Genomic DNA, 144,179 nt, shown 5'->3' on the forward strand with positions numbered 1-144,179 from the left:
ACAAATCTAAACCGGAGTAGAGTTTTATGTCGATCATAATTACACGCTCCTTCCAAATGCCTACAAAACCAAATTGATGTAAATTTTAAATCGGTTCTTGATTTACATCGCTTCAAAATGTAGCCTTAATGTGTGGTTGCAGCTCTTAAAATTACTTTTTAGAAGTGAAATCAAATAAGGTCTAAAGGGAGCTAACAAGAGAAAGGAGTCTCCTCAACTCAGTAAAGAAAAAGGGTAAATTTCTTAAACTACCCTTAGGCTCCGTTTGGTTTGTGGGATGGGGATGAGAAAAAGGGAATATTCCAAAAATATTCCTTTTTCTCTTATTTGTTTTGAGGAAAATAGAGGGATGGGATGAGAAAAATGTGCGATGCCAGATCCGAAAATCGTGAAATCAAGGTCACACCAAAATAGTGCGACCCTGGTGGAAAAACTCGAGAAACCTCTGTTACCATCAAGAACGAACATGGTGTTGCCACTCGAGAAACCACTGTTACCAAAACAGTGCGCCGCCAGCTATAAGTCTGAGAAGAGCAGTGAAAGAACTCACTGGAACTGTTGCTTCCTGAAGAATGTCTAGATCTGCAACTCCCAGATCTTCTTCTTCCTTCACCCCCTTCCCCTCTTTGTTCTCCCTTTCCACCTCCCTTGAAGCTGGTAGATCAGTTAACCTGACTCGCGTTCAAATCTAAGGAGTAAAACAATGAGTTCTTCTCAGAAAAGCTTCCGAAAGTACTTGAAGATTCTGATAGCCAAAGTTGAAGAAATGGTTCTGAAATTTATTCTGGTGGAGATGATCCTTTTGCATTTTCTTAACAAAATCGCAAAGGTAAACAAAATTTTCTTTATGTTATTAAGAGGGTTAATCATCATTTTCTCTTCACCACAGAGCAGAGCTTCTGGGTTTTTTTCGGCAGATTGGCAGTAGGTGCCAGTGGGTCTCTCAAAGAAGATGGTGAAGGAGGAGAAGAAGAAGAAAAAGAAGGGGAATGACAGAAATGAGGGTAAAATTGGATTTTTCAAAAAAATAATATTATCATATGTGATGAAATATTAATGGATCCCAATGGTAAGAGTAGAGTTAATCAATTGTCAAACAATAGGGATAGCATTAGACAATAGTCAAACAGTAAAGATGTACTTAATTAACTAAATCTTAAGAATAATTTAAGAAATTTGCCCACTGCACCCGTTGGCATAGCCTTGTGCTAAAACCGAAGCATTCTGCTGTGGAACCAATGATAAAGGTTTATTACCGGCATAAATTTATTTACCGGCGTCGAATATCATCATTGGTTACAGTCCGCTATACAGGTAAATCGTTCAGCTAATCCGAATTCGAAATAACATCAAGGCCGTTATTTCACAGTTACAGCCCAAGGGTACGCCAACGAATGTAGCGGATTTCACCTCGAACTCAGCTCGCACCTGAAATGTGTTGCACGTGTACCTTGGAACGAGTTGATTTCGCTAGCTTGTCTAGCGATCCAACCGTTCTCAGATCCGGTCACCTCGTTCTGGTTAGCGGTCCGATCCAAAACACCAAGTCCATTTCCTGTCTTCCTGCAACTGCAAGAGAAGAAGAAGAAGGAATCTCATTCATTCAGGTATGCTTTGCCTGACGGTTATTTGAGCTTCTGCTTTGAGGGAAAAAAGTAAGAAAAATCGTTCATTTTTTCTTTCTGAATTTTGTGCATAATTTTTCTTTTTTAAAAATTTCTGTGCCAAAACCCTGGGTTTCAGATATTTGAATGCCACTAGAAAAGAAATTTAAAGCTGGCACAAGATTCTTGTTTTCTGCTTTTCTTTTCGCCAAGTTATAATTGAGGTAAAGGCGTAAAGCCTTCATTTCTCTTGTCTTCGGCTAGCGGCTGTGTGAGGAGAAACCATTAAAACTCATGGGAGGGGAAACTTTAATTCTTCCACTTCACTTAGCTCTGATGGAAAAGAAAAGCAGTGTAGAACCTTTTGCTTACTTTTCTCTTTACTCTCTGCATTTATGGATATCTTTGTTAAGTAATTGAGTATGTCACTACATATTCAGATCTCCCATGGCTGCAGGGTCGACTGAAAGGAGAAGGGAACGAGGTTTTCTTATGTGCTTTTAAAGGTGAAGAACCTTGAGTGGTGTGCCTTCAAAGTGAAAAGGTAAATTTTATTCAGTTTCAGATTATTGGTCCTTCATTTGAAGCATATGTTCTGCTTTCTTGGTAGTATTGCCTCTGTTGTTAGTCTTTTATTATTTAAAATTTTGATATGTGTATTCATAAAAACCCAAAAAAATGATATTGGAATTTTAAAACTGACACTTCCAAATCTTCAGTTCCCAAGTTTACAACTTAAAGGCAATCCGGTACATCATTTATGACATGCTTAGTTAACAATCTATAAATATACGCCTGTACATGTGGCTTGTGGGCGGATATGCCATTCTGCACCCACCTCTAATTTTTGTTGCACTGCTTTCTGAGTTAAGTTAAATAGTGTGAATGTGCGATTAAAGTCATATTGATGCCTTTAGTTGTTTAGAATTGTCTGCATTAATTTTAAGACTAAGAAATGCCCTCTCTTATTTTACACTTTCAAATTTGACCCAGAGCTGAAGGAAATTTATTGTTTTGTCTGCTATATTTTAACAGTTGATTCTTGATTAAGATCTTATTTGCTGAAAAGCAACGAATTCCCCTGCTTTTCTTCTTTAAATTTAAATTCTATGCCATGCAGAGTTCATGCAAAGTCCACCTTGTGGCATGAATGACCTACTCATCTCCAGTCAAGGTGCATCAGATACTATAAGTCAGCACCACTTTATTGACCTGGTTAACAGATCTATGAGTGTTCAAGGAACTAAGATGAGAAGATATACTTGAATGAGTTTCTTTCTCTTTCTCAAGGTTATGGAGGAGTCTGACAAGTTGGGTGTGTCAGCTTCATCACAGTCCTTTAGCTCAAAGGCAAGCTTATGTTGGGGTTGGATCCTTCTCGTACTTGGTTCAGTTTCATTTTTGGGCTTCTTTTATGCTGCTATCCTATCCAAACTTCTCCCTCAATCTCAAAATCAGATTTTATCAGCCATTCAAAATGACAGGTGATACTTCATTTGCATGTCATTGTTGCGACACCACCATTGGAAATGGTTATGCTGTCATTTCTGTTACAAGTTCTAAGAATGATGTTATTATCTGTTTATGTGATTTTATTCATTTATTTGTTGTTCTGCTTTTTTGCTTTTCTCCAACATAGGATTTGAGTATTTCTAATCAAGGCGCACTTAGTGGAGTTTGTAACACTTATTTCTTATCATTCTAAAAACACCTTAGCACTTTTTTTTGGGGGGGGGATTATTTTGTTCTGGCGAGCTACTGTGTCTAAATACTCAAGTACAACTTTACACTGATTGAATTAGTACTAGTCAAATCTAGTTAACGATAGTGAATTTCTTATAAAAAAATCAGAAACCTGATTTTAAGCTGATCAATTGGTAAAACGAATTAACTATCTTATTTGAGAAGTCTCTTCTGAATGTAAGGAAGTTCTGTAGGTTCAGGTTTGCTATTCTGGTAAAGCTGGTAACAGTTGATACTGCATACTAGGCTACTAGCATTCATATCTTATCTTAACCTTTACTCTAATATACTTTTTTTAACTTCTTTTTGTAGGGAGAGGTAGATGGGGAAGAAAGAAAAGCTAAAAACATTTGAAAATGCAATTTGGTTTAATCATAATTTTGAGCCATTGATCCTATTCATGTACTTCAAAATTTTTATGTGTTTTCCCCTTTAAATAAAGTGTCTTTAAATTGGAATATTTGCATTTACAAATACAGAGTATTTTCTAACAAGCTTTGTTTGTTGAGTCAGAAGGACAAAACTTGTTTCTTTGATTTGACAAAGCAATATGAGTCTAATAAGTTCTGATATGATCAAATCCATGCTGAAACTTGATTGCATTGTTCAGATTGTATATAATTTTATTCAATGGGATGGTGCTGGGAAGTAAAATGTAAATATTGTCTTATGTGCTTCCTGTATCAAAACAAAAGGAAAATGAAATAGCATTCTAATCATTGAGAAAAAGAAAAAGAAAAAAAAGAAACCTTGCCATTTTTTATTTGTCAAAGTCAAGTTCCATGTAAACTTGCAACATGCTTAGGTTCCTTTTCAAACTTGCTTTGAAAATTCATATTTATATAGTGTTTTATGAATGGAGAACTCTGAGAGTACTTCATCTTTGCTGAATCAGTACAAAATCTCGTTTGAATTCTTAGAATGCAGCACAAAATTCAAATAAAGTTGGGTAAAGTGAATATAAGGATAGAGTCCTATGGCTACACTTATAGAGAAACAAAAAGCAAAGCAAAGATTTTCTTTTCTTAATTAGAATGATTATTCAGTCTAGTTAGACATTAAAAATTGATTAGGAGAATGGAAGTGATTAACAGTGGAGCTCCTCTGAGTGTATCTGTTAGTGGGGTGATTCTCAGATGAATTTTCAATGCTCTTGGTGTGCCTATTGATAATTTAAGTCCTATAGTCAATAGATACTTGCACATCTTCTATTCATAGATCTGCACCTTCTTTTATACAGTTTGATCAGATCAGTTGCCACTTCTCATATATAAGATTAAATATCATTACACATTTAGCACAAAATAATACACACAACCTGTTGTTAGTGCACTGAACTATTGGCCATGAGGGGGTATTTTGTGATGCATCTTTCTGTAACCTCCCACTTGTAACTGTAGCTTCAAAGAGACTGTAGAAGGTAGGAAATGTCACAATTGTAACATGATGTGTTGATGATCAAAGAAAACTGTCACTTAACCAACCAGAGGAAAAGAAAGGAAGAAAGCATTGTTAAGTTTATTCACGGCTTTCTAGGTTGCTTAATATCGACCTATTGGTATGTTTGGTTCATCTGATTCTTATGCTAAGTTTAATATTTCAAATCTCTCTTCACCCCATAAATTTTCTTGGATGATTAAACATTTGCAAAGGTGCACATAGGGTGTGTGTTGGCTTAGAGGGGAGGCTTATTTTGTTGGGGGGGGGGGGGGTACACCACAACTCACCTGTTTTTTTTGTTTGAAGGATCAAAAGGAAATTTCATTAAATTGAAAAAAGGAATTACATCCCAACACCATTGGTTGTCAAGTTGACACACCAAATACACACTGGAAATCAAACTGAAAAGGAGTCTTCATTACAAGGCTGTAAATCAAGGGTATTCCAGAATCTTTCCAACAAATCAGCTTTGGATACTTGATCAAAATCTGGAAGTCTAAGGATCCAGTCTGAAATCAGATTGCTCACTGCAGCTACCAGATATTCAATGCTTTTTGACCTGTTCTCAAAAACCCTTCTGTTTCTCTCCTTCCAGATAGACCAGCAAACTGCAAATGGAACACAGCTCCAGAGAATCCTAGCTCTCTCTTGCTGCCTCTGAGATTTGGCCATTTGGAGAAGATCTCTGCTGGAAACATTGGTTGGAAGACACTCCTCCAAATAAAAAGGAAAAGAACTTCCAAATGAAGCTTGCTCCACTACATGAGAAGAACAAGTGGGCTGTTTCTTCCTCCTGATTACACAAATAACACCAGCTGGCCAGATGCAATCCCCTAGACTTCAGGTGTTCAGAAGTGAGGATACTGTCATGCACCACCTACCAGGCAAAGGCTTCTACCCTTGTGGGGGCTAGGTTGCCCTACACTCCATTTATCTGGTCTGATCCCATTCCTTCTCTTAATAGTGCCTTGTAGAATGACTTAACAGTGAATCTGCCTTCTCTACATTCTTTCCACCATATACCCTCTTCTGTTGACCTAGTAATGCTGGTCCCTTATAATTTTTCCAATAGCATAATGCACTCTTCCACTTGGTCCAAAAGAAGCTTTATGAAGTTCGGATTCCAAATCAGTTGCACCCCTCTCCACACCTCACCCTAGTGCATCTCAACTGGCTTTTGGTCATGCTTTGATGAGTTAACTTTGGATTTGATGTTCCAAACTTTCAATATCTAATGTACCATATTGTAGATTGTAGCTATGATGTTAGAGCTTAAATAGTTTAACCTATATAAGTCTTAGACCTATAAGGCTAGAGTTTACATGTCAATTACTTAATGCTCTAACCAATTGAGCTATTATAATTTTAGAAATATGGCATTTTGTTCTGGCACACATTTCACCTTGCACCTTGTACCTTACCTTACACCCCAAGCTCTAAGAACCCCTTGTGTTTTATTGCTTCATTTCTTTTAGAACACTAGAAAGAAGGGAGTGGAGTTATAATCTTTGTTTGAGGGTGTATTCTTCATATTCATACTTTCATATGCCAAAAATATTGATAATTGTTTATTTTTAGATATATTTTTTTTCCTGAAAGGAAGTGATATAGGAGCTGACATGTCAGATCTGAGATTTTCTAAATATATATTGATAGGTAGTGTGATTATTGTTGTAAAATTTTGAAGCTTTTTTTGAGTCATTAATAGTTTTCCTAACTGGTTAAGAGTTATTTTAGTCATTCTGAATTCTTATATTTTTTTTTTGGGGGTAAACAGTCAGTCAGAGTTATGTTGGTAGGCCATGATCATGGTCATAATTCAAGCTGGATTTGTTTTATTCCTAGTCCTAAGCCAACTAGAATTTGTCTTAAGTCAAAGCCCCAGTTGTTAGCCAACTAAGATTGGTTCTATTCCTAGTTGGTACCTTAGTAGCATTTCTTAGTTGATTTTGGAGTAGGAAAACAAGGGAGAAGGACTAGCCAACCTTCCTGTCTTTGCCTATAAATATATGTAAGGCCCTCTCATTTTGGCATTAGATTATAACATTTAAATTCTTTACATTCAACATTGCGAGCAAGTCTAATTCTCTTGATGGTACTGATTCCTTCTAGAAGCTATTAGTTGCTGATTCCTAATAGTATCTCTAAGTGCCGACTCCTAGAGAAGCCTAGGTGCTGATTCCTAGCCTTATTTTCTTTTTCTTATTTTGCAGATCAATCCTGCATTACTTGGTATCAAAGTAGTTAGTCCCTCATTAAGAATTAATCTGCACTTCCATGAAAATGCACAAAGTTCATCAAAAGATGTTGGTTTGAGTCATTTGACACATTTTCTCATCCTTTCTTTTCAACATCAGGTAATAAAGGTTGAGTGCCTTACTTCTAATATTGTAAGTTATTCTAATTTTCTTGATGGTACTGATTCCTTCAAGAAGCTATCAGGTGTTGATTTCCGAAAGTACCTCTAGGTTCTGACACCTAGGGAATCCTAGGTTTTCTTTCTCTTATTTTGCGGGTCAAACCTGCATTAATGTGCACTCCCTTATTCCAAATAACAATCTTCTCTTCCATGAAACAGCACAAAATCAATCAAAAGATTTTGGTTTTGACTCATTCCTCATCCTCTTTGTGTGCTATATTGAGCTATTATAAGACTCATATTGACTTGGAGTTGAATCTGAGCTTGGATGTATGGAAATCATTAGATCTTTAAAATAAGAATGATGTTAGAATCTGAGTACACGAGATGAAAAGCTACTCAGGGTTTCTGAATTTTTTGATATCTTGTCTCAAAATGTTAGTCTGAGACTGAGTACTCACCATTCTTGCATTTTCTTTTTCTTCTTTGGTATTCTATGCTTAGTTTAACAAGATTTAAGTAGGAAAGTACTTGAAACCAATGTGTAGGTAAAGTGACTTGCTCTATTTCAGTAGATATCGCAAAGGGGAATTATGGAACTGTAGGCCACCAATAATGCAGATATTGCACTTCTTATTTTCAACATCAAGATCTTAAGAAATATATTATTCCTGTAAGTAAGATAAAAGAGTATCATTATGTTAAGGAATGATTATTCTTGCCCCCTTCCTCTTTATGTACTTATTTGTATATATTTCTTTAATTTGGAATTGAAAGAATACTATTGCTCCCTTTCCAGAACTTGTATCAATAGCAATATGCCAATCAAGGCTTGAACACCTTCCTCTTCTAGTACATTCTCTTTTTCTTCAAAGACAAGTTTTGCTTCACAACAAAAAATGGTACCAAATAATTAAGAACTTAAAAAGTCAAAAAGAAGAATACAGTCATTTGCAATTCTGGTGTTTCTCTGTAACATCTACAATGGGCTAAATTTTCTAGGATAGCCCTGACTTTGGCCTTATTCCTAAGCTTCTAGCTCTATATTTGTTGCTAAGGCCTGCCCACAAGCCAATGTCAAGATAGATATTGTTTCTTGTGTTTGTTCAGGAATTTAAGGACTTGAGGCCTGGCTTTTCCCAAAATATGCTGATTCAATAAATTTCCAATAAATTGAATGCTCAAGCATAGAATTGAACTCTACCACTGATCCATTTTATTTCAATTTGCTTTTTTCTGACATGGTTCTTCCATAACAGGTACTACTGCTTATTGGTTCCCCTGACACTTCCTGTGCTTGTGATTGCTGTATATTTCCATTGGTTGAGCATGAAACTTTTCAAGCATGCATGAATTATTCATCCTCTTTGGGTTAAGAACTTGTAACTGGGAAAGTTTTGAATATATGCCATGTTTAATGTTGGCTTCTCCATTCTGGTATAAAGCCAAGTACCAGCATTACATTTGTGTATTTTTAATACCAAATTACCAATAAAAGCTTCTAGTCACCTCTCCTGGATACGTCCATTCAAATTTGTGTGGTAGGTTTCTGGTCGGGAGTGATGAGATGCCCTAACGCCTAGAACTAATGAAGATACAGATGCTTCTACTTTCTATTGTTAGGTCTGCATTTCTATTTGATGTGAAATTCCTTAACTTTCCGATTCTCTTATTTTCTATTAAACCAAACACAACCTTAAGTTTGAAGTATTCAATTACATTTCTGGCGGAAACTACTGTTTAAAGGGCGGTATGGTAAGTTATTCTATTTGCTGTAGGCCTGTACCCCATATAAATTCGCTTCTGGTCATCCTGTGTCTTGTCATCGTAGAAAACATGGGAAGCTTCATGTATTTGCTGTAGCCCAAGAGTTTTCATTCCAACTGGGTTAGATCAAGAAAAAGTGGTCCATGTACTGTTATTTTTGATGCAGGTCTTGGCTACTTTTGGTTGACTTGGGACAACCATGGGTTACAACATCTCCTATAGTCTCACTAAATGGCCCTGTACCGTACTAATGGTTTGATAAATTGGTCCAAAAATTACTAGCATGAACAGATCATCAATCTTTTTCACAACAAAAAGAGGAAAGAAAAATTAATCGTGGATTGACAACGATCTACTCAAAAACACATCTTGAGTAGACTCTTAATCCAACCTATTACCAAAAAGGGAAAAACCAACCCCTGATCTTTGACTCATTGGAGTAGAGACCTGGGATCAAATCCCAACCTTGGATTACCTCCTCAAGTGACCTTATCACAAACTTTGGATGGGTACCATAGGTACCCTGAACTTTCAATTACAACACTTTGAGTACTTTGAACTCTCAAAAATAGACATTTAGTTCATCCGTTAGTATTCTTTTAGTTAAACATTATATAATGCCAAAAATGCCCTTCTAATGTATTTTTAAAGTCATTCTCAAATCTCAAGTAACCAAATGTCTCCCCACGATGATGTTCTCACATGGACAATAAATAACATTTTCAAAATTTCTAATGATGACATTCTTTGATGATGATTTTACTTTGTAGAATGATTTCAAAAATATACGAGAAGGGTATTTTTGATATTATGTAATGTTTAACCGATGGAATACTAACGGATGGACCCAAGTGTCTATTTTTTAAAGTTTAGGGTACTCAAGTGTTGCAATTGAAACTCTAAGGTACCTATCTATAGGGGTGGCCGTGAGCCAAGTTTCTCACGAGTTGTCCAATCTTAGTTTGTGAAAAGGTTGGCTCGGCTTGGTCTAAATCGAGCTTCGAGTTGAACTTGAGCCTAATATAGTCTCATTTGCTAATCGAGCCGAGCTCAAGCTTAATAAAGCTCGGTTCGTGAGGCTTGTGAGACTAATCGAGTATATATGTATATAGGGTGTCACCTTGGCCACTAAGGGAGACCTTGGCTCAACACCTTGGCAACTGAGGGAGACCTCGGCTTGACACCTTGACATTTGAAGGAGACCTCAGATTGGCACCTCAGCAACAAAGGGAGACCTTGGCTAATAGGGAAACCTCAGCTCAATACTTCAATAGCTAAGGGAGACCTCAGCTCGGCATTTCAGCAGTTGAGGGAGATTTGCAATCAAAGGCAGCCAAGCTCGAATTTCTGAACTTTTTACTTGAGCCAACCTCGAGCTCAAGTCTCTAATTCGAATCGAGTTCGAGCTCGAGCTTGATAGTTTATGAGCGAGCCGAACTCGAATAGCCAGGTATTCGGCTTGACTAGTCTCGAATCCACCCCTACCTATCTGTCACTACCCCCAAAGTACAAAGTACCTATTTGTATTTTACCCTTCTTTTTAATAGTTCTTTCATATGAGCTACTGTGGTAAGGATGTACCAAAAAAGTGAAAAAAGTGGTAAGAGTTAACTTTGGCTGTTGTGGGTCAACAACCTATGCTGTTGAGAGCATTTTTATGTTGGACACGTTCACCAATTCACAAGAAAAACTTTGGTTGTTGGCTATGCTGTTGGGAGCGTTTCTGGAGATGCCACGTTACTATGACAGTGGACAAATTAGTAATTGCCTTCTATTTTATTTTGACCAAAATGAAAGACATGGGCGTGAATAGGTGAACGTGTCCACTCTAAAAACGCTGTTGGTTCCCAACAGCCAAAGCTATCTCCATTCACGCCCATGTCTATGTTTATTGTTAAAAAGAAATAGGGAGTGATTACTATTTTACCCCTTTATGTAACATGGCATTTCCAAAACTGTTCTCAACATCAGGGCTGTTACTCCAACATGTGCTGGGTCAGAGAAGGCTTTAGTCACAAGTTGCTGTGTCCGATAGTGTGGCCGATAGCCCCATGAGGAAAAAAATAGAAAAAGAAAAAAGAAAATAAAAAAAGAAAAATATAAGCCCAAGCCTGGAAATTCCTGGGCTGGGCCAGGCTAGAAATGATCAACAATAACCGGTGCTGATGCAACTGTAGAGTCATGTTCCATGTGCACAATGATGTTTTACACATAGCAGATCTGGACTCAAGTGGGATGGTTTATTCATGGTTCAAAGTATCGATACGATATGCTCGATATGGGGCGTATTGTATCATATCTTTTGAAAAAGATACGGTCCGAAACGCCTATTTTCAAGTGTTTCGGACCCCCAATTTTTTTAATAATAAAAAACATACTAAAAACTTTCTAAAAAACCAAAATTTAAAAAGATAGAGTTTTGGCCGTTTCTATGTACCGATGTGATACGATAAAAGGGCCTACCCTGTCGGGGCCAAGAAATTATTATTATTATTATTATTATTATTATTATTATTATTATTATTATTATTATTATTATTATTATTATTATTATTATTATTATTATTATTATTATTATCTATGAAGTTACGGTCGCCTTATGACGACATCTCCAAAGAGGGTTTTGCAATCCGGCTTATTTCTCTCTATGGCCAATCCAGCATGTCCGAGCATGCCTGCAGGACGTTCGGTCAATTACCTGAATTAAAATGCACACGCACGGTGAAATCCTTCAACGCCCTCCTCTCGGCTTGTGCCGATTCTAGGAATTTCGATAAGGCTGATCAGATTTTCCGTGAACTTCCGTCGAGATTGTCGATAACCCCGGATCTTTTCTCCTACAATATTATGATCCGGGCTCTATGTGACAGGGGATCGTTGGATTCTGCGCTTTCATTTCTAGATGAGATGGAAAAGAATGGTGTTGGCCCGAACCTGATTACTTTCAACACCCTTCTGAATGCGTTCTACGGGATAACCGGTTTTCTGATGGTGAGGAGAGTCGGGTTAGAATGGAAAAGAGCAATTGTGTTCTAGATGTCCAAAGTTTTAATGCTAAGCTGCGGGGCCTTGTTCTTCTAGGAAAAACATCGGAGGCGGTTAAGTTGCTTGATGAGTTGAAGACTAGGGGAGTGAAAACTGATATCTTTAGTTTCAATGCTTTATTTAAAGGGTTTTGTAATGAAGGGAATTTAGAAGAAGCCAAGAAAATTTACAGTGAATTGTCACTTTCTTATCTCAGGCTTCATTACTTTCACTTCTGCCAAAACACTTAATGAGGATAGCAGGAGTCCCAAAACTGACTGTTAATGTATCAGCACATCTTGTCAATTGGGTATGCGTGCTATTTCCATTTGAAAATCTAGTTAATTTCACTTTCAGTTTGTTGATGTTATTCCTATAGATTATTTTGACTCCTTAGTCCTTATGGATGCTTATGTATATCTGCAGTTCCATGATAACTTCCATCTTAAAGGCCCAAGCAGTTCAGATTTAGATAGATCCTTTAAGTCTACCCTTGCCCATGCTCTTGAAACATGTACATATTAAATTACTGAATTTTATAGTTTATCTACTTATGAAGAATATCAACCTGGCCCAAGCAGTAGTTAGTTTTGGGCATATTGGAATTTGGCATTTGGCATCCAGAACAGACATGTATTTTGGGTATTGGGTATTGGGAATTCGAGATTTCATGTCTTTTGTTTTTAGTTCTTCAATCACAGACACGTGTAATAAGATAAAAAAAAATAAACATGGCTTGTTTTTAGCAAGGTTTAAAATGTCGATGTCGATGGAAATGTCGCTTACCAAAATATAGGACATATGTTGGAAATGTCGAGGGGAAATATTGTAAAAATTAGAGACATTGTGGAAATATTATGAAATATGTGGAAATATGCAAAGATATTTTGTAAAATGATAAAAGAAGCATTAATACATATTTCTAGACTATTATCTTATTCCCAACCATTATATAAAGCTAAGAAACTAAGATCAATAACAAATTAGTAAACGACGATTTACTGATTTATTATGCATTTTGATGTTTTTACAAGGTTATCTGATATTTTCTTTTCTTATTTTTAGTTCTGATTTATTATAAATTCTAATATATTTATTTCACACTAGTAAATAGAAATACATTTATTCTGATTTTTTAAATATTAAAGTTATAATACATTATGTTTTATTATAAATTTAATAAACTGATTCTCCTTTTTGTAGTATTAAGATTATGATAAATTCCTATTTCTTATAAAACTTAATGAATTTATTATGATTTTTAATACTAAATTTATAATAAATTATGATTTAGTATAAAATTTATTAAATTTATTCTGATTTTCTATTTTAATTGTAGAATATGGTTTATTATAAAATTTAATAAACATTTTCTGATTTTAATAAATATTAAAAAAAATGCTAACTAGTTAATATTTTATTACATGAAAAATATTTTATGTTTTATATTATAAAGTAATTAATTTATTCTTTTGTTTTTATATTTTGTTAATTCTTTTTATAAATATTTTATTTGAAATATTAATGTAATAATCTATATTAATATACTGTATTATATTAATATAATATACTAATATATTATATTTTTAATGTACATTAGTCGACATCTTGTCGACATAATAGGAAAAACTGTATTTATTTTGGTTATTTGGACCGATTTGGTCAACATTTCCGAAATATAGGAAATGTCGACCGACATAATGTAATTTTTATATTACCATCCATTTTCATGTCGGTGAGCCTCGACATCGACATATGTCGGGCGACATTAGCGACATTTGGCGACATTTGAAACCATGTTTTTAGTTATTCACAAAAATAAACACATAACAGGTTGATAATAAGATAAAAAATGGCAATCCCATTGAATTAGTGATTTATCTCTCAACGCTTAAACAGAAATCAGAGTCAGATTATCAAAACATTTGTAGATCCCAAATTCAGCTCCCAGCCCACCTTGGTGAACAAGACAACAGCCTGCAATAGCGCTCATAATTCAGCTCCCAGCCCACTTTCGTGAACAAAACACACTCCACACTTTACTGTAACAAAAACACCTGCATTTGTCCTTAATTTAGAACCATAAGAACCAAAGTTATTAGAAACCACTCCATCACAAATTAACTATAACAAATCCTCTGGGTAGTAGTTCTCAACCCTGTAATTGGTCCCAGCATCAGATCTAAAAAGTCCAGCAGCATTAGAACCATTATCTTGATTTGAGGAATTAAACACAACGTTATTCACACAATCAATCACTTGTTCTTTAACAACATTCTGAAAAGTTGAAAGATTCCTTGCCATCCAAATGTAATAGAAACATACTTCCAACAACTCTAGACTGATAGCTTTAGATTGTTCCAACAAACTATTTATCCAAGGCATTTTCTATGATGCCAGAAAAGGTATGATGTCTGAAAATCTTTAACAAATTCCCCCACCCCCCGCTGTTTGATTTGCTTAATCACAACTTTTATGATATATGTTGATTGGTTATTAGTTTTTAAGGCATCATGCCTCTTTGGTATCATAGTGGGACTCCATCTGATTCAAAATGGCATCAAAGAAAAACCCATTTGATGACTCTGAGAGAATGATTCTCCATGAGAAGAAAACCAGCATGCTTTGGTGAAAGGACATATATAAAACAAACGGATAATAGAATTTATCTGCTCAGAGTAAAATTCACACCACTTATCAGACATAATTGTCTGACACAAAAAACTCTTTAGTCCCAATAAATCCTATCACACAAAAAGACCTGAAAATGGGGAGGCACTCTAAGCTTCCAAAGTTTTCTAATTACAATTTAAGGGCATCAGATAAAACCACCTTTCAAGCTTTCCAGATACAAGAATAAACCCATTTATCTTTTTGAAAGACTGGAATTTGACACTGTCCAAGCCAAAACATCTGAATTTCTATTTGTAAATTTTGAATAACAAGATGAACATAAAGCCCAGAATCTGACCCTCATTCACCCCATAAAGCCTGCCACCGTATCCTAAATTAGTAGGATGAACATAACCCATCCTACATCACCAAGCTAAAACCAAATGCTCCAGAAATCATCTTCACCTTCCTTATTCATCTGTTCCGTCAAGATCATCCTGATTGCGCTGGCACATGAGATCCTCACTGTTGGGATCAAGTATCGAAACCTGCTTTCTCATTTGTAAGTCCATAACACCTTCTGGCAAATTCCTCCTCCCCACCCAGAAAAGAAAAGAAAAGAAGAAAAGAAAAAACTCAAAACTCTTACTAGCCTGCACTTCCTTGTCAACCACCTTTAAATTAAAATTTCCTTCTTGACAATTTGTTAGCATCAATTTAGAAACACCAGGCTCCTGACCCTTCCAATTTCATTGTCTTTATCCAGCTTCTGTCTCCTTTTATCTCTTTGCCTAGAGGATTATTCATGCAAAAATACTTGGAGAATCTTAAATTTGGTCATCCTTCACAACGCATCAAGAGCACTCCCCTAATTTGTGGTGTCAAAAGACTTTTTGTTTGACTGATAAATATGAAACATCTTTTAAATTCCATATGGACTTTGTCTTTGATGTAGCTGTCATCTGATTCTCACAATGCCCCAATGAAAACCCCCTTTGGCTTCCCTCCTCTTGCACACCTTCTTAAAACTCTTCTCTGAGCCAGGTCCCCCTGAGCCAATTTTCAATCTACTAAAAAATTCAAAGCTTGAACCAATCAAGCACTTGTAGCATTCTTAATCTCTTTGCTGCATTAAACAATTTTCCTTTCCATCTCCAATTGTCTACCTATAGATGCCACCCCCTCTCCAGTTCAACTTGCCAAAGAAGATTCTTGGATTGACTTCCTAATCCGGTGCAGATCTATCCCAACCCTAGGTATTAAAAACTGCTACAACTTGTGTCAAAGGAATCAGAGAGAAGAAGTCATCAGTCCTAACTGTTACAATTAAATTTGTTTCTTGAATTTTTTATTGGGGCTTTTTAATTTAAGTGATTGTTCCATCCCTAAGCCTCTTATTAATCAAATTAGTAAGACAGTATTTTATTTTTTGTTGACATAAACCCTGATTTTCCAAACCTATATAATGCTCTAACAGACATACCAAAATCTTCCCCATGTAAAGCCCCTATAAAAACCCATGAAACTGTCAATGTGACCTTGCCAAATACTCTTCTCTTCATTCCCCATAACTTAGATTTATTTCGAAATCTTGATTCCCCTAACTCATTAAATTGCAGAACCTTAGATCACTTTGACCATCCCACATTTAACTATTTACTTAAAAGGACATTGATCAGATGGAATTTTCTCCCAGGAGATTGCATAGGAATACCCATTAAATAGTCGATGCTACCACAGCTGCATTATTATGCAATACTTGTCATATATCCAATGGCTATTCATGAGAGAAGTAGCATGCAGATTTGCATCATAACTGATGTTGAATAAATAAAGGGTTCATGCAAAAATACACCACATTTTGTTATTGGTGATCTTTAGTGCATGGAAAAAAAGGAACTAAGGTATTCCATGAGATAAATGCTGACTGAACCATGCCATACAAGTCCAAGATCACCAATACCTGTGCCACTTCCTTGGAAGAGATCACCACAAAGCATGACTGGCATATTATTGGTTAATAAGCATATTGACAAGCATATTGCACTAAAGTTATCTTAGAGTCATTTTAAAATGTGCAATAATTAGTGCAATAGGTGATTATTTTGCCTTGAACATTTGATTTATAATAGAGCTCATAAGTCATTGGTGGACAATTGCATAATTAAAAAGGTTTAAAAAGAGAACTGATATCATTATTTACCTTCTCCCTAACTATTCTTATCTGCATTATTATCTAATAAAGAACATCAAAGGAGAAATCACAGATGGGACTACTACATGGGAAAAGACTACAAGCATGTTCCCTAACTATTCTTATCTGATTCTTCGCTCCTGTAACACCAAGTTTTCTTTTATGTTATCAATTGTTTGGTAGGTTCACATAAGTTTATGTTATCAATTGTTTGGTAGGTTCACATAAGTTTATGTTATCAATTGTTTCTTTGGTAGGTTCACACAAGTTTATGTTATCAATTGTTTTATTTCTAGTTGTAAATCATGTTAGCATTATGTATTGCACTTGTGTCTTTAGTTATTTTATATAAGCAAATATTCTGAGTTTTCAGCGCAACAGGTTTCATATAGTTCTTTGTTTATTTATTGAAGCTATGTAGATCTGATGCAATCTATTGGACATTTTGGTTCAGGTTATAATTTATGCAGTGCTGTATTTAAAGCTGAACAGAGCTTAGATGTCTGTTGGAGTCGATCAGGAGAATAAAACACAAAGATTATTAGATATCTTAAATTATGATAGAAGTGGAAAGAAAGGAAGATGTGTTATATTATTTGACAAATTGAATTCTTTTTTGAAGTTCTTGTATTTTTTATGTCAATTGGATATTGCATTTAATAATTATTTAGTTTTTTAATTTAATATATTAATTTTGTTTCAAATTACATTTTTATTTAATTTATTTTTAATTATCATGAGATTTTCACTAAGCAGGTATTAAAGTGATGAATTAGTAAAAGTGCTAGTGCAAAAAAATTGTCAGAATAAATCCGATATAAAAATATAAAAAAACACCTAAGCCGGCGGTCATATAACATCTAACCCAGCGGTTTGAACCACCACCTAAAGATGGCGGGGATGTTTGAAAATAGCTTAAGGCGGCAGTCTTTTAGGACCTAAGCCGGCGGTCAAAATTGCTACCTTATTAAGGCTACCTGGCAGCTCCAATAGACCGCCGCTTTAGAGCAACTTGAACCACCTTTGCCCAATCATCAAAAGCGGCGGTCATTTTAACCTAAGTTGATGGTCCTGATCTAAGGCGGCAGCTTTTTAGGGAGCGGATGCATAACCGCTGCCTTAGACCTAAGCTGGCGGACTTCAGTCCTAAATCGGCAGTCATAAGGCCGCCGGCTTGTAGTGATAAATAACTGGTATGATGCTCTTGTGCATTAAAAATCAAACCATAGTGAATAACACAATAGTGAGCTGATATTCCGTGTTGATTGTGTTAAAAACTCAAGAACCCATTGGGAAACAGGTAAGTGATTTTGTGGTGTCACTGGAATGTATTCCCAAATTGTTTGTGCCATTAGGCAGTTAAAGAATAAATGTTCCAGATTTTCTTCCTCCATATTACAAATTTGGCACAAAGGGGAATTTAAAATATGGTGTTGATTGGGTTATTCAACTATGGGGGCCAAGTAACCAAGCCTATTGCAGAGGGATAAGAAAGGGCCCAGTTATTCTCCCAGAAATGAAGTCACATCTACCCCTACAGAATGCGTCTCAAAAACGATCCACAGCATATCCCAACCGTGTATTGGGAATATCTCCCAATGGCAAGTATGGGAGATGTTCTAAATGCACACTGAGATGTGCATGTTGTTTTTGGGGCACGTTCTGTGGGGGGCAGAATGGCAGATGTGAACTCCCCAAAAACTGGTATGAGATGTGTCATTATGTCTCCTATTCGTTTAATGAGGCCTCTTGACAGAATATGAATCACTTGAACACTCTTCCAGCCCATGAGTCTTTTGGCTTGGCTGTGAAATCCAACAACTACTTTCTGCTTCTATACTTTGCCAAGATTATTTGAGTCCATAATGATTGATGATCACTAATGAGTCTTCATGCAGTCTTGGAAAGGAAAGCCCTATTAATTGATGTAGCTTTAATCCCTAACCCTCCAATCTGTTTTGGCTTAATCACATGTTTCCAGCCAACATGATGGGTGTTGGAATTATTTCCCCACAAGAAATCTCGCTTAATAGTGTCAATTTTATTTGTTATTAAGGTAGGGAGTTTGGATGATTGCATTGCATGATTAGGGACCATACCTAATACATTTTTTTATAAGTAAACAAAAAACACTTAATTAGAGAAAGTTACAAGAGTTCAAGTCCATCAAGGTTGGGACATTATCCCAACAGCAGAAGTTTGAAGATTTTGCCATCTAAGTAGTTAAATGTGAAGAGAGAGTTTGGTCCCTGGGTCTAATTTAAATATTTACAGAACCAAAATCATGGTTTTCAAAACCAGACCAGACCGGAAAAACTGGGAACCGTTACCCCAGGACCATTATTTCCCCAAAAAGTGTTGATTTGGTTATTAAACCGCTGATCTGGGCGGTCAAACCGTTCAACGGTTTGGTCAGTTTTTTTTTTTTAATTTTTATATTCTTTCTCAAAATGGGCCGTCCATTCAGTTCAAATGGTTGGACCATTCGACCCGGGAACCGGACCCCTGACCGGTTCATTGTCCGATTTAGTTTTAAAAACCTTAACCAAAATCATTAAAAAGGTTTGGAATTCTATCAAGATGATGCTGCATGTGCCAGTCAAAAAAATCCATAGATCATGCAATAGCATCCACCATAACTTTTGCATCTATATAAATGGTGAGATTTGTCCATTCGTGTTGTTTTGCTAAAAGAAAACTTTGAGAACCGCAACACATTCAGCTTCTAGAGGGCTGTGAACATTATTAACTTTGTTACCCATTGCACATGAAAAATTAAAGTCATTGTCTAAAAGAACAATACCATAGTTTCCTTGGTTATTATCAAGAGTGCCTCCATCATAGATGATTTTAATAGAATTGACTTCATTATACTAGATTCAATATTTGATTGGTTAATTGGCAGAAAAGGAATAGAACTTCCTGTATGCTCTGAATCATTTGGGTATTGAAGATGTTGAAGACTTCATTGGATTTGTTTTAATATCCAAGATATATTTTTTTGTCCTTACTGAATTAAACACTATTACTAGCAATCCAAATAAAATACCAAGCTACGCTAACCAGGAAGTTATTTGTTCCATTAAGAGCCTATCAGAAAATTTATTAGCCAAAAAGTTTAAAACATCAAAAAAGGAAGGCAAATAATTCAGGGGAACAGAGATGGACCAAGGGCTAGCAAACAATATGGCTCTTGCAAAAGGACAATAAAGAAACAAATGCAAAGCATTTTCCATTGGGTATTGACACATGGGACAATCTGGTTACTCAATTATTCCTCTATTTACAAGATCAGTTTTACACAAAACAAAGTTTCTTAACAATCTCCAGAGAAAAAGTTTGAACTTTTGGGGTATTTTAAGCTTCCAAACAGTTTTGAGCCATTTAGAGTTAACAACAGAATCATAGTACTTTTTTGTTGTAAATTGTCCATTTTTGGCTCTAGTCCATATGAAGGTATCATGTTGACTATTAGAGATTGGTGTGTTACAAATGGACTTAGAGATATATCAGGGAATATGGATTGAATAGCCTCTCTTTTCCAGTTAGAGGAGCTTCACTCAATTAACTCTTTGATCATCAACTGCCTGTTTTCTTTCTGTCTAGGACCATATGACATGAAGAAATCCCTGTTATTTAGAATCCACTGAAAGTCTCAAACCACTAGACTAGAGCTTTTGCAAATTTTGATTCCTAAGTCTGGGAAAAGATTCTACAGGGCCTCAACTATGACTTTCCAAACTTTAAAAGCCATGGCAGGGACTTTCCTAGGCAGAGTGTCTTTTCCAAGAAGGTATTTGCCTTTTAAGACTTTAACCCAAAGGGAGTTTGGTTCGGTTAGGAAGTGCCAGGCCAATTTGGATAGGAGTGCATTATTTCTCAGGATCAAGTTTCCTAGTCCTAATCCTCCTTTATCTTTTGGAGCACACAGTTTATTCCAGGCTGCCCACCTGAGACGCTTCTTGTCTCCTTTCTCATTCCACCAGAATTGTCTCATTGGCTTTTCCAAAGCATTGCTTGTTTTCTGAGGCAGTTTCAAAACACTCATGCAGTAGATGGGCGTTGAATAGAGAACAGACTGAATTAAGGTTTGTTTACCAGCATAGGAAAGAAAGTCTGCTTTCCATTTGCTTGGTCGATTTTTAAATCTATCCACTAGGAAGTCAAATGACTGACTCCTTTTGCTATTCCAAAGAATGGGCATGCTAAGGCATTTACAGGAAGGATCAAGAGAAGCCATTCACAATTGCCTTTTGAGAATTTTGGCTCCCTTACTAGGAGCATTTTTGCTGAAGTAGAATCTGGACTTTTGCCAATTTATGGTGAGACATGAAAGATCTTGAAATGGATTTAACAAGTCTTTAAAGTCCGCCACTTCCTCCCTAGTTTCCCTACCAAGAAGGAGGACATTATCCACAAGCATGAGATGACTTATAGGAGTAGTATCTTTCCCCACTTTAATCCCTAGCATTTTGCCTTCAAAATTTGCTCTTAGAATTAACCTAGAAGACCTTCCATGGCAATCACGAAGAGATAAGGTGATAAAGGATCACCTTGCCTAATTCCCCTAGTGGGTGTGAAGAATTCTTCCAAGGATCCACTAATGAGGATAGAGAATTGAACTGAGGAAACACAGCTTTTGATCATTTCGCACCAGTCTTCTGAGAAACCAAGAGATGAGAGAGCCCACCAAAGGTAGTCCCACTCTAGAGGATCACCTAATACCCTGTTGATGGGTGTATGCTGACCTACCATAGATAAAGTATCACTCTTCCACCCATTTAATCTCGAATGTATCATGTAGAAATGAAGAGAAGGTTTGATGGGTGACTCTACCACATATTACTTAGGATAAAAAAGGTCATCTACAAAGAATGAGAGATTTGTGGTCCCAATCTAGATAATTTGAAAGGAACTATTTTCTTACCCATCGAAACTTGGTCTAGAAGATTGGAAAATGTTTGAAGACAGAAAATGAGAGGTATGGAGATAGAGGGTCTCCCTACAAAATACCCTGCAATGGGTGAAAAGATGGTACGATTTCCCTATTAACAATAGCTTGTAATGATACTATTGTTGTGCATGACATAATGAGTTCATATCAATGTGCAGGAACCCTTATACTACACAAAGTTTTTCAAATGGAGTCCCATTTTAGTTTATCATAAGTCTTTTCTAAGTTGATTTTGAGACCAAGAAAGCCTATTCACCCACATTTCCTTCTAAATTAGTGTACTTCATGCATCAACACTATATTTGTCTTGTATACTCCACCCCGAAATAAAAGCCATTTGAGTAGGGGAAATGATCAAAGGAAGAAGCATTTTAGACCTATTTGCAATGACCTTGGTTAGACTTTGTAAATAGTGTTACATAAATTAATGGATAAGGATGGCAATGGGGCAGATTTGGGGATGATTTTGTAAATTTATTTATCTCATTTATTTTATAAATTTATTTATTTATCAAATTAATTATTATTTAACTATTTACAATTATTCCACTAAATAAAACAAAAATACAATGAAAAAAGTAATCTCTCCCTCTTTTACTCTATTGCCCAATGGTCGTGATTATTTACTTATTGTTCTATTTTATTAAATTAAATATATTATTATGCATAAATTTTTATTTATTTTAAATAGATCTTTTTTTTCAAAAATTTTTTAATTAAAAAGTTTACCTTTTGCAAATTTTATAATAATTTACCTTTGACAAACCACTTACCATCATCATATTTTGCCCCTACCTCTCTGCTAGTTTAATAAATACACCAAAAAACCTTTTAAATTTTCACGTCCCACTCGACTAGGAACTCTTGTTTTTATATAGTAGAGTAAGATGACTGTGTTTTGGCTGAGCCATTGTTATGATTAAACAAAGCTATCAGTTTTGATTATTCGATTCAATTTTAGTTCACAATATGATTCTATTCAAAGCTACTAATTTGTGAAGAAAAAAATTAATCAGATTATATTCAGACAATCGATTTATGAAAGTTTGTAAGGTAAGCTTGATGCATTCCGCACTTGAAGCTGCAAGTTGGCTTACCCTGCTAATTTACTGGCTAGGCAATCATTCAATTTCACCCCTGAACCATTTTTTTTTTGTAAAAAATTGTTGACTTGCTCAACAATCCACTGGTCCAAACAGTTGAACCGTTGAACCATTCGACCCAGACAACAATTTCTTTTGCTGTCTTTTTGTTTTGTAAATTGCAATGGATTGATCTGTTTAGACCAGATGGTTGAACCATTGTGGCCAAAGCAGATCCAGTTTCAAGTCGCTTTTTAAAACATTGCCCCGTTCCAAGTTAGTTTTTAAAACATTACCCCAAAGTAAATCCAAATATAGGGGTGTCTTCAGCCTCAAACATCAACTGCTAGCAGATTATTGAACCCTTTTGAAGTTCTTTTTAGCTACTTGTTGAAGACCCCTGATTATTGCAAACCACTCGGAATGAGTGCTTCCTTGAGCTTTGCATGTTCTTCCATCATCTCTATCAATTATGTATTATATGAAAAATTCCTGATCAATAACCCGAACTTTAGGAGTTATGCCAAGTCAGTCCTCAAACTTTAAAGCGTGTCTATGCAATACCCTAAATTTTCAGAATGTGTTTAATAGGTCCCTACCATTAACAGTCCATCAGTTCTTTGTATCACATGATGGCATGTGCCACTTAAAACTTTTAAAATATCAAAGTTACCCTTGAAAGAAGACATTGTTCATTATCTTCTACCTTGAGACTGAAGAGTTGCACCACCGCTACAATGGTGTCGAAAATTGACGATGGTGCCAAGAGCAGATTTGGATGAACCAACGACGGTGCCGGGAACTGGCCAAGTTCCGGCGATGGCTGAAACCGCCATTGCTACAACTTTCTATATATTCTTTATTGTTTTAGATTTTATGTAGCTGATGAAAGTTTCCTATATATTTTAAAATCCATCTTGGATGGTTTCTACAACCTTCCTATCTCATCTAGGACGCAAGGGGAAATGATGTCGATCTTAGCATTTACAAGGGACAGGTTCTGTTGATTGTTAATGTTACATCACAATGGTATAACCTAGTTTCTTCTTTGCTTATTTCAGAATTTACTTGTGTCTTGATTTGACTTCATTAACCATAGATTCATCGTCGATAACCGATAATCTATCATTCCACAAGCCAGATAATGAGATTGCTTTGAATCAAGGTGGAATGACAACATAATTTAAACAGGAGTTTTGTTTAAATTGGTTTATGTGAAAGTGGTATATAAAGAAAATTATATGAGACCTGATGGATAGTTTTGACATTTCCAAAATCAACTAGCAGACTATTAATGACAGGGACCTATTAGACACATCCTGAAAGTTTGGGGTACTGCATAAACACGTTTACACATTTTAAAGTTTGGAAAGTGACTTGACACAACCCCTAAAATTCAAGGTACTGATCAAGTTGATCTTGGGTGGGCTCAAATTGAGCTTTTGTCAAAATTTGAATGGACCCATTCTAAAGGCCCAAGTGCAAAACTGCAAATCAGTGTAAAATGCTAAACCAACCCGAATTTCACCTCTATCAACCAATTTCAGATTATATGAACCATCTTGGGTCAGATGAAGATAAAACATCAAGATCTTTTGGAGTGCTGTAAGTAAAGTTGTCATGGGCTACAGAGCTGTCTTATTTAGAGAGATCCCAAATGAAAGAATATGATTTATGAACTCCCATAGGGTTCATATGGCTGTCATTGTGTAATTTTATTCATCCCAAATTAATCGGAGCAGCACGATAAACTTATTATTCAAGAGCATCTGTTTCCTTGTTGTTAAGATGTTGAAGTTTGTCTAATTATCATTCTTCAACTATCTTATGAGTAGGTTCGTTATCCTCCCTATCTGATTAATTCCAATTTGCTCTGCAGAACAAATTACACGTGCAAATGGACACCCAAAAGCAGACACGATTCAAGTATTCCTTCTATTGCTTGCATAAGCCAAGAACTAGTCTTCTGCTATAAAAATCTAAATGCAATATTTGATAGACAAATGAGATTTCTATTTGGTGTTTGACTGAAGGGAAGTGGGGTCGTTGAACACACGAAATCTTTTATTTTTTCCCATCTTTAGGGCCCGTTTGGGAGGCTGAACTGAAGAATTGTGAAGATTCAACTAAGCTACTTACTTTAACGAGGCTGAAATGTTCAGCTAGCCGATAGCCCTAAAATTGACGAACAGAAGGCCCATTTTAGTTGGAATAACTGAACAAAGCTCATGGGCTGTTGGTGTGACGTCTATTTTAAATTGACGCAATGACTTGACTTTTATTCAGCCAAAAAAGGAACGAAAAAGTACAGACCGACCCAAATATGATGTTTGTGGGTAGAAAAAGAAATCGGGAGAATGACAATTCAGCCAGGTATGAATGTATAGGATGTGGTTTTTGACATTTTAAATATTTATAAATTTACGGTGGAATTCAGAAATCTGCGTTAAGGCCTGTTCGTACTTTTCCGAAAGAAACTTAGAAAATTTATCAGGCGGCTTCAAATATGATGGCAACGCCGGGAAATTATATTGAAAAGCAATTTTGAGGATCTCTCACGGCAGCTTCCAATATGATGTGCCCAACGGAACGGAACGCTGGGAAGTTCTTTTTGCAAGCTTTACAAGGCGGCAGCCGGCACAGTTGAATGGAAACCGTAAATTATGATCAGACACAGGATTTTCATCAAAATTTCTTACTAGTAGTAGTAGCAGGACTCTTTTATCCTATTACCCATCACATATTAATAAACAATCCGGTATTCTTCCACGCTCCATGGGCGGCTGCAAGTACTGTGAGGAGTGGTCTCCGGAGCAGATCGGGTATCTTAACAAACATGTGTTTTGGGGTCAATAAGTTCAAAACGTGTTGTTTTGCTTGCTTTTCTCAAAAAGCAACAACAGCATTTTAAATCTGCTACCCACAAATTGTTCCCATATCTCTACTCACACAATACCACCTCGGTTTATTGAAAACATTAACCACCAATTAGGGATTGGTCTGAAGTTCAAATTTGATCTAGTCTAAATCAAGCTTCATGTCAGTTTGAGCCTAATATATAAGTTCAATTTTGAGCCAAGCTCAAATAATATTTAGCTTGATCTGTGAAGCTGGCAAAGCCGAATCAAGCCTATTTTCCCTACTCAGCTAATTCCCCCCCTAGTCTCAATCTATTTGTGCTCACTGGTCATGATTATACACCGGAAGAGCATGATTTCTCAAATTCAAGTAGGCCTGGCTCATTGTTAATCTCAAGGCCACCTGAGCTCCAATATATTAGCTTTTGAATTGAGCTGAATTCAAGCTGTATTTCTACCTCAAGTCAAGTTCGAGTTCAAATTTGAGCCTTATGCTTTGCTAAGCCAAGTTAGAATGATCTAATATTCATCTTAGTTCATCTCGTATCTATCCAACCCTATAGTCGACAAATAAAATCATTTTCTCTTTTAGACTATGTAGTGGTTCAACTATTAGAGTTAAATGAGTCAATCCATAATGTTATAATTATAATTGAATAATAAAATTTTTAAATATAAATAGAATATAATAAAATTATAAAAAATCAAATACATCTTTAATATTATATATTCATCATATTAAACAAAATTTCTTTTTATTAATAATAAAAATGAAATACAAAATTTAAAGCTTCTCCCCGAAATGATTTTTTTTTTCTAAAATAATGCAAGATAATAGAGAAAGGAGGAGGAGGGTTATTTGTTTGGGAGTGCAATTTGCGAGATGGAATAAGGCTAAGGCTTGGATGATGATGACAAGAATTGAGGTAGGAGGAAGGTGGTGCAAATTGCATCAGTTTTTGAGATGCAAAGTTTACATTGTTAGTGAATACAGATCAATGAGATGAGAAGTACAAATCTTGTAATAGGTAGGAGTACAAATCATAGTTAAGAATAAATAGGTGCAAAACTGGATTGGGTCCAAAAGTTATATCGGGTTCAAATTTACCCTGCAACCAAACTCAACTTTAATCACAAATCCTCATGTAAAGAGAAGATTGACATTCAATTAGGGATGCCAGCGGATTGGATCAGATTTGAATCAGGCTATTATCCAAATCTGATCAAATCTCATCTCATAAATATTTATTTGAATTCGTATCTGATCAAATCCAATTTAATTTTTTTAATAATAAAAAAAATGTAACAATTTAAATAAAAAAATATAATTATTTTTTCAACTATTTTCATCCTTTTTTAATTTATAAATATAGTAAAGATAGCGAAAGCAAGATCATAAACTTGATGGGCAATAAGGAAATATGATTAGCCAAAACATAACAGCTAATAGTCATCATGCTGCAAAACCACTAATGATGCCCGGGGCCATGGAACTAATGATAATGTCCCACAGGAGTCCTTATATTAGTATATATTAAGTAAAATATTGCATTAATGAATTTATAAGAATACTTGATTTTTTAAGATTATGTTCAACATTATCATTCCTCACAGACCTCACAGCAACGGGAGCCAATACAAATTCTTTCTTTCTCACACGCGGAGGAGCGCTCTCCGGGAAGAGAAGATCCTAATTCTGTGGGACCGAGCATTATCATTTCGATAGATTAGAGTCCCATAACTCCCCGTTTGCCGGTTTTTACGTCAGTTTCATATTGAAAATCGTCTTCTGGGGATTTTCCGGTTGTGGTGTCCGAGTACATGCACAGGAACCTCGGTAGTGAATCCATTGTCAAGGTCATGATTTCAGACGGTCATCTCACTCAGTTGAGCTCACCGGCCGGAAGTCGTGATTTTGGTTCTTCTTCTGTAAATCCGTCACGATATTGCTGCCTGATCATATTCCAAGTTTAGGTAGACGATTCAAACAGCAGATTTTCTGGGGCTTTTGATCCACTCTCTGTTGATTATTGATAAAAAAATTTTCAAGGTACACTTCTTTTTCTTTGTATTTTATCTGTTGGTGATCAGATATTAGACTAAAAAACATTAGTTCATTTGGAGAAAAGAGATAGAGTAGGCAAGGTCGTCTGAAATCGACGTACGGTTAGCTTTTTTTTTTTTTTTTTTTCTTTTTTCTCCAAGAGCTGCGCAACAGGGGATTTGATCTCAAGTCTCCCCTACAATCAAGTGACCTTACTAATCAGCCATTTGGCACCTTGCAATTTTGATGTTTGTGTTTGTTAATGGGTATCTATTAACTGTTTAGGTAGTGGTTGGCCTTGCTTCTTCCAATTTTGATGTTTGTGTTTGTAATAGAAATGTTTGTTACTAAGGTATTTGTAAAATTGAATTCGTGTATGCTAAATTTGCTTCGCCTGTATTTGTAAAATTGATAAATGATTCTCAATTTATTTGCAAATTTGATAAATGATTCTCAATTTATTTGCAAAATTGATAAATGATTCTCAATTTAGAAAGAAAATAGAGATTAATGATTCTCATATTTTTAATAACATAATAAATTACTATTATATATATTTGTAATTTTGTCATAAAAATATTTAATAAGGTTGATTGGCCATTCAAGTGTACTTTGGTCAGGTAAAATACTGAAATATTTATGCAGACAACTTCTATTAATGATCAATAACGGTTTCTTTTGAAGGCTACACAACGGGTAGACCTATTCATGGGCCGGGTGGCCCGACGGGCCGACCCGGCCCAGCCCAGCCCCCGGACGGGCTTGAACATGTTTATAGGCCCGTGGGCTTAAACTTGGGCCAAAAAGCCCGGCCCACAATAAATTCGAGCCGGGCTTGGGTTTTTTCAAAATAGCCCGGCCCAACCCGACCTAAAATTAGACTTAAAATGGGTTATGTGATTATGTCCATTTGAATAAATTTTTTGATTTAAGAAAGTAAAACTGTGTTTTAAAACGTAAAAGAAAAGGAAAAAAACCATCTTGTAGGCCCATTGTTCATTTAAATAGGAAAAAAGAAAAACCATCTGAATTTTTAATTCTAATTTGAATAGGGAAAATTGTAATTTCTTTATTAGGTCGGGCTTCGGGCTTTTTATCAGGGCCGGGCTCAGGCCCAAGTTATAGGCCCGTTGGTCGGGCCGGGCTCGGGCTCAGGCCTAGCGTATTTCCATTAATGATGAGTAAAAGCCCGGCCTGAGCCCGGCCCGGCCTGGCCCATGAACAGGTCTAACAACGAGGTAACATTTTTTTTTGATCAATAAAAAGAAATTTCATTAATGTAGAGAAATTACAGGGGTTACAGTTTCTGAGTAGCCTCGGCTACCCCACTACAGTGCATCCACTAATAAATTTACTTTTCACTTTTACAATTGGGCCCAGAAACATTGATCCATGTTCATCCCTTGTTTAGCTAGCTGGTCTGCAATTCCATTTGCTGCTCTATGGGTCCACTGAATTGAAAGCTGCATATCCTTGGATAGACTTTTAATCTTCTTGATGTCATTTCTGAATATCCAGGGTGTGCTATCATGCTGTTTTAGCCAACTAATAATAACTTTGGAATCCCCCTCCACAACCAACCTTTCCACCCCCATCTCCTTAGCTTTTTGTATCCCATATACCATTGCCTTCAGTTCAACTGTAATGGAATTACCCATTCCAATGGGACCCAAATACATCCCCAACACATTTCCTCTTTCATTTCTTATAACCCCTCCGATTCCAAATATTTCTGGGTTTCCAAAACTACTGCCATCAAAATTCAATTTGACAAATCCTGGTTCAGGGGGCACCCACTCCTTCAGGATCTTCTTTTTTGCCGAGGAAGAAGAAGCAATTAGCCTCCAATTTCTAATCATATCATCCACTATAAAATTTGAAAATAGGTTCAGTGTTTTCACCCATGAGATCACCTTCATCATAATACTTTCTATCATTTATGCCTTGCATCTTTCCTTATCTTCAAATAATCTCTGATTTCTTTCCTCCCATAGTACCCATAGTATTGCTGCCTTGTGCATCTCCACATCATTCTCCCTCTTTGCTTTGGCCATCTAAAAGTAGATGGTGCAAACAATCTTTCCAAGCTCATCGGGGTGTCCCACCTGCATCCAAATAGGTAGAAAAACCAATCCCAAATGTTGCTAGCAAGAGGACAAGAAACAAGAATATGAAAAGCATTGTCACCATTTGACTTACATAAATAGCACCAATTTGGTGAAAGGCACCAACCAGGTCTTTTCCTCTGCAACAGGTCACTAGTGTTAATTGCACTATGATATACGTCCCAACAAAAAACACCCACCTTGTGAGGGATGGGTCGACACCAAACTTCTTGTAAAGGGAAGGGTTCCTTAGGTTGGGTAGGAGAAGACAAAGACTTGAAAAAATAGGCACAATTGAAAGCACGTGATGGATGGGGAGACCAAAGTCTAGAGTCTTGTTTAGAGGTGTCAAGCCACACCCCATCAACCACCTAAAGTAGAGAAGACAAAGACTCCAGTTCTGAATCCCTGACATTTCTGCGAAGTCCCAGGTTCCAAGTCGGACCAGACAAGGGTGGGGAGGGGGCAAGAAATTCAGCAATGGGTCTACCTTTGAGGGATGAAAGAGCAAAAATGGAGGGAAAGAGGGTTTTTAAGGAAGATTCCTCCACCCAAATATCTTTCCAAAATTTGATTTTATTACCTGAATTAAGATAAAATCTGATATGACTAAGAAAGGAGGGGAGAAGTCTGTGAATTGCCTTCCATGGTGACAAGCTTGATGCTTTGCTGGAAATTCCAGCATCCCATCCATTCTCTAAGAGCCCATGTATACTGGTTACCACTTTGTGCCAAAGTCTATTTGTCTCACCTGGGAATCTCCATAACCACTTGCCCAAGATAGCTTCATTCCTCTCCTTAAGTCTTCCAATGCCCAACCCTCCCAACTCCTTCCTTCTAGTCACTACTTCCCATCTAACTAGATGATCTCTCTTCTTCTCATCAGGTTCCCATAGGAAATCCCTCATTATCTTCTCTAATTTCTTCCCAATAGCTTGAGGCATACTAAACATCGAAAGATAGTAAACTGGGAGATTTGCTAAGATGGCTCTGATAAGAGTAATCCTTCCCCCCAATGAGACATAATTTCTCTTCCATGTTGTCAGCTTCTTTTCAAACCTCTCTATTACTGGTTCCCAGAAACCTAAGCTTTTTGGGTTTGCACCTAGAGGGAGTCCTAGATACTTCAAAGGCCACTCACTTCACATACAACCTAATTCCCTTGCCCAAATATTGATCTCTTCTTGGTTTAGGTTAATTCTAGCTATTACACTCTTGTTGAGGTTCACTTGCAGGTTTGTCACTTTTTCAAAAAGATTAACCACCAACCTAAGGTTCCTTGCTACCAACTCATCTCCATTTTCACAAAAAATGATGATGTCATCCGCAAATTGAAGATGAGTAACTGCAACACTCTCCCTTTCTACTCTCTAACCCTTTAGCAATCATGTTACATCCGCCTTCAAAATCAATTTGCTAAACACTTCTACTAGAATCATGAAGAGAAAGGGGGAGAGGGGATCTCCTTGTCTAACTCCTCTCTTGGCATTAAAGAAATCATTTACTATTCCATTGACTAGTATTGAGAAGTGACAGGACTGTAGGTAATCTTTAATCCATCTACACCGTCTTGCCCCAAATCCACAATTCCTAAGAGCCTTCAATAGAAAATCCCAATCCACAAAGTTATAGGCTTTCTCTAAATCTAATTTGTACACAATGCCTTTCTTTCCAGACTTCTTGAAATCCTCCACACATTCATTAGCTATTAGGATTTGATCGGTGATTTGCCTTTCTTGGATGAAGGCCCCTTGAGACTGAGAGATAATTGTTGGGATGACCTTTTTTAGCCTCAGGGAAAGGACCTTGGCAAGGATCTTATATTGGCTTGTTATCAAACTGACCGGCTTAAAATCCTTGGGATGGCAAGCACTAGATTTCTTTGGGATCAATGCTATGAAGGTAACAATAACACCCCGACTTACTACCCCTCTATGATAGAATTCCTTAAAGACTTTCATCACATCCTCTTTCAACTACTCCCAACAATCTTGATAGAAGGCCATCGTGAATCCATCAGGCCTAGGCGCCTTAGATCGATCCATTGCGAAAATTGCTTTTTTCACTTCATACTCAAATTCTTTCTCTAGATTTCTGCTCATCACCTCTTCTAGAATTGGCCATTCCAATCCTTCCATCCCCCATCTTCCTAATGCAGGCCTTTTGAAAATTGATTTAAAATGATCCACCAAAGCCTTAGCAATCTCGTCTTGATTTGTTAAAGTTCCATTTTCCATTTCTAACACCGAGATCTGATTCTTTTTTTTTCTCCCATTTGCCATCATGTGGAAGAATTTGGTGTTCCCATCACCTTCTTTAATCCATCTCACCCGTGATTTTTGCTTCCAATATATTTTCTCTCTTCCTCAATTCTATTTATCAGTTTTGCCTTTCTTTCTTCTAATCTCCCAAATTTATTCAATTTCCACTCCTTTATTTTTTCTTTCAAATTCTTGAGTTTCCCGTGGAATCTAATACCTTCCCAAACAGCTTGGGTGTTGTCTTCCTTCCACTACTCCTTTAATTTTTGCATAAACTCTGAGATTGTAAGCCACATGTTCTCGATTCTAAGGCTTCGGTCCCTCTCCCCCCACTCTTTGTTGAATACAAATTAGCCAATGATCCGAAGTGATTCTAGGTAATATTCTACTTACCATATTATTCCAAAGTTCCTCCCACTCCATAGACACAAGGAATTTATCCAATTTTGAACATAGAGGATTTTCTTGACAATTAGTCCATGTGAATCTTTGTTGACCACTTTCAATCTCCTTTAGCTCAAAGTTTCTATAAATCTATTGAATCTCCTCATGTTGGTGGATACCCTCTGTCTCAGCTTATTAGATTCATCAAGATGTCTGATTACATTAAAATCACCCTCAGACACCATGGTCCCTGCCACAGTCCTCTCACATCAGTCAGCTCTTCCCATAGCTCATTTCTTTCCCTATACGAATTAGGTCCGTAGATGTTTGCGAGAACCCATGTGCAACTGTCATCTACCTTCCTCAATTTTACTGATGCCGAAAATCTTCTTATTAATTCCTCTACGCACTCTATTGTCTCCCCATTCCACAGGGTTACTATTCCTCCCGATGCTCAACAAGATGGAGCCATAGCCCAGCCAATCCTTTTGCTTCTCTAGATACTTCTTACCCATTTTCTATCAATCATCATAGCCTTAGATTCTTGTAACATTACAATATCTGGCATTTCTTTCCTCAATAATTCCTTTACAAGCCATTTTGTTGCTCTCCCCAAACCTCTGACGTTCCAACTCACTATCTTCATTTCACCTTAGCTCTAGTTCCCTTTTACCCTTCCTACTCTCTTCACCTTCCATTTCTCCTACCCCTACTCTCATTCTCCTTTGCTCTCTTTCCCCAACCACTGCTTAGTTTTTCCACCTCCCTCGATTTCCTCTTCCCTGTTTTACCCCAACTGGCCTTCAACTTCATTTGGGTCTTAGCTAGATCTGACTAATAAATTTTCAACCCCATTCTTTCTGCCCATTTGATTAACGGGATCTCCTCATCAGATTGGCCTTCTTTTGGGCTTTTCACATCTACTTTTGCTTCCTTCTCTCAACCTTCACTTCCCCCTTTCTCCATTGCTAAATCCTCTGTACCTACCACTATTTCTTTTTACACACCTTTCCCCCTAGATCCCAAAATCTCAAAGTCTTCATCCTTGGCACTTTCAGTATCATGGGTTTCTCTTAGGTCATGGTATGCAGCTGAAGCATCTGTAAAGGCACCACTAGCACCATTAGTAACCCAAAGCAAATTCACATTGTTACTTGACAAACCTTGTGTCTCTGTGGTGGCTAAGAGGGACAGACTCGATGGATGAATTCTGACCATAGCCCTGGAATCTGGCTCGACAAGTGCTTCTATTAGGGAGTAATCCATCTGAATCAATTGGAATTGACCTGGTTCTGGTGCTTTGTTATTGTTTGGTACTATTATGTTTGTCTCCTGGTTCGAAACTTTCATTATTGCTAATTCCCTTTGATTCTGCAGTTGCATCTGGTCAAGGTTCTTGTCCCTTGAATGCAGATCGTCCATTTTACCTGACCGAACTTGAAATGGAGTATGTCTAATATACAATTGGACTGGAGAATAATAACAGTCCAGTTGGAGATTGAAGAATGCTTCTAAGTTGAGATCTTCAATACCCTGATCCGTAGCTCAGTTCTGGTCTTGATCATTCTCATCGCAGCATTTTTCGTCCGAGGAGTCGGACTCTTCTGAACTACTCTGTTCAGAGTCACTCTCGTAGAACTTCTCCTGGGTTTTCCTTGAGAATCTCGGGTTGGGGCACTCCTCTTGTCTTTGTTGCAATCTCCATATCAAGCTGCCCCCCTTCTGCTTTTTGGATGAGTTCAAATGGGCTGGAGAAGAAGATATTCCCAGTCTTTTGTCTATTAGCTTTTTGGTCGACTGGCTCACATGGCTATTAGAAGTTGCTTGTGTCGGCTCGCCCAGCTTTTTGGTCGACTGGCTCACGTGCCTATTAGAGGTTGCTTGTGCCAGCTCGCCCAACTCCTTACAAACCTTGTAGTCAGCTCTTCTTCCAGTTCGCTTCAGTGGTTCATTTAATTTTGAAAAATCTTGTCTTTTCTTAATGAAGTTAAACCCCGCTTTTTTTGCCCCACCACTTGAAATACTTTCTTTTTATGGACACCGGTCTGCCCACGGACTTGACACTTTGTCTTCTGCCATGTCTCTCTTCTCCAGGTGTCTGTTTATTTGGAAAGTTGTCTCCACATGTCACCCATCCGACCACATCATCTTCTTCTTCAACCTTCGAGCTTTCCCTCCATAGCGTCGCTTCCAATTCTGAAGCAACCCAGACTCTGCTCCACAAACCTTCAACCTGCAGATCGAAGGAACGGGGGATGTCTTCAGGCTTGGTTCCTGCTATTCTTAGCTCGACTGCCTTCCAAGTTCAGCTTTTTGTAGGAGATCAATGCCCCTCCAAAGGCCGTTACTATTTTTTCCAAAATAGATTTATGCCAAAGGTTAAACGGTAGTCCTATCAGTTTCAGCCGAAAGCTTCTGTCATTGAAGCTCTTCGAGTTACGGGAAGGACACCATCTTTCGATCATTATAGTGCCCTCCCGAGTTTCAATGGTCTTAAACTCTACCTCCTCAAAGCCCACATCCAGCATCGCCTTATTATCTTCAAATGGCATGAGAATGATCGTCCCCGTCAGTCCCAGTTTGTTTGACACTTCATCCAGCACCGACTTCCAGTCTTTCACCATGTTTTTCGCATTGAGCACTACCTTTTTCTCCCAATCTTCACTTTTCCCTTCTACCAGTATTTTGGGTATCGTAGTTGATAGAGCCACCAGAACAGTATTTGCTTCATCAAATTCTTCCTCTGCCCCCAATTTTTCTAATCTCTTTCTTCTCTCCTTCATCTCCTCCTTCGAGACCACCTTGTTTTCCTTCAATCTTTCTTCATCTCGCTTCTGAACCTCCTGTTGTTTTTGTTTCTCTATCATCCAGATCTTGGTTACTCTTTGATACAGTTCATTGGCTATCCCAATCCACCCTTCTAAATTTTTACCTTCTGGTATAATAATTATCTGTTTTCTTCCTTTCTCAAACCTCTCTTCCAATGTTATGAACCATCTTTTTGAGTTTCTTCTTCTATTTTCCATGTAAGTTTTATTTGGTAGTCTTAGGATGCCCTTCCATTCTGCTAGCCAACTTACATTCGTTGCTCCATCAAGAAAGCCTTGAAACCAAGCGATCGCTGCCCCTACAAGATAACTGCCCTTTTTCTACCTTCCCTGATCTTCACTGTTATCTCTTTTTGGTGGAATACCTCTTCCATCAGTAGTTCTACACAACAGGGTAACCCATCCCCCTACCCATAACCCCCAAACCCCGGTGCAACTGGGATTTGACCCCAAATCTCCATTACAACAACAGGAGACCTTACCAACCAGCTGGTTGGCATCTTGCATGATTAATAACGGTGATTTAATGGAAAGTTAATTTTAAACAACAAATAGGGGTTCTCTAGAGGTTTTGAAAAGTCATGCTAAGTTTAAGAGAAATGAGAAAAAAAGGACACATGCCCCATAAGCACAACACATGCATTGGAAACATCTCTAGGAGTTTGGTTTTGCTCCTCATAGAGTGCACCTCACACCAACCTCACAAGCACATTCCACCGTGTATTGAGAACATTTCCCATACTTATGTATTATTATTCATCTGAGGAGTATATCCCAATTTGATTGATGGGGATTAGGCTATGTTTGAGATTGCTAATTTGATAAATAAAGCACTTGAGTGCTTGGTGAAAAATCACTTATTTAAAAAAAGGGGTAGTATATGTATTTTTAAAATGACATGGCAAGTAAAGACATGCCTGAAAGGAAATAAGCACTTAAAAATAAGTTCAAAATTTGGGCTTCTTAAATAAGTGCTTATTTTCAAAAGTAGAAAAAAAGAAGAAGTACTTATTGGAACTTATTTTCATAATGCAAACAAATGATTAAATTGCTGAAACTCAACTTTGACGAAAGTGGGTAAAGTGACCAAAATACCCAACTTTGACTGTAAATTGGCTTCTAAGTTTGCCCTTCCATTCCATATTACACTCACCATAAAATTCATAAAATTTGTGTTGTTTCTACAATTTCTGTGTAGTTTGTTGAATTATATATATATATATATATATATTTTGAGTTTATTAGGAATTTTATTTGTTTTTCTGCAATTTCTTTTTGCTTTTTTGAACTTTATATATTTGAGAATTTTATCATTTTATGTATTTTTCTATAATTTTGATTTTTTGATTGAAATATATTTTCGAAAAAACATATCATTTTTTTTTTAATTTGACATTTTACTAGTATAATTAATTAAATTTTTATCAATTTTTGCGTCTCCTACTTTTTATTTTTGTGTTTTAAAAAAATATTGATCATGGTAAATATGATCAAAGTGGGTGGATTCTACCCAATATCTAAGGATGATATAGATGAGTCTTTTCAACATGAACATTTATCATAATTCATAAAGTAGATTACTTACTGTACTAAACCACAACTGTAGGAAAGTACAGGGTATTTTTCAGCAATTTAACAATATATATATTTGGAAATTGGAAATTGGAAATTTGATGAGTATGTACTGTACCGCAGGGGAGGTAACAGAGGTTTAATGGCAAGTCACAATGGCGAGAAAAGGGCATAAGGATCGGAAAGTATAATCACTTTCACCGTAAAATTAGCCGTGGAATTCTGTCGGAACTGAAACAGATGGCGAGAATTGTATCTTAATAATATTTGAACGACTGAAGGAACATGTATCAAAGCTGTGGTGGTTCGTCGTCGTCGTCGTCATCGTCATCATATCCAATTATGTGGGATCAGCCACTTGAATCCTGTTTCGTCGTCATTACGTTGTGTTTAATGGCATGTCATGAGCGATTAGATCGTTTCTTACCAGTTCGACCAAATCAACCCAGATGTGAAGATATCGCAGTACTTGTCTAACTTCAACAGGCCTGCTTAAAAGAAAACTCTCTCTACAGTCTTTCTTCTCTTTCAGTGGAGCCTTTTCTTTTATCGTTACCTCTGTAGCCTTTCTTCACTTTTAGTCAAGCTTCTTTTATCTTATTGGTTGGGAGTAGGGGGAGAAGGACGTTTCTCAGATATCTTTTTTAGAATGGAATCGCTAGTGGGAAATGAGTTTGATGTTCCATCGAAGAACTCGTCGGAAGAAGCTCTAAAGCGATGGAGACAAGCTGTGACGATCCTGAAGAATCCGAAGAGGAGGTTTCGGTATTGTGCCGATCTAGAGAAGAGACGACAAGACGAACAGAAGAAGTTGAGTATACAGGTGCGGTCTCTATCAGTTTCCATTTGCAATTCATTTGTCGTTAATTTGTTTTATTTTGCCTTAATCTCATCGATTTGTTATCATTCAATTTGCATTTCTCTGAGTCTGAAAGGGCAATGCCAAAAAAAGAATGGGCAGTGTAGGAGACTAGGACTAGGATAGTTGTCTATTAGGGCTACATTGGTTCCACTGACAGGAATTCAAACAGTTCATATTGGCACTTTGAAGGTTCTCTGAGAAATTCAACAGGAGCCTCTGGAGATTTATGGTGGTGATGCGTCTACAGTTTCTTTAATAATATGCAATCTATAAAAACCAGAGATTATGTCTATTTGGGAGGGCTTTCATACAACAGCTTATGGCGTTACATGAGCTGATAAACCCGAACACTATGAAGGCGTGTTTGGTGAAAATTAAAAATCCTGTAAAGTGTCTCAGTTAACGCAGAAGCCCTCCCAAACGGGAACTTCGAGTTGAAGCCTGAAGGAAGAGTTTGCCGTGTTGCGGGGGCTCTGACCTTCACAGTTAATATCAGCCTTTTGGCAACAACTTGTGATATTTTTGACCCATTCTTTTCCATTAATTAATTAATTTTAGTTGCATTCCAGTGCCCTTTTATATTTGAAGAGAGAAGACTTGTTATTTGTTAAACATCACTAAGATGCCTATAATATTGGTATTCACAACAGAATAAGCCAAAGGCTTGTTGGATTCCACGTTTTGGTTTTTTATTATTGTTTATTTATTTATTTTTTCGGTGGTAAGCACTAAGCACTAAATATTAAGAAGTGTTTGTTTATAATTTACATCGGGCTCATTAATATCGTATTGCAGATACAATACTAACCTGGATGGGCAAGAAAGAAAAAACTAAAACCTCGATGGTGAGAATCATGAAAAATATGATGCACAAAATCATCATCTGGTCTACTCGAGATTGGGGTTGGGTGTTAATCTAGTCTTTTTCTTTTTCTTTTCGCGGTTGTTAATGTAGACTGCTATGTTGGCCCCATTAAGAAAGGTGGTTCTAAAAGGAGAATATAGATATGTATAAATCAGATTACATAGCTCACAGCCACTTGTTTTAAAAGAGCATCAAGGACGAAGTTTCTTGGAACTTGCTCGTGGGCACATTAATTGAAAAGTGGGAAAAAGTGGGAGTGTATAAAGTCCTTTGTCTTAGTGGTTTTTGAAAAGCTTGTCTCAGGTGATGTGGCATTTGATGGATCACACACGCTTCCAACCAACCCATAATTTAAAATGTCATCCTCTAGGGAGTGGTAGTCACTGAACTAGTGAAACCAGCTCCACTAGAATCTTATTTGTGACTGGATTCATAAAGAATAAATACATTTTATACATTATGTGTGGCACAAAAAATCCTATCTGTTTGATATCTTTCTATAGATGCTTGAAATTTCAAAAACTTTGTGCCACAATGTGGTTCGTAGGCAATTTAGAATTTTTAGATATATCCTTTGTGGTGAGACATAAAATGTAATTACAGAGTTTAATGATTGTTATTCAGTAAAAAAATACTTGCTTGAGTGTCAATGCCACATAGATGGCTACACATTTAGATGGAAAGACCAATGATGTATGGTTTGAAATTGCTAACTACATAAAAAAAAGTGGCAAAGAAAGTTTCAAGAGAGATCAAAGGGAAATGACAAAATGCCAAAAAAACTTGATGATGGGATGAAGAAGTTCAAAATTTAATTAGAATAAAATTAACATGTTATAAAGATTAATAAAAAGAAGGCATATGATGACTTCTCATAAGTTAGCCACTAAAGAGGGGGGGGGGGGGTGGAATTTATAAACTAGTAAAAAGAAGAGAAAGGAAATATAGAGATTTAAACCATATTGGGTGCATTAAAGAGGAAGAGCAAAGAGCTTTGGTAGAAAATGAGATCAAGGAAAGATGGAAAAATTATTTTGAAAAAATATTAGACGGGGAGGCATTTGCTTATTGTAACCGTTTGTATAAAATTACTTTACATTTTCATAAAATTATTAAATAAAGAACATGCAGATAGTGCTAATGGAGGAGAGATTAGTAACTCTAATAGTATTTAAAATAACATGGACCCTCACAAAATTTGAATTATTGAAATAATAGAGGCATTAAATATGATAATGAAGGGAAATGAATTAGGACTTGATGATATTTCACTAGAAGTATTAAAAGACAAGGGAGAGGTAGGCTTATTATGGCTAATTAATTTATTTAATAAGATAATGAAAGAAAAGAAGATGCTAGATAAAAGGAGGGAGGGAGAGAGTTCCAAATAGATATATGGGCCTAATTAAGGATATGTATGAGGGTGTGACCTACGACCAACGGTAGAACACCTATAGGAGGGCAATGTTGTAAAAATTTTATGATTTATAATTTGAATGATTTTACTTTAAATAAATGGTAGAACACCTGTAGATTAGAAAACCATTATATATAAATTATTTTACTTTCAAGTCAAACTTAACTTTATCATTGTTTTTTATCAGAAACATAGAAAATATTTTATTGGTTAGAAGAAAATATGGTTATAACAAGAAGCTGTGAAAGAAACCCAGCTTTAGAAAGCTAACCCAAACCAAATTTACATTCAAGCCCAAAACAGAAGTGTTTTTTGTACTCCTTGCTTAGCTAACCTATCTGCCAGGCTGTTAGCAATTCTCCTCATCCATCTCGCTCAGATTGACATGTCCTTTGAGAGCCATTTAAATCTCCTGAATTCATTCCTCAATTGCCATGTCACCTTTTCCCCCTTTTGCAGCCATTTTATCACAGTTTTCAAGTCTCCCTCAATGATCAGTGTGTTAATACCTAGCTCTTTGGCCTTTCCAACCCCATATACTGCAGCCAGAAACTCTGACCTTGCCACATCACCCTATCCCATAGGACCGAAGTATAGAGCAATGATGTTTCCATCTTCACCTCTAAAGGTCCCCTATGCCTGAGGGGCCCGGATTACCCACACAACTCCCATCAAAATTCAGCTTCTTCCAGTCGCCTATAGGGGGAAACCATGTCTCAAAGATTTCTGTCTTGTAGATGAAGAGGTAGCAATAATACCGTAAGCCTCGAAGAAATCTTCAACCTTAAAATCTGAGAACAACTTCATGCTTTTTGCCCAGTGTGACACTCTCAAAGTTATTGTTTCAACCAAGGCTTCCTTGCTTTTTTTTCTTCCTTCAAATATTCTTACATTTCTTTCCTCCCAAACAGTCCATAATAGTGCTGCTCTAGTATACCTTCACAAGATCCTACCCCTCCTTTTAGTGTAACTAATGCCAGTAGGGCTAAACAAGCCATTCAACCAATCAGGAGAAGACCACCTGCAACCAAAGAGGGAAGCAAACCAATTTCAAATAAATCTAATAAAAGGGCAGGGGACTAGAAGATGAAGTGTAGTCTCACCGTTCAACTTACACAGGACACACCAGTTGGGGGACAAACACCAATTTGGTCTTTTTCTTTGAAGTAGATCATAGGTATTAATACAACCATGAAATACTTCCCAACAGAAAGCACTGACTTTAGGGGAAATGGGAGAGTACCAAATTTCCTTGACTGGGAAAGAAGGAGAAGAGGTGGCTGGTGGCTACCAAAGAATGTAAGAAGGATTTAAGAAAATAACCCATCAGAATTAGGGCCCCAAACCCTAGAATCTGATCCACCTTCTCCTAAGAATACTGAATTCAGCAAGCCTAACAATTCAGACACACTAGGAAGTTCAGACTCTCTAAGGTTCCTCTTAAAGCCAAAGTTCCACGTCAGCCTTGAGGGGGATGAGAATGCTGACTTAGGAATTCAGAAATAGGCATACCCTTGAACCTAGAAAGATCAAAAAGAGAAGGGAATCTCTCACCTAAAGGGATATCCCCAGTCCACACATCCTCACAAAATTTGTTTTTCTGACCAGAAGCCAAGTCATAACTGATATGATTTAGAAAGGTAGGACAAAAATCATGGATGGCCTTCCAGGGAGCAGCCAAGGTAGCTCTATGGATACATCCAACATCCCATCAATTTCTTGACATGCCATGAATGCTTGCAACAACTTAACTTTATCATCTTTGGCTTCTATTGTAGGTGTTGGAAAATGTGGGATTACTGGTGTAAATGTATATTTGGTAGTTAGCATTTATATTTGGTAATTGTGTAAAAATAGAATTATGTGAATATTTATTCCTAGGATTGTGGAAAAATATAATCCCTTAAATATGGGGATTAAAAAGGTTAATCCCTTAATTATAGGGATTGATTAGTCCCTTAATTATAGGGATTGATTCCCTTAATTATATGGATTGATTTAGAAAGTTTTTTTCTATTTATTGCAGCAGCTTACTGTATAAATATGCCGATTGACAATGGAATGAAGTAGATCAGTTTTCTACCATTTCAAACATGGTATTAGAGCCAGGTTTGCCAACCTTGAGAATTTTTTTTTCGGCCTTCATTGCCAGTTTTTTCTCTTCGTGTTTTTCTGGTCTTCAGTGTTGATCTGTAACCAGAAGGTTTTCTTTATTCTCGTTTTTTCTTGCCAGTTCTTCCCTTCTTTATTCTCCTTTCCTGCTGGCCTTATTCTTCCTCCATTAACAATGTCCGACGTGACTATAACAAGTGCTCCCGTCCAAACCGATGAAGGAGCAACGAATTCTCATCCTCACACCGGTGATTTGCAGAATATTCAGGCAACATATAGACTGAATGGCCAGAACTATTTGATGTGGTCACAACTAGTGCGTACATATTTGAAGGGAAAAGGAAAAATTAGTCACCTTCTTGGGACAGGGCCAAAGCTGGGCGAGTCAAATTTTGATGCTTGGGACGAAGAGGACTCCATGATTATGTCATGGTTGTGGAGTTCAATGACACCTGAGATCAGCGATACTTGTATGTTTCTTCCCTCTGCAAAGGCTATTTGGGATGCTGTCCGACAAACCTATTCCAAAGCCCATGACGCTGCTCGTGTCTATGAGGTCAAAGTGAAGACAGTGGTGGCCAAACAAGGGAGCAGAAGTGTTATAGAGTATGCAAATCTGCTGCAAAATTTGTGGATGAGCTTGATCATTATCGGGTCCTTGAGACAGTGCCCCGATGATGCTGTGATCTTGAAGAATTTCATTGAAAGAGATGGGGTGTATGATTTTTTGGTTGGACTGAATGCTGAATTTGATCAGGTCCGAATACAAATTCTCGGCAAAGAAGTGCCGCCTCCATTGAATGAAGTCATAGCCCTTGTCAGAGCTGTGGAAAGCCGCCGTGGAGTCATGCTTGAGCCTAAAGATCCCGAAAGCTCAGCTATGGTGGAAAGGGGAGGAAATTACAGTGGTTCAAAGGGTGAGAACAATCAAAACTTGGCTTGTGACACAACCACCCGTGACTCTAATGATAACCTCTGGTGCACCTATTGCAAGAAGCCCAGACACACAAAAGATCGCTGCTGGAAACTTCATGGGAAACCTCCCACATCCAGCAAGGAATGGGGAAATCGAGGAGTTTCGAAAGCAGTTCAACAGGCCCATAATGTCTCCACAATCCCATAGCAAGAACACTCAAGTCAGGGGCCATTTAATGATGAAGAAATTGAAAGGCTAAGGAGTTTCCTGAAATCCTTGAAACCAGGAAGTGGTTCTACCTCTCTTGCTCTCTCAAGTGAGTCTTTATCTCTAGGATTACATATCTCGGCTAGTGTTTTTCCATGGATTCTTGATTTTGGAGTTACTGACCACATGACACCCTCTTCACTACATTTTCTCACCTATACACCCTGTCCTAGTAATAGAAAAATTTTTGTTGCTGATGGTTCTTTCACCACAGTGGCAGGGATTAGGAATATTCAAATTACTCCATCCCTATTACTTAAAAATGTGCTTCATGTTCCTAAGTTATCCACTAGCCTTATCTCTATACATAAACTCACCTAGGATGTGAACTGCAATGTTGTGTTCTTTCCTTCTTACTGTGTATTTCAGGACCAGGTTTCGGGGAAGAAGATTGGACTTGCTAAGGAAAGGGATGGACTCTACTACCTTGAAGAAACCAGCAAACCATCTCACACTGTTATGCATGTCACACACGAGTCATCCTTATCTACCTCCAATAAAAATTTAATTTGGCGTCATCACTTTCGGTTTAGTCATCCTTCATTTCCTGCTTTAAAAACAATGCTTCTTTGTTTAAAGGGATTGATGTTGAAACCTTTCATTGTGATGTTTGTGAACTTGCTAAGCACAAAAGGGTTTCTTTCCCAATCAGCAATAAAAGATCTTCACCTCCTTTTTATTTGATTCATTCCCAACATTACTGGTACTAGATGGTTTGTCACCTTTATTGACGATTGCACCAGGGTCACATGGATCTTTCTTCTTAAGTCTAAATCTGATGTGGGTACCATTCTTCCCAACTTTCATAACATGGTCCAAACTCAGTTTGGTGTGAGAATTAAAAGGTTTCGATCTGATAATGCTACAAATTATTTTAATCAGAATTTGTCCCCATTTTTCCAGAAAGAAGGCATTGTGCATGAATCCTCCTGTGTTAACACTCCCCAACAGAATGGGATAGCTGAAAGGAAAAATGGTCATCTTTTGCAAACCACCCGAGCCTTTCTCTTTCAAAACTGGGTGCCAAAACAATATTGGGGGGAAGCTGTCCTTACTGCTGCATACACCATAAATAGACTACCATCTAAAGTTCTTGACAACTGAAGCCCAATACAAGTCCTTTCTCAATTCTACCCTGATATTCGAACCTCAAATAATCTCACATTAAGAATTTTTGGCTGCACTGCCTTTGTTCATGTCCATGATAAGGGAAAATTGGATCCACGAGCAATCAGGTGTGTCTTCTTGGGATATTCTCCAACTCAGAAAGGTTATAAATGTTATCATCCAGCCACCAGAAAATTCTACACCTCCATAGATTTCACATTTGAGGAGGGACAATCCTTTTTCACTCAACCTTATCTTCAGGGGGAGCCCTCATTAATGGAAGATAAGGCCTCGGATCTACTCTCCTTAGATGTATTACCCTCCTCACAGTCATCCAATCATCAAGAATCACATCCCTCTGAGTCACAATCCTCTGAGCTCCACATTCCCGAGTCTCAACAAGAGTCAAACAACCCGACCATTGAACCAAATTCAGACACTATTAACCCCACCAATGATGTGCATGATGATGTGAGATATATGCAGGTTTACTCTAGGAGAAGAAATCTAGATTCTCAACTTGTGCAAGTCCAATATTCAACTCCTAATCCTGAAATTGAGGGATATGTAGAACCTGAACCTGAACTTGCACCTTCACAGTTTGAGTATGACCTACCTATTGCACTGAGAAAAGGAACTAGAGAATGTACCAAACGCCCATTGTACCCTTTAGCCAAATCTGTGTCATTCCAAAGATTCTCTAAATCCCATAAAAGTTTTGTAGCCAGCCTTAACACCATTCAATTCCTAATACTCTAGCCGAGGCACTTTCTAATAAGGAGTGGAGAAAATCCATGAGAGTGGAAATGGAGGCACTAGAAAAGAACAACACATGGGAAGTTTTGGATCTACCAAGAAACAAGAAGACTGTAGGTTGTAAATGGGTGTTCACAATTAAGTACAAATCTGATGGATCGTTAGAAAGGTACAAAGCACGACTGGTTTCCAAGGGATATACACAGACTTATGGGGTAGATTATCATGAAACTTTTGCCCCAGTAGCTAAAATGAATACAGTAAGGGTGTTGCTGTCTTTGGCTACTAACTATAATTGAGATTTGCAACAGTTTGATGTAAAGAATGCATTTCTCCATGGTGATCTAGAAGAGGAGATATACATGGACATTCCACCGGGTTTTGGAGAAGGCATTAAGGGGAACAAAGTTTGTAGGTTGAAGAAAGCACTATACGGTCTCAAACAATCTCCGAGAGCATGGTTTGGAAGGTTTACAAAGGTGATGCTTAGTACAGGTTACAAGCAAAGTCAAAGTGACTACACATTGTTTATCAAACACACAGCCTCAGGGGGAGTTACTGCACTATTAGTCTATGTGGACGATATAATCGTTACTGGGAATGATAAAAAGGAGAAGGAAGCATTGAAAAACTACATTTCCAAAGAATTTGAGATAAAAGACTTGGGGAGATTAAAGTATTTTCTCGGAATTGAAGTTGCACATTCTAAACAAGGCATCTTTATCTCTCAACAAAAGTATGTTGTTGATCTTTTGAGAGAAACAGGAAATATGGCATGTAAACCAACTTCCACGCCTATAGATCCCAATCATAAACTTGGAGAAGCCAGCGAGAATGCAAGTGTAGACAAGGAGATGTTCCAAAGACTGGTTGGAAAATTCATTTATCTTGCACATATACGGCTAGATATTGCATACGCTGTAAGTGTAATAAGTCTGTTTATGCATAATCCTAAAGAAGTTCATCTGCAGGCTACTCATCGAATTCTGCACTATTTGAAAGCCAATCCCGGGAAAGGAATTTTATTCAGAAGAAATGGGGGACTGGCTCTCGAAGCATATACAGATGCCGATTATGCAGGATCTCCAGTAGATAGACGGTTCACTTCTGGTTACTGTACCTTCTTGGGAGGAAACTTAGTAACTTGGAGGAGTAAGAAGCAAAATGTAGTGGCTCGGTCAAGTGCAGAGGCAGAATTCAGGGCTATGGCACAAGGAGTGTGTGAATTACTCTGGTTGAAGATAATTTTAGAAGACCTGAAGATTCCACAAGAAGAGCCTATGAAATTATATTGTGACAACAAGTCAGCCATCAATATTGCTCACAATCCTGTTCAACATGACAGAACGAAGCACATCGAAATTGATTGACACTTTATAAAAGAGAAACTGGACAGCAAGTTGATTTACACTCCCTATGTATCTCAAAAGGACAACTGGCCGATGTACTTACTAAAGGGCTCAGTAGTACAGACTTTAGAAGAATTATAGCCAAGCTGGGAATGGAGGATCTCTATTCACCAGCTTGAGGGGGAGTGTTGGAAAACGTGGCATTACTGGTTTAGATGTATATTTGGTAGTTAGCATTTATATTTGGTAATTGTGTAAAAATAGAATTATGTGAATATGATCTCTATTCACCAGCTTGAGGGGGAGTGTTGGAAAACGTGGCATTACTGGTTTAGATGTATATTTGGTAGTTAGCATTTATATTTGGTAATTGTGTAAAAATAGAATTATGTGAATATGATCTCTATTCACCAGCTTGAGGGGGAGTGTTGGAAAACGTGGCATTACTGGTTTAGATGTATATTTGGTAGTTAGCATTTATATTTGGTAATTGTGTAAAAATAGAATTATGTGAATATGTATTCCTAGGATTATGGAAAAATATAATCCCTTAAATATGGGGATTAAAAAGGTTAATCCCTTAATTATAGGGATTGATTAGTCCCTTAATTATAGGGATTGATTCCCTTAATTATAGAGATTGATTTAGAAAGTTTTTTCTATTTATTTGCAGCAGCTTACTGTATAAATATGCCGATTGGCAATGGAATGAAGTAGATCAGTTTTCTACCATTTCAAACAGTACAAAGTGTTAAATTCTATTGTTTTAGGTACATATATGTTAGATATGTATTGAAAATAGTGTAACAACCTAGCAATCTTGAGGATATCCCCGTCTAATAACAACTTGACAATCCTCTTAAACAATCAAGTCAGTCCAGCTCAATGAGTAGTCCAATCTTAAACCATGTAGAGGCAAAATATTTCCTCTCACAAGGAGGTTGCTTCATCGGTTGAACTTGAATATTTAAGTATGACACTTCCCATCTGATCTCTAGAGAACACCTTTACCCCTTGGAAGCTTAGATTACCAAGAAATAACTCATCAAGATTAAGCTTTAATATTCTTGATTTCAATGTTGTTCGTGTAGCATTACTTTCTTGTCTTCAAGGAGTGTAGAACAAGATTAATATCATATTATATTTATGTTTGTATTGGGTTTCATGACAGTTATGGGTTTCTTTTATTTGTTCCTTTAATAACATTACTTGGTGTAAGTGTAAAATCTTGGGCATTGATTAAAAAAAAGGACAAAATCTTGGTCTGTCAAGTGTGAAAATTCAGGTTTAAGTTTGAGAGTGGCCACTTTGTGCAAAAAATGTCAAAGGTTAGAACTGTATCCAATGATCCAATCTACCCCTCCCAAAACCCTAGATAGCTGGAACCAACATTGGGTAATGACCTTTAATCAAGAGATGCTAAACAAAGTGGTTGTGGCAATGAAACACAATCACTTTTATACTTCTGCTTACTTCCAACTGAATCTTATTGTTTTTTTTTCATTAAAATTTGTAGTAGCCTTACTATTGCTATTATTTCTTGCCAGGAGAAAATACGAGTTGCTCTATATGTTCAAAAAGCAGCATTGCAATTTATTGATGGTATGAACTCCACCAAACTACCAATAATAAATCAAACCCTTCAATATTTCCACTAAAACTTTATTTTTTTACTTTTTGTTCTTGTACAGCTGGTAGTCGAGTTGAATACATGCTCTCAGAAGAGGTTAGACAAGCTGGATTTGGCATTGACCCAAATGAACTTGCATCCATTGTTCGTGGCCATGATTCCAGACGCTTAAAGCAACATGGAGAAGTGGGAGGAATTGCAAGAAAAGTTTCAGTATCACTGGAAAATGGTGTCATTTCAAAGGAACTGCCTGTGAGGCAAAATATATATGGATCCAACAAATATGTTGAGAAACCACCTAGAAGTTTATGGGTGTTTATTTGGGAGGCACTGCAAGACCTAACTTTAATAATTCTCATGGTTTGTGCTGTGGTTTCTGTAGGTGTTGGAATTGCTACTGAAGGATTGCCAAAGGGTATTTATGATGGGTTGGGGATCATACTTTGTATTTTCTTGGTAGTCATGGTTACTGCAATTAGTGACTACAAGCAGTCCTTGCAATTTAGGGATTTGGACAAGGAAAAGAAAAACATTTCTGTTCATGTGACAAGAGATGGATATAGACAAAAGGTTTCAATTCATGATCTAGTGGTTGGAGATATTGTTCATTTATCTATTGGAGATGTAGTTCCAGCTGATGGTATGTATATTTCAGGTTATAGCCTGTTAATTGATGAGTCAAGCTTGTCAGGTGAGAGTGAACCAGTGAATGTAAATCATTCAAAGCCATTCCTTCTATCAGGAACTTCAGTGAGAAATGGGTCCGGCAAGATGCTAGTAACAGCAGTTGGTATGAGGACTGAATGGGGGAGGTTGATGGAGACTTTGAGTGAGAGTGGGGAAAATGAGACACCACTTCAGGTGAAGTTGAATGGTGTTGCTACCCTTATTGGGAAGATTGGCTTGGCTTTTGCTGTTATGACATTTCTGGTGTTGGTTGTAAGGTTTTTGGTAGAGAAGGGACTGCACAGTGAGTTATTGAAGTGGTCTTTGAGTGATGTAGTGGAGATTCTGAACTATTTTGCTATTGCAGTGACTATAATTGTTGTTGCAGTTCCAGAAGGGCTGCCATTGGCAGTGACTCTGAGCCTTGCATTTGCAATGAAGAAATTAATGAGTGATCATGCGCTAGTGAGGCATCTCTCTGCATGTGAAACTATGGGTTCTGTTACTTCTATTTGCACAGATAAAACAGGGACATTGACAACTAACCATATGATCGTTGATAAAATTTGGATATGTGAATCGGTAAAAGGCAATAACATCATGAATGCTTTAAAGTCTACAGTTTCTGAGGAAGTTTTAAGAACTCTTTTGCAATGTATATTTCAAAACACTAGTGCTGAGGTGGTGGAGGGGAAGGATGGGAAGACTAAAATATTGGGTAGTCCAACAGAATCAGCACTTATAGAATTTGGCTCATTTTTGGGGGGTGATTATGGTGCCCAACGGCGGGAATCTAAGATAGTGAAGATTGAACCTTTCAATTCGGATAGGAAGAAGATGTCTGTGCTTGTAGCCCTTCAAAGAGGTCGTTTCCGAGCATTTTGCAAAGGTGCATCAGAACTTGTTGTACAAATGTGTGATAAGATTATTGATAGCAAAGGTGAATTTGTTCATCTGTCAAAATCCAAGATAGAGAGTGGCATGGAGGTGATTAACAGTTTTGCTTGTGAAGCTTTGAGAACTCTGTGCTTGGCTTTTAAGGATTTGAATGAGAACAATGGAAACAACATCCCAGATCATGGCTATACATTGATAGCAGTTATTGGAATTAAGGATCCACTACGCCCTGGTGTCAAGGATGCGGTGCAGACTTGTTTATCTGCTGGGGTTACTGTGCGAATGGTTACTGGTGACAACATTAATACAGCTAAAGCAATAGCAAAAGAATGTGGCATATTGACAGAGGGAGGCTTGGCTATAGAAGGACAAGAGTTCCGTCAATGGACTCCCCAGCAAATCAAGGAGTCAATATCACTTGTTCAGGTTGCCTTGTCATTTGCATTACAAATTTTAATTGTGGACCATATTCAGTATTTGAAAATGCTAGCATTGTATCCTCAGGTAATGGCACGATCCTTGCCCATGGACAAACATGCCTTTGTGACTGAGCTAAGGAATCTTGAAGAAGTTGTTGCAGTGACGGGTGATGGTACAAATGATGCCCCTGCTTTGCATGAAGCAAACATTGGGCTTGCTATGGGTATAGAAGGAACTGAGGTTTGTTTTATATCTACACTTATCTATATAATGGTAGTGGCTTTTAGTTTAGGCACAATTTACTTGCTGCTTTGTTCCTCTTCCAATGGTTACTTGATATTTCTGATATTTTTTGTTTTCCTCTCTCTATTTTTTTTTCCTTGTGCATTAATTAATGCTATTAATCTTCCCATGTAAACCTAGAAGTAGACAATGGATGCTATGGTCACTAGGTGCTTGGCAAGCCTCTGAAATATCTTTTTATTTGCTTTTTATTTTTTATTTTAGTCTTCTTGGTGTAATGGTATGATCTTGGGCTGTCAAGTATGAGAATGTGGATTTGAGTCTGAGAGCAGCCACTTCATGCAAAAAATGCCAAAGGTTAGGACAGCATTCAGTTTACTCCTCGTATGACTCCAGATAGCTAGGGCCAACATTGGGTAATTGGATTTAGTCTTCTAGTCCACAGTTCAATGTTTCATGGTAGGATTATGATGTTCATTTTGGGGTTGTCTTCTTGATTTTTGGATGTTTGGTTAACTTATGTATACACTCTTTCTTATCTTTTCTTTATTGTTAGAGAATAAAAACCCATTCAAGGACCTTACCTAAGAGATCAGGTTGGCGCCCTACAAGCGCCCCACATGCACATCTCAGCATGCATTAGGAACATCTCCAGTACTTATCATGAGAAGATGCTCCCAGTACACGGGTGGGAGGTGCTGTGGGGCACCAATCGATCTCCTCACCTAACAACTTAAGCTTTTAGGTTGGACAGCTCCTTGACAGTTAAGATTACTTTATAATTTATTGTCTATAAAAAGAAAATGAAAGTAAAACAGAAAAATTGTCTTTGTTATTCAACTTGCTGCAGTAAAGAGGTATTATGTAAGGGTAAATCAGAAGGCATGACTTTTGAGGAACGGGAAAAATGTGAGGTTGTATTTGGAACAACCTTAGGGATTAAGTTGTAGCATCATTAGGTGCATATGAGTTTTGGGTCATCAAACATTCCTGGGATTTGGAAGAGTTTTGTGGAGGTGTGTTAGAGCTGCTTTGGTGTGGACTGTGTGGGAGGAATGAAATGCTAGAATCTTTAATGACAAGGAGAGGGATCAAACATGTCTGTTAGAAAGTATCTTACGTAGGGCCATAAGTTGGGTAAAATCCTTGGATCTGTTTTCCACCTACATTTTCGATGACATAAGGAGAAATTGGGAACAACTAGCTAAAAGTTCTGCAATCAGAAGCAAGCCGGTGGTGGATTGGAAGCCTCCTGATGCAGGCATCATTAAACTAAATTTTGATGGCAGTAGTTTGGGCAACCCGGGGCCATCTGGAATAGGATGGGGAGACTCTGTAAATGCAGAACTCCTAGCTGTGTTACAAGGAGCAGAATACACAAGAGAGTTGGTAGTGGAGCATTTAATGATTGAAGGTGATTCCAAATTGGTTATTGGATGGCTAAAAGAACCAGAGACGACAGCCTGGCTGTACAAGGGGGCTTTGAGAAGATTTAAGTGGTTGACTTCAAATATTTCAGTCACAATTCAATGGGAAAGAAGATCGGCAAATGGGCTGGCAGACCTTCTAGCTAAACAAGGAGTACATAGGAATCATCCCTTTTGGGCTCAATTGTAAGCTTTATGATGTAGTTTGGAGGCTGCACCCCACGCCTCTTTGTGGGGAATTGTATGATGAATACTTGGTTCTTTATTTAATAAAATTTCCATTATTGTTAGAGCTAGCCGAATAAGGGTAGATTAGTCATTTTATTTCTATTAAGTTATGTGCTTATGTGGCAGTCTTAATAGAGACTTTCTGTCCCATGCTTAAGTGGGGGCAGTTTAGTCTTTGTACTACTAATTAGAGGCTAATCCATATTAAGGGTCGACTGATAGGGTTTAATCTATCAAGGTCGACTGTTCTCTTCATCTTCTTCTTCTTCTTCTTCTTCTTCTTCTCTTCTCCTGGTTCGAACTACTGTAGCTACAGAACAAACATGGTATCAGAGTAGGACGTTGCTCTCTAAATCTCCTCATAGATTCGTGACCTGCTCCTTTCTGTTCGTGACCTCATTTTTTTCTTCTTTCTGGGCTGAAAAATGGAGAACACAAATTTGACCTAGGTCTGAGAACACCTCAGTTCTTTCTCTGCGCAGAACCTGACTGCTTTTTTAAGAGAACAACTTCAGAAGTGGATGGTCGACTGAATCTCTTCATCGAAGGTTGGTTACCTCCTTTTTTTTGTGCTGTTGGTATTTCTGGGTTGAAAGCCTTCAAAATCTGCGGGGACTGATCAGAACCTAGAGAACTTGGTTGTTTGTAGCCTTGGTTCTTGGAAAAAGGTCCAAGAACAGGCTGTGTTTACAGTGGCCGAATGGTGTAAGGGTATGTTTGACCCTTTTTTTGTTGGTCTGTAGTTGTTTTGAAGCCCTTGTTGGTCACAAGTGACCTGAATTGAATGACAGGTTACTGTAGTGGCAGTAGTTGAAGTTTTCTTTGGACTTGTAGTGCCCTTTGAAAAGGTTAGACAGATCTGTACCATGTGTGACAGCTATGGTTGTGTGGTGGTGCTTGTGATGCTCAATCTCTATTGAGCAGCTTCAAGAGGGCTTGTATGCAGTCAGTGAGTTCCTGAATTAATGTCAATGTGATTCATGATTTTGTGAAATCAGTAGTGGTGTGAATAAGAACAAAAGTTTGTGTACTTATCAACTGTGTTTGGGGACTGCTGTAGTGTCTGGAACATCAAACTCCTGACAGTAGTACTTAGTTGGCTACCGGGAATTCAGATTAGAAGTAGCATTGGAAGAGCATCATGGCAGTAACTGGAGATGGTCATAGTGATTAGAAACCTAGTGTGGTGATTCCCTCTGACTATCTGGGTGTGCAGATAACGTCAATTAAACGTAATGGTGAGAACTATGTACCATGGGCCAAGTCAGTGGAGTTTTTCTCAAGGCAAAGAGGAAAGTGAAGCATGTGAAGGAAGATAAACCACCTGCTGAATCTTCAGGGTTTGATGACTAGGAACAGGAAGATGCCCAAATCATGACATGGTTATGGAATAGTATGGAACCCAAAATAAGTGCCAACTTTATGTTCTTAGATACAACTAAGGACATATGGGAACATGCCAAGAAGCTTTATTCTGGGCAGGATAATACTACAAGGGTATATCAGCTCTATTAGGAGTATTTCGATCTGCAGCAAGGGAATAAAACCCTAGAAGAGTACTATGCCAGTATGAAGAACCTCAGAAATGAACTCAATGTCTATCATCCCCTCACTCTAGATGTTAAGGTTCAGCAATAACAGAGGGAACAACTAGATGTCACTAGGTTCTTAGTGGGGTTGAAATCAGAATATGAACCAATTAGGGCCCAAATATTAGGGGGCTCTACTCTTCCTACACTTGAGGAAGTGTTTGCACGACTTCATAGGATTTCTTTGGGGTCTACAGAGAATCCCACACAGTCTGACAGATCAGCATTTGTGATAGCCAGAGGAGGTGGACGTGGTACTAAAGGGGGAGGACATGCCTCCCAAGGAGATCGTGGTGGTTCCGTATTTGGCCGTGGTGGTGGTCGTGACTCGGGGGTAGGCCGTGGTAAAGGAAAAAGTAACTCTACAAGGAAGTGTCCCCATTGTGGCAGGGACGGACATTCGGTGAATTTCTGTTATGATATCCATGGCCCTCCTTCTACATGGGCCAATCATGTAGTAGTTGGTGGGGTTGATGTCAGTGATAACCTCCTTCCACATCTACATCTGTTTCCGGGAAGGAGATGGTAAGTGTACCGCGTGATGAGTATGAGCGGTTCCTCCAGACTACTTTGCAGCATACTACTGTCACCCTTGCCCACTCAGGTATAGCTTGTCTGTCATCCAAACCCTCTCCCTGGATTATTGACTCTGGAGCCTCTGATGACATGACCAGGACTCTAGGTGTGTTCTCTTCCTTCTCTGAAACTTTCACATCTCAAACTGTTACCCTTACCAACGGTTCCTCTTATCCCATCTGTGGTGTTGGTAATGTTGACCCGACTTCTCTTTCTTTATCATCTGTTCTATATGTCCCTAAGTTTCTATTAAATCTTATGTCTGTTAGTAAATTAACCAAGACTCTTAATTGCTCTATTACATTTTTCCCTTTTGTGTTTTACATGATCTCAAGACGGGAAAGAAGATTGGTGGGGGGCATGAGGCTGGTGGATTGTATTACCTTGACGGTGGTGGATCGTTAGTTGCACTTCAGACTTCACTCACTCCTCTTCAGTGGCATTGTCGACTAGGACATCCATCTCTCAAGGCACTTAAGATACTGGTTTCGTCTTTGAGTCATTTGTTGTCTTTACAGTATGAGTCGTGTCAGTATGGGAAACATCGTCATGTTCCCTTCAGTCCTAGAGTTGAAGGTCGTATGTTGAGTCCTTTTGCTTTGGTTCATTCAGATGTTTGGGGCCCGATTAAAATAGAGTCTTATAATGGTTACAAGTATTTTGTCACTTTTATTGATGATTGTTCAAGGATGACATGGATTTATTTAATGAAAGAAAGGAGTGAATTATTTTCCATTTTTCAAAAATTCCATGTTGAAATACGTACACAATTTGGTGTTCCAATCAAAGTTATTCGTTCAGATAACGGTCATGAATACTTTCTTACTTCCTTTCAACAGTATTTAGAACAGTATGGCATCATTCATCAAACTTCATGTGCATCCACTCCTCAACAAAATGGGGTGGTTGAACGAAAGAACCGTCATCTCCTTAAAACTACTCGGTTTATTCTTCATCATATGAGTGTTCCTAAACGATTTTGGAGTGATGTTGTACTTACTGCGTGTTTCCTTATTAATCGGATGCCCTCTTTCCTTCTTCATGGTCGGTCTCCCTTCTATATCTTGTTCCCCACCTTGTCTCCCTTTCCATTAACACCTCTTATCTTTGGCTGTGTGTGCTTTGTTCGCAATCTGAGTCCTGGAATAGACAAGCTGGATACACGCTCTATTAAGTGTGTCTTTCTTGGCTACTCTCGGACTCAAAAAGGGTACAAGTGTTACAATCTCATTACTCGGAAGTGCTATGTCTATCCTGATGTCACCTTTTTTGAGTCTGTCCCCTTCTTCTCGGGACTTGAAGTATTCGTGTCTCCACCTTTGCTTTCTCTTCCTCTTACAGTCAGTGATCCTGTTCTGGGTGTTCCAGTTGGGGTTGACCCTTCACCTCCTCCAGTGCAGCTCCCTACTGAACGACCACCGATCCGACACGTGTATACTCATCGACAGACACCGGCTCCTCCTCCAGCTTCTGCCTTGTCTGCGGATCCTGTTGTTGCTTCTGTCCCTGAACCTATAGGACTTGATCTTCCCATTGCTTACAAAAAGGTAAACGTAGTTGTACCCTCCATCCCATTTCCAATTTTGTTTCAGTATCTCGCCTTTTCGCTTCACATCACCAGTTTGTTTCACTACTGTCATCTATTTCTATACCTAAGAATGTCCGAGTGGCTCTTAGCTCACCTGGGTGGCAGCAGGCAATGGAGGAAGAACTCTCTGCCCTTCAGCATACTCACACGTGGGAGCTCGCTACTCTTCCACCTGGTAAGCATGTTGTGGGTTGTAAATGGGTGTATACTGTTATACTTGCTAGATGGTAGTGTGGAGCGTCTGAAGGCCAGACTTGTTGCTAAAGGTTATTTACAGTTGTATGGAGTGGACTATATGGAAACCTCTCCAGTGGCTAGGATTGGCTCTGTCCGTGTCTTAATTTCCCTGGCAGTTATGTATGATTGGCCCTTGTTTCAACTTGACATTAAAAATGCCTTCCTTCATGGTAACCTTATGGAGGATGTATATATGGAGCAATCACCTGGGTTTGTTGCTTAGGGGGAGGATGGTAAGGTGTGCAGATTGAAAAAGACAATTTATGGGTTGAAACAATCGCCTCATGCTTGGTTTGGGAAGTTCAGTGAAGTAGTGAAGAATTTTGGAATGAAACAATGCCAGGTTGACCACTCGGTGTTCAACTATTATTCAAAAGCCAGAAAGATTTTATTAGTGGTCTATGTGGATGATATTGTCATAACTGGTAGTGACAAATTGGGGATTGATAAACTAAAGGTCTTTCTGCAAAATCATTATCAAACAAAAGACCTTGTGACATTGAAGTATTTCTTGGGTATAGAAGTTGCTAGATCAAGACAAGGTGTAAACCTGTGCCAAAGAAAATATGTTCTTGATCTGTTGGATGAAACAAGACTGTTAGGTTCAAAACCGGCTGAAACTCCCATGGAACCGAATGCTAAGTTGAGCAGTGATACAGGGGAAATATTTGATGATCCTGGAAGGTATAGACGGCTAGTGGGGAAGCTGAACTATTTGACTATCACGAGACTAGACATCTCCTTTGCAGTCAGTGTGGTGAGCCAATTTATGCAGAACCCTCGTATACCTCACTGGGATGCAATTCTTAGAATTGTAAGGTATCTGAAGGGAGCTCCAGGCCATGGGTTATTGTACAAACCAGGAGGAAAACTTGAAGTAATTGGGTATACAGATGCAGATTGGGCAGGCTCCGTGTTTGATAGAAGATCTACTATAGGTTACTGCACATTTCTTGGAGGAAATCTTGTGACATGGAAGAGTAAGAAGCAGATGGTTGTGGCAAGGAGCAGTGCTGAAGCCGAATACAGAGCCATGGCACACACTACATGTGAATTAGTATGGCTGAGGAATCTCCTACAAGAAATTGGGTTCTCCATGGATAGACCTATGAAATTGTACCGTGACAATCAAGCTGCACTCCACATCTCATCCAACCCTGTTTTTCATGAGAGAACAAAGCACATAGAGATTGATTGCCACTTTGTGAGGGAGAAGGTCCTTACTAGAGAGATAAGCACAGAACATGTGGGCTCAGGTGATCAGTGGGCAGATTTGTTTACAAAAGACTTAAGCTTAGGGAGAGTGAACTATATATGTAACAAGCTGGGATTATATGACATATATTCTCCAGCTTGAGGGGGAGTGTTAGAGCTAGCCGAATAAGGGTAGATTAGTCATTTTATTTCTGTTAAGTTATGTGCTTATGTGGCAGTCTTAATAGAGACTTCCTGTCCCATACTTAAGTGGGGGCAGTTTAGTCTTTGCACTACTAATTAGAGGCTAATCCATATTAAGGGTCGACTGATAGGGTTTAATCTATCAAGTTCGACTGTTCTCTTCATCTTCTTCTTCTCTTCTCCTGGTTCGAACTACTGTAGCTACAGAACAAACAATTATCATTATCTATCAAAAAACATTCATGGGATTTGGATATCGTTCTTCATATTATTCGCCTACATTATCAGTTTAAGATTGCAAATATATTTCTTTTGGTATGAGTAAGTACACAATAGGCTGTCTGCATTCTTCATTGTTCCACCCCTACAACATTTTCTTCTTTCGGTATGAGTAAGCACACAGTATGAGTAGCGTCATTATCAGTTTTCTTTGTTGCATCCCTCTATTTCATTGGTTGGTATATTTAGGTTTCTTATATGGCTGCATGCTATCTTGGCATGTTTGGAATGTACTTTTCTGAACGGATTCCCTTAAAATATATGAATGGTAATACTTCAACAAATCAAAGTATACTTCTCTTTAAAAGTCAAAATTAAATGTATACCCATCGTGTCAAGCCTTCTATGGGAATAAATTGAATCAGTTAAGTTCTTGTGTTTCCCAAAAAACATCCATCAAAGTATTTGATGGAGTTTTGATGAGGCAACAGTATCTGCACTATCTCTGCTATAAGATGGAGAAAATTTTGCAACTGTGAACCATTTCTTGATTATGATGGAGTTGGTGGAGATATCTCTTTATTCAGATCGTGGTGGTACCAACGAGCCCTTAAAGCATCTAAACCCTAGAGTAGCTAGTTTGAAACAGTTGTCTTCCCTTGTATAATCCTTAATGTTCACTATAGAAATTAGTACACAATGAACAAAAGCTTCCTTGGTCATAATTACAGTTGCATCATGATCTTCTCAATATTATTGATGGTTATTTGGTTCAACCTTTAATGTGACATTTATGCTTTTGATTGATAACCGAATTATTATTTTAAACAATGAAAACAAACATAAAATGATGAATTAAATGATTATTCCCTCATGTTTCGCTTACGGTTAACACCTCCTACCTTTCTTGCAAATTTCAGAATGATGTAGTTTCTGCTTATCCATGTGTTGCATCTTGATGTATGAGGCCCTATAGCTACCACTTCTTTACTTAGTCATTGATATTTTTTAATTTTGTTGATAATTTTTCTTGGTGTTCTTAGGTTTATTTGATGAAATCCAAACATGAAGTATGTACCATTTTTTACAACTTTCATAAAATGGTGTGTATGCAATTTGAAAGACTGATTAAAAGTTTTCTTATTTGACAATTGGGTTTTAGTACTTGTTTACAGACCTTCAAGCTTTTCTGAACATGGGATAGAATATCAGGCTGTGTGGGGACATCTCAGCAAAATGGGGTTGCTAAATGAAAAAAAAAAATTAAAGTTGTTCATTCCCTCATGTTTGGTATGAATGTACGCAACACTTTCTAGTTACACATTGTTCTTACTACCTCTTTTCTCATTACTTGGCTCTCCTTGGGTTCTTTATTTCAAGTTTTCTATTGAGTTTGTTTTTCTAATTGACATTTGTTTCCTATTCCACCTAAAGTCTTTGGTTGTATTTGCAATGTTCATGTTCCTCCCTGTTCTCGGTCTAAACTTGATCCTCGTGACCTCAAGTGCATTTTTTGGGCTACTTTGCTTTTTAGAAGGGCTATAAATGTTATTATCCTATTTCTCAATGAAAGTTTGTGTCCATAGATGTATCATTTTTTAAGCCCACTCGTTTCTTTACTCCTAAAGTCACTTCTCTTCAAGGGAGAAATATCCAATGGTGGAAGAGACGGTAATTGGTTTTCTTGCTCCTATTCCTGTTCATCCCTTGGTCTTTGACTCTAATGGGCCTTCTATTGTCCCTATGGAAGGTGGAGAGAAAATCAACAAGGATTTACAGGTGTATGGCAAACACAAATGAAGAAAATAACCATTATATGAACAATCACCACAACATCCTCCTTTTTGGATGAGAAAAAATTCTTGTGAAGGAAGTGTTCGTGGGTCTTGATCATAATTTTCAAGGTGCCAAGGCGAGGCTAGGCAACAGGGGGTTGCCTAGTCGCCTAGGCGATGAATTTTTTTTAAGTAAAACCATATATCCTAGGGTAGTTCCTAGGTTCCATAACCATCTTTCCTTAATAATTATTCATAATTTTCATAAGAAAAGTATAAGTTTCATGTTTAAGTCTAGAAAATCAACATTTATGAGAAGAAAAAGAACAAAGTAAAGAAAATTCAAAAAATATAGGGAACCCCTACTTTTGTTATAGGAAAGAAGAAAAGAAAAGGAAGAAGAAGAAGAAGAAAATGTGTTGATTAGACAAAATTTTAAGTTCTTCCTTTGCTTATAGGTTCAGGTTTTGAAAATTTTGAGGGTTCAATCAAGGATCAAAATTTCTATACGATATGCCCCATATCGGGTGTATTGTATTGTATCGTTGGGGTCCCGATACCTGTTTGTAGGTGTTTTGGGGGACCCATTTTTTTAAATAATATATATATATATATATATAATTTGAAAATGAAATTGAAAACCAAAGAAATAAAAAAAATAGGGGGAGTATCGTTATAAGTACCGATACACCTCTGCCAATACACAGAGGTGTATCAATACTTTGAGCCATGGTTTCAATACAACAGTTAGCAATGTTGCATTGATTAAACCCTAAGAAAATAAGAAAATAATAAAAAGAAATTAGTATATAAACACATAAAATGAAGATTCTAGTTTAATAATGTCTATTTTATAATTATAATGTCAAAAATTAAAAATATAAAAGTATTTTATAACCCAGTGCACAAAACAGCTAGGCGAATGGGCATGGCGAGCCTCCAAGGGCGCCTTGTCGCCTAGGTGTCGCCTTGACAACTATGGTCCTGATGGAGATACTCTTGATTGAGTAAGGTGGTTAGAGTCATGTTTAGTAGTTTGTTTTGTCAATTTTGTGCTAGATGAGGAGGAACTTACGAATTCGGTCCATGCAAAATTGCAACCAAGAAGTATTAAAGTTAGAAAGTTAAATACATGGTTTTTCCTCTTTATTTTGAGCTATGAGGAGGCAAAGGAAGATTTGGATTGTGAATGGAATTGATTGGTTGGAGCAATACCCAAGGTGGGTGTTAAAATTTTTGTATTAATCAACATTTTTGGTATTTTTCTTCATGTATGGTGCTTACAAATGTCCTGGGTGGTGGGAGATGCTTGTGGGAGCTTAAAAAATTGATCAGTTGACAAATTGATAGAATGTTTTGATAGTGGCATGAATTCTAATTGAAGTAGAAGAGGTTCACTTTGTTCCATTGTCCTTGGTGCTAAACTTAGCTAAGGAGATCTAAGATTAGTGGTGGAAGGTCGTTCAAAGGTGGGGGATGAAAGGTTGTGATTTGAAAAGGATGAATTCGAAGGGTCAACCGGTCAAGGAGGTGAAAGTTTGGAGGTTGAATACAAGGGATTTTTGAGAAACATTTTGATGCTGAGGTGGGCAAGTATTTCGAAAAGTATTTGGGGTTTGATTTTCATAGTAAGTTGAAGAGTTGTGAATTGGGCTAGAGGGTTTAGTTATTTGGGTTGGAGATACATCAAGTTTTTGATTTGGGCTTGGGCAACGTAATTGTGCAAGGAGTCTCTAATCATGTTGGTTGTAAAATCTCATTTGGCTCAACTGTTCTAGGTTAGATCGGGTTTGTTTCTGATCCATCATATTAGTTGAGGTTTGTAGGGGCGGCCAAAATTCTTCTTTTTTATTTTTTTGAATGAGAAAAAGGCGCTTGTGCAAGATGATGGCACTAGGTTGTCATTCATTGTTGGTGAGGTTGTAGTTCCACTGGTGCTAGGGCAAGAGAAATCTAGGGTCTTTAGAAGGTTGTAGAGGAGGAGTAAGGTTTTTGTAATGATTTTGAAGGGGCTTCTTTATGTAAATCTATGAGATTGGTGGCAGGGGATTTGGTAAGGTTAAGTGATGAGGGAGGAGTTGATGGTTGTCAATAAGTAGGAGTTGGTGTAGAAGAGGGGCAAGTAGAAGCTATATTTGGTTTGTCAATTTCGAAGGGTGTTTCTCAGGCCTATTTATTTGGTTTCTTGGAGGTTGTGGAGTTGGCTTGTGGTGGAGTACCATCAGCCTGAAGTTGAGGTTAGGGCTTCAAAAGTCATAGGATCAAGAGATATTTTTTTTTGAAGTTTCTATTGGCAGATTGGGCTTAGGCTTAGGTAGGAAGGTGGAGGGTGGCTAGGATGTGGACCTAAAAGGGGATAAAGTGAAATATAAAGTTTCAGGTTTTCAAAAAAAGATGAAGGGCCCAAAAAATTGACAATTAGTACATATATTGAAGATTTTTTCACAGCTAAAAGAAGGAATTTCTGGTGCTGGCCCTTCCAATAAATTTAAAAGGGTATATGAAAGTCAAAATAAGTGATATCAATCAATTTTGAGAATATGAGCCGAAAGGGGTTAGGGTTATCTTTGATGGTCAAGTGGATTGCACTTGTCAAGCTATCGAAGAAGAGTTGGTGAATAAAGACTTCGATGTAGGAGTGAGAACAAAAGAACAAAGTACAAACAAGTTAGAACAAGGGGTTCAGAAAATATAGACCTTTATGGGTAGAAGGAAGAGGTGAAGAGGTCTCAGAAGAATCTCTTTAAGAGAGGAAGGCGGTTATGGATGAAACTCATGTTATGCTGGGCGAGTTAAATTTGGAAAATGTGGTTAATAGGGAGGTGGAAGTGAGTAAAATCTTAGGGCAACTTTTTTTTTTGTTTTTGATAGATAAATCTTAGGGCAACTTTCCTTCATGGGGGGTGAGGAATCTGCAAGAAAGGTCTCTAGTGAATTAGTAGAAAATGGAGGTTGATTTTCGAAGAAAGGGACATTTGCAGGAGCTAGGTGGGGATGTTTCTTATTTGTGTTTTTTTCTTTTGTTGTGGAGTTTGAGGGATTTATCTTTATAGGGATGTTTTTGGGGGGTGATTTCTTATGACTCTTGTTATACTTCTTTTTTCTTCTTAATGAATTTTCTTTTTTTATTTATCTTGGGAAAAAACTCCTTTGGATTTAGGTATTTTTCTTTCCTTATCCATCTATTCCTAGTTTATCTTCTAATCCTGATGCTCCTAATCTTGCTACTATTTCCTATTATTAATGTTTACCCTCCCTCTGACCTTGATTTGCCCATTGTCCTCATAAAGGGAAAGAGGTCCTGTACTTGTCATCTTATTTCTAACCATGTGTCTTATCGCTCTATTTCTCCAACTTACTATACTTATATGCCTCTAGTGAGTCCATTTATTTGCCCACTAGTATGTTGGATGCACTTTCCAAACCTAAATGGAGATGAGGACATTGGAGCATTAGAAAATAATGGTACTTAGGAATTGGCGGACTTGCTTCCTAGGAGATGTCTGGCGGGATGCAAGGGAAGACTTATTGCTAAGGGGTTTACTTAGGCCTATGTAATAGGCTATCAATAGACTTTTGCTTCATTTGCCAAAATTAACTCTATAAGAGTGTCTCTATTGTTGCAAGTAAGTCTTAGCCTCTTAATTGGATGTAAAGAATGCCTTTTTTCATGGAGACTTACATGAAGAAGTCTACATGGATGTTCCTCCAAGAACAGAGTGAAATATGTGTTTGAGGTTGTCTTAATTTTTTTTTTTTTTGATTGGAAACGATAACTTCATTAATACAATTTAAGAATAACTTTTCAGAGTTAAGTACAGCTGTCAACCCCTAAACAGGTGTTGAGCCTCAGTAATCTTTCTTACAAAACTGCCCAGAACATTCTCTCCATCACAGTCCCTTGTTTAGCCAATGTGTCAGCTAGACCATTAGCTGATCTCCTTGTCCATTTGAACATGCACCAATCTCCCTTGTTTTGAGGATTTCCCTTATGGGCTGTCTATAAATCCAGGCTTCCAACTTTCCCTATTGCAGCCACTCAATCAACAATTTAGAGTCTCCCTCTATTTCAATTTGGTTTAACCCCAATTGTTTGGCATATCTTACACCTTGAAGCAAGGCCATCACCTCCGCTCTCAATGAGCCCCCACTCCTATTGGTCTTGAAAACATAGGAGTGGGGGCTCATAAGGAAATATCATATGTAATCGTAAGGAAAAAATCTATTCAACTTATGTTTGACCCACATTTAAATGTTATTAAGTGTTTGTCATTCTTTTGGAAAAAGGTGTTCAAAGTGATGGTAGGCGGGAAATTAAGCAAAAAGCAACATTAGGTGACAAGATGTTTTCTCAGGGGTGCTTTTAGGTTGAACTTCCTATGCATCCATCTCATTAACCTTCTTATGGAAGGAAAAGGCAATGCCGGTTGCCTTTTCACTTTATGATATAATTAATTAATTAGTATGCTTATTATTTGTTTGCTTGTGTTTTCTATGATTTTGACTTTTTGTTTGGATTCAATTTTAAATATACCTTTCTATTTTTTTATTTTTTGAATGGAATTGATTATATTACATATAAATTATTAAAATTTTATGATTACATATGATATTTCCTTATGAAATTAGTGAAATGTGCTTTTATGTGCAAAATTTGTTAATATTAACTTTCTTTTAGTAGTGTTCTATGCAAGATGATAAGAAATTGGAAACATGACACATGTCACCAAGGATTGCACCCAACCTATTATTAGATGTTATTTATTTACCCATTTATTTTATGAATTGTCACTCTTCCTCTTACTTCCCCTTAATGTTTATCCATAGGTTGCGAAAGAAAATGCCGATGTCATCATCATGGATGATAATTTTACAACTATAGTGAATTTAGCAAAATGGGGGCGTGCTGTTTATATAAACATTCAAAAATTTGTACAGTTTCAGTTGACAGTAAATATCGTTGCTCTTATGACCAATTTTATTTCTGCCTGCATCTCAGGTGTGTAATCCATTGATCTTTTATTTATTTATTTCATAATTTGGAAACCATGTTAATTTTCACAAGTATATTTCAGGAGCTGCCCCTCTTACGGCTGTGCAGTTGTTGTGGGTGAACATGATTATGGACACACTTGGGGCCTTGGCACTGGCTACAGATCCTCCCAATGATGAGATGATGAAACGGCCTCCTGTTGGGAAGGGTGTTAATATCATCACTGGGCCCATGTGGAAGAATATTATTGGTCAGAGCATTTATCAACTGGCTATCCTTTCTATTCTTACATTTTGTGGGAAAGGTGTCTTGAGATTTCTCAGACTTGGTGGTTGGAATTCTAGTTCTGTTCTCAATACCTTGATCTTCAATACCTTTGTCTTATGCCAGGTAAAGTTTACTATTTTTAGCTCATATTTTGAAATATGAATGCTTTTCTTAGTTTCTATATTCTGCAATCTCTTTGTTATTGGATAAATGGATAGGATTATTTTATGTTTTTATTTTTTGTTGATGGCATGGAGAATTGTTCTGACACTGACTATATATCGAGAATTCATTAATTGTTACCTCAAATATATACATGCAAAGAGACAAGAAAAATACAAGGAAAACCAAACAAAAAAAAAAAAGAACCCCCAACCAAGCTCCCCCAAAGGAAATGCAAATCAATCGACTTCTATACTAGTAAGTTTAAGGTCTTAGGGATATAAGAAGGTGAACAAGGTATACAGAAATGTAGAAATGTAGAAGAACTAGGAATATGGCCCACAATCAGTACGTCCCACGCCTGACATAAAGTGTATATGGCCCACAATCACTCAATCTCTCACTTTCATTTAAGGTTGGTGTGTAGCAACATGATTGGTCCCACGGCCTGTAAACTATGAGGACCTAAATCATGTGCACTGAGAATGATGACTAAAATATATTTGTCATAGTTGTTAGGGCATCTAGGTGATCTGGATGAAAAAGAAGCACACAGGCAACTAGTCACCTAGGCAATAAGAATTTTATAAAATAAGAAACCAAAGTTTTGGTTAGTTACCTAGTTTCATATACCAATCAGTATGCATATTAATTCTCTTTATTAAGAACATTAAATTTCCTCCCAAAACATGGAAAATCATCGTATCTAGAAGACAATAGTATTTTAACATATACTTGGGTTTGGCCTTGGCAGGGATATTCAAAATATAGGCTTTCTGGGATTCTATTGTGGAAAAATTTATTAAAAAAAAAATTAGTTAGATGGAAGAAAAACTACATTTCATTGGGAGGGAGAATTACCTTGATTAGATCCATCTTGTCTAACCTTCCTATTTATTTCCCCTCTGTTTTCAAAATTCTGAAGACAATGGCAAAGGATTTAGAGAAGATCATGAGAGATTTTTGTAGGAGAATTGGGATTCAAAGAAAGATCATTTAGTAAATTGGACTATTGTTTGTGAAAGTAAGAAAGAGGGGGGGGGGGGTCTAGGCAAGCGGTCATGGCAACTTCTTTTGGAAGAAGAAAGATTGTGGAAGCAGGTAGGGGTGTCAATTGGATTGGATTTGGTCCAATCGGATCCAGTCCAATGTGAGTCCATTATAAATGGACCAGGTCTAATCCAATCCAATGATTGTTTCGGACTAATTTGGACCGGTCCAATTCAATGTCTAGACCGTCCAATTTGTTCAAATTCATTTTGATTTAGATTGGTTTCAACCCAAACCCGGTTCATTGATACATATATTCTTATCTTATATCTATCGACCAGATATTGGCTTAGTCCAACCCAATCCAATATAAATTTGTTTCGAATGGACCAGGTCCAATCCAATCTAATAAATATTTTGGACCGGATTGGTCCGATCCAATATATCTTGTTGGTCCGTCCAATCCGTCCAAATTGATTTTGGACTGAATGGGGTCCAATCCAAAACCCTTCCATTGACACCCTTAGAAGCAGGTTATCAAGAGCATTCATGGAATGAATGGGAATGGTTGGGATGCAATGCTTAATGCAAGGGATATACTGTCAACTCTGTGGAAACCAATATCAAGTTTGCTTCCTTGTTTCCTAGCATTCATATGGCATTGTTTCTCTCTAGGGACAAAATTAAGTTTTGGAAGTTCGGTGGCGGGTGAACCTTTCAGTAAAAGATAAGTTTCCTTCTGAGGTTTCCAATGAAAGAAGTGCGGAGAAGGCCAGTCCTGCCTAAAGTGAGGGCTTTTTTTCTGGGAGGTTATTCAGTCCAAAATCAATACTTGTGAGACCTTTCAAAATAAGAGACCATATTGGTGTTTATCTTCTCATCATTGCCTTCTTTGCAAGGTGAGTTGGGAAAACTCCCTCCATCTACTGTCTTTTAATTTGTTCCTTTGTGACTGGTATTCAGGAGTGGATTTCTACCTTCATTGGGTGCAGGTGGACGCCCGCTTTGGATTTGTAATCCTTGTTCAACAACACTTTCTTAATCCACCCATAAGAAGATTAAAGATCCTATGGAGATGTTCCAGAGCTGCAGTCTTATGGGCCATTTGGGAGAAAAGGAATGGAAGATTATTCAAGGAAAAGATTCAAGACAGGTTTTGCTAATTACTGTGAGAGTGGCACACTGGGTGAAATTATTAAGTTTGTTTGTCTAATGACTGATGATGTCATTAGAAATTGGGGGCTGCTCGTAAATTCAGCCATTTCTAGGGTAACTGTTCAACCTATTTGGGATCCACCTTGACACCTTTTAATCAAGCTTAACTTTGATGGATGCAGTAGATGCAACCCTGAACCTTCTGGCATGGAAATGCGGTTAGAACATCTTGAGAGAGATCAAGATGAAGGAAAGTGCCCTTGGCACTTGGCAGTATAGACACATCTTGAGAGAGATCAATGAGCTAAAAAGAGATAGAGTTGTTTTAATCCAGTGGGTATATAGATCAGCAAATGGGATGGCAGACAGGTTAGCAAGACAAGGGGTTGAAAGAGAGAATCTGTTCTAGGGGATGGGATCCCACTTTGATGTATTGTACTTTAGGGCTAGTCTCACTTTAGTACCCAAACTTCTAAACATGCCACTGTAGTGCCTAAACTCTCAAAAACTTCCAATTTAGTCCAAAATCATTATCCAGTGCTAGATGGCATGTGTAAGGATACAGATATCCTTCGATTTTTGGATAGGCGAGAGAAGCATCGTTTCGAAAAAGTTAAATGGAAAAATGTTGACAGAGGAGACGACATCGTCGCTAGAGAAGAGGGATCTGGGTTTCAAGAGAGGGTTGAGGCATTCAGAAATAGGGTTGCTAGATGAATTGGTAGCGTTGAATGCATTATTTAAAATCCTTGATGGCGTTGAATGCTAAAATAGGATTTCCATGCCAACTCTATATGGTTTGGTTAGATTTACAAGGTTCAAAACCTGGGGGAATGACTTGGTGGAATTAATGTTTTCTGCACCTGATGGAATCATTGTGAGGTAGCTACACATTATCCTTAAATTAATGCATGTCAGGTTCTCTAATATCACAAGTCTTGTAACAATACTTTTGATGCGCATGTTTTCTTTTGGTAATTCCTTACAGGATCATCGATCACTGCCCATTTGTCTCGCAATATTTCTAACTATATCGTAACTGCATGGGAAGTTCTGATGATTAAATACTTGTTTGCTTTGTTCTCGTTGAACTTGTTCTATCAGGTATTCAATGAAATAAACTGTCGTGATATAGAGAAGATTAACGTTTTCCGTGGTATGCTTAACAACTGGATATTCATCTCCATCATGGTCTCAACAGTAACCTTCCAAATAATAATAGTGGAGTTTTTGGGCACTTTTGCAAGCACTGTACCTCTAAGTTGGCAATTATGGTTATTCAGCATATTAATTGGAGCTATAAGCCTGCCGATTGGAGTTGTCTTGAAATTGATTCCTTGCAAATCATCCATTAAGGGGAATACTACCAAGCACCATGATGGGTATGAGGAACTTCCTAGTGGTCCAGAGATGGCTTGAAAAAGGATTGAACGTCATACATGTAGTCGGCATTGAATTAGTTATTCCATTGTTGTTTTCTTGCTTCTATTCTTCTTTTCCATTTTTGCGGTAAACGGCATTGAACTAGTTTTTCTCAAGAGATTCCTTTAAGAGTAGTTTCCAGTGGGCTTGACCTTTTAATTTGTATATACAATTCTTTCATTCAATGAAATTTTGGCTGAAATCTTGTATATATAGGTATTCAAGATGAATTTGCTAGGCACTATTCTCTTTTTTTTCTTTTGTTTTTTTATGTGTTTTCTTTTAATACAAAATTAAAAAGCCATACTAATTCCATCTATTTGTCAATATGCTTTTATTTTTTATTCATTTAGAAATTTAAGTTCAGTATTTTTGTCACATTGACTTGTGTTATTAACTCCCGTTCTCTCTCATTAACCCATATATTTAAGCCATTACTTTAATATTTGGCATTTAAGTTTAAATTCAAAATCAAATTTGTTTCTTCCATTCTCTCTTATTCTCTCTCTTTCTCTCTCTCTCATCATTAATTCTTGCCTTTAAATTTCCCTGATTAACTCAATTTTTTTGGCATAAAACTACAAATAAGAAGATTTAAACCTGTATGTGGGTTCTAAATTTTAATGTTTACACATTTTTTTTTCTTAGTGCATGTCTGTCAAAAGTTAAAAAAGGATAATTGATTATTAAAACTTGTATGTTTCTAAATATTAACAATAATTATATTGATTTTATTTATTTATCGTTGTTCAATGCTTGTGTCCAAGAAGTTCACACTCCATATAAAGCATTAAGGGGTGTTAGACAACATGGTTGATTTTGTTTTTGAAAACAAAAAACAACTGCCACCAGCAAACCTGGATTCATGTAGCTGACACAATGTAATTGGGGCAATGGCTTAAGAGATGATACATGTCTATCTTAATTTTTTCAAATATTCATGCACGTCTAAAACATATTCCAATACCTCTCAAAATTACCTTTGGCAAGGTTTACAGCCCGATGCATCGGTAGCGGCGTATCGAACTGTATTGGCCCTCCTTTTTTTTTTTGTGAACCTGATTCAGAGGGATCAGTCTAAGACCCTTTTACCCCCTGAATCGGGTTAAACCCTGAAACACCCCTTGTAATGGCATATCGGGAGGTTTTTGATACAATACATATTGATTGATACGTATCGAAATTTCAAACCTTGCTATTTGATATTCCATTTATAATACTTTAAAAGCTTGCATCCAACAAAGATACAACACAATGTTGGATTGTACTTGTGCTTTCTAGAGGTTTTATTCACCATATGACAGACTGATTCCATATGCCTCTGTCGGAGCTAGGATCTGACAACTCTTGAATTGAAATAAGATACACTGGTGGGTTTAGCCATGCACAATCTGTAGCCCTATCTAAAACCCAGCAACACTTCGCAATCTGTAGCCATGCACAAGGTGACAAAAATGTAACTTATAGCATTTGAGATCTGAAGCCAGTTTTTCACACTTTAGCTTCATCAAGATTGGAGCAAATGCCACTTTTTCTCCTTACCCGTACACTTTTTGCAATTGTTGAGCCAACAGTTGCCACAAAGCCTACTGAAGTCTGAAGGGCATCTCTTTATATAGTTTTGTCTATGTACAAAAAGTATTTCAGGTAAAGCCCCAGGATGGAAATGCTTCTCTATCCTTACCACAAGCTTCTCTGCGGTCCTTACCACCATCAAGATGGCATTCTTGAGTTCTGACAGTTGGTTTCTGAAACCACTGTGGGGAGCGAGCCAGAGATGTTTCACCTATGTTTCCTCTGCACTACGGAATTAATATATCCAGCATTTTGGGATTTTTTCTGAATTGGAGAGTAGAGAACTTGGGTATCTTTCACTAGTGCATTTTGGCTGATGCAAATTCAAATTTGGTTTAATTTTGCATTGATAAATTTATTTTTTTGCCAAAGGATTTTTAGTTGTAATTGGTGTAAACATGAATCTTGATATTGAAATATACTGTTTTAACATTGATCAATTTTGAGTAGAGGTGCCCACCGTTCCATTGTGATTTTCTGGACCGAATCAATTTGTTTGCTTTTTACATTTAGTCGAACCAAAATCAAACTGATTCAATCGGTTAAGCGCAGTTCGATTTTTCGGTTTTTTTATGTCTTCAAAATAAAAAGAAAAAAGGAACTGCAAGACAGAGAAAATGGGAGTCTGAGAGAGTGTCGCTGAAGCAGGAGGGATCGCCTCTGACGTCGGAGGGTGGAGCATCTAAGGCCGTCGACATCGGTCCCCGTTGGGGAAGAAAGAAGAGAACTGGGAGACTGGGAGTCTGAAAGAATGAGAATCCGAAAGAGAGAGATCAGATAGAGAGAGAAAAAAGTGTCAGTGTTGTGAAAACAGGAAAGATCGCCATTCGCTAGTGTCGCCGAAGCAGGAGGGATCGCCGGAGGCCGTCGATGATTTGGTGTTAAATCATCAGCAAAGGGACTCAAATTAAGATGGAAAGTGAGATGTTACGGCTACCTCTTCAAGCTTTGGTGTTGGCATTTGGGCCTTGTTTAAGGAAATTATTAATGTAGTAGGGTGTTTTAGTGGGTTGGGCAAATGCCCCCTTCGAGTTTCCTTCCTAAATCGATCATAGTTGAAGTGGGGGTGTCCTATTCGCTATTAGAATCGTAGTTGAGGCCTGAGGGTCCCGAATCCATTGATGCAAGGAGGCGATATAGATTTAGGATGGTTGAAGTGGAGTCGGAGCAAGTTGCGCTAGAAATTGTCGAGGTTGCGATTGAACCAGTATTTGTGGTTCATATAAGCTTATTTGGAGCAGGCACTGAATTTGCATTGAACCAGAGTGCATATAAGTTCTCTAGAACCGGTGATGGTTATTTGGAGAAATGATTTTGCGGTTCATATAAGATTATTTTGGCTTTTTACTGAACACATTGTGCGGCATTTCAGGTTTCTTTACTTATGTAACACTATAAACCATTGCATGAAAGACCTCCCAAATAGACACTCAATTAAGCTAGTTCAGCTTCTTAGAGTCACTTTGGATAAGCTATCAAATCACTTTTGCTACGATACTAACGCAATGTTAGAACCGAAAATCATGGCCTTACATGTAACATGTCAAAGGTTTTGATTTCTTTGTTTGAACGCAGTGCTGCGACAATGTCATGGCAAAAATGTTGTTTGTATGTAAGGTGCCTGAAGTGGATAACTCAAAACATGACTGGCTAACAATGGGTTTTGGCTCTCTCAAATGGGTACCCTCTCTATCAAATTGGGATCTGTTCCTCACAGTCACATTGGGAACATCTCCCATAAATAATAATATAGAATTATACTGTGAGGTTGGTGTACTCCTCACGGAGTGCTCCAAACACCAACCTCACAACACATCCCTATTGTACATTGGCAATATCTTCTGAATTTGTGTGTTATTATTCATGAAAGATGTTTCCAATATACAGTTGGATGTGCCTGTGAGGTTGGTGTGAGATGCAGTGAAGAGTAAATCCCAATTGAATTCATGTAAATTTATTTTCAACTTTTTCATTTTTTCTTACTAAAAATGATGTCACAACATTCTGGCCCCTGGTTTCTCAACTCATATAACACAAATAGGCCTGTTAGTGATACCTGAAAATCTGAGGCATAATCAACCTTCAATTTAATTATCTCGTATTAGGATAATGTATTTATGTAATTAGATAGGATTCAGATTTTACAATTTGCATCCAATTAATATGTAGATCGAATTTGGATTTGACCCCATTCCATTCCATTAAAATCTGAATCTGACTATATTATACTATTTATTGATTTTAATATATTAATTTTATATAATTATATTTAAAATTATAAAAATATTATATATATATATTATATTATATATGAATTTATGTATATAATAAATTTAACATATTACATTTACATTAATTTATTATATATGAAAATTGAAAATTAATTAACTTTTTTATTTTTTTGTATTTTAAAATTTAAAGTTAAATTTGATTAAATCAGAATCCATTAAAACTCGAATATGAGATATTCTTTTTAATAATTGGATCGGATTCGTTTTTAGGAACCCTATCTGAATCCGAACAAATTATAGTCACTGCATGAAAGCCCTCCCAAACATGCAACGAGTTAAGCTGGTTCTGCAGCTTCTGTTGCTTTGAGGTGCTTGATATCTTAGGACTAAGGAGGCTGAGGTGGACGGATCAAAAAATTGATTAACAGCCGCGGTTTTGACACTCCGGATTTTTCACCAGGCTTTCCGTGTAAGGCCCACCTCGGAAAGCCATAAGCCCCTGCGCTTTCACTTCAGCCCCTCCTAAACGGGCGCCCGCTCTATCTCCCTCAAGATTCGATTGGTAAGGTCATGTGGTCTGATTTGATCCAGACTTCTAGATCCGACCTGTAATGTGGATATTTGATCCGCATATTTCATCTTATTGACTCCATTTTTAGCCGGCATAGGGGAGAGAGAGAGAGAGAGAGATGTCTCTGGTTGATTACGCTTCATCTTCAGAAGACGAGGGAGAAGCCGGAGAACAAGGAGGAGAAGATAATGAAAAGGGCAGCCCTCCGTCTTCGGTTCCAGAGTCTCATAGCCAGTAATCCTCTTTTTTCTTCCTCGCAATTTCTCTTCTTAACTTCTAATTCAATTTGCAAAGCGAAGAAGAAAACCAGGATTCTGTTTTTTTCCCTTTCTTTAGGGTTTGCTCTTTGTTTAATTTGCAAAACCCTCCTGTGATATTTGTGTACTATGCTTCTCGTAACTTGGTATGGCAAATAATTACTTTGTTTACTTAAGCATTTTTTTTTCTTTTTTTTTTTTCCTGCTCAAGCTTCGATTGTTGCCTTTTTTTTTTTCTTCATACATTTTGTATGGATTAAAATGTGCCTTGGATAAATTCGCTAAGACTCCATGTAATCGGTAACTGGATTGCTTAATGTTTCTGAAAGTCGGGAGGAATTGGAAGGATTAGAAGCGAATATTGAGTTTCAATTATGTGGGGCTGTTGGAGTTAGGACTTTCTGCTTAACAAATAGTGCCAGTGAAGAAGAATAGGTAACTGGGAACATTATATGAATCAGTCTCTGATGGTTGTGTTATAAGTAGTTCTGGGGATTACATATTAAACTAGAAAAGGGGAATTCCAAGGACTATATCAGTAATACTGTAAGAAAAGAAGATAATATTTGGTTTGAAAAGTATTTGGTTTAGTGTGGAGTTCAGAGCTTTCCACTTCTAAGAAGTACCACCCAACTACATAACGGAGAAACGACTCTCCAACCAGCCAGTTGTTGTGGCTGTACAAAAATCACTATCTTCAGTTAGAGAGCACTGCGTTACTGCACCATGCTGTTGAGGTAGGTGTACTACTTGGAGCACTATCCTGCTGCATTTTCAAGAAAAATGTGTAAAAAATTCTTTGAAACGAATAAAGTTTCTGCTTGCATTCTAGGATGATTTATATATTTCCAGGAAAATACAGGTCAATAATACTGTCTTTCAGAACAATCACAATTTAGTTTCTGAAAGAACTTCATATGAGAAACCAATAAGTAAAGAAATTCATATCAGATGCTGGATTCTTAGTGCCTAGAACCACCTAATTAGGCCTGGTCTCATTCTTGAGCAAGAGGTCCGTGAAAAGCAACATTAACTTCATGTTCCATTTAAAATGTAATGCAGAACCTTGATGTTCAATTCTCTCTCTCTCTCTCTCCTTTGATAGACAGTATCAACTTTCACAGCAGTAGTCAAATAAGTCACAAGATGGGGAGCCACTAAAATTCCAAGGGTTTTTCCTCTATTAATACCCCTATAAATATAGTTAAAAAATTTCTTTACCAAAAAAGTAAATAAATAAATAAAAAGAAGAGAAAAATTACTTAAGAAACCTTTTGCATGCTTTTTTATATATGGCAGGATATGATTGAATATCTGTTGACAAAGCTTAGGTAAAGAAGAACAAATTTCCCAATATTATTGTGTCTACAAAATGTATAATACATATTGTGTGAGGACGACCCTTTTTTCAGGTCCTTCTTTTTGGACAATACAGGGGACCTTTTATTAATACAATCATATTATACTCTTTCTTAAAAAAAATGCATATGGTGATTAGGGGTGGATTCAAACTGAGCTGAGCCGAATACTCGGCTCGCAGGAATAGTATCAGGCTTGAGCTCGATTTGAGCTAGAGACTTGAGCTCAAGCTCGGCTCGGTTCATAGCTCGCAAGTTCGAGCTTGGCACGGCTCGAGCTCGACTATAAGCCAAGTTTTTTTTTTTTTGAAAAGTAAAAATTACATGCAAGGTTCAAAGTATCGGTACGCCCCTGTGTATCAGTAGGGGCGTATCAATACTAAAAATCAAGCGCTCAATGTTTTTTCTTAGTTTTGTTTTCAAATTTTGATTTTTAGAGATGTTTTTTAAGTGCTTTTTTATTGAAATAAATGGGGGCCCCGAAACACTTGTAAATAGGTGTATTGGGACCAAAAGATACGATACAATGTGCCCGATATGGGGCATATCGTATTGATACTTTGAACCTTGATTATATGTATATTTTTTTATATATATATATATAAATGATTTATTTAATAGTTAATACTATGCTTGCGAGCCTCATGAGCCGAGCTTCATTGGGCTTGAGCTCAGCTCGATTAGCAAACGAGCCTATATATTGGGCTCGATTTTGGCTCAAAGCTTGGTTTAAACTGAGCCGAGCCAAGCTCGAATAGCTCATGAAAGGCTCGGCTCGTGGCCACCCCTAATGGTGATACAAGTGTACATAAGCCCTTCACTCATAGGGAAAATTTCAGCCCCAAGCATTTTCCATATTTCAATAATAAGCCCTTCTTTTGAAGCTTAAATGGCTAATATTTGTTCAATAACTGCAAATAAAAGGTGTGATTTAGGGCCGATGTGGGCTAGAGAATTGAACATGTAGCCAGCCCAGATGGTGGGAGAGATTCCCTAATATTATAAGTACAAAATCAGGTATGCCACTTTTCATGATATGTACAAAATTTAGCCTCTTTCTACAAAATGAATTAAACCACAAAATTGTTGCTCTTCAATATTTGTTGGCCAATCCAAAGATTTCCTAGTTGGGTGAAGTAGGGTGTTTCCCTACATAACACATCCTGTTTCTGTCATGTGGAAAGGTGATGTGGCAAATTCAAACTATTTATTTGGACCCTCAGATTGGACAGTTATCATTCCTCTGGGTCTAGGCCTTAGGCCAAATGCTTCACCTTATATTTGTGGTTTCCTCAAATAATTTTACCTATTTGAGGATGTACAAACAGAACAAACAAGACAGCCCTAGTAAGAGATACCCCACTTAAGGGGGCAAAGTGTTTGCACTATACAAAAGGTTCTATCCACCCCAGATTTAGCCAAATGATCTGCAATTGAGTCAGCTCCCTTGGAATCCATCTAAATTCTCCAAACAGAGAAGAAGAAACTTCAGAAATCTCATTGAGAAAGTGGCCCAGTCTCCAAGCTTATTGATATTTCATCATAAGCTTTGGAAGAATTGGAGGTCCCCAGTTTCATGCATTGAAAACCATGGCTTTCATTTTTTACACTCAAAATTTGAGGTGTAGTTTCATTATGTACACTAAAATAAAGGCCTTAATGCTTCACTGAACTTTTTTCTATTTGCAGGGGATTGACATCCTCATCTACTGAGAAGCCAGATAATGCTTTACATGCATCTACACCTTCAATTGAGAAGCTTCCAGATGCTTCACTCCTTCTTAGTTCACCTACTTTCTCATCTCATCAAATAGGTGGCAGTGACCATTCCTCTAGGGTTGCTGCTGCTATGGCACAAAGTGCATCAAGGAAGAGAGAATCAAATGGACCAACTTCCTCTTATCCCCGGAGTAAAATTCCTAGAGGGAACTTACCTCATTCAAGAAGTGTGCCAGATACCATAGGTGGCCTTCTACGCCCACCTCAGCTTAATGGAAGGTTAATTTTTACTTGTATGAGTTCCTTGAAATGGATTTGGCCAGATTTTACTACCTATAGTCAAATTTCTTATCTTATTCAGTTAATCAGTTTGATAATTTTGCACCATAAAAGATGAAAGATAATGTAAAATAGAGAGTAAAAGGCATAGAGGTAGGTAGCTGGGCCAGCTCTTTACAATGAGATGATTTTGGCTTTTTTCTTTGATCATACCGTAAATTCTTTCCATATATTAATAAAGCAAGTTTTCAGTTGGTGATAAAAAAAGTGTTGCACCACAAAAGTAAAAATGGAATTTAAATAGGTGATACATTAGTTGAAAGGGTAGTGATTATACAATAGTGTTCACACACAAATTCTGTTGGAATATAAAAGGGATGAGCCAGGGAGATACTCTGGGCCAAATGTATCCAGATTTTTTTGATGAAAAAAACTGTAGGCAAATAGGTGGTTTTGGGGGGTTGCTAAATGTGCTTTCTCAGCCTGTTAGGCACATTCTGGGTATCTAAAAATGCTAGAAGGGTGATTTGTAACATTCTCAACTTGTTTTAACTAGTTGGCTCATTATATTAAAATAAATACGATCAATTGAATATTTATTAAAAACTCTGAACTCTCATATTTTCTGCATCTATTTCTGTTTTATGTTTGATTGTTTTTTTTCCTTTTTGGATTTTTTATTCTCTAAAATCTAATGTAAGATCATATAAACAGACTATGAGGGTCTGTTTGGTCCACAGTCGGATTTGGAATCAAAATCCCTTGGAATCAGAATTGGAATGGTCTATTTCCCATAATCTGTTTGGTTCACACAAGAATTGGAATCAGAATTGGAATAAGCTGGAATGGGATTTCATTCCCAAGGGAGAGGGAGGGTATGGCCATTCCGATTCCAGTTCCAGACCCCTATTCCAGCGAACCAAATGGGCTCTGAATGTTTTAATTGAAGAAAAATTATGTGAGAACCAAATGCACTTGCAAAAGGTGCATGCCTGGTGCACCTTGCACTTCAGTCCAGGCATATGCCTTAGAGTAGGACTCCCTTTTTTGCCGATGTTGTTGAGTTGTTCATTCATCTTCTTAATACAAGCCATTTTACTTTTTTGACATGAAATCATGAAAATCAACAGCACACCAAGCCTTTTATTTTATGTCAGCAAACATTTGATATCATAACATTATCCCTGTATCTTACCATTTAGCGTGTATTATATTAAATCAATACCACACGGAGGCTTTTATTTTATGTCTGTAAACCTTTGATATTGAAACATGATCCCAGTATCTTAGATTACCATGTGTTTTGATGGTTTGACATATTTTTTGGTTAAAATGGTTGACCTTGGCTGCCTGGAGAACTCTTCAGATTTACTAGAATAAAAAAAGAGCATTTTCCCCATGCACTCGAAGTACCACCTAGGATATCCATATTTGGTTTTAAGTTTTAACTTGGGATAGGATAAGGACCTTTTTTTTTCTCATTGTCATAAAATGTCACCCACAATCACCCAGTTAAGCAATGAATTCTAACCCTTTCTCTTGTGTATTTTGCCAATTTGTTTTCATAAAGAATCTCTGACACAGAAAATCGGGCGGTATTTATTTTGTTTGCATTGCATATCGTCTGATTGTGAGAGCCTATGTCATTTTACCTAAACCAGTTATTGGATGCAGTTGTTGGTGATCATCTGCATGATCAATGTCAAAATCATCGATTGAAGAAAATATATTCTGTGATTAACTGGTCCTAGTTTAGTCTTCATACAACAAAATATCCCATCAACAAAGTATAGACAGATACCTAGAAGAAATTCTTTTCAAAGTTAATTGAGGTGTCTTTTGTGTTCATGGGTTTCTAGTTCTTCCATACGTCATTTTGATATTGACTTGTTGCCAGGCTGTCTAGGTAATCTTTTTTATGCATCAATCAGATCACCTTTATCCTCTGGAGGGGATATTCAATGTCTGATGATGTTGGTTGGTTTTTTTTTTTAGCAGGAGCAACATTGTAACTGAAGATATCAGCAAGTTATTTGTAAAAAGACGGTCTGAACCTGCCTCTCACTAGATCTCCATAATCCAGATGCAAGGGCATTTTCTGAGTTGTGATATTTAATGTATCATTTGTTGGTAAAACTTGACAAACATGTTACTAGTTGAAGGGTTTAGCATATGTACAATGCATGAAATATTTCATCCTTTTGTGGCAGCTCATTCAACCTTAGTAAACTGATTTGTTTTGGGAGTCTTTGGCGGTGGAATAGAAGTGAAAATGCTCCCATCTTGCCTCTGGTATCTTTCCATACAGAGCTAGTAGAGACTGTTATGCAAAATATGCAGATACAAGCTTTTGGATTTTATTCTGGTGGTGACATTGTTTTAAAAATAACAATAAATACAACCAAGAGCTAGCCCGTTTGGGAGGGCTTCCAGGCAGCATAGCTTCTAAAGCCTGCGGTGTAAGGCCTCGCATGCTTGAACAGGTGTGCTGTCACTTTTTTTTTTTGGAAGAAAAACTAAGGGTATTGGCTCAGTTTGGAGGAGTACAAGTACAAATTTGTGGAGTGCAAAACCTTGTATTTTGTATGTATTTGCACAGTACATATTTGTTTTTGTACTCCTACCAAATTTGTAGAGTGCAAAACCTTGCATATGCTAGGGTTTTCTCTCTTTTGTTGTAGGTATATTTGTAATGGATGCTTTTTGAGAACAGTGAAGGACAGGTGATGTGGTGCACTGCTTAAATCTTTTTAATTGTTTTAGAAGTACGATTTTAAAAACCAGGAAGGACTTAAGGAACTTTATTGAGCCACCAACTTCCTTTCCTAGATCTTCTGGTTTATGACATTGATTTAAATTAAAAATTTGTAACACTAATATACCAAAACAACATACTAGCTCAATGCATAAGTTCGTATATGAATCCCAACTGATAATGCTCTAGGATTTTCCTTTTTTTTTGGGTCTATTAGACTTTTCTGGTCCATTGATCATCACCAGGGCGGCAAAAAAGAAGGAAGCATTTGCTGGCGGCACCCAAGAACAAAATCAAACAACGTGAATCGATTGGGGGACAGGAGAGAACACATTGGCCAACCTGTTTTTCCAGTGTGTAAGAGGTGGTAACTGAATGGTCTCCATGGTGTCGGAATTCAACAGAAAACAGTTGCTTCTGTTACCCTTCTCTGACATAACCAGCCATTGACGATGAGATGCTCGGCAGAATTTTCGTCGCATCTGAGGGATGTTCTTGACATACTTGCAATTGGGTCGTGATGGGTTGAAAAAGGTGGTTCTTTTGCCCTTCTCGTGAGAAAAAACAAGCCAGGGAGTTGGTGAAGGAAGCCCATCGTCTCTGTTATCGACCATCGCCTTCATGCCCAAAATTGATTTCAGTGTTAATTAGCTGGTGGAAGTCTGCGTCCTCTACGTACGTAAAGATCTGATCAGTACAATTAAGCTAGGTAATTAAAGAAAACATCACTAGCTAGTAATGAAAGCCAAAACTTAGATGATCGAATATATTTAGATTTACAGGGTAACCGATTTTCTACATGTGGCTGGCCAGTCGTGGTTTCTTGAATCTTGGCAATCGTTGCCCCCACCCCCCCTTCAAGTTGGAGGCTCCAACTTGGAAAGTAATGAAGTAAACAGGTCATGGCCAACAGCTTTAGTGAAGGTATCTGAAGGCTGAAGGGCGCTAGATATGTGAGAGGTGATAATTTTGCCACAATGGATGTTCTCACGAATAAAGTGACAATCAATTTCTATGTTTTGTTCTTTTATGAAATATTGGATATGCAGCAAAACAGACGCATAGGGGCTGGTAAAGATGCATTGAGATCAACGAGGAGATGCTTCAACCATGAGTTTAGATGTAGCCGTTTCCATGGCGCGATATTCAGCTTCGGCAGAGGATCGGGAGACTGTGTGTTGTTTCTTAGTTTTTCAAAATAATGGAGAATCACCAAGAAGCATTAGATAACCAGTTGTAGAGCGTCTTGTTATTGGGCAATTGGCCCAATCTAAATCACAGTAAGTGTCAAGTTGAAAAGATGATTGAGCAGAAAAAAAGTCCTCAAGAAATTGTGCCCTTGAGGTACCGGACAACTTTGAGAGAAGCATCAAAATGTTTGTCATGGGGCTCATGCATGAATTGACTAAGGCAATTGATTGTGAAGCTGAGATTAGGGCGCGCGACAGTCAGATACACCAATCGGCCCACTAATCTGCGGTGCTGAGTTGGGTCAGAGCAGTTGGGACTATTTGGATCAACAAAGTGTTTTTGTTGTTCCATAGGTGTGAGGCATGGAGTGTAGTCTAGCATGTATGTATCACGAAGAAGATCCATAATGTATTTTTGCTGGCTAAGGTATATCCCATCTTGGGTGCGTGAAACTTCAAGTCCCAAACAAAAATTTAAGGACCCGAGATCTTTGATGCCGAACTTGTCATTGATGTATGTTTTGAGGGAGGTTATCATCTATGGATCATTGCCAGTAATGATGACATCATCAACATAGACCAAAACAACCGTCTAAGAAGCATCATTTGAGATGGTAAAAAGGGAGTAATCTGTGGCTGATTGTGTAAAACCAATGGATGTGAGGGAATGTCTGAATTTTGCAAACCACATGTGGGATGATTGTTTTAGGTCATAGAGGGACTTTTGAAGTTTGCAAAATCTTATGTCGCCTTCTTTAGCAAAGCCTTGAGGAATGGACATATAGACTTCTTCATTAAGATCACCATGTAACAAGGCATTTTTTACATCTAGTTGATGAAAGGCCCAACCACGAATTGCCGCCATGACAAGAAGACAACGAATAATAGATAATTTTTCTACTGGAGCAAAGGTGTTGTGGTAGTCAAGACCTTCAATTTGTGTATAACCTTTTGCGACAAGCTGGGATTTGAACCGTTCAATGATTCCATCAGCTTTGTACTTGATACAATATACCCATTTGTTGCCAATGGCATGCTTGCCGGGTGGCAAATCAACAATGGTCCAAGTATCATTCTTTTCTAATGCTTCAATTTCAGCTGCCATGACTTGGCACTATCTAGGATCATGAGCAACTTGATGGTAGGTGGTTAGTTCAGTCTCAAGGGATGCAACATTGGATCTAGATATGGATGGTGGGAGATCACACATGTACTCATTTAGCCATGCTAGTAGCATGGTAGTTCGATGAGGTCAAGTAGTGGAAAGGGTTGGGTTAGTGGAACTAGTGGTGGTGTCAATGGTGTGAGTGGTTTGTGATATTGGGTTCAAGTTATTAGTAATAATGGGTTCAATGAAAATGGGCTCAGTAGGTGTGGGCTGGGAAGGCTCAGTAGGTGTGGGCTGAAGAGACTCAATAGGGCTTTGCATAGGTGTAGTGGGTTGAGTGGTAGTGGACTCACAAGTTTCCCCAGGATAATCTACAACTTAATTAGGTGATATAATTGGCAATACTTGAGTAGTATTTTGTTCAGCCATTTGGAATGGAAAACAGGTTTCATAGAATATGACATCACAAGAAGTAAATATGCGGTGATTATCAAGATCATACACACGATATCCTTTTTGTGCATGTGGATATCCTACAAAGACACATTTTGTGGCTAAGGCAGCAAATTTATTTGAAGGTTGAGGGTGTATTTGTGAGTAACAAAGACAAACAAAGACTTGCATGTTTTTATATGAAGGTTGGCGGTGAAACAAAGCTTCATAAGGAGAAATGACGGATAGGACCTTAGTGGTTAAAAGATTGATTATATATGTAGCAGTGTTTGCATTCTACTACGTCATTCTATTGAGGGGTGCCAATGCGAGAGGTTTGATGAATTATTCCTTGAGAAGTGAAAAATTGTTGAACAGGCTTTGAGGTAAATTTAGAGCCATTGTTCGATCGAATTTGTTGTACCTGACAATTAAATTGGCAATGCACCATATGGCAAAAAGCTACAAGCAAAGAACCTGCCTTCGACTTATTTTTCATGAGATAGGCCCAAGTGCAATGGGTGTGATCATCTACAATGGTTAAAAAGTAATGTGCACCAGAATGTGAGAGGGTCATATACCCACTCCAAATGTCACAGTGAATCAAAGAAAATGGAAAATTACTACGTGAACTACTAATTGGAAAGGGCAACTGTGTTATCTTGGCTCAGTGACAAGCATCACAACAATGTGAGGGCGCAACAATGGGAATTCTAGAAATGTAGGAGAGACAGTGATGGGAGGAATGCCCTAGCTGCATATGCCAGAGAACTGAGTCATCAGCTAAAGAGACTTTGTTGGAAAAGGCCAGAGGGGTAATTGTCGAAGAAGCAAGTTGAAACCGGAGATGGTAGAGTCCTCTATGGAGCTCACCCATGCCAATTACTATCTTGGAGTGAGGGTCCTGAAGGACACAGAATGTGGGGAAAAAATATAACAACACAATTAAGTTGGCAAGTAATTTGACTAACTGAAAGCAAATTGCATTCGAATGATGGAATGTGCAGAACATGGTCAAGTGTATGGTTGCCAACAGTTATAGTCCCGCAATGAGTTGCTTGGGATATATCACCATTAGGTAAATGAATGGGTTTTGTTGCAGCCAATTGTTGTTGTTCAGAAAAGAGGAAAGTGGAAGAAATCATATGATTGGTGGCACCTGTGTCAATGATCCATTCAATGGAATTGGTATGCTTACCAAAGGATGTGGCGGCAACGGATTTTGTAGGGTCCTTGTTTAGTAGTAACAAAAGGTGAGAATATTGTTGCATATTGAGGCCAGCAATCGGTTATGGTGCATCAACTGTGACAGAGGCAGCATAAGAAGCAGGCTTGTCCGATCTTGGAGATGATTTGTTAGTCTTTCGCCGATTCTTGTCCTATTTGGCAGGGTCCATTCAACTCGTAGCATTGATCACGAGTGTAGAGTGTTTTTCTTTAAAGGGATTCACGATTTTTTGTGGTTGGCATCTTTCTTTTTTCTGCATGGTTTGTTACTTCCATTGCTGGGTCTAGGGTGTGCTTTGTCAGGGGTGTTGGATTTTAATCTCATAAGAGATTAAATCCAATGGGTTTGATTGGTCAATTACATGAGAAGTTGCACCTGCACACTTGATTGAAAAATCAGTTTTTTCTCTTACAAAAACCCAGTTTTGAACTTGTCCCACATTGGAAAATTATAAGTTTTGTTTTCAGTATTTCAATAGAAGCTGATTTACACTCCTTAGAATTAGTAGAGGAGAGTATGGGGATTCGATACCGCGCAACACGCGCGCACGCGTGTGTGCGGCGCAATGAGGCGCTTTAGAGGCACACTTTGCTCGCACTTTGCACGCACCCGCGTGGCTCGTGATGGACGGCTTTGGTTTTGGTGCGTTGCTGACCGTTGATGAGATCAACGGTCACGATTCGGTCGGGTGTGATAAAGAGGCACAATTCAAAGTTAACAGTCACTAACTGTTAACTACTTTTTAAACAATCACAATGTTTGAAATTGTGACTATTCAAGGTGCCTTCTCTAAACCAGCACCTACCTTTTCTTCATACCTCTTCACAAATTATTTAAGGAGCATGAATCAGATTCCAAAACACACAATTTCGAAATTCACTCTATCTCTCTCTTAGTCCGGTTTGCTACAGTCACACAGAAAGTTTCTTTGGAGACTCTTCAACTTTGTTGGTTGCAAATTCTCGCCCAAGGCTCTGTTGTATCCTGGGAACAAATTTGCCTGTAACCCATCAGCAAACTCAGTAAAACTGAGTAGGGGCAAATAACGTTCTAAAGACAGTGACTTTAGACGTGCCTTAGAGCTTCTCCTCCAAAGTTACAGTGACTCCATTTTCTCCATCAAGAGGTTGTTTTTATTGGATGCTTGTGTAGAGTGTTTTGATATAGGGGTTTTGTTACCTTAGGAGGGTTGCACAGTAATTCAAGTAGTTCTTCTTGTGCCTCTTATTTACTTCAAGTAGTGTTGTAAGTATGTAAGATTTTCTGTCTTTTGTTTAAGTTCTAAAAATTAGGAGTTTGTTTTTTTTTTTTAAATCTATTAATAGGTTGTTTCATGTGTTAATTTAATTGGCCGTTTGTGTTGGATCTGCCCCCAAAAAAAATGTGCTGTGATGCTCTATGGTTGGTATTTCTTTTCCAATTTTCTTATTATTTTATCTCAATTCATTAGATTGCATTGCTTTCTAATCAGTGTTTTCTGTTGAATTTTTTAGATGCTAGGTTTCACACATGTCCATTGTCTACTCCGTTCCTTCACTCCCTTCATTATAGTGCTTACTTTTTAGGTCAGGGTTTGTACTTGTTTCAATTCAGCTATTTTCAACCTCTATATTAATTAATTAATTAATGTTTTTTGTCTATGATCTTTCTTTTCTTTTTTTAAAACTGCTTATTTCATTATTTTTTTACCCAGGTAAAGAGGTGTTGTTATAGAAGTAGATGGGATTTCTTTTCATCCAACACCAACAATAGGACTGTGTCAACAAGGATTTTGATTCTTGAAGTCTGCCCCTAACAGGAATGGTGGTGGTGAGTATTCTTGGGCTGGTTTATTAAAATATATTGAAGAAGCAAGGCAGTATTGAAGATTTGCTTGAAAAAGTAAATGAGAGGCTAAGATGTGAAATTCAGGGAAGGAGTGCTTAAAGAGATACTACAGTTGGAAAGAGTGGGATTGAGGACCTCTTTCAGTGAAGAACAGTTAGACCCAAAAGAAATTGCTTGGCACATAGCAAAAGTGGCATGAAAGATGTTACAATTTACATTATCTAGTGGAGAGAGAGTTAATTTATGCTAGGAGAAAAAACTGATTCAATACCCATACAAACCTCAGTTCCAAATGCTTTCATCATGTACTAATGCATACATATACTGGGACTCCAAGTTGAGGCTCTCACCATACCGTCTTCACTGCTTCGAGGCAATACATGAAAAAGTGGAGCCTATTAAAACCTGCTGATATGGCTAAAAAGTATGCCATATGGCCTCAACCCTTGTAGCTAGATTAAGTGAAGAAGATTGTTGCATTTTAAGTGTGCAAAATCTCAGACCAAGAAGAGGACTTGATGCTTAGACTTCATATATTGCTAGGAAATGTTTTATGAACTATCAATTCACAAACTACAGTTGTAATTTCATTTGGTTCAGAATCTCTGAATTTTTTTTTAATAGAAATTTATTACTTCTGTTTTACCATCTGCAAACAGATGAACACTCATTAATCAAATTACCAAAATAAGCTAATAATCATATGAATTTCTCATGATCATGGCATCTCTATGACTATGAGGTTAATTACAGAAACCTTGTACAAATTAGCTCTGTTCTTATTTATGGATCGCCAGGGACGCGTATAGCCATCCTTCTGCTCTCCCCAAATATGAAATACCCATTGAAGCTTTACCGATCTTTTACTACAAAATATCTGACTGCACCGGTCCATCTGTGGCTTTGGAAGGTTAGGCTCCAAGGCTACCCACACTTGCTTAGTGTAATCAGAATTAATAAAAACAAGATTAATATCTTCCTCCTCACCACAATGGCAGCAAGCCCCATCAAGTTTATTACTTATGACCAGAAATAAAAAGACTTTAATCTTAGGGGAGATTCTCAATCTACAAATATTATTGAAAATTCTATTAATTAAGGATAGGCCCCCATTCATTCGGCACTCATTAAAAACTGGTTTAACCGAAAGTTTTTCATCTGGAGTAAATATCTATACAAGTTTATCCTCAACATGATTAGAAGGGATTAAGATCAGCGTAATTTGTTGCCAAGTAGTACTAGTTACCATAGAACATATACATATTAAACCTTTCATTCCATATGTTCCTTTCTTGATCAATAACATCACATACTAGAGGTCAGTATTCTCAATCCTATCATGGCGAATAATATCAGTAAGAGGTAAATTGCCAAATCCCTTCCATTAATTACCTCAATCCTCCTATCATGTCGAATAATATCAGTAAGAAGTAAATTGCCCGCCCAAGTATCAATTCAAAATTTAATCTAATCTCTCTTCCATTACCAACGGTCCAACCATAACCTCCTTTAATCAAATCACGAGAGAGAATCCTAGAATCCCTGTCCGTGCCTAAGAGATGCCCTTCCTAGGTGGTATTTTAAAGGTTATTTGCAAAATAAGTGGTGTGTTAAAGGTTTAGGGGCGTTTGGCAAGTCTTTCTAAGTGGCATTTTAAGCTTTCAAAGCTTTGAAGACCTGCTTTTGAGCTTTTTTCGATTTGGCAACCAACAGAAATTAAATATCGTAAGTAATTAATACACTTACAATAATTGTTGGGTCAATATGTGGTCTTAAGTCTTGTAAAACTTAATATTCCTTTAAGCCAATTTCCATCAATAGAATTCTCTTGTAACACAAATATGACTTATAAAGTCCAAATGTTTGATGTAAGTAAGAGTCGATAAAGTAGAAATTAAATTGTCTATATGAATTAAAATTTTTAAAGCATATGCTCTAATTGTATTTGTAGAAACTATTTTGTTTTGGGGTTTACTGATTGTTGTAAAAATTTTCCTAGCTTTAGGATATTTTAGGAATTTGAAAGAAAAAACTTAGAGATATTATAAAAATTAATATTAAACCATTTTAGTAATTTATCATCGGTTTAGGGGTGGGTTTAGGAATTGCATGCAAACCCAAACCCTATTTTACTAATAAACAAGGACACTTTTTATTTGCTCGAATGGGACCTACTCAGGTGGATGATGCGGAGGGCACTGAGGTTGTTGGAATGAACTTTGATGTGTATCGCTAGGGGTGGCAATTTCCCCCATCCCTGACTGGGACCTAACTTCCCCGACCCTGGGGATTGTTTTGGCGGGGCGAGGATGAGGACGGGGATTAATAGGAATCCCCGATTGGGGCAGGGGTCGGGTGGAGATTGAGGTCCCCACCCTGCCTCGACCTTGATTATATATATATATATGTTATTTATATTAGACGTATATTATTTATATTATATAAATCAAAACATATTTAAAACATTATTTATAATTTAAATTATTTATTTATTTTAAGTAAATTTATTTTTTTTTTAAATCTATTATCTAAAATTTTTGGGGATCCGAGTCATCGTGTGAAACCCGTCCCCATTGGGGATCGGGGATGGAGGACAAATTTTATCTCCGTTGGGGATTGGGGACGGGGGTGGGGGTTAATTTCAGAATCGGGGGTGAGGATGGGGAATATGACCCCTGCCCCAAACCTGCCCCATTGCCATTCCTATGTATCGCGTTGATAGATTCCAAGACAGAAATATTAAGATTGTTGGTGATTATATTGTTGCTATTCGTTTGATGTTGAATCTGGGACCTTTGGCAACATGGCATATTAGGCTCTCATTGATGATGCACGTTCAAGGTTTCTTAAGCTATATTTGGTTCTATGGGCATTATTGGAAAAATGCCACTACATCAGTGTCACATAGGCATTAACATTTATTGTGCATGAAACCACTATTTACTTTTACAATTTATGAAATAAATATTAAAAAAACAAAAGCACTTGGATATATATGTGCTTGAGGCGTTTGGGGAAACCTCAAATTTTGGTTTCTCACAATGCCCCAATGTTTATTGAAATGGAACGCTTACCTGGAGCATTGTATACTGAGGTGGAAGATAGCTTTCCCAATCAAACAACAAAATCAATAAAAGTTATACTGAGGTGGAAGACAACTTTATGGGGTGTCACTTGAAGAATTCAGATTAGTTGAATGTGATGACTGTTCAGCTGGTTCTGGAACCTATGATAATGTTTCATGCTAGTAATAAATTCATGGGACCCACTGTGAAAGGTGCAGGTCCCATGTATTTTATTATTGGTGTGGAACTTTATCATTGGTTCCATAACCCACTGAACAACCATGCATAGTGTTCAGCTGATTCTTGCTCTTACTTGAAATGCCCAACCAAACAACAAAAGCATTAAACATTTAAGCACTTTTCAATTAAGCATTTATCTAAGAAACACCCCATTTATAAACGCCAATGGAACTAGGGCTGTCAATTGGACTGGATTTGGTCCAATCCGGTCCAGTCCAACATTGGTCCATTTACAAATGGACTAGACCAAATCTGGTCCAAACCTAATACAAACCGGATCCAGTCCAGTCCAATTGAAATGCAAATGGACCGGATTGGACCCAATCCAGTCCAAATTAAATATTTTCCATACTTAAAAATCAACATGAAAGGATATGATTTCATTTCACGCAAGTAGTTTACTGCGTCATGTGATCTGATTTGAAAGCCATTAACGTCATTTGAAAGCCGTTAAAAGTCTAACATAAAAGGATATGATTTCATTTCACACAAGCAGTTCACTGTATCATCTGTCGATTTAGTTGTGGGTCACTACCATTAATGTCTCAGTAAACCTTCTCATCTCTATGGCTCTATAGTAATCAATTATCAGGGATGATACCAGAATCTATTGGGAATTGTACTAAATTGGAAGAACTCTATCTTACTGAGAACCACTTAGTTGGAGTTTTGCCTAAGAGCCTAAACAATCTTCAGTTCCTTGCTTACTTGGATGTCAGTTCGAACAGACTCGAGGGCAAGATAAAGTTGGGGGGTTCAGGTAGTTACAGGAATTTGCAGGAGTTTGCCTTGACTTACAATCAATTTGATGAAGAAATATCATCAGGCTTGGGCAATTACAGTGGCTTAAGATTCTTGGCAGCTCTGGGTAATAAATTAACAGGTCAGATTCCCTCTTCCTTTGGATTACTAACTAAATTGGAACTACTTTACCTCAATGAGAACTCTTTGTCAGGGGTTATTCCACCAAAGATTGGGACCTGTAGTTCCTTGAAGGAATTACTCTTGTAGAAAAACCAACTCAAAGGAAAAATTCTAAGCGAGTTGGGATCTTTGAGTAAATTAGAGGAACTTGCGTTGTTTACAAACGGATTGACTGGAGATATTCCAATAAGCATTTGGAAGATAACAACCCTCAGATATCTCTCTGTCTATCAGAACAATTTGTTTGGGGAATTACTTTTAGAGATTCCAACCCTCAATGTCAGTAATGATGAGGCAGAAAAGGGCCCTAATGCCGTAGAGGCCTTGAGGGCTCAGGTGAATGCTGAAGAAAGAGATGAGCAGACTTCAAGTTTAAGTGGGAGCAGTGAGAACAACAGTGAGAGTGGGAGTGGGAGCAGTAGCAGTGACAGTGAAGCAGGTGATGAAGATTCAGTCAATTCTATCTGAAATATCAAAGTAAGGTGGGTTAACTTTTATTTAAACACCCCAAGTAACAAGTCTTAAGATACAGCAAAAACAAAAATGTGCTCTGCAATCGGTCAAAGGGAAAAACAGAAAAAACAAGTAAAATGTTCTTCCATGTTAGGGAGCATATTTGGATCATACAAGAATATTTTGTAGGGTGCTTTAGTGATTTTTACCTACGTTTGTATGGTCTTCAAACTTCCATTAATATCTTTTCATATTTTTTATAACTCTGGCTTGTAGAATTTAACATAAAGCAGTAGTCCACTGCAGCCAATCCCTCATATACCATCACATGGCTGATATCTACTTCCACAGGCTCTCTAACGAGAGCAACCCTTCAAAGCTTTTTTCTATTCTATGTACTCGTCAACACATGAACTTACCTTAGAGATCGAGTGTAAGATCATATGCATAGACTTCACTTAAAATGAAAGAGTAAAAAGCCCATATTGAAAAAAACAAATTTAACATATGAAAGTATAGGCATCAAAGGTTAGAATATAAACAGGAAAATCAATTATTTTAGGCAAAAAAAACTTAAAATCTAATAAGTGATGATATTTTTTGTTAGGTATGTTAAAAAGCAAATTTATTGTTCATGGTCCAATCAGTGAAGTGGGTTTTTCAATTACATATCCAACCTAATTTATTGTCCTAAAAGAAAGAGAAAGCCTAACCCAAATGATCAAAACCCGGTAATCCCAAACAATAGTTAAATATATGTACAGGGTCAGATAACTATGAATACAGTTGGGCAAATGTTCAAAATATCACAATGTATCAATGAACCCCTCTCAACGTAACTATCAGTACATACTGAACTGAACAAACAAAAAGAAAAAATAAGTAAAAAACATTTCCCTTTGGAAACTCCCATTTTTCATATCATGAGTGTCTATACAATGAATCATGCATTTGGCTTTCTAAAACAGAAAAATAAAATAAAATAAAATAAAAAATTTGAATAAATCTATCACTCTTTTAACTGAGTCATGCATTTGGCTAGAATGACTCCCAATGGTGTAGGCCTTGCCACTGACCGTCCATCGTGGAAGATTATTGGCTTTGGATAATCCTTTCTTGGCAAGGATGGGGCCTTCTCCTCCATCGGAACAAAGTATACTTCCTGCAAGTGACAATGGCTCAAATGTAGGGGAGAGAGCGAGATTGAGGATGGAGCGGTGGAGGTGCAAAGGTACTGAACCCTAGCCATCGAAAGCTTCCACACTTGATGCTTCAAAGTTCAAACAAAAATGAACATTGAACGGACCATTCGAACTAGTGGCTTTGTCCACTTTCGGTACATTCTATGAAAGGACTATTCATGTTCGGACCGGTCCGCGCCCATATCATTTTTAGGACCATCCAGTTCGTCCATATCACTTCCGATTCGGACGGTGTCCAACCCGAAACCGGTACATTGACACCCCTACATGGAACCAAACATATAGTTAATTATTCATTGGTTAGGCTTGCATTTTGTAATAGATAGTCTATAGTAATTGCCCATTGTTTGGCATCGATGGCTAGGGAGTTGTTTATTTTGATTGAGTAGATGGCTTAGAGAAGATCTCAGACTAAACTTGTAAATTATAGTTTGAGAAATCCCCAAACCAAATTAAACTATTTTGGTATGAAAACCAAACTAGACCAAACTATTTTATTATGGTTTGTGCAGTTTCTAATATGGTTTAGGGACTTTGGAGCATTCTATGATTCTAGGCTTAACCCAATTAGAAAGCCCAAATAACACCCCTAAAACTTAAAACTTAAAACATAAAACTTTTATTTTATTATTTTATTATAAAATAGAAGAGTTGATTATTTGTACATTTGGTTTAGATATGTTATATTATATCTAATATACATTGTATATTTATATATACATATTATATATGCTTTCGGTTTACGATTTATGGTTTGGTTCAGTTTATTAAATCCCAAAAATAAACCAAAATCGTAAATCACAATTTAGCAAAATATCAAACTAAACCATATCATTTTTAGGTGGAAACCGTACGGTTTGGTTTTGCGGTTCAAACCATACAATGAACACCCCACAAATGGGTACGAAAAGACTTAAAGATGAGGTTTTGACTGCTAATAATTTTTTGGGTAATTTGAGTTCAGTCCCCCCTCAGAGTTCATAATGTCATTGTATAGTTTGGGTTGGTGTCAAGGGGGGAAAAATTTTAAATTCACAGGATGATGGTATTTGTGGGAGTGTGGGGGTGGGGATAAATACATTTGGAGAATTAAGAAAACAAGTCTGAAGGGGGAGTGGACAATAAAAGAGATGGAGTGAAAACAATTGCTAACACTTCTATGTTTTTTAAGGTGGTTTTATTTTGTTACCAAAAAGGGTAAATTTCTAAAACCTCCCTTGAAGTTTGATAATTGCAATCACCTCTCCTGAATTTTTTGATATGGTTTCAATAGACACCCTGTGGTAAAATATTCTAAATAGAGGCATGAAAATGTCTAAAATACCCATGTAGTTATTTTTGATAAAAATATTTATTTTCCGATTTTTCTCTTCATATCAATCACTTATCCAAATCCTTCCAATCTCTTTATTGAAATTGATTTATTTATTTTTTTCAAAATTTCCCTTCATATCAATCACCCAAAGGTAAAGCTACAACTTTAAATTCTCCCTTTTTTTGTTCATAAAGTGTGCTATTTTTTCCATATATAAATCAGCCTCAGTTGTAATTGCACGAGTATTTTGAACATTTTCCATGGCTCTTGTTGGAGGATTTTAATAGAGGGGGTCTACTTGCAACTATATTAGAAAGTTCAGGTAAGTTGCTTGCAATTATCAAACATTAGGGGGGAGGTTTCAGCAACAGTTTGAAACTTCAAAGGCTTAGCAATTTACCCAAAAAATGTGGGAATACAGAACATGCCCCAAGAATGTCCCACAACACATCCCAACCATGTATTAGGAACATTAGGGCTGTTCACAAGTTGGGTTGGGTCGGTTTACTTAATGGGCTTTGGAACTTCATGTTTGAACTAGGAACTAAGTCGGTTCGGTTTGGGTTGGTTTTGGTTTTCTTGTGTGAAAACCGAAGCCGACCCAAATCATCGGTTTAGGAATTTGCACAACCCAAAACCGATCCGTGCTGATGAGAACTTGGCTGACTCGGGTTGAGTCGATCCGGGTTGGCCGGTTTGGGCCTTCTTATGAACAGCCCTAGGCAACATCTCCTAATGACAAATATGGGAGATGTTCTCAATACATGCTGAGATATGCATGTAGGGCATTTTTGAGGCGTAGTCCGCGTGTGTGTGTGTGTGGGTGGGTGGGAGGGAGGGGGGAGGGCAGATGTGCATTCGACTGAACCATAATTTATCTTAAATAATTCCACATGTGTAAAGCATCAGTTTAAATAATTCCCGAATGCCTCTTTACAGTAGGGGTGTTCACGGGTTGGGTTGGGTCGGTTTCATGGGATTTTCCTAACCGACCCGACCTAGTCGGGTTACCAGAGGTGGGAACCGAACCGACCCACTGATGGGCCAAACCGACCTAGTCGGTTTGAGTCGGGTTGGGTCGGTTTTGGTTTTGCTTCTGTACAAAGCCGAATAAACTCTGAATTAGTTGAGGACTTGAGTAGAGGGGGGCGGACCAACCAAGTTAAGTTAGAGAATAGAAGATTTTAAGAGAAGACAAAAGTGGAATTAGAAGACTAGTAGGAAACTAGGAATTCTAATTGTAATTGCCTAATCTAGGTAAAAAACTAAAAAAGGACACCTAATTAATTGAATTCTAATTGTAATTGCCTAATCTAGGTAAAAAACTAAAAAAGAACACCTAATTAATTGAATTCTAGTTGTAATTGCCTAATGGGCCTTCTATTTCAAGTAGAAGTCTAGAAGACTAGTAGGAATTAGGAAACTACTCAAATTAGGAAGTAGGAACTACCAAACTAGTAGAAGAAAGACTAGTTCGGTTTGGGTTGAGACGGTTTCAGTTTTCTTATGTGAAAATCGAAACCGACCCAAGATATCGGTTTTTGTATGTGCCCAACCTGAAACCGACTAATACGAATGAAAACCCGACCGACTCGGGTTGAATCGGTCCGGGTTGATCGGTTTGATCGGGTTGGGCATTGTTATGAACAGCCCTACTACGCTGGAAGCGGACAAAACAAGTTATTGTTGGAAATCAGTTTATTGTTGGAGACCAGTTCTTTATATCCTTGAGATCTGACATTAGAAAACAGAAAACGGCGCCAGAAGAAAGAATTTGTTAGAATAGAAGACAAAATGAGTTATTGAGAAGATTGTGAGAAGATCTGCTCAGATTTAATGGGAAAGGTAAACTTTTTCTTCCTTTTGCTATTTTTTTAATATTTTCATACTTTTATAATTAAATCTTTTGTTTTTGATGGTTTGAATGAATCAAGCAAGGGGTTGAAAACAGGTGAATGGGAAAAATGCTTTTTTTTTTCTATAATTATTGTTTTGATGTTATCTTTGCTTACCAATCTTTTACAAACTATAAACAAAGGATAAAGGAAAAATAACTAGTGTAGTTTGGCTTTTGATCGGTAAAATTTAGAAACTTGAAAACTTAAAAAAAGTATTATTTTTTAATTTTTGGGGAAAAGGCAGATTTTTGTTCTGCTTTCAATCTTAGTTGACTTTTGGGGTTCTGAGATCGGTGAGAAAGGAAAATGTGAGTTTTTACGACTTCTTTCGTCGTTTTTTTGGAAGGAACAAAAAGGTTGTTTCTTGTTTGGTATTCCAAGATATTATTTCGTTGTTTGTGTTAGAATGTGTTTTCCTATTGCTAAAATTGCCTTGTATCTCTCACAATCTTGTTCTTAATTTGCTTGGTCTGACTTGACGTTCATTTGTCTTGCTTCCAACTCATAAAAAATGCATCTTGGTTCTGGTATTGCTTTGTAGCATAAAATAATGGCATTTCCATTTCTGGGTTGAATAACAATGCCTAAATGAAACCATACATGTTTCTCAAAGAGGACTCAGTATTACTTTTGCAAATTTTCTAATATATTATATGGATAGGTGTATAGATATTGGATATCTGAAGATCACAATCGTCTTATCAAAATGTTATTGTAACTTTTGATTTCTTTGTTTGGAAATCTGATGAGTATGTATTGTATCGCAGGGGAGGTAACGGAGATTTTAATGGCAAGTCGCAACAGTGAGAAAAGGGCATAAGGATCGGAAAGTATAATCACTTTCACCGTAAAATTAGTTGTGGAATTATGTCGGAACTGAAACAGACGACGAGAGTTGCATCCTAATAATATTTGAACGATTGAAGGAACATGTATCAAAGCTATGGTGGTTCTTCGTTGTCATCATCATCATCGTATCCAACTATGTCATGAGCGATTAAATCGTTTCTTACTAGTTCGACCAAATTAACTCGAATGCGAAGATATCACAGTACTTGTCTAACTTCAACAGACCTACTCAAAAGATAATTCTCTCTACAACCTCTCTTCTCTTTTATCTTATCGATTGGGAGTAGGGGGAGAAGAACGACTTCTCAGATATCTTTTCTAGAATGGAATCGCTAGTGGGAAATGAGTTTGATGTTCCATCGAAGAACTCATCGGAGGAAGCTCTAAAGCGATGGAGACAAGCTGTGACGATCCTGAAGAATCCGAGGAGGAGGTTCCGGTATTGTGCCGATCTAGAGAAGAGACGACAAGCCGAACAGAAGAAGCTGAGTATACAGGTGCGGTCTCTATCAGTTTCCATCTGCAATTCATTTGTCGTTAATTAATGTTGTTTATTTTGCCTCAATCTCATCGATTTGCTATCGTTCAATTTGCATTTCTCCGAGTCTGAAAGGGCAATGTAGGATGCATTTACCAGAAAAAGAATGGACAATGTAGGAGATTAGGAGTAGGAGAGTTGTCTATTAATTAAGGCCATGTCGGTTCCATTGACAGGGTGGAATAGGGCTGTTCAAAGGTTGGGTTGGGTCGGTTTAGTAGTATTTTTTCAACTGATTCGACCTGGTCGGGTTATTTATAGATCAAATCGAAATTGACCTTTTATTAAGTAAAATCGACTTGGTCAGTTTGAATTTCAACCAACTTCAAGTTTGCACAATGCACATGAAATCAAAGTACTAATATTATATATAATATTTTTGAAAAAATATATTTAAAACCAAAACATATATACAAATATATCGAAATATATATTTTCTAATTTCTGGAAATATATATTTTAGAAATATATATCTAACATATTTCAGAGTATATATATTTTTCAGATATATATTTATTATTTAAAACTAAAATATCTATATTTAATAAATATTTTTTCACATAACTTAGTTCGGTTCGATTCGATTTCGATTTTCACATAACAAATATTTAATAATAATCGATTTATTCATCTTTACAACCCGAAACCGACCGATAGTAAAGAAAAACCAACCAACTCGAATTAGATCAAGCCAAATTAGTCGGATTGGATTTATTTGTGAACAGCCCTAGGGTGGAACTTCAAGTCGAAGCCCGAAGGAAGACTTTGCTTTGCCATGTTGCGGGGGCTCTGACCTACGCAGTTAATATTAGCCTTTTGGCAATAACTTGTGATATTTTTGGCCCATTCTTTTCCATTAATTAATTAATTTTAGTTGCATGCCACTGCTCTTTTATATTTGAAGAGAGAAGGCTTGTTATTTGTTAAACATCACTAAGATGCCTATAACATTGGTATTCACAACAGAATAAGCCAAAGGCTTGTTGGATTCTACGTTTTGGTTTTTTATTTTATTTTTATGGTAAGCACTACGCACTAAAACGTATGGTTTTTAAAACGGACTCGGAGACCGAACCCGTCAGGGGTCCGATTACCGGGTCAAATCGAACGGTCCGTTTCTAAAAGTAGAATATAGATAATGTATAAATCAGATTACATAGCTCACAACCACTTATTTTAAAAGAGTGTCAACGACGAAGTTTCTTGGAACTTGCTCGTGGACACATTTATTGAAAAGCGGGAAAAAGTGGGAGGGGATAAGTCCATTGTCTCAGTGGTTGTCGGAAAGCTTGTCTCAGGTGACGTGGCATTTGATGAATCACACACGAGACACGACTCCAACCAACCCATGAGTTAAAAAGTCATCCTCTAGGGAGTGGTAGACTAGTCACCGAACTAGTGAAACCAGCTCCACTAGAATCTTATTTGTGTCTTGATTCGTAAAGAATAAATACATTTTATACCTCGTGCGTGTGGTACATAAAATCCTACTTTTCGATATCTATTTTATAGATGGTTCGTAGGCAATTTAAAATTTTTAGATATATCCTTTGTGGTGAGACATAAAATGTAACCAATGATGCATGGTTTGAAAATGCTAACTACATAAAAAAAGTGGCAAAGAAAGATTCAAGAGAGTTCAAAGGGAAATAACAAAATGCCAAAAAAACTTGATGATGGAATGAGGAGGTTCAAAATTTAATTAGAATAAAATTAACATGTTATAAAGATTAATAAAAAGAAGGCATATAATGACTTCTCATAAGTTAGCCACTAAAGAGGGGGGGATGGAATTTATAAACTAGTAAGAAGAAGAGAAAGGAAATGTAGAGATTTAAACTATGTTGGGTACACTATAGAGGAAGAGCAAAGAGCCTTGGTAGAAAATGAGATCAAAGAAAGATAGAAAATTATTTTGAAAAAAAAAAATTAAAGACGGGAGGCATTTGCTTATTGTAATCGTTTGTTTTAGATTAATAAAATTACTTCACATTTTTCATAAAATTATTAAATAAAGAACATGCGGATAGTGCTAATGGAGGAGAGATTAGTAACTGTAATAGTATTTAAAATAACATGGTCCTTCACAAAATTTGAATTATTGATGATAATGAAGGGAAATCATTAGGACATGATGATATTTCAATACAAGTATAAAAAGACAAGGGAGAGGTAGGCTTATTATGGCTAATTAATTTATTTAATAAGATAATGAAAGAAAAGAAGATATTCAATAAAAGGAGAGAGAGAGAGAGAGAGAGAGAGAAAGCAATACAATGCCCATATTTAAACTCATCAACCACACTATGAAACTTTGGGAGAGAATAATTAAACAAATGTTTCGATAAGAAACAAGTATCTAATGGAATCAATTTAATTTTTATGCCTAGGGAAACTGACTATGAAATTTGTCTTTCTTTTGAGACAATTGGTTAAAAAGTTCATAGAGAAGAAGATAGGTCTTCATGTAATGTTCAATGATCTAGAGAAAGCATTTGCTAGAGCCCTTAAAGAGATAATATGGTGGGATTTAGAAAAGAAAAGAGTTCCAAAGAGATATATGGATCTAATTAAGGATATGTATGAGGGTGTGACCTATGACCAATGGTAGAACACCTATAGGAGGGCAATGTTGTAAAAATTTGATGATTTACAATATGATTCGCAATTTGAATCATGAATTCAAAGGGTTTGAATTTGAATCTTATGTTTGAATCCTTTTCTGATTTTTGTTTGAATCATACAATTTGATTCATAAATCTTACAATTTATATGAATCTTACGATTCACTCTAATTCAAATAAATTCAATCAAGAATAAGTTATCTATTTTGTGTTTTTGTTTATATTTAATATTGTTAAGGAAGATTTGTTTTAAAGCCTTCACTAAAACATGATTTATTTGTGTTATTTAAGACTAAAAATCGAATTCGTTTTACATCATATGTAGGATAAAGAGCCACTATATGTAAATTATTTTATTTTCAAATTAAATTTTAGTTTATTATCTTAGGCTTATATTATACAAGTGTTAAATTCTATTCTTTTAAGTACATATATGCTAGACATGGATTATAACTAGGGTAAAATCATATTCCTATATATATGTAGCCTTTTAGTATATTTTATATTTGTATTTTTAATAAGTTTGTAAAAAATATAAATAATCTTACACATTTACAATACAATTACAATTTTCAAAACATTGCCAAACATTGAATTTGTCTTACATCATATGCAGGCTAGAAAGCCATTATATATAAATTATTTTATTTTTAAGTCAAACTTAACTTTATCATTGCTTTTTTATTAGAAACATAGAAAATATTTCATTGATTAGAAGAAAATATGGTTATAACAAGAATTTGTTAAAGAAACCCAGCTTTAGAAAGCTAACCCAAACCAAATTTACAATTGAGCTCAAAACAGACATGTTCTTTGTACCCCTTGCTTAGCTAAGCTATTTGCCAAGCTGTTGACAATTCTCCTCATCCATCTCACGTGGATTGACATGGCCTTTGAGAGCCATTTAAATCTCCTGAATTCATTCCTCAATTGTCATGTCACCTCCTCCCCCTTCTGCAGCCATTTTATCATAGTTTTCGAGTCTACCTCAATAATCAGTCTGTTAATACACAATTCTTTGGCCTTTTCAACCCATATACTGCAGCTAGAAACTCTGACCTTGCCACATCACCCTATCCCATAGGACTAGAGTATAAAGCAATGATGTTTCCATCTTCACCTCTAATGGCCCCCTATACCTTAGGGGCCCGGATTACCCACACAACTCCCATCAAAAGTCTTCTTCTTCTAGTCATCTATAGAGGGAAACCATGTCTTAATAGATTTCTGTCTTATATATGAAAAGGCAGCAATAAAACCCCCATCCCTGAAGAAATCTTCAACCTTAAAATCTGAGAACAACTTCACGCTTTTTGCCTAGTATGCCACTCTCAAAGTTATTGTTTCAACCAAGGCTTCCTCACTTTTTTTTTTCTTCCTTCAAATATTCTTGCATTTCTTTCCTCCCAAATAGTCCAAATTTCCTTGACTAGGAAAGAAGGAGAAGAGGTGGCTGGTTGCCACCAAAGAAATGTAAGAAGGATTTAAGAAAACAGCCCATCAGAATTAGGGCCCCAAACCCTAGAATCTGATCCACCTTCTCCTAAGAATACTGCATTTAACAAGCCTAACAATTCAGACACACTAGGAAGTTCAGACTCTCTAAGGTTCCTCTTAAAGCCAAAGTTCCAAGTCAACCTTGGGGGATGAGAATGCTGACTTAGGAATTCAGAAATAGGCATACCCTTGAACGTGGAAAGATAAAAAAGATAAGGGAATCTCTCATGCAGAGGGACATCCCCAATCTACACATCCTCTCAAAATTTGATTTTTTGACTAGAAGCCAAATCATACCTGATATGATTTAGAAAGGTAGGACAAAAATCATGGATGGCCTTCCTGGGAGCAGCCAAGGTAGCTCTACAGATACATCCAACATCCCATCCATTGCTTGACATGCAATGAATGCTTGCAACAACTTAACTTTATCATCTTTGGCTTCTATTGTACGAAGTGTTAAATTCTATTGTTTTAGGTACATATATGATAGATATGTATTGAAAAGAGTGTAACAACCTAGCAGCCTTGAGGATATCCATCTAATAACAACCTAGCAATCTTCTTAAACAATCAAGTCAGTCCAGCTCAATGAGTAGTCCAATCTTAAACCATGTATGAGGCAAAATATTTCTTCCCACAAGGAGGTTGCTTCACCGGTTGGACTTGAATATTTGAGTATGACACTTCCCATCTGATCTCTAGAGAACACCCCATCCCCTGAGTAGCTTAGATTACCAAGAAAGAACTCACCAAGATTAAGCTTTAATATTCTTGATTTCAATGTTGTTCCTATAGCATTACTTTCTCGTCTTCAAGGAGTGTAGAACAAGTTTAATATCATTATATATTTATGTTTGTATTGGGTTTCATGACAGTTATGGGTTTCTTTTATTTGTTCCTTTAATAACATTACTTGGTGTAAGGGTAAAATCTTGGGCATTGATTAAAAAAAGGACAAAATCTTGGGCTGTCAAGTGTGAAAATGCAGGTTTAAATTTTAGAGTAGCCACTTTGTGCAAAAAATGTCAAAGGTTAGAACCATATCCAATCTACCCCTCCCAAAACCCCAGATAGCTGGAACCAACATTGGGTAATGACCTTTAATTAATCAAGAGATACTAAACAAAGTGGTTGTGACAATGAAACACAATCACTTTTGTACTTTTGCTTACATCCAACTGGATCTTATTGATTTTTTTTTCATTAAAATTTGCAGTAGCCTTAATATTGCTATTATTTCCTGCCAGGAGAAAATACGAGTTGCTCTATATGTTCAAAAAGCAGCATTGCAATTTATTGATGGTATGAACTCCACCAAACTACCAATAATAAATCAAACCCTTCAATATTTCCACTAAAACTTTATTTTTTTACTTTTTGTTCTTGTACAGCTGGTAGTCGAGTTGAATACATGCTCTCAGAAGAGGTTAGACAAGCTGGATTTGGCATTGACCCAAATGAACTTGCATCCATTGTTCGTGGCCATGATTCCAGGCGCTTAAAGCAACATGGAGAAGTGGGAGGAATTGCAAGAAAAGTTTCAGTATCACTGGAAAATGGTGTCATTTCAAAGGAACTGCCTGTGAGGCAAAATATATACGGATCCAACAAATATGTTGAGAAACCACCTAGAAGTTTATGGGTGTTTATTTGGGAGGCACTGCAAGACCTAACTTTAATAATTCTCATGGTTTGTGCTGTGGTTTCTGTAGGTGTTGGAATTGCTACTGAAGGATTGCCAAAGGGTATTTATGATGGGTTGGGGATCATACTTTGTATTTTCTTGGTAGTCATGGTTACTGCAATTAGTGACTACAAGCAGTCCTTGCAATTTAGGGATTTGGATAAGGAAAAGAAAAACATTTCTGTTCATGTGACAAGAGATGGATATAGACAAAAGGTTTCAATTCATGATCTAGTGGTTGGAGATATTGTTCATTTATCTATTGGAGATGTAGTTCCAGCTGATGGTATGTATATATCAGGTTATAGCCTGTTAATTGATGAGTCAAGCTTGTCAGGTGAGAGCGAACCAGTGAATGTAAATCATTCAAAGCCATTCCTTCTATCAGGAACTTCAGTGAGAAATGGGTCCGGCAAGATGCTAGTAACAGCAGTTGGTATGAGGACTGAATGGGGGAGGTTGATGGAGACTTTGAGTGAGAGTGGGGAAAATGAGACACCACTTCAGGTGAAGTTGAATGGTGTTGCTACCCTTATTGGGAAGATTGGCTTGGCTTTTGCTGTTATGACATTTCTGGTGTTGGTTGTAAGGTTTCTGGTAGAGAAGGGACTTCACAGTGAGTTATTGAAGTGGTCTTTGAGTGATGTAGTGGAGATTCTGAACTATTTTGCTATTGCAGTGACTATAATTGTTGTTGCAGTTCCAGAAGGGCTGCCATTGGCAGTGACTCTGAGCCTTGCATTTGCAATGAAGAAATTAATGAGTGATCATGCGCTAGTGAGGCATCTCTCTGCATGTGAAACTATGGGTTCTGTTACTTCTATTTGCACAGATAAAACAGGGACATTGACAACTAACCATATGATCGTTGATAAAATTTGGATATGTGAATCGGTAAAAGGCAATAACATCATGAATACTTTAAAGTCTACAGTCTCTGAGGAAGTTTTAAGAACTCTTTTGCAATGTATATTTCAAAACACTAGTGCTGAGGTGGTGGAGGGGAAGGATGGGAAGACTAAAATATTGGGTAGTCCAACAGAATCAGCACTTATAGAATTTGGCTCATTTTTGGGGGGTGATTATGGTGCCCAACGGCGGGAATCTAAGATAGTGAAGATTGAACCTTTCAATTCGGACAAGAAGAAGATGTCTGTGCTTGTAGCCCTTCAAAGAGGTCGTTTCCGAGCATTTTGCAAAGGTGCATCAGAACTTGTTGTACAAATGTGTGATAAGATTATTGATAGCAAAGGTGAATCTGTTCATCTGTCAAAATCCAAGATAGAGAGTGGCATGGAGGTGATTAACAGTTTTGCTTGTGAAGCTTTGAGAACTCTGTGCTTGGCTTTTAAGGATTTGAATGAGAACAATGGAAACAACATCCCAGATCATGGCTATACATTGATAGCAGTTATTGGAATTAAGGATCCACTACGCCCTGGTGTCAAGGATGCGGTGCAGACTTGTTTATCTGCTGGGGTTACTGTGCGAATGGTTACTGGTGACAACATTAATACAGCTAAAGCAATAGCAAAAGAATGTGGCATATTGACAGAGGGAGGCTTGGCTATAGAAGGACAAGAGTTCCGCCAATGGACTCCCCAGCAAATCAAGGAGTCAATATCACTTGTTCAGGTTGCCTTGTCATTTGCATTACAAATTTTAATTGTGGACCATATTCAGTATTTGAAAATGTTGCATTGTTTCCTCAGGTAATGGCACGATCCTTGCCCATGGACAAACATGCCTTTGTGACCCAACTAAGGAATCTTGATGAAGTTGTTGCAGTGACAGGTGATGGTACAAATGATGCCCCTGCTTTGCATGAAGCAGACATTGGACTCGCTATGGGTATAGAAGGAACTGAGGTTTGTTTTATATCTACACTTATCTATGTAATGGTAGTGGATTTTAGCTTAGGCACAATTTGCTTCCTGCTTCGTTCCTCTTCGAATGGTTGTTTGATATTTCTGATATTTTTTGTTTTCCTCTATATATTTTTTTCCTTATTGTGTATTAATTAATGCTACTAATCTTCCCATGTAAACCTAGAAGTAGACAATGGATGCTATGGTCACTAGGTGCTTGGCAAGCCTCTGGAATATCTTTTTATTTTTTCTTTTAGTCTTCTTGGTGTAATGGTATGATCTTGGGCTGTCAAGTATGAGAATGTGGATTTGTGTCTGAGAGCAGCCACTTCTTGCAAAAACTGCCAAAGGTTAGGACAGTGTTCAGTTTACTCCTCATATGACTCCAGATAGCTAAGACCAATATTGGATAATTGGATTTAGTCTTCTAGTCCCCAGTTTAATGTTTCATGGTGGGATAATGTTCATTTTGGGGTTGTCTTCTAGACTTTTGGATGTTTGGTGAACTTATGTATACACTCTTTCTTATCTTTTCCTTATTGTTAGAGAATAACAACCCATTCAAGGACCTCACCTAAGAGATCAGATTGGCTCCCCACATGCACATCTCAGCATGCATTGGGAACATCTCTAGTACTTATCATGGGGAGATGTTCCCAGTACACGGGTGGGAGGTGCTGTGGGGCACCAATTTGATCTCCTTACCTAACAGCTTAAGCTTTTAGGTTGGACAGCTCCTTGACATTTAGGCCTTGTTCGATTTTTGGTCAGTTGCTTATCTGGGTAAATGCACCTATCCAGGTAAGTGTTTTCCAGAAAAGAGTTACCTGGATAAATGCATATACCCATGTTCTTTTATTTCCCATGTAAAAAAGGCAATGACCATTTTAGCCATAAAAATCGATTATTATAAGGGGCACTTTTGTCCCATTCAAGTGTTGGCAACTTTCCCACCCCCCAAGGTGGGAAAGTTATTTATCCACATAGGAAATGGGTATGCCTAGACAAATAAAATTTCCCTGGTCCCCACATAAATCTGAGAAAAGAACATGGGATTCTTAATCAATGGGAATCAAAATCCCTTTGACCAACTTTCCCCCTCTCAAAATCCAAAAGATGAACGCCCCCTTAAGATTATTTTATAATTTATTGTTTATAAAAAGAGAATGAAAGTAAAACAGACAAATTTTCTTTGTTATATATTCAACTTGCTGCAGTAAAGAGGTATTATGTAAGGGTAAATCAGAAAACTTGACTTTTGAGGAACAGGAAAAATGCGAGGTGATATTTAAAACAGCCTTAGGGATTAAGTTGTAGCATCATTAGGTGCATACGGGTCTTAGGTCATCAAACATTCCTGGAATTTGGATATCGTTCATCACATTATTTGCCTATATTATCAGTTTAAGATTACAAGTATATTTCTTTCGGTATGAGTAAGCACATAGTAGGTTGTTTGCATTCTCCATTGTTGCACCCCTACAACATTTTCTTCTTAGTGTTTTCTTAGTTGCATCCCTCTATTTCATTGGTTGGTATATTTAGGTCTCTTATATGGCTGCATGTTATCTTATATTTAGGTCTCTTATTTGGTTGCATCCCTCTATTACATTTTCTTCTTTACTTTTCTAAATGGATTCCCTTAAAATATATGAATGGCAATACTTCAAACAAATCAAAGTATACTTTGCTTTAAAAATCAAAATTAAATGTATACCCATCGTGTCAAGCCTTCTACGGGAATAAATTGAATCATTTAAGTTCTTGTGTTTCCCAAAAAACATCCATCAAGTTATTTGATGGAGTTTTCTTGAGGCAACGACATCTTCACTGTCTCTGCTTTAAGATGGAGAAAATTTTGCAACTGTGAACCAATTCTTGATTATGATGGAGTTGGTGGAGATCTCTCTTTATTCAGATCATGGTGGTACCAACGAGGCCTTAAGGCATCTAAACCCTAGAGTAGCTAGTTTGAAACAGTTTTCTTACCTTTGTATAATCCTTAATGTTCACTATAGAAATTAGTACACAATGAACAAAAGCTTCCTTAGTCATAATTATAGTTGCATCTTGATCTTCCTTCTCAATATTATGATGGTCATTTGGTTCAACCTTTAATATGACATTTATGTTTTTGATTGATAACCGAATTATTATTTTAAACAATGAAAACAAACATAAAATGATGAATTAAATGACTATTACCTCATATTTCTCTTACGGTTAACACTTCCTATCTTTCTTGCAAATTTCAGAATGGTGTAGTTTCTTCTTCTCCATGTGTTGCATCTTGATGTATGAGGCCCTTTAGCTACTACTTCTTTACTTAGTCATTAATATTTTGTTAACTTTTGTTGATAATTTTTCTCGGTGTACTTGGATTTATTTGATGAAATCCAAACATGAAGTATGTACCATTTTTTACAACTTTCATAAAATGGTGTGTATGCAATTTGAAAGACCCATTAAAAGTTCTCTTATTTGACAGTTAGGTGTGAGTACTTGTTTACAGACCTTCAAGCTATCTTTTCTGAACATGGGATAGAATATCAGGCTGTGTGGGGACATCTCACAAGTTGTTCTTAGTACCTCTTTTCTCATTACTTAGGCTCCCCTTGGGTTCTTTATTTCAAGTTTTCTATTGAGTTTGTTTTTCCTAATTGACGTTTGTTTCCTTTTCCACCTAAAGTCTTTAGTTGTATTTGCTATGTTCGTGTTCCTCCCTCTTCTTAGTCTAAACTTGATCCTTGTGACCTCAAGTGCATTTTTTGGGCTATTTTGCTTTTTTAGAAGGCCTATAAATGTTATTATCCTATTTCTCAATGAAAGTTAGTGTCCATGGATGTAACATTTTTTAAGTCCACTTGTTTCTTTACTCCTAAAGATACTTCTCTTCAAGGGAGAAATATCCATTAATGGTGGAAGAGATGGTAACTAGTTTTCTTACTCCTTTTCCTGTTCATCCCTTGGTCTTTGACTCTAATGGGCCTTCTATTGTCCCTATGGAAGGTGGAGAGAAAATCAACAAGGATCTACAGGTGTATGGAAAACACAAATGAAGAAAACAACCATTATATGAACATTCACCACAACATCCTCCTTTCGATGAGAAAAGACTCTCCTGAAAGAAGTGTTCGTGGGTCCTGATGGAGATGCTCTTGACCAAATAAGGTGGCTAGAGGCATGTTTAGTAGGTTGTTTTGTCAATTCTGTGCTAGATGAGGAGGAAATTATGAATTGGGTCCATGCAAAATTGCAACTAAGAAGTGTTAAAGTTGGAAAGTTAAATACATGGTTTTTCCTCTTTATTCTGAGCTATAAGGAGGGCAAAGGAAGATTTGGATTGTGAATGGAATTGGTTGGCTGGAGCAACATGCAAAGTGGGTGTTAAAAGTTTGGTGTTAATCAACGTTTCTGGTATTTTGCTTCATGTATGGTCCTTACAAATGTTCCAGGTGGTGGGAGATGCTTGTGGGAGCTTTAAAAATTGATCAGTGGACAAATGGATGAAGGTTTTGATAGTGGCATGAATTCTAATTGAAGTAGAAGAGGTTCCCTTTGTTCCATTGTCCTTGGTGCTAAACTTTGCTGAGGAGATCTAATATTATTGGTGGAAGATTGTTCAAAGGTAGAGGATGAAAGGTTGTGATTTGAAAAGGATAAAGTCAAAGGGTCAACCAGTCAAGGAGGTGAAAGTTTGGAGGTTGAATATAAGGGATTTTTGAGAAACAAAATTAATTTTGATGCTGTGGTGGGCAAGTATTTCAAAAAGTGTTTGGGTTTCGATTTTCATAGTAACTTGAAGAGTTGTGACTTGGGTTAGAGGGTTAAGTTATTTGGGTTGGAGATACATCAAGTTTCGGTTTGGGTTTGGGCAACCTAATTGCGCAAGGAGTCTCTAATCGTGTTGTTTCTTAAATCTCATTTGGCCCAATTGTTCTAGGTTAGATCGGGTCTATTTCTAATCCATCATAGTGGTTGAGGTTTGTAGGAGCGGCCAAAATTCCTTTTTTTTCTGAATGAGAAAAAGGCGCTTGTCTAAGATGATGGCGCTAGGTCATCATTCATTGTAGGTGAGGTTGTAGTTCCACTGGTGCCAGGGCAAGACAAATCTAGGGTCTTTAGAAGGTTGTAGAGGAGTAAGGTTTTTGTAGCGACTTTGAAGGGGCTACTTTATGCAAGTCTATGAGATTGGTGGCAGGGGATTTGGTAAGGTTAAATGACGAGGGAGGAGTTGGTGGTTATCAATAAGTAGGAGTTGGAGTAGAGGAAGGGTGAGTAGAAGCTATGTTTGGTTTGTCAATTGAGAAGGGCGTTTCTCAGGCCTATTGATTTGGTTTCTTGGAGGTTGTGGAGTTAACTTGAGGTGAAAATATGTGGTGGAGTACCATTAGCCTGAAGTTGAGGTTAGGGCTTGAAAAGGCATAGCATAGGATCAAGATATATATATATTTTAAGTTTCTATTGGCAGATTGGGCTTAGGCTTAGGTAGGAAGGTGGAGGGTGGCTAGGTTGTGGACCTATAGGGGAATAAAGTGAAATCTAAAGTTATCAGGTTTTCAAAAAAAGATGAAGGGCCCAAAAAATTGACAATTAGTACATATATTGAAGATTTTTACACGGCTAAAAGAAGGAACTTCTAGTGCTAGCCCTTCCAATAAATTCAAAAGGGTATATTATAGGAAAAAATTGAAAGTCAAAATAAGTGATATCAATCAATTTCAAGAATATGGGTCGAAAGGAGTTAGGGTTATATTTGATGGTCAAGTGGGTTGCACTTGTCAAGCTATCAAAGAAGAGGTCTCAGAAGAACCTCTTAAAGAGAGGAAAAAGGTTATATACGGATGAAATTCATGTTATTTAGGGCGAGTTAAATTTGGAAAAGGTGGTTGAAAGGGAGGTGGAGGTGAGTAAAATGTTAGGGCAACTTTCCTTCATGGGGGATGAGGAATAAGAAAGGTCTTTAAGCTTAGTGTGGAAGGAGTACAAATACAAATATATACAATATAAATTCATACAAAATAATACAAAATATAAGGTTTTGCGCTCTACGTATTTATATTTGTACTCCTTCCAAATGGAGCCTTAGTAAATTAGTAGAAAATGGAGGTTAATTTTCTAAGAAGAAAGGGACATTTGCAGGAGCCACGAGGGGATGTTTCTTGTTTGTGTTTTTTCTTTTGTTGTGGAGTTTGAGGGATTTATCTTTATAGGGATATTTTTTTTGGGGGGTGTAATTTCTTATGACTTGTTTGTATTTTCTTTTTTTTTTCCCTTGGGTAACTTCTAGTCACCTTTTCTGTATTTTCTTTCATTAAAAATATTATTTATCTTCAAAAAATAATAAAAAAAAAAACTTACCAAATTGCAAGGTTAAGAGAGCTTGTATGGGTTAAAATAGTCCCCAAGAGCTTGGTGCTATGCAGCAAACCCAAGTTGATATTACACTCTTTATTAGATGAGGAGATGGAGGCATTGTGGCTGTAATGATTTTTGTAGGTGACATTATTGTAATAGGGGACAATAAAGAAGAAATTCAATAGTTGAAGTCCTTAGAGAGGGAGTTTGAAATTAAAGACTTGGGAAATCTAAGAATTGGAGTGAGAAGGTCTAAGAAGAGTATATTTATTTGTCAAAGGAAGTACAATTTAGATTTTATCAAGGAGACAGGGATGATGGTAGACTAGAAAACAAAAGAAATAAAAAAGATTGAAGAAAGAGGAGAAGAATATTCTTGAAAGTAGAGGAAGAGATGAAGAAGATGATGGGAGAAGAGGAAGAGAGGGCCAAAAAAATGATATGACCTCAATAGGGCCGCTATTGAGACAATTAAGAAACAGAAGTTAAAAAGAACACAAAAAATATAACTCCCATGGGCCAAAGGCCCAATAAATCCTAATAAATAAAAGAAATTAAATATTCATTGTATCCACTTTCTTAACAGGTAACAAGCCAATGAGACACCAATTGGGCAGAATCATCACGTTGGAGATTAGGATTGTCATCATTTAATTGATGCCATGAAATATCATGTTATTGAGAAGAAAATGATGCCATGAGATACCAATGCCTACATAGTTAGTATTGTAATTCAATTTATTCATGCTCCAATAACTATACATTTAGAATATTCCCATAGCATTTTGAGATTCTTAAAGTCTACTAATGATTGACACATTTGAGTATATAGGTGTTTACAAATGTTGAATGGGTTGGATTCAAATCATAGATAGGAGATCAATGTCTAGGTACTGCTCCTTGGTTGGTGGTAGTTTGGTTACTTGGCATGGTTAGAAACAAAATGTTGTAGGAAGTCAAGTTCAGAAGCTGAATTTTATCAATAGTTCATGGTGTATGTGAATCCTTGTGGCTAAAATTGATGCTTGGTGACCTAGGGGTGTGCATAACTGGTCTTATGAGTTTATCACCATTATCATCATCCGTGCCTTATCCTAACTATATGGGGTTGGCTACATGATTCCTATTTCCCCAATTCATTCTATTTAAAGCTATATATCCAATGTTCAATTATTAGTGCTTAAATCATTTCTTACTAGTTACTACTACCAATGAACTTGAATATGTTTAATCAATTCATCTATGATTAGTGCACATAGATGAGTGCTAAGTGTTGAACCATGGTGAAAACCTATTCTAATTGTAAAATTTGAAGTCTCTTCCATTAATGTTCTAACATTGGTTGTTGCCCCCTCATACATATCCTTAGGTCTATATACCTATTTTGAACCCTTTTCTTTTCAAAGACCCATTATATTATAATGCTCGTAAGGAAAAAATCTATTCAACTTATGTTTGACCCACATTTAAATGTTATTAAGTGTTTGTCATTCTTTTGGAAAAAGGTGTTCAAAGTGATGCTAGGCGGGAAATTAAGCAAAAAGCAACATTAGGTGACAAGATGTTTTCTCAGGGGTGCTTTTAGGTTGAACTTCCTATGCATCCATCTCATTAACCTTCTTATGGAAGGAGATTGCCTTTTCACTTTATGATATAATTAATTAATTAGTATGCTTATTATTTGTTTGCTTGTGTTTTCTATGATTTTGACTTTTTGTTTGGATTCAATTTTAAATATACCTTTCTATTTTTTTTTTAATTTTTTGAATGGAATTGATTATATTACATACAAATTATTAAAATTTTATGATATTTCCTTATGAAATTAGTGAAATGTGCTTTTATGTGCAAAATTTGTTAATATTAACTTTCTTTTAGTAGTGTTCTATGCAAGATGATAAGAAATTGGAAACATGACACATGTCACCAAGGATTGCACCCAACCTATTATTAGATGTTATTTATTTACCCATTTATTTTATGAATTGTCACTCTTCCTCTTACTTCCCCTTAATGTTTATCCATAGGTTGCGAAAGAAAATGCCGATGTCATCATCATGGATGATAATTTTACAACTATAGTGAATTTAGCAAAATGGGGGCGTGCTGTTTATATAAACATTCAAAAATTTGTACAGTTTCAGTTGACAGTAAATATCGTTGCTCTTATGACCAATTTTATTTCTGCCTGCGTCTCAGGTGTGTAATCCATTGATCTTTTATTTATTTATTTCATAATTTGGAAACCATGTTAATTTTCACAAGTATATTTCAGGAGCTGCCCCTCTTACGGCTGTGCAGTTGTTGTGGGTGAACATGATTATGGACACACTTGGGGCCTTGGCACTGGCTACAGATCCTCCCAATGATGAGATGATGAAACGGCCTCCTGTTGGGAAGGGTGTTAATATCATCACTGGGCCCATGTGGAAGAATATTATTGGTCAGAGCATTTATCAACTGGCTATCCTTTCTATTCTTACATTTTGTGGGAAAGGTGTCTTGAGATTTCTCAGACTTGGTGGTTGGAATTCTAGTTCTGTTCTCAATACCTTGATCTTCAATACCTTTGTCTTATGCCAGGTAAAGTTTACTATTTTTAGCTCATATTTTGAAATACGAATGCTTTTCTTAGTTTCTATATTCTGCAATCTCTTTGTTATTGGATAAATGGATAGGATTATTTTATGTTTTTATTTTTTGTTGATGGCATGGAGAATTGTTCTGGCACTGACTATATATCGAGAATTCATTAATTGTTACCTCAAATATATACATGCAAAGAGACAAGAAAAATACAAGGAAAACCAAAAAAAAAAGAACCCCCAACCAAGCTCCCCCAAAGGAAATGCAAATCAATCGACTTCTATACTAGTGAGTTCAAGGTCTTAGGGATATAAGAAGGTGAACAAGGTATACAGAAATGTAGAAGAACTAGGAAAATCATATACCAATCAGTATACATATTAATTCTCTTTATTAAGAACATTAAATTTCCTCCCAAAACATGGAAAATCATCATATCTAGAAGACAATAGTATTTTAACATATACTTGGGTTGCCCTGGCAGAGATATTCAAAATATAGGGCTTTCTGGGATCCTATTGTGGAAAATTTTAATAAAAAAAAATTAGTTAGATGGAAGAAAAACTACATTTCATTGGGAGGGAGAATTTACCACCTTGTGTGACCTTCTTATTTATTGCCTCTCTGTTTTCAAAATTCTGAAGACGATGGCAAAGGATTTAGAGAAGATCATGAGAGATTTCCGTAGGAGCATGGGGATTCAAAGAAAGATCATTTTAGTAAATTGGGCTATTGTTTGTAAAAGTAAGAAAGAGGGGTCGTGGCAACTTCTTTTGGAAGAAGAAAGATTGTGGAAGCAGGTAATCAAGAGCATTCATGGAATGGTTGGGATGCAACGCTTAATGCAAGGGATATACTGTCAACTCTGTGGAAACCAATCTCAAGTTTGCTTCCTTGTTTCCCAGCATTCATATGGCATGGTTGCTCTCTAGGGACAAAATTAAGTTTTGGGATGTTCTTTGGCGGGGGAACCTTTCAGTAAAAGATGAGTTTCCTTCGGAGGTTTCCAATGAAACAAGTGCGGAGAAGGCCAGTCCTGCCTAAAGTGAGGGCTTTCTTTCTGGGAGGTTATTCAGTCCAAAATCAATACTTGTGAGACCCTTGAAAATAAGAGACCATATTGGTGTTTATCTTCTCATCATTGCCTTCTTTGCAATGTGAGTAGGGAAAACTCTCTCCATCCGGAGTGGTTTTCTACTTTCATTGGGTGCAGGTGGACGCCCGCTTTGGATTTGTAATCCTTGTTCCGGAGCTGCAATCTTATGGGCCATTTGGGAGAAAAAGAATGGAAGATTATTCAAGGAAAAGATTCAAGACAGGGGTTTTCATTGATCTCATTACTGTGAGAGTGGCACACTGGGTGAAATTATTAAGTTTCTTTGTCTAATGACTGATGATGTCATTAGAAATTGGGGGCTTCTCGTAAATTCAGCCATTTCTAGGGTAACTGTTCAACCTATTTGGGATCCACGTTCACACCTTTTAATCAAGCTTAACTTTGATGTATTGTAATTCTGATTAATGCTTCTTTGGATTTTGGTCATCTCAACTTTTCGGATGTGACTGATTTCTTGTGATTTAAACTTTTTCGGGATGCAACATGGCCAAGTTCGGGTTGGAAAATTGTTAAAATTTCAATGGGCTCGGCCTGAAATCCCAGGCCGCTGTTATTCATTAAAAAATGAACCGAAAACAAAGTATAAATTTTTCATTTTATTTACAGTAAAATTTTGCAATTAAAAGCTGTTAGATAACTAATTGTGGGATACATGGAGTAAAATCTTCATTTGGGAATCAGGACAACTAATCATCCAAAACACAACTACTATATTTGCACCATTTGTACATAAAAAATGAAAGAAAAGGCACTGGTAATGCTACTTTGAATTGGGGGATCAATAAGCAGAATGAATCCATTTGAAAAAATGAATCGTTGGAACGTTGCCTACTGTATGAAATCACAAAATAGTCCCTTTTCTATAGACTGCGTTTATGAGAGAATTTCCTATTGCGATCCATCTTTGGATTTATTTGTTAGATTTCTCTCAAAAACCAAACATTAGTTTTGTATCCTGTTCACCCCTTCTAAGACACTAGGATTGATGCTGCAGATACAATACTGTTTTCTGATATATATATCGGTGTTGTATGTGTGGATTGAAAGCACTGTTTTCTAAGAAAATAGTATTTTTTTTTTGTAAACATTACTATCAAGTAGGACGCTTCCTGGAGCAACGGCAATACCTTCTGTTTGGTATCAAAGTTCCAAATCTGTTTTCAGCACCAATACTCATTATAGGAAATCTACAACATTGCCACATCATGTTGATAGCAACAAGCCCCAATCTGAGAAAACATCAAATTTAGCATTGCTCCAAACCACACTTTCTATATTTCCAATGCGTGACTTAAAACGCCACTTTTTATGGAAAAACGGTTCCAAACATATAGACGTTTCTTGAAGCACTGATTTTTTCATCGTGGCACTGACATGTCACTATTTTCTAAAGCAACAGCATCGATGCCAAACACCACCTAGACAGCTGGAACCAACATCGGGGCATCTTTCTCTCACAAAATGAATTAAAGCACAATAACTCTTATTATAGTTTGTAGCTTCTCAAAAAATTAGGTTTATAGGGGGATAAATTTATTGGAACCATATATTTTTCTTTGAGTGATGAAATAAGAAGCCATTTGTTTATCCACTATGATCACACCGGATGACAACATTTTATGGGGTTTGTTCGGTGCTTGTTTGCTGGTAAATTACAGGTTAGTACCCAGTACTTTAAGGTTAGTCTCACTTTTAATACATAAATTTCTAAACGTGTCACTCTCAAAAACTTTCAATTTAGTCCAAAATCATTAACCAGTGCAAGATGGTATGTAAAAGGATACAAATATCCTTTATGTTTAAATCTCTTTTCACTACAATTGGATACCACTGTTCACTTTATGACCTAACCTTTCTTCCGAAGAACTAATGCTTCCTGTCGAAGAAGTTAAATGGAAAAATGTGCCAGAGGAGGCGACATCATTGCTAGAGAAGAGGGATCTGGGTTTCAGGAGAGGGTTGAGGCATTAAGAAATAGGGTTGTCAGATGAATTGGTGGGGTTGAATGCATTATTTAAAATCATTGATGGCGTTGAATGCTAAAACAGGATTTCTATGCCAACTCTATATGGTTTGGTTAGATTTACAAGTTTCAAAACGTGGGGGAATGATTTGGGGGAATTAATGTTATCTGAACCTGTGAGGTAGTTGTACATTATCCTTAAATCAATGCATATCAAATTCTTTAGGCTGCATTTGGATGCCATGTAAATCAAGAATCAATTTAAATTTTATATCGATTTGGTTTTGTATGCATTTAGAAAGAGAGTGTAATTATTATCGATGTAAAACTATATTTGGGTTCAGTTTTGTATGTATGGATGGAATGTAGTTTTAGGTCGATAATAGATGTAAAACTTCATCACCTCTAAAGTTTTACATCAATAATCAATGCAAAAACTATATTAATTTTATCATTGTAAAACTTTACACTCTTCCACTTATCACTATTTTCAAAAAAACAACAATCACTTTCTGATTCAGTATAGAACGTCATAAATATATTTTTACACTGATTCCAAACACAACCCAAATATCACAAATCTTGTAACAATACTTTTGATGCTCATGTTTTCTTTTGGCAATTCTTTACAGGACCATCGATCACTGCCCATTTGTCTCACAATATTTCTAACTATATCATAACTGAATGGGAAGTTCTGATGATTAAATACTTGTTTGCTTTGTTCTCGTTGAACTTGTTCTATCAGGTATTCAATGAAATAAACTGTCGTGATATAGAGAAGACTAACGTTTTCCGTGGTATGCTTAACAACTGGATATTCATCGCCATCATGGTCTCAACAGTAACCTTTCAAATAATAATTGTGGAGTTTCTAGGCACTTTTGCAAGCACTGTACCTCTAAGTTGGCAATTATGGTTATTCAGCGTATTAATTGGAGCTATAAGCCTGCCGGTTGGAGTTGTCTTGAAGTTGATTCCTTGCAAATCATCCATTAACGGGAACACTACCAAGCACCATGACGGGTATGAGGAACTACCTAGTGGTCCAGAGATGGCTTAATTGAAAAAGGATCGAACGTCATATTCATATCTGTAGCTAGTCGGCATTGAATTAGTTATTCCATTGTTGTTTTCTTGCTTCTATTCTGCTTTTCCATTTTTGCGGTAAACGGCGTTGAACTAGCAGTTAGTTGTTCTCAAGAGATTCCTTTAAGAGTAGTTTCCAGTGGGTTTGAGTTTAACCTTTTAATTTGTATATACGATTCTTTCATTGAATGAAATTTTGGCTGAAATCTTGTACATATAGGTATTCAAGATGAATTTGCTAGGCACTAATCTCTTTTTTTTCTTTTGTTTTTTGTTATGTGTTTTCTTTAAACAAAAAGCCATATTAATTCCATCTCCTTTTTGTCAATATGCTTTTATTTTTTATTCGTTTAGAAATTTAAGTTCTGTTTTTTTTTATTTTTTTGTCATATTGACTTGTGTGATTAACTCCCGTTCTCTCTCATTAACCCATATATTTAATCCATTACTTTCATATTAGGCATTTAAATTTAAATTTAAATTTAAATTCAAATTCAAATTTGTTTCTTCCTTTCTCTCTTTCCTCATGAATTCTTGCCTTCAAATTTCCCTGATTAAGTTCATAAATTTTTTGGTATACAACTACAAATAAGAAGATTAATTAAACCTGTATGTGGGTTCTAAATTTTAATGCTTACGCATATTTTTCTTAGTGCATGTCTGTCAAAAATTTAAAAAGGATAATTGATTATTAAAACTTGTATATTTTTAAATATTAACAATAATTATATTGGTTTTATTTATTTATCGTTATTCAATGCCTGTGTCCAAGAAGTTCACACTCCATATAAGCCATTAAAGGGTTAGATAACATGGTTGATTTTGTTTTTGAAAACCAAAAACAGCTGCCGGCCACCAGCAAAATTCTATTGTTTTTGTTTTCAAAAACAAATTAAACTATGTTGTTGAACACTACCTAAAGTATGTTTATATACTTTATATTAATAGCTTTCTAATTAAGGCTTAGATTTAGTGTCATTCATGCATTTTAGGACTTGCTTTTAGTTTTCATAGCCCATAGTTTGACAATGGGTATGTTTATTAAAAAAAAAAAAAAAGACAACGGATATTGACATTGAACAGAACTAATGGCAAACCTGGATTCATGTAGCTGACCAATGTAGTTGGGGCAATAGCTTAGAGCCTTAGATGATGATACATGCCTATCTTAATTTTTCCAAATATCCATGCACGTCTAAAACATATTCCAATACCTCTCAAAATTACCTTTCTGGTAAGGTTCAGAATATCTATACAGCCCGATGCATCAGTAGGGGCATATCCGGCTGTATTGGCCCTCGTTCCTCTTTTCTTAATCTTTGTGAATCTGATTCAGAGGGGTCGGTGTAAGACTCTTTTATCCCCTGAACCAGGTTAAACCCTGAAACGCCCTTTATAGGGGTGTATTGGAAGACTCTCAATACAATATATATCGTTTGATACATATCAAAATTTTGAACCTTAATTGCTTTCTGGTATTCCATTTATGATACTTTAAAGTTTGCATCCAATAAAGATACAATACAATGTTGGATTGCACTTATGCTTTCTAGAGGTTTTATTCACCATATGACAGACTGCTTTCATATGCCTCTGTCGGAGCTAGTGTCTTACAACTCTTGAACAAGATACACTGGTGGGTTTACCCATGCACAATCTGTAGCCCTATCTAAAACCCAACAACTCTTGACAATCTATAGCCATGCACAAGGTGACAAAAATGTAGTTTATAGCATGAGATTTGAATCCAGTTTTTCACACTTTAGTTTCACCAAGATTGGAGCAAATGCTACATTTTCTCCTTACCCGTACATTTTTTGCAATTGTTGACCCAAGTTAAAATTTAAAGAAGGCTAGAAAGAAATACATTGATGAATGTGATAATTACATCATATATATTTATAAATTAAAATAGAGATCAAACCTATTCAAATTCAAACTCTAAGATTCTATCTAGGATTCTACGTAATCTATCTTAGTCCATCTCAAATTCTATCATAACATAACAAATTCTATCTTACTGAAAACTCCTAATCACCCTTATCATAACAGTCCATACTTCAAACATTATCTTAATTCCTTAACACGCCCCATCAAACATACGGGGATCAGAAATCTTCATGTGTTTGATCACAAATGACTGCAAGCTACGAGGATGTGACATGTAGATGATGAAATAGTGATCTTGATGGTATCCTGTTGTGAAAATGATGACAAGCCTACTGAGATGATGATGATGACAAGATGACCAATTGACGTGATGAGAATCTATTACTTTTTCTTAGAGGGAGCTTTCATCAAAAAGAAGACCTCAATTGATCAATCCAAATGCCTCGATGGACTAGGCCACAACTAACCAATATGAAATAGGCCACAACGAACCAATATGAAAAGGGCCAACAATGGCCAATAAAAACCTTCATAGGTCAACAAAATGCCTTCAAAGGCCAAGTCAAAGAGGGGCCACTATGGGCCAAACTAAGCTTGATGTGATGAGACTGATCTAGACCAGGTCAATATTTTTTTAACACCAGCAGGTATATCACACCCTCCTAGAAGCAATAATACTGTTTGAACCTTTTCTGGCGTCATGGCATGGAAAACGTAAACCTTGCCTTCAAAGGATAGTGTCAGCTCACTTGTTCGAGACGCCAAACCATAAGTTTGATCAACAAGGTTTCTAGAATTCACGTGAACGTCATCAACATCATCCATCGCCTCATCGCCCCAGCATTAATTCCATCAGCTTCATATCCACCTTCGTCATCGTCGATCTGGATGGGAATCTGAAACCGATCTTTGTGACTTTTGTTATCAAGGAATACTTTGTAGTGGTTGTGGCTCAGCCCATGGACCAGCCCGACCCATGGCATGACACGGGCCCGTGTGAGCTTGGGTCATGGGCTGTGCCAAATCGACCCCCCAAATTATCTTAGGGGAGGGAGGTATTGCCCGGGATGCCATATGGGCCAACATAGCACGGCCCGCACAAAGTGTGGGCCACATGCGGGTCGTGTTGTGTTGGCCCAGAACGATCTAATTTACACTTCTACGTGAACCCACCCAATATTGGGGATGGGGCGGGGAAATTCGTGGATTCTCCATCCTTGATTAGGAGTGGGGTGCCTTGCCCCTGAACTCGCCCTGACATTGAGTGTTTATCTTGCCTTGAACCCGCCTGACACTAGGGACGAAGTGGGGATGGGGTAGAGTGTCTTGACTATGGGGTAGGGATAGGGATAGGGATAGGGATGGGGTGCCCTGCCCACCCCATTGTCATTCCTATATAATTGTTAATTAGTAGTGAAATTAATAAAAATGTTAGATTTTGTCATTATATTTATTTATCTAAAGTTAATCAAAATTTCATTTAAAAATAATAACAATTATTAAAATTACTATAAATTATTAACACAACTAAATTTATTAAAAAATGTGTTCATATTAAATTAACAATAATTATTTTTTATAAATCAACATTAAATGAAAAATACAATTATTAAAATCTTAAATATTAACAATAACTTTGAATGCTTTAGTTAATTAACAATAAATTTTAATTATTAATTTAATATTAATTAATAGTAAATAAAATTATTAAATTTTTCAAAGTGACGTTTGGGTTTTCACATGCCTCTTATTTTAATGCATGTTATTATTACATTTAAGAGAGAGAGAGAGAGAGAATAATAATAATATAAATAGGTTGAGGTTAAATAATCAAGAAATTATTAATTTAAAAATCCACTAAATTTTAACTAAAACTAAATATTAACAAAACTTAATAAATATTAAAAATGTGTTTCAATTCCACTTAAAAATCAAACTTAAACACTAATAAAAATAAAAGTTTAAATATAAAAATATTAATAGATAGTTTTAAACTTTTAATAATATTATTAGATAACTTATGAGTTGAGATCTTTATTGTGCATAATGAACTCATTAAAAATGATAAAGAAAATTTAAAATGTAGAACCCATTTTATTAACAATATTTTATTGCAAAAATTACTGAATAATAATGAAAAATACCAACAAAGAATTAAAAATAAGAAATTTAAATATAAAATATTAATTGATAATTTTAATAATATTATTAGATAACTTTGTATTAATGCATTTTTAATTAATTAATAACTTTATGAGTTGAGACCATTATTATGCATAATGAAATCATTAAAAATGATAAAAATTAATGAAAATTTAAAATGTAGGACATGTTTTATTAACAGTATTTTATTGCAAAATTACTCATATGCAAAAATTACTGAGGAATAATGAAAAAATACCAACAATTAATTAAAAATCCGGAAAATTCTAAAAAACCTAAACATAATTAAAATACTAAAAATAATTAAAAAATATTGAAAATTAAAATTATTTTATATTAATAAGGGTATTTATTGAAATAATTAAAAAGTAAAATTAATAGTATTTTGTTATTAAAAAATACAAGCTAGAAATTATTAAAAAATATTGAAAATTAGCTGTATTTTTTATTAACTATGGTATTTATTTAGTTATTTAATGTATTTTTACTGAAAGCAAATGTAAATTAATTTTGTAGTGACTAATATACAAACATAAATGCTGAAAATACTGAAAATTATTGAAAAATACTCATATGAAAAAATTACTGAATAATAATGAAAAAACACCAAAAATTAATTAAAATTCCAAAATTCTAAAAAACCCAAAGCTTAATTAAAATACTAAAAATAATTAAAATAATAAATTAATTATATTTTATTGCAAAAAATACCAAAAAATAATGCATTTTAATTATTAATAGTAATATAATTAACAATAATTATTTTTAAACTGTAATTAACAATAATTATAATTTAAGCTATAAATAGTAGAAAATTACAGTAATTTAATAATTAATAAAAAGTAACTATTTTCTTTTGAGTTACTCAAGCAACTATTTTCTGTTGAATTAGGTCTAGCTAAGATATAAACCACGCCTACACATTATCAGGGATAATCAGATTCAAAGTCTAATTGGGTATCAAACTTTTGGAGTCCAATGATGGCTTTATCGGATAGGGCCCAAGCTAAATAACCCATAATAAGCTCAACTTGGAAGTTATATACATATATGGTAAATATTATTATATAATATTTAAATAATAAATTTTATATTAATATATATAGAAATGTTATATATTTTCTATACTAGACTAGAATTAAATAAAAATTTTAATTTGTAAAAAAATCATAGTTTTATAATTAACACAAGCTTCTTTATCAATAGAAAATGTGCAAGCCGGAGCCCGAGCCTGACCCGACCATCGAGCCTAGATCTTGAGCCCAAGCCCAACCCTTATATAAAGTTTGAAGCCTAATTTGTATACAAAATGTCTTATTTTCAGTATACTTTTATAAATTAATATTATATTAATTTATTAATAATTTAATAAATTAATAAACTAATTTATATTTCCTAATAGTAAATTGATATTTATTAATAATTTAAGAGGTATATATATATTATTTATTATATATAACATAAGTACTTTTTTATATATGTAATAGTATCGCGTCGGGCTTATTTGAGAAAGCTCGAGCTCGAGCCCATAGGCTTGAAATTTTGTCCTAGCCTATAAAATAATGGGTCAAGCCGGGCCAGGTCATTGGGCTACCCGGCCTATGAATAGGTTTAATTGTATATATAAACAATTGTATACAAAAAAAATATATGAAATAAAATTTGAACATCTTTTTCATTTTTTTTAAATGGACCTCTAATAGTTTGGCCTGGCCCAATGCTCGACCCATGGACTAGCCTAGCCCACGGCACGACACAGACCAATGTGGGCTCATGTCGCATGCCATGCCAAACCGACCCCCCAAATTATCCTAGGGGAGGGAGGCATGGCCCAGGATGCCCCGTAGGCCAGCACAGCACGACCCACACTTTGTGCAGGCCACATGTGGATCATATCGTGCTAGCCTAGCATGACCCAATTTACACATCTACTTGAACCCGCCCAATGCTGTGGACGGGGCAAGGAAATTGGAGGATTCCTCATCCTTGATGAGGAGTGGGGTGCCTTGCCCCTAACCTTGCCCGACATTAGGGAGTGGTTGCTTTGCCCTGAACCCGCCTGACACCAGGGACGGGGTGGGGATGGAGTAGAGTGTCTTGACTATGGGGTAGGGACAAGGATAGGGTGCCCCACCCTGAACCCACCTCGTTGTTAATTATTAGTGAAATTAATAAAAATTATAGCTTTTGTAATTATTTTTATTTATCTAAAGTTAATCAAAATTTCATTTAAAAACAATAAAAATAATAATAATTATTAAATTATTACAAATTTTTAATAAAACTAAATTTATTAAAAAATATTTGTTCATACTAAATTAACAATAATTACGTTCTATAAATCAACATTAAATAAAAAATACAATTATTAAAACTTTAAATATTAACAATAACTTTGAATACTTTTAGTTAATTAACAATAAATTTTGATTATTCATTTAATATTAATTAACAGTAAATAAAATTATTAAATCTTTTAGATTTCCCGTGCATCGCATGGATCCTTGCTAGTATATATTAAAATTGGTTTGTCCATGTTGGTATGTCTCTCTTTTGAGATAAGGTTTTTATCTATTTTTTAATTTTTAATTTTTTTTGTTTTAAAAATATAAAACAGTAATCATTGCTTATCTTAATTAGATTAATAAAGCTGAACATTATTAGAAAGAGAGACCTTTGGATTTTTCAATGCCTCTTATTTTAATACATGTTATTATTACATTTAAAAAAATGCATTTAAGAGAGACCTTTGTGTTTTCCAAGGCCTCTTAATTATTTTTGGTTAAAAGGCTTCTTATTTTAATATATGTTATTATTATATTTAAAAGAAAGAGAATAGCAATAATATAAATATATTGAGTTTAAAGAAGTAAAAAGTTATTAATTTAAAAATCAATTAAACTTTTACTAAAAATAAATATTAACAAAATTTAATATATATTACAAATATGTTTTAATTTCACATAAAAATCAAACTTAATAAACGCTAATAAAAAGGTTATATCCACCCCAGGTTTAGCCAAATGATCCGCAATTGACTCCCTTAGAATTCATAAGTTTAGAAATCTCATTGAAAAAGAGCAGCAGAACAATGACAAGCGGCTACCCCACAACACATTCCCGCCGTGTATTGGGAACTCTCCCGATGTGCAAGGCGGCCGTTAGTGGGGCGGAGATGTTTACTCACGTCACGTCTTCGTTCGCTCTAACGTTAACCTCCGCTTGACCTGTACCCACGCTTAGACCTATAAGAATCCAACCGAGTCCCCCTATAGCTACAGTTTGATAAGATCAACCGTCCTATTCCGAAGTCTTAGCTATTTAGTTGGGATGTCTTATGACAACAACTAGGGAAAAGTACGAGCAGGCCCATTGCAGAAATCTGAACACCAAGCCAGCCCATACAAAATTTACAATTACTCTCTAATTCAACTTTTGAAATTATAAGACCGATTCCCACGCCATGTAAGCATCACACTTCTACCCAAGCTTTTCATGTGACGTGGCAATCCAACTCGGATTACATGTCACAATAAAATTTATTTAAAATTTTATTTTGAAATTTACCCTTAAATTGCAAAGACTAAAATGACCCTATTAGGGCCCACGACCATTGTTCTCTCCCACCCTCCCTGTTCTTTCTCTTTCGTTCTCTCACACTTGCAACTCTCTTTTCTTCGACTGCAGACGACTGAACTTCGGTTGTTCTCCCTCTCTCCTGTTCTCCCTCCTTGCTCTCACTCTATAACTCTCTCCCATTCTCCCTCTGTCTTGCCCCCATTCTCTCTCTCTCTCCCGATCTCCCTCCCCCTCTATCGCTCTCTTGCTCTCCCTCTATCGTCCCCACTTTCTCCCATTCTTGCCCCCCTCAGTCTTGTTCTCCCTTTGTGGCACCCTCACCCTCTCCCTTTATTAGTCTCTCCCGTTCTCCCTCTGTCTCACTGCCATTCTCTCTCTCTCCCGGTCTCCCTCCCCCTCTATCGCTCTCCTGCTCTCCCTCTGTCTCGTTCTCCCTCTCCCTCTATTCTCCCTCCTCGCTCTCACTCTATAACTCTCTCCCATTCTCCCTCTGTCTTGCCCCCATTCTCTCTCTCTCTCTCTCCCAGTCTCCCTTCCCATCTATCGCTCTCCCTCTACCTATAAATTTTTAGGTAGCATTGTGCTTTTTTCACTTCTATTCCTGTCTCAATTTATACCAAGTGAAGGCCCATCTTAACTGAAGGCCTTCCCTAACTGGAGGAAATTATCATTTTGAACACTTGTACCACTAACAGGTATTTGACAATCTCTTTGTATGATATTTTAATTTGTTATAGTCAATCAAAAAGTCCTTTCAAATAAATTTGATTTTTGGTTCTCTTTACATTTCTATCACAGTAAATAGGCTGTCATTTTTATATAAAAAAATTTGTTAAGTTGTGTTTGATGTTGATTCATTCCTGTTGAATGTGCATTGGAGAACGAGTGTACATTAGTTTACACATGGAAAAGAAGATCAAGCAAGTGTGTGTTTGTAAAATTTCTTGTATGGAAGGTCAATTTACTTTGGTTATGAAAATGTCTCTCCAAAATTAAGATGATAGTTTAGTGATAATCACTCATAACAAGGATTAATAATCACATATTGTTTTGTTGTAGACTCTAGGAGGGTGTTTGCCTTCTCAGCATGCTAGTCAAATTCCTCTTATAAAGAGCCAAATTTAGTTAATGAGAAACATTAGTTTGTAAGTTGAATGTCCTCAAATCAAAGATAGTAATTAGGTGATGGTTACTAGGTTGGCACATTTGGCACCTTATTTGCCAATGGGCCATTAGGATGGTGATAATCCATAAAAAAATTCCATACCCGTAGAACCAGATGACAAAATCTTATCATATTTTCTCTAAACAACCTCTATTACAGTCCAAGAAACAAACCAAAATATTCCTTTATTGTCACAAGATAACTAAATAAGGGAGAGTACTGCAGTGTATATTACACTGAATTGAATCCTGGTTTTCGTATTCCATACATAAGTTCTTATCCAACTATCCAATAAACGGACTTTACCTTATAATGATCCCAAGGATTGACAATCCTGAATTAAATCCTAATCTTTGGCAGTTTTAGACAAAACTGAAACCAACATTATCTTGCTTGGCATTCCAGGACATTACCATTGCACCGCCAATGGCCCCCTCATATAAATATATTCAATGGCTTGGACTAAGCACCAACTCTTAAGCTCAATCATTTCTTCGACCTAGATTTTCCACAAAGTAAATGAAATAATATTGAAGATGATGATTAATGGGTTTTGCAGCTCCTTATGTCAAAACGAATTGAGATATTCCTTTATTGCCAACTGATATTCCTTGTTTGCAATGGCTTTTGCAGCTCCTTATGTTAAAAATTGTCATTTTAATTGCATCTTGATAATTTTTTACCAAGTTAGATGATGCTTACCAAGTTGGCACATTTTGCCCTACATTTGCCAAGGGGCCGTGTAGATTTTTTTGAAGAATAAGATAAAATTCATTAGGAGAAAATACATTAGGATGGTGATAATCCATAAAGAATTCCAAAAGCCTAACCTTAATCTCACAGATCCCATACTAATACCCGTAAAATCGAATGGCAAAATCTTATCATACTTTCTCTAAACAACCTCTATCACAGCCCAAGCAACAAACCAAAATATTCATTTATTGTCACAAAATCTTGTTTCTTTTCTATAGCTTTTGCATGCCATTATATTTCAAATTGTCATTTTAATTCTATCCTGATAAAGTTTTACCAAGTTAGATGATGCTTACCAGGTTGGCACATTTGGCCCCGTCTCTGGCAATGGGCCATTAAGATATCATTTTTTTGAAAAATAAAATAAAATTCATTTGAAAAAAGAATACCTTAAGAAGTGGTAAAATATCGCCCAAAGATAAAACATCACTCAATGGACCATGGTACAGGGTATGTATAAATTGTATGTTTTCAAAGGTCAAAAGATATTGTTTGTTTCCAAAACATTATTTTATTGTCACATGGTACAAAGTATGTATAAATTATATATTAAAGAGAGTGTAAATGCTGAAATACAGAGTATGTATAAATTATGTATTAAAGAAATGAAAGAAATGATGATAATGCTTTTCCTTTCCAATTTATAAATTATCTACCTTAAAAATCATATTTGAAGAGAAAGCAAATGTTGAAATGCAGAGTATGTTCATGTCTTTATTTAAATGGGATAAAATATTAATATGGGTTGAATAATTCACAGTGATAAAATTAGATACACGATTCATAATATTTACAAGATCGCATATCCTCTTTATTTAAATTTATATGTTCATGTCTTTATTCTGATTTATGACAAGGTTTTCATATTGTTTATTGTGTAGAAATGACAACAATTCCACGCAAGGTCTTATTATGTTATTGCACTGTTGACAGTCAAATAGATTTTATTGAATTTGTTGATGAAGTGTGTGGTGGTTTGAAGGTTCAGGCTAATAGCGTGAGCTTACATTATACAACACATCTCAACAAAACATGCTTCTTGCCATTAAATGGGCCACGTGACTTTTCAAATCTGTTGGAGTTTAATAATGAGAGTGTAAAGATGCATGTGTTTTGGAAGGGCATAGAGCAAATTAATGTTGAAACTCAGCCAAGTCCTCATGCACATATTGTACATGATTTGGCAACATCTTCTAGACAATCAACAAGTGAGGTTAAAATCAGCAATCATGCCAATTTGTTAGCAGTTTGGGAGCATGAGATAATTGGAGTGGAGCAAACATTTGACAGTGGAGATGATTTTCGAAATGCACTAAATAAATTTTTCATTGCTAGAAGATTTGTATATAAGTTTCTAAAGAATGATAGAAAATACATACAATGTAGATGTGCTGTCAACACTTGTGGATGGGAAATTCGAGCAAGTGCAGTTAGTGGCGGATCAACATATAGGATGTATAAGTATAGTCCCGTACATACACATTCAGCTGATGATGAATCAAGTTGTCAGTTTCGTATATCAAATAAATTCATAAGTGTTGTTTTGTTGGAAAAGCTTTGTGATTCTCCTAAGTATCTTCCATCAGATATAATAAATGATTTTATTCGTGATCATGTCATTTCACTGACTTATAAACAAGCATGGCGGGGGAAAGAGAGCTAAATAATTGCTTAATGGGCCTGCAAATGATTCGTATAAGCTTATTCCTTGGTTGTGCAAAAAGTTGGTTAGGACTAATCCAAAAACAGTTGCTACTTTTACCGTTGATGATTCAGGTAGGTTTAATCAATTATTTGTTGCTTTCCACTCATCCTTACATAGCTTTCAAATTGGTTGACGTCTAATGCTATTCATTGATGCGGTCCATTTAAAGGGTAACTATCAAGGTCAATTATTAGTTGCCAATGCATATGATGCAAATAATCAAATGTTTCTAGTTGTGTTCGCAGTTGTTTCATCTGAGTCAATTCCAGATTGGACTTGGTTTTTAGAGAATTTGAAAATTGCATTGAATGATGATCGAAATGTAGTAATTGTTTCTGACCGTAACACTAGCAATCGACATGCAATAGAAATTGTGTTTGACTCTGAATATCATGCTTTTTGTTCAAGACATTTGATGGAGAACCTTAAGGGATGCATGTGCCGTTTATGCTTATTAAAGGCTGAAAAAGAGGTAATCGAGGATTATGTGAATCAATTAATTTATACAAGGAATACCGTGAAGTTTGATCTCTATCTCAGTAAAATACATAATCAAAATTTGGATATCTATGGTTGGATAATTGATAGTGATCTGCTACATTGGGCAAATTCTCTATTCAAGGATAGACGATATGATAAGTTTACATCTAATCTTGCAGAGTCATTTAATGCATGGGTGTTAAAGGCACGGGAACAACCTATCATGTCCTTAGTCAACATAATTCGATTGAAAATGACAAAGTTGACATTTAGGAGACAATGTGAAGTTAAAGGATATAAACAACCAGTGGGCCATAATATAGAGGATTTTTTTTTAAGTTTAACATATCAGAGTCCATAAATTTAGGGTACACATAATGTGGGGATGATGAATTTGAAATTCGCTATAAGGGAAAACAAGAAATGGTGCACCTAACTTCTAGAAGTTGTTCATGTAAGGCATGGCAAATGGTTGGATTACCATGTGTGCATGCATGTCGTGCCATTGGTCTATTGGGCCTAAACATTTATGATTTTATTGAAGAGTGTTATTTGAAAGAAACTCAATAGGAAGTTTACTCCGAGCACATACATGCGATGATAGAAACCGTCTAATAATTGATTGTTGACTCTTAGATAACTAGCATTTGAAGTTTGTAGGACCTCCATAATCTCTTTCCATCGATGACCTGAAATATAAAATGTTGCTAGGTTGTTAAATTTGTTTTTCTAACCCATCATATTTAATAGATACGATATGGAAATATACCTCCTTATTTGATGGTGATGTTGTACTATCTACATCAATCGTGTGCATTTTTTCAATCATTTTTGCTCCTTCGTTAACAAATGGTGAACACAAAATAGGAGCTTTCTTTCTTTCTCGCCTGGAGCGAATCTTCCTACCACCTTCGTCAGGTTGATCTTCTTCATCACATTGTTTTTCTTCCCATACTTGTGATGGTAACAAGGACCGAAGATAAATGTTCTCCCTAGTTAATTGTGCAACCTTTGACTTAAGACTTCTAATTTCCAAAACCAATTCCTGATTTGAAGAGACTCCTTCCTCCCCATCTTCTTCACCATCCAACAAAGCCACTTTTTCACTGGAGGTAGAAACTAAAATTTGAAGAACTTTAAAAAAAATGAAGCACAAAATGTTTTAGAACAATAATATATGTTAGAAGATTGACATTATAGATAAAATCTCATTATATTACCTCATCATCCGAAAGCCTGGCAATAGCATCACTATATGTTCTCATTCGACGATAAGTGGTGCTAGACCATTTTGCAATTCTTGGAAATGCATCTATCATGGAAGGGATCCATACAGTAGAATGTTCAAACAACCAAATCTGCATGTGACAAGATAAGAACTCACTCAACGTTAACATACAAAGTTCATTAAATGGAATTAATTTTTATACAAAATATAAACTTACGATGAGTATAGTAGCACAACCACATAGCCACCCAGATTTGGGTGGTGCCTCCTTCATCATTGACATAGAGAGTTCATTCAAACTATTTAGTAGCTCCCTATGAACAACACCAGCCCAATCATAATCTCTTAATTCTTCATGTTTATCAGTGTACTCAAACCATTTACAGTCAATGTTATAGCAGGTCTTTGTAAAAAGGAATTGACCCAATATATAAACAATAAGCAACTTTGGGACATATTTCCTTTCTACTTTCTTGTTTCCTAACAACTCCCTAATTTTTTCTTCTAAATCGCCCCATTGTATCACATTTTTTCCAAAGATTTTCGTTTGTAAATGCAATGTATGTGGGGCCATGTACAAATCTACATAAGGTCTTATCTCGAAGATCTCGGCGAACAACCTCATCCCGACAACCCCGGAAGCTTCATTTAAATCAGACACGGATCTTTAGCTATAAGTAGGTAATCCTCGTTTGAGGTAAGGGACTTTTGGACTTCCTAGCACCCGAACTGTTACTCTGCTCGGGCCAACATTGTTCTCTCAATTGCTCAGCCCGACCACCCACCATTCTTGACTAACTTGAGCGTCAGAGTACCATTTGGAGAATAACTCCTCGGGTCTCTGACTTTGTTCTTAGTTTTAGATCTTGTTGCATGACTTCATCCTTTCATCTCGGTTCCACCCAGTTGGAAAGATTATTTGATTACGACATCGGTTCAAAAAACACCTCAAATTAAGTAGCATCAAAAACCAAGAACACAAAGACTTGATATCAGTTGAAACACATTCTGAGTGAGCTTTGTTCATTCTTCCAACAAAAATATGACCCACTTCTACCGTCACCATCAGCCCTTTAACGAATCACGAATGCTTCATCTCAATGGAAATGATGATTGCATTTTGGTTTCTTTTATGTTAATCAACTTAGAGGAAGCAAATCATATAGGGAATGACAAAAAAAAGAAAAGAATCATTACCTTTGACAGTGGTAAGGGTATTTTCATAACTTCAACATCTTCATTGGAAATATCACCCCATGAAATAAACATATATGTAACGAAATATTCCCGATGCAATGCAAGAGTGTAAAACTTAGTTGAGGATTTTGTATTTTACCCTTAATATATTTTATTAGGGCAGGCAATCGGGTTGGGTGGACCGGTTCAAATTCAGTGAAAACACTTCAGGTTGATTTTGAGTCACATCAGCAAATGCTAAACCTTAACTCTAAAAATAAAAGAAGTTTTAAAAAATAAAAAATATTAAAATTAAAGGAATTAATCTTAAAATTTAATATAAAATTCAAAGAATAACAATAAAAATTAAACATTAAATAGTAAATAGTAAGATAGATGAATGAAAACTTCAAACAATGTGAATTAGAATTGACAATCGGGTCGGGTTGGGCCATTCTCAAATTTTCATGTTGGATTAGGTCTGGTTCGTCTAACAAAACAAACGAAATGGCCAAATGGGTTACTAACGGTATTATTCTCTCATTCATCCTTTCTTCTCACTGCTTTCTTCCGCCGCTATTTCCCCGTCCCGGTCGCCGGTCACGTCAGGAGTCTCCCCGTCGGTAAACCTCAACTTTCACCGTTATCCTCTTCTCTCTGTCTTGCATACATTAGTCCATGCTTTGTTGATATTGATTTCACTACATAGAAATGGAAGGAACTCACCAATTAATTATGGGTTTTGCCCCTTTCTTGGGTCTAGAACAGCACAAGCTTCAGAGAAGTAAGGTCTTGGAATTGTAGATGTTAATCACTTGCTTTTCTTCGCTACCTTTATTCCCCAATCTTCGCAACCCAGTAATGATAATCCTCCTTTTCTCTAAATTATCTGTCACTCTTTTGGAGGGTTTCTGATCTTTGCAATTTCTTCTGCAACTTCTGTGGCATCTTCTCTTGAGAAAATTGTTTCCAATTTCGTCATGAGAAGGATTGAATTTGTAGAGAAATAGTCTTGTATTTGAAGCTTGTTTTGGAGCTAATCTGATAACATGGAGCGTCAGGGGGAGAAAATTTTCCAGTTCTGTATTCGATGATCAGAACCGAAGAGGTTCAACACTTCTTCATTATCCATTAATGGCGGCGAAGAGAAAATGGTGGAATGAGTACTTGGAAGGAAAAGGAACATAACAAAAGAAATAAAGAATAGTAATTGGTTCAACAGGCGTCTGAATACACCATCTCCCGTCAGGCGACTGCCCCTCTTGGGAACTTATGGGAGATGGCATGATCGTAAATATGACGTGGAGGGCCGTAATTGGTTCTACAGCCCGCTCCACGGCGATATTCATTCAACTAATCCGGACTCCAAGCCTTTGAGCCTCACTTTGGAAGTTTAATACATTTCCCCAACGCCTCCTACAGTCTTACTTCAACGTGTTGGAACTTGGAAGCGGACAAAATAAACTCTAATTCAGAGCCTGTTGTTCTTCTCCCCATTGCCTTCGTCCCCCCCACCGAATTCCGTTCACAACAGAGGGTTCATGGTGGTTTCGTCGGGAGATTATGTCCTTGAGATCTGATGTTAGAAAACAACTAATTGTTGGAAACCAAAAGAGAAAACGGCGCCCGTAGAAAGAACTTGTTAGAATAAAATATGTTATTGAGAAGATTGTGAGAATATCTACTCAGATCTAATGGATAAGGTAAACTTTTTCTTCCTTTTGCTAAGTTTTTTTTTTTTTTTTTCAATATTTCCTGCTCTTATAATTAAATCATTTTTTTACGGTTAAAATGGAACAACGGGGGAGCTGAAAACAGGTGAATGGGAAAAATGCCTTTTCTTAATTATTGTTTTGACCTTATCTTTGCATTTTTTAATTATTCTCTTGATGACTGGTACACAAAACTATGGCCACAGTTGAATAAATCTGAGAATACAAGTTCTTTGATCCTAGTTTGTAGTGGCAGAAAATTCTGTGTTCTTTATACCTGTTAGAATGCAGTTCTAGTTGAGTAATACTGTATTGCAGTAAAATTTAAGAAAAAATACAAGTGAGGGACAGGTTCTTGCTAGAGTCAGCAAACAAATGGTAACTATGGCAGAACCCAATATTGCTCAGGTGCCACATCAACTGTGACATAACCCAATGAGGATGACAATCCATACAAGGTGCTACATTGCATTCCATCTTCGAGCAAATGATTACTTTCAGCTGCATCAATTGCACAGTAGTGCTTGGTTTAAATGCCTATGTTATTTTCATGGAACTTTGGTAGAAAAACTATTAGAATCACCAAAAACCAAATACAACTTTGAGCTAGTGCTAATTCTCATCAAACATTGGCGCTTTGCCAACAATTACAATCCCATCTCAAACATGTCTATGGAGATCTATTGCCATAATCAGACCTGTTATAGAGACATGGCTATAGCCATGGAGTTGATGGCTATAGATCTCCATAAACTACATGACATCTCAGACATCCATAAACCAAACACTTCGTAGACTTGCCAAGGTTCAAAATGGTTGAAGTGTTGTGTCATGTACTACCATAGGGCAATAAAAAATAAGAGAGCAACATTGGGGAACTGCATTTGTCCATAATCAATAAAAACAGAATTGTGAGGGGATAATTTTCTCTTCTTGAAGTGGCATATTCTTTGCTCACTAACTTCCACAGAGGGTGGAAATAACAAATAAAATGTCTTGGAAAATATAGGGTTAGAAGCCTTATTTGGATCTTCTATGTCTAGAATGTCATGAAATCAGTTGGGCCACAGCAAAAGCATAATTTGTAGCTACATTAATTTTCTTTTCTTTTTTCTTTCTTTCTTTCTGGAAGAGGTTGTTACATTAATTTGAACCTTAGTCAAAGTAAATGGGTCTAACCTTCTATGAAGTAAGACAAAGTACAACCATAGTGATCATCCTTTTAAAATAAGGTACTAGAAGTCCTGGTCTCTAAAATAAGACAATGGCAGGTCAGTAGAACTTAAATAAAGGATGTATTAGACCTATCTGTTACATTAGGACTATCAGTCCCATCCTGAGAAGTTTTGGAGAGGCATTCTATACTAAATACATGGTTCGATATTTGGGTGTGGTTTCATTATATATGATAGTATCAATTAACTAGTTTGTCATTTGAAATAAAGTAATAAATAGAACTTTTAGAAGGATAAATTTTTAATAAATTTGGAAGTGTGATTATTAGAAGGTTCTCTGTCACTCACATGGTGCTCTCCAATTTGTTGCTTATCCCAGTGAAGTGACTGTAGCATTTTTTGTTCAACGGAAATGCATTTCAAGGGGTTTCGGTATGTTTTCTCATGAGAGGGAAGGCAAGTTCCATTATCTTCTTTTTTTTTTTTTTTGTCAGCCTTCAGAAAATCAATAAGCCAAGGATGTAGCAAAATGGCATTAATTATTCACTGCTCAAATGGAACCAATCAATAAAGCGCCACCCGTCCCCTACCTCATCTCCAGCATTGACAAATTTCCTTTTAGCAATGCTAGCATGACAGTCTTGTCACTTTTTGTAGTTCTTTTTTTTTTGAACTGTAATGTAAAGTATTTCGTTAAATCAAAAACCCAACAGAAAACCCCTGTACGATTGAAACTGAACAGAGGATATACAAATTGCTCCCAACAGCCCAAAACCCAAAAGACAAACTAACTTTTTCTTACAAAAAGAAAATCCAAATAAAAAAAAAAAACTAGGATGTCTATTTCTAAACAAAGGTAGAACTGCCAACCAAGGATGAGCCATCCCCAGAATTTTACGTATGATTTCTTCATTTGGAGCTTGAATCCCTTCAAACTGTATCCTGTTTCTTTCACTCCACACAGCCCATAACACTGCTGAAGGAATATGCTCCATGCTACCTTTCCCGTTCTACTTAAACCTTCTAGATGCCATGCCTCAATGAGACCCTTCACTTCATCTGGGAAGCACAATTTAAATTCAAAAACTCCTACTATCCTTAACCAGATCCAATGAGTAAATTTGCATTGAATCAGTAAGTGACCAGAAGACTCCACATTACCATTGCATAATAGGCATTCCAAATCTGCCACTTGTAAACCTTTTCTGGCTAGATTCTGCTTTGTTAGGATCTTGTCGACCACTGCTGACCAGACATAGAAGGCCAGTTTAGAAGGGACATCTTTAATCCAAATCCTGTCAATTGGAAATGGTGTGGTCTCCTCCCTTACTACACATTTGAAGAAGGATCTTACAGAGAAGCTACCAGACTTCTCTAACTTCCACACTCTTTTGTCTCCCCCTTGACCAAACGTTTCTGAATCATATATAATCTGGAGCAAGCTGATCAATGATGGCACCTCCCAGCTATTCAGGTTCCTTCTGAATTTGGGGGTTCCATATGCAGTGTCCATTATGTCTTTCCAAATACTCAGCTACAGTAGCATTCTTATTTGTGGCTATTTCGAACAAATCAGGAAATAAAATCATTAAAGGTCCTTCACACCAGAGATCCTTCCAGAACAGAACCCTCTGGCCATTTCCCACTTTATACTTGATGCCTTTCAGAAACTGATGTTGTACTTTCTGAATTGCCTTACAGTTTGAACAACCGTATGCTGATCTAACCTCCTCTGTCTCCCACTCCCTGCTACTAGACCCATATTTAGCCACAACTATCCTTCTCCACAAGCTGTTTGACTGTACATTGAATCTCCATAGCCATTTTCCAAGCAACGCAGTGTTCTCATCTCTCACTGATATGATCCCTAAGCCCCCATTTTCTTTAGAGCTACAGATTTTCTTCCAGTTTACCAAGTGACATTTTGATTCCTCCTTCCATCCTCTCCACAAGAAGTTTCTCATTCTCTTTTCCAACGCAGCCGCCCACTTGGATGGGGTGGGAAATAAAGATAATAGAATACAGGAAGGGATGACAACACACTTTTGATTAGAGCGACTTTTTCCCAATTTCTCCATTTACCAGAACTGAAAAAGAGGCAGATGATAAGCAAACTTTTGTCCAATTTCTCCATTTCTCCCCAAAATTCATTATCTTCAAAATGTACTCCAAGAAATGACAGTTCACAAAATCATAAGCCTTCTCCATATCCACCTTACATAACAAAACCGTGAGCCCACTTTTCCTTCTTGAATCTATTACTTCGTTTTCTATGAGCACCCCATCTACTAGTAGTCTCCCCCCAATGAAAGCACCTTAAGCTTCAGCTATCAGACTTGATCTTTTGCCATTCTATTTGCCAAGATTTTAGCTAGGATCTTATACAGGCTGCTATAACAAGGCTGATTGGTCTGAAATCAGACAATTTTACAGCCCCTTTCTTCTTTGGGATTAGAGTGATGAATGTGTGGTTTAGGCTTCTTTCCAGTGCTCCCCTATCATGAAATTCTCTTAAAACATTTAGGACGTCCAGCTTCATGATTTCCCAACACTTCTTATAGAATAACATTGTGAAACCATCTGGCCTCGGTGCCTTGTCTCCCTTGCTGCCCTTTATCATATCCCACACTTCCTCTTCTGTGAATGGTTTCTCCAACTCACTAACTTGCTCTGCTGAGAGTGATTCAAAACGCAATCCATCTAGAGTAGGTCTATCTCAATCTCCAATCTTCTTTGTATAGGTTTTCATAGAATCTTACTATTTGTGCTTTTATTTGTCCTTCCTCCTCTACTTCCACACCCTGAACTTCCAATTTTTTTTTTATTTTTTTTTATTGTATTCTCCCTCCTATCACTCGCCATCTTGTGGAAGAACTTAGTGTTGTTGTCACCCTCTCGCAGCCATAAACACCTTGACCTTTGCCTCCACTTAATTTCCTCGTAAGCTAACTTGTCATACTCTCTCTTGGCCCTCTCCCTTCTTGTTCTTTTTTCTCTAACAATGCTCCCATCTTCCTCCTCTCTATCTATTTCAGTAATTACCTCTAAACACTTGCTCTTTTTCTCCTCATTCTCCTTTAACACCCCTCTCCCCCATTCTTTCATATTTTTCTGCAGTCCCTTCAATTTTTTGTTGAAATTGTGACTTGCTGTCCCTTCAAAAGATAGACTATCCCACCATTCAGCCACCAACTCCAAAAAACCAGGTTCTTCAAACCATGAGTGTTCAATTCTGAAAGGAGGGCGGCCTCCTCTCATACCTCCACAGTTCAGCAAGATTGGTACATTATCTGAAACAGGTCTTGGCAAAGCTTCCAGGGATAGGTCTGTAGACACCGCAAATCTGTCTAGTTTGACCAAGGTTGCTTCTTCTTGATTGCTTGTCCATGTGTATTTCCCTCCTAGCAGAGGTAAATCTACCAGCTCCCACCTCCTCATAAACTCTGTGAAACTCCTCATTCCCCTCCTATTTTCTCCCCAACCCTTCTTCTCATATGAGAATCTGATTGTGTTAAAACCCCCACCTATAACCCAAGGGTGACTCCATTTCCTTCTTATATCATTTAACTCCTCCCAGAAAGAGTTTCTCAACCCCTCTTCGTTAGGTCCATATACCACTGTCAATACCCACTCCCAGTCCCTGTCCTGAGAATGTAGTAATAGTGAAACTAAGAATTGACCTATCATTCTGTCTCTGATTGATACTACCTCTGTATCCCATACCACCAGGATCCCCCCAGCAGTTCCTTGTGCCAGCAAAGCTACCCAATCGCAGCTGCGTTCCCCCATATACTTCTCACTACTGACTGATTTATCTTCTCCATCTTATATCCTGAAGGCACAGAATACTCGGATTCCATTTTTCAAAAATGCATTTGCAACCACCCTCCTAGACCTGAATTTAGACCCCTTATATTCCAAGACACTAATTTAAGCGACTCCATATGTACACCACTAGTGAAAGATAAGAAAATTATGTACACCTTCTCAATCACGACCCTTCTACCCAATCACTGCTCCCTTACCCATCTTCTTATTCCGACTTATGCTGCTGGGCTTTTCATTCAAGCCCCAAGCCAGTCTAAACAATTCTTTTTCTGTTCTACGTCCCTTTTTCCTCCAAGATTTTTCTTTCAATTGCCACTAGATACTCCCTTGTCACTCCTTCCAGACCCTTCATTGATACCCCCAGGGAAAAGTGACGCTAGAGTTTGGGTGAGCGAAAGGGAAAAAAGAAAGAGATTGAAGAGGGGCGAGAAAGAGAGGGTTCAAACTTCTAATCCTACATCCATACCTTCTCTAGCAAGTAGAGAAGGAAGAGAAATAGAGGGGGAGAAAAACGTTGGAGATGCTGAGTATGCACGAGCAAGTAGGGTAGAAGAGGAAGACAAAGCGGTGACAAGGGTCAGGGCCAATGACCAAGGGTGGCCAAAGCAGTAGTCCAAGTCGAACCCATATAGGACAACAACGAGATGATGGTGTGACAACCCTAGGATTCAAGGGGAAAAAAGAAATCAGATTAGCTGAACATGTTGGTTGTTTAGCAGAACATTGAACCAATGATAATGCCCCATAGCAGTGATAAAAACCAAGGGGCCCACAGTGAGAAGTTAAATGGTTATGAGTTCTATGTATTTTATTATTGGCATGGAACATTACCATTGGTTCCACTGTCCACTGAATAGCTATTGCATTCAGCTAATTTTTTCTCAAAATGAAAGAGAAGAAAGAATGAAAGAAAAAAGTGAAAAACCTCAAAGTTAGAAATATATAAAGGTCATAACTAAAAGTTGAAAATAGCATTACATAAATTTGATAATAACACTCGTAATACTGTTACAGTAATGATACCATTTAGCCAAAGAATAGGCTATCCATGTATCCCCATTCCACTTAATGTATAGTATTGATATTGATGATCGATTGAATTATTTAGTATTGATGATACATTGATATTGATTATTACTTTACCCATATAAATACCCCTTTTTCTCGCTTTTTTCTCGTAAACAAAAAGTTTCTCTCGGTCAACACACTCTGATTTTGCAACCATGGCCAAATTAAAGAAATGTGAATGCTGCAAGAAAGTGTTCAAATCAAGACATTTTCTCCATATGCATTTGAAAAAAGCTCGCAAGGTGTTGGAACCTAGAAAGAACGGATATGAGTATGCCAAACGGCCTAGGGGGGATTAAAGATTGGAAACATCGATCCATGTAGATTTAGTGGTCTGACTTTAGTATTAAAAATGATTTGAAACATTTACTATTCTCTATTTTGGAAGTTCACAGTTGACGATTGGGAATACCTAAGTGCATTGTTAGCATCTTAATCAAATATTAGACAATTACCTAGGTATGATTAGCTTTATCTTGTTTTAAGATGTATTGATCTTTTCAATGGGTTGATTTACAATGTGATATAGATTTTGGACGATTTTCTATTCTTTGCTTAAAATGTTTGGAGATGCATTGTTCCAAATGCTTTTGAATCATGTAATAGTTAAAATGCATTCTGCAAGTTCTTTTCAGTTTATGAAAGCTTAATTTAAAAGAATATCACTTTGGATCACGGAACAATAGGTTTTCTTGTCACCATGTGAATTTGTCGATTCTCTTTTGGAAGGTAGTTTAGTTTCCATAGTATTATGCTCTATTTAGCTTTTAAACAAAATCATGAATTGTTCACCAAAAGTTACCTAGTTAAATGTAAACAATGGACAACTTTTTTTTTCATCAAAACTTAATTTAAAGGAAAAGCCTTTTGGATCTTGGAACACATCACCATGAATGATTCTACAAAAACTCATTTTAGATTCGTTTTGAGCAGGTAGTTGAAACTTCATAGTACAATACTCTGTCTTAGCTTTTAAACAAAGCCATGTGGGGATGCTCATGCTAAATTGAAAAACCGATCCAAAAAAAGTGGTTAACTGAATTGATTATTTCAGTTTTGGTTTTTTTTTTTTCTAAAAAAACCGGTTTTTGGTTTGATTTCAATTAACTTATAAGAAAAACCGGTTGTTAATCGAACTGATCAATATATGTGTTAAAAGAAAATCAAGTTAACTTGGTAGGCTTAGCAACTTTGAAGGTTGTTACTATTTGCAATTTATAGAAGAAGAAATTTGGTCATGACGTAGCATGACAGGAAAGCTGTAGTGAGGAAGGGAAAATGCTGGGTTGTACTAAGATTAGAGATGATGGGGGATTACATTAATTAGCTAAAGAAGACCAATGTGGAAAAGTTTCAAATGGCAAAGGAAAAAATATTTCAGTAGAACCTAACGAAGAAGAAAAGGGGGAAGGATATGTAGGGGAGAAGAGTGTGTGGCTTATTGCCTGAAGGTCTATGAAATAGAAAGAAAGGATTTATTGATCAAGGCTGTTAACTGAAGATGATAAGTCTAAGGCATCACTTCTTTTTTGGATTTTGAGGGAGTTGGTCATTGGGGTTATGGTTCCCATTGCCTACATTTCCCATGTTCACTTTTCATGTTCATGTAGGTTCCATGGAAAAATGCATATCACTTACCCATGTAAGTGATACCCATCTCCTACGTGGGTAAGTAACTTTCCCACCTTTCTCAAGTCTGGCTAGTATGTGTGATTCTCTTAGGGCAGAATTTATGGCCATGATAGAAGGACTACAAAGGGCAAAACTGTTGAATATCAGGAAACTAATTATTGAAGGAGATTCAAAGTTATTAGTGGGTTGGTTAACATGTAAAGAGAAATGGAAGTGTTGGCAAAGCAAGGGGTATAGGACTACAACAGTGAAAAGAAAAGGTTTAATTGGTTAACCAAGGACATTGAAGTGAGTGTACAATGGGTATAGAGAAATGCAATCTTCTTTGCAGATGTGTTGGTTGGCAAAGCAAGGGGTGGAAAGAGAAAATATATTCTGGGTGCAACTGTAAAAATTTAATGGGGTGAAATAAGAGAGTTTATCTCCCGGTCTCTGTATTTTACACTGAACACACATTTTTTCATCTTAATGGATCTATAGTTATTGATAGAAAAGAAACTTTCCCACTTGGGGGGAAAGGTTGACAACATGTGTTAAGACAATTTTGCCCATTGACTTTTTTTGTGGATAAAAGAGTCATTGTATTATTTATCTAAGAATTAAATGAATGTAAGTAATTTCACTTGTCCAAATAAGTGTTTGTAACACTTACCTGGGTAAATAGCTTTCTAAAAAATGAACAAGCCTAAAAGAGGAAGAAGCTGAAGAAAATGAACCAGATGAAGAAGAGGTGCTTTTAGACAGAACTCATGATATTGGAAGATCTATAGATTTGTGGAGTTTGCAAGGAAAACCTTCAAGACGTTGGAAGAAGAATTTCCTATGGAAAATGATAGTGGAATGTGAAGTGGAAGTACTTAGGGTAGAGGGAACTCAAGCAGAATGAAAGGTATTTGTCTAGCCAGGGACAACGACGAAGAGGAGGATGAAGAAAAAACTTTTGAAAAAATATGGTTTTAGTTTTCAGAATTATAAGGGATGATCTCAAACCCTACTGATTTTCAGGTTATTTTGAAAGCTCCCAATATAGTGAGAAGTTTTAGCTAGGGGTGGAAAGGTATGAGCCTAACATTGTTTTGGTATGGAGATTGGAGAAGAAGTTTGAGAGAGAGCAAGAAGTTCTATCCATTGCCACCCAAAACTCGCTTTGGTGGAGGTGTTAGCATGAAAGAAAGAATTCAAGAAACTCAAAACAAAAAGAGAAGTTTCTCATTTTAGTTTCTCTTCTTTTGAGGAGGGACTTCTTGGGAGTTAAAGCAAAAAGTTAACGAGTTAATGTGAAGTAAACTAATTATGTAATAATATATATTGTTATTTGTTAGGATGAAAAAAGAATTCAAAAGACTTCAAAAAGAGACGATTCTCTATAATCACGAGGAGAGAGATCGTTGAGGCTCCCAACTCATGATACTCCTCTTTTAGGGTGGGAAATTGGGAATCTCGAGTAAAATAGAGTCTTGTCACAAGAAGTGTGAATAGGGTAGTTCATAGTTGGGAGGTAGGTAGGTAAATTAAAATATATAATTAATAATATAATATATAATTAATTACATTGATTGTAGCCGGATGGGGGATTGGATTGGGAATCTCGAGTAAAGTAGGAATGCTCGACTGAGTAGGTAAATTAATTAAAAGATATAATTAATAAAATTATATTCAATGATATTTTATATGTAAACTTACAACAGTATACATGTATCGGTGAGCTTGGTTAACCATAGGTTTTTTTAATAAGTTAACAGAAAACGAACCGACAACCTGTTATTTAGAAAAAATAAAAAAATAAAAAACTGAAACTGAATTGATCAATTCAACTTATTGGTTTTTCCGGTTTTTCTTGAGCACCCCTACATGGCTTTGTTTAAAAACTAAAACCAATTATAGCACTATATGGAGCTTGAACTATCTAGTTAAAGTGAATCTAAAATGATTCCATGATCTAAAGGGTTATTTCCTCTAAATTAAGTTTTGTTGAAAAGAATCCATTGTTTACATTTAACGATTTGTTGAAAAAGAATCCATTGTTTACATTTAACTTTCAGTGAACAATTCGTGACTTTGTTTGAAAAGTAAAATAGAGTATAGTACTATGGAGATTGAACTATCTACCTAAAGCGAATCTAAAATGAATTTATAGAATCAAACAGTGCAAAAATGCCTACTATTCCATGATCCAAAGCAATATTTCTTTCAAATTAAGCTTTCGTAAATTGACAACTACTTGTAAAATATGTTGTAACTATTACATGATTCAAAAGCACTTGGAGCAGTACATCTCCAAACATTTTAAGCGAAATATAACGAATTGTCTAAAATCTATGTCACAATGTAGATCAACCCATTGACCAATACATCTCAAAACAATATTGAGTTAATCATGCCTTAGTAATTGTTTGATATTTGATTAAGATGGTGACAATGGATTTAGGTATTCACAATTGCCAATTGTGAACTTCCAAAATAGAACATAATAAATGTTTCAAATCATTTTAACACTAAAGTCAGACTACTCGATCTACATGGATTCATGTTTCAAATCTTTAATTCTCTAAAGGCCATTTGGCATACTCATATCCTTTCTTTCTAGGTTCCAACACCTTATGAGCATTTCAAATGCATACAGAGAAAAGAGAAAATGTCTTGATTTAAAAACTTTCTTGCGGCATTTGCATTTCTTTGACTTGGCCATGATTGCAGAATCAACGTGTGTTGATTGAGAGCAACATTTTATTTACGAAAAAAGAAAGAAAATTGGATATTTATACGAGTAAAGTAATCATCAATACTAAATAATTCAATCAGTCATCAACATCAATACGAATGGGGATATGTGGATAGCTTATTCTTTGGCTAAATGATATCATCATTGTAATGGTGTTACAAGTGTTATCATCAACTTTATGTGGTGCTATTATTTTCAACTTTTAGCTACGACCTTTATATATCACTAACCTTGAGGCTTCCGCTTCTTTCTTTCCTTTCATTTTGAGAAAAGATTAGTTAGATGTTTTAGCTCTTCAGCAGGTTGTGGAACCAATAATAATGTTCCATACCAATAATAAAATACATAGAATTCTTAACCATTTAACTTCTCATCACTATAGGCCCATTGTTTTTCATAACTGTTGCGGGGCGTTGTCATTGGTTCAATGTTCTGTTGAACAGTCAACATGTTGATCGGCCCTACTTTATCACCGCTTTGTCTTCCTCTCCTACCCTACCTACTCATGCGTACTCAGCATCTCCAACATTTTTCTCCTCCTCTATTTTTCTTCCTTCTCTACTTGACAAAGAAGGTATGGATGTAGGGTTAGAAGTTAGAACCCCCCCTCTCTCTCTCTCCCCCCTCTTCATTCTCTTTCTTTTCTCCCTTTTGCTCTCCCAACCCCTAGCGTCACATTTATCCTTTTACCATCTATTATGATCTAAACCCTAGTGTTCTCCCTCTCCCTAGCATTCTTCTTTCTCTCTCTTTCAGCCCTTTTCTCTCTCTCTCTCTCTCTCTCTCTCTCCCCCATTGTTTGGCATCAATGGCTAGGGAGTTGTTTATTTCGATTGAGTAGATCAATTCTCCACTAGACTACAACCCTAGTTTGTTTGATATTTTAATAAAATTAGCTTTTGGAGAGAAAAAAAAAGAGAATTTAGAGATGAAAAGGAAGGATATAGTAAGGGTTTTAGCAGAGAGGCATAGGGGTTTTGGGTGAGAAAACAAACGAAAGAAGACAGTGTAATTTTACTTAATTTAATTTTGGGTAAATTTCTAAAACCACCCCCCGAAGCATCTGACCATTGCTGAAACCTCCCCTGAAGTTTGGTAAGTATAGTTACCTCCCTTGGACTTTCTAACATAGTTGCAAGTTGGTCCCCTTTGCTAGAATCTTCTAAAAATAGACATTGAAATGTCCAAAATATTCATTAGTTACTTTTGACCAAAATATTTATTTTCTAAATTTTCTCCTCATATGAATGGCTAGCTCCATGGTTTTTGAACCACTGTTGACCAGAATGGTCGGACCATTCGACTTGGGAACTGTCCAAGTAACCAGTTCCGTTTTACCCCAAACCCGGTTTCTAGCCAAAAATCGTTGAATCAATCGAGACATTGACTCAGGTGGTCAAACCGTCAACCCGTTCAATGGTTTTAGTCATTTTTTATTTTATTTTTTTTAGTTTTTTGTTAGAACGGGTCATCTATTTGAACCAAACAGTTGAATCGTTAACCTGGAAACCGGTGGCCAGAATGGTTCCGGTTTGAAGTCATTTTTTAAAACATTGGCTAGCCCAAGCCCTTCAAACCTCTTTTTGAAAATAGATTCATTTTTCAAATTTTCCCTTCATATCAATCACTCAAATGTAAAACTAAAACTTTAAATTCTCTCTCTCTTTTTTTTGTTGTTTATAAAGTTTGTAATGTTTTTTCTTATGTAGAAACCAACCTCAATGGTAATTAGATATTTTGGACATTTCGTGCCTTTTATTAGGAGTTCAGATCTGCTTCTCACAGAGCGCTACTCACACTAACCTGACAGCATGTTCCAGCCGTACATCAGGAACATCTCTTGTACTCGTCTGTTATTATTCATAGGAGGTTTTCCCAATACATGGTGGGATGTGGCTATGAGGTCGGTGTGAGGAGCACTCTGTGAAGAGTAGATCCCAATTCTTTTATTATAGGATTCTAACAAAAGGTGTCTACTTGCAATCATGTCAAAAAGTCCAAAGGAGGTGATTTTACGAAACTTCAGGGGAGGTTTCAGCAATGGTCAGAAACTTTAGGGGAGGTTTTAGAAATTTATCCTTTAACTTTTGATAAATTAAAACAATAAAAAAATATAATGAGATAGACATCCAGTAAACAAGTTCCATTGCTTGGCCCTAGTAAGAATTTAGATGAGTGGCATCCTAGCTAGGAATGGATGACCAAAAAGTCATTTTTTGATGCATTCGTATTAAGATGATGTTTGGCATTGATGACAATTCCTCTTTGTCGATTATCCAGAAATTAGTGAATTTTGAAAAAATCACCAAAAATTGTTGTTTGGTATCATTTATGTCATGTAAGCAGTTTGTTGGGTACTGATTCTCAAGGGTGATTATTTTTCCTTGGAATCATATTTTTCTGGGAAACATGTCATTGCCATGTCATCCTCCAAAAAATCAAAATCACCTAAAAATCAGGGAATCATTGAAAATGGTGATCCCTCAAGATGGGCTGATTTCAGGAATCATTCTTCTGTTGATTTCCCAAAAATCTCAAAAAAATCAACCAACCAAAAAGATTGAAAATTAACGGTCCTTCTTTACTCCATGTGGCTCCGACATGGCACAGATTTTTGGAAAATCAACATCGATGACAAACATCACCTAAATTTTTAGTCTAATTAAAAACGTTCATTAGAAGATGCCTTAAGTTTAATCTCGGATTCAAGGATATGATACAAACCTCTAAAT

The 144,179-nt window shown here is 36.7% G+C and overlaps 4 protein-coding genes, 1 long non-coding RNA gene and 1 pseudogene across 16 annotated transcripts; all 6 read left to right on the plus strand.

The window, feature by feature from the left end:
• The first annotated feature begins 1,299 nt into the window (after positions 1-1,299).
• LOC104613437 (uncharacterized) lies at positions 1,300-8,665 on the plus strand. Of its 5 annotated transcripts, none has more exons than XR_737964.2 (4): positions 1,300-1,655; positions 2,045-2,148; positions 2,725-3,088; positions 8,406-8,665. It is a non-coding gene; the product is annotated as an uncharacterized LOC104613437 (long non-coding RNA). The 5 variants fall into 5 exon arrangements; XR_737965.3 differs by having other exon boundaries at positions 1,301-1,655; positions 2,062-2,148; XR_737963.3 differs by having other exon boundaries at positions 1,301-1,607.
• Positions 8,666-11,492: 2,827 nt separating this feature from the next.
• Positions 11,493-17,451, plus strand: LOC148790133 (uncharacterized; annotated as a pseudogene). Its single transcript, XR_016078419.1, has 2 exons — positions 11,493-12,247; positions 17,199-17,451. The product of XR_016078419.1 is annotated as an uncharacterized LOC148790133 (transcript).
• Positions 17,452-27,251: 9,800 nt separating this feature from the next.
• Positions 27,252-68,576, plus strand: LOC104613476 (putative calcium-transporting ATPase 11, plasma membrane-type). The gene is made up of 8 exons (XM_088891973.1): positions 27,252-27,688; positions 36,956-37,655; positions 48,031-48,085; positions 48,175-50,102; positions 50,181-50,336; positions 64,204-64,375; positions 64,452-64,759; positions 68,048-68,576. Exons 2-8 carry the CDS (start codon positions 37,482-37,484, stop codon positions 68,360-68,362), a joined length of 3,108 nt encoding a protein of 1,035 aa, XP_088748099.1. The 5' UTR covers positions 27,252-27,688; positions 36,956-37,481; the 3' UTR covers positions 68,363-68,576.
• A 4,204-nt stretch (positions 68,577-72,780) lies between these two features.
• LOC104613438 (uncharacterized) lies at positions 72,781-78,650 on the plus strand. 4 transcript variants are annotated; one of them, XM_010281258.3, is made up of 3 exons: positions 72,781-72,976; positions 76,047-76,355; positions 78,351-78,650. In XM_010281258.3, exons 1-3 carry the CDS (start codon positions 72,861-72,863, stop codon positions 78,421-78,423), a joined length of 498 nt encoding a protein of 165 aa, XP_010279560.1. In that variant the 5' UTR covers positions 72,781-72,860; the 3' UTR covers positions 78,424-78,650. The 4 variants fall into 4 exon arrangements, with proteins under 4 accessions (XP_010279560.1, XP_010279561.1, XP_010279562.1 ...); XM_010281259.3 differs by having other exon boundaries at positions 72,782-72,976; positions 76,047-76,321; XM_010281260.3 differs by having other exon boundaries at positions 72,784-72,976; positions 76,047-76,321; positions 78,354-78,650.
• Positions 78,651-93,782: 15,132 nt separating this feature from the next.
• On the plus strand, positions 93,783-115,380 carry LOC104613440 (putative calcium-transporting ATPase 11, plasma membrane-type). Of its 4 annotated transcripts, XM_088892408.1 has the most exons (9): positions 93,783-93,939; positions 94,760-94,966; positions 95,036-95,338; positions 100,751-100,805; positions 100,895-102,822; positions 102,900-103,055; positions 110,441-110,612; positions 110,689-110,996; positions 114,828-115,380. In XM_088892408.1, the coding sequence occupies exons 3-9, from the start codon at positions 95,165-95,167 to the stop codon at positions 115,140-115,142; spliced, it is 3,108 nt and encodes a 1,035-aa protein (XP_088748534.1). In that variant the 5' UTR covers positions 93,783-93,939; positions 94,760-94,966; positions 95,036-95,164; the 3' UTR covers positions 115,143-115,380. The 4 variants fall into 4 exon arrangements, with proteins under 4 accessions (XP_088748534.1, XP_088748532.1, XP_088748535.1 ...); XM_088892406.1 differs by having other exon boundaries at positions 94,760-95,338; XM_088892409.1 differs by having other exon boundaries at positions 94,760-95,338; positions 114,712-114,833.
• Positions 115,381-125,604: 10,224 nt separating this feature from the next.
• Positions 125,605-127,267, plus strand: LOC148790134 (uncharacterized). The gene is made up of 3 exons (XM_088891506.1): positions 125,605-126,336; positions 126,446-126,497; positions 126,672-127,267. Exons 1-3 carry the CDS (start codon positions 125,605-125,607, stop codon positions 127,265-127,267), a joined length of 1,380 nt encoding a protein of 459 aa, XP_088747632.1.
• The last annotated feature ends 16,912 nt before the right edge of the window (positions 127,268-144,179 follow it).

Source organism: Nelumbo nucifera, chromosome 7, assembly GCF_055504915.1.
Source record: "Nelumbo nucifera cultivar China Antique chromosome 7, China Antique-T2T, whole genome shotgun sequence".
In the NCBI taxonomy this organism is placed as follows: domain Eukaryota; kingdom Viridiplantae; phylum Streptophyta; class Magnoliopsida; order Proteales; family Nelumbonaceae; genus Nelumbo; species Nelumbo nucifera.

Bases quoted from the DNA above. Each gene is read 5' to 3' on its own strand.
- LOC104613438 (XM_010281258.3), top strand. From the start codon at position 72,861: ATGTCTCTGGTTGATTACGCTTCATCTTCAGAAGACGAGGGAGAAGCC. The intron at 72,977-76,046 runs GTAATCCTCTTT...TTCTATTTGCAG, and splicing joins GTTCCAGAGTCTCATAGCCA to GGGATTGACATCCTCATCTA. The intron at 76,356-78,350 runs GTTAATTTTTAC...TTTTTTTTTTAG, and splicing joins CCACCTCAGCTTAATGGAAG to CAGGAGCAACATTGTAACTG.
- LOC148790134 (XM_088891506.1), top strand. From the start codon at position 125,605: ATGACAACAATTCCACGCAAGGTCTTATTATGTTATTGCACTGTTGAC. The intron at 126,337-126,445 runs GTCATTTCACTG...TTGTGCAAAAAG, and splicing joins ATGATTTTATTCGTGATCAT to TTGGTTAGGACTAATCCAAA. The intron at 126,498-126,671 runs GTAGGTTTAATC...TTGTGTTCGCAG, and splicing joins TTTTACCGTTGATGATTCAG to TTGTTTCATCTGAGTCAATT.
- LOC104613476 (XM_088891973.1), top strand. From the start codon at position 37,482: ATGGAATCGCTAGTGGGAAATGAGTTTGATGTTCCATCGAAGAACTCG. The intron at 50,103-50,180 runs GTTGCCTTGTCA...TTGTATCCTCAG, and splicing joins AGTCAATATCACTTGTTCAG to GTAATGGCACGATCCTTGCC. The intron at 64,760-68,047 runs GTAAAGTTTACT...TTGTTCTATCAG, and splicing joins ATACCTTTGTCTTATGCCAG to GTATTCAATGAAATAAACTG.
- LOC104613440 (XM_088892406.1), top strand. From the start codon at position 95,165: ATGGAATCGCTAGTGGGAAATGAGTTTGATGTTCCATCGAAGAACTCA. The intron at 95,339-100,750 runs GTGCGGTCTCTA...ATTTCCTGCCAG, and splicing joins AGAAGAAGCTGAGTATACAG to GAGAAAATACGAGTTGCTCT. The intron at 100,806-100,894 runs GTATGAACTCCA...GTTCTTGTACAG, and splicing joins AGCATTGCAATTTATTGATG to CTGGTAGTCGAGTTGAATAC.